At 40.7% G+C, this 132,239-nt stretch overlaps 6 protein-coding genes across 12 annotated transcripts in view; 3 read left to right on the top strand and 3 right to left on the bottom strand.

Moving 5' to 3' along the window:
- Positions 1-2,510, top strand: part of senp7 (SUMO specific peptidase 7) — a gene marked incomplete in the record, with an annotated part of 16,356 nt that extends 13,846 nt beyond the window's left edge. The window contains 6 exon segments of the mRNA XM_062402866.1: positions 1-116; positions 259-305; positions 420-463; positions 1,670-1,738; positions 1,822-1,972; positions 2,073-2,510. Of these exon segments, the coding sequence (XP_062258850.1) occupies positions 1-116; positions 259-305; positions 420-463; positions 1,670-1,738; positions 1,822-1,972; positions 2,073-2,210 (565 nt within the window).
- A 2,697-nt stretch (positions 2,511-5,207) lies between these two features.
- Positions 5,208-29,098, top strand: impg2a (interphotoreceptor matrix proteoglycan 2a). The gene is made up of 22 exons (XM_062402332.1): positions 5,208-5,286; positions 5,368-5,598; positions 7,175-7,341; positions 7,457-7,482; positions 7,587-7,619; positions 8,853-8,890; positions 9,231-9,300; positions 9,391-9,547; positions 10,527-10,585; positions 10,695-10,715; positions 13,546-13,754; positions 15,774-15,817; positions 17,075-17,258; positions 17,681-18,408; positions 19,306-19,593; positions 19,672-19,891; positions 20,612-20,822; positions 22,022-22,210; positions 23,721-23,922; positions 25,014-25,093; positions 25,619-25,685; positions 27,158-29,098. The coding sequence occupies exons 1-21, from the start codon at positions 5,208-5,210 to the stop codon at positions 25,659-25,661; spliced, it is 3,279 nt and encodes a 1,092-aa protein (XP_062258316.1). The 3' UTR covers positions 25,662-25,685; positions 27,158-29,098.
- A 28,183-nt stretch (positions 29,099-57,281) lies between these two features.
- On the top strand, positions 57,282-82,451 carry LOC133967654 (target of Nesh-SH3). 4 transcript variants are annotated; one of them, XM_062403231.1, is made up of 23 exons: positions 57,282-57,582; positions 63,870-64,049; positions 64,176-64,244; positions 64,327-64,459; positions 64,969-65,159; positions 66,591-66,634; positions 67,322-67,370; positions 68,595-68,660; positions 68,847-68,936; positions 70,753-72,384; positions 72,794-72,871; positions 73,283-73,471; positions 74,185-74,250; positions 77,048-77,110; positions 77,853-77,975; positions 78,300-78,389; positions 78,503-78,712; positions 78,944-79,049; positions 79,614-79,693; positions 80,152-80,181; positions 80,335-80,493; positions 80,770-80,892; positions 81,431-82,451. In XM_062403231.1, exons 1-23 carry the CDS (start codon positions 57,471-57,473, stop codon positions 81,544-81,546), a joined length of 3,999 nt encoding a protein of 1,332 aa, XP_062259215.1. In that variant the 5' UTR covers positions 57,282-57,470; the 3' UTR covers positions 81,547-82,451. The 4 variants fall into 4 exon arrangements, with proteins under 4 accessions (XP_062259215.1, XP_062259214.1, XP_062259217.1 ...); XM_062403230.1 differs by having other exon boundaries at positions 74,182-74,250; XM_062403233.1 differs by lacking the exon at positions 68,847-68,936 and having other exon boundaries at positions 74,182-74,250.
- A 1,290-nt stretch (positions 82,452-83,741) lies between these two features.
- On the bottom strand, positions 83,742-98,303 carry tfg (trafficking from ER to golgi regulator). 4 transcript variants are annotated; one of them, XM_062402510.1, is made up of 8 exons: positions 98,163-98,303; positions 95,478-95,691; positions 95,272-95,355; positions 93,319-93,465; positions 92,173-92,373; positions 91,568-91,714; positions 85,138-85,224; positions 83,742-85,024 (listed from the first exon to the last, which is right to left on the bottom strand). In XM_062402510.1, exons 2-8 carry the CDS (start codon positions 95,659-95,661, stop codon positions 84,573-84,575), a joined length of 1,302 nt encoding a protein of 433 aa, XP_062258494.1. In that variant the 5' UTR covers positions 95,662-95,691; positions 98,163-98,303; the 3' UTR covers positions 83,742-84,572. The 4 variants fall into 4 exon arrangements, with proteins under 4 accessions (XP_062258494.1, XP_062258495.1, XP_062258496.1 ...); XM_062402511.1 differs by having other exon boundaries at positions 83,742-85,021; XM_062402512.1 differs by having other exon boundaries at positions 91,568-91,717; positions 92,206-92,373.
- A 92-nt stretch (positions 98,304-98,395) lies between these two features.
- jagn1a (jagunal homolog 1a) lies at positions 98,396-100,471 on the bottom strand. Its single transcript, XM_062402881.1, has 3 exons — positions 100,362-100,471; positions 99,523-99,623; positions 98,396-99,430 (listed from the first exon to the last, which is right to left on the bottom strand). Exons 2-3 carry the CDS (start codon positions 99,609-99,611, stop codon positions 98,968-98,970), a joined length of 552 nt encoding a protein of 183 aa, XP_062258865.1. The 5' UTR covers positions 99,612-99,623; positions 100,362-100,471; the 3' UTR covers positions 98,396-98,967.
- A 1,078-nt stretch (positions 100,472-101,549) lies between these two features.
- col8a1a (collagen, type VIII, alpha 1a) lies at positions 101,550-113,613 on the bottom strand. The gene is made up of 3 exons (XM_062401951.1): positions 113,537-113,613; positions 105,264-105,567; positions 101,550-105,088 (listed from the first exon to the last, which is right to left on the bottom strand). Exons 2-3 carry the CDS (start codon positions 105,556-105,558, stop codon positions 103,152-103,154), a joined length of 2,232 nt encoding a protein of 743 aa, XP_062257935.1. The 5' UTR covers positions 105,559-105,567; positions 113,537-113,613; the 3' UTR covers positions 101,550-103,151.
- Positions 113,614-132,239: the final 18,626 nt, after the last annotated feature.

Below are 132,239 nucleotides of genomic sequence, written 5' to 3'. Positions count from 1 at the left end.
CCATGATGAGACAGAAAAGCTGCAGGAACAGGACGAGGTTAAGAGATCGAAATGTCCAAATGACACAGGGACCCCACCTCAGGAAAACCCCAGTGACAACTTGGCACTGGAGACAGGTGGGTTTGGCTAAATGATTCATAGCTTCTCTGTGCAGTATCACTCTCTTTCACTTTTTGTACATATTTTTCTTGCTTCAATGATGTTGCCATTATATTGATGATTGAGTAACTGAAGGACTGGGTTGTTTTCTTACTTTAGAAAACACTAAAGAGCAGCTTGCCAAGGACCCACCACCTGGTCCAGTGGTAAGAAACAACTGTTTTGTGCTCACAATTAATGAAAAATGTTTCTCTGGCAGACAATTTCTTATTTAACTGTTTGTCCAGATCTGCTCTGTCTAACTATGCCTTTGTTTTCAGAGGTGCACGGAGAAAACTTTCCAGAAAAGGGTCATTTGCAAGAGGTGAGTGGGTTGGCAGAGTTTTATTATAAGCTCCAACTGTGACCATCTGGTATTGAGAGCTGTTCTTGATTATAACACGAATCCTCCAGGGTTATGTGTTCATGTTTGCATGATTTTTTAGAAAGCACAGATAAGTTGATCATCAGTAACAATACAATTGATTCCTCGAAAATTGGTGAAATGTCTATGAAGTTCATATTTTGATGACTTATCCAGACTGTGTAGAATCATTTGACCTAGAAATTCTGGCTACAGTGAAGTAACACAATGCTCAAAAGGGAATATCTATCAACACTTAAATGCTCCAAACCATCATATTTAATGGGAACCAGGTTTGAGGAAATATTCCAATGTTTTTAGCGTAGCCGTATATTTACGAGTCACAGTCCTCAATAAAGTATGACAGGAAAACTAAAGCAGAAAACTCCAGGTCCAGTGGACCTACACACCATATGAACTGATTACAAAACACACACATCTGTACAAGCATGGCCAGGGAGGGTGAAATCGAATTAACTTCGACAAGGAGGTTTTGTTTTCAGCCCTGTCTATTTGTTGGATTGTGTGTTTGTAAGCAAGATTATGCAAAAACTACCACACAGCTCATAACATGTCGGTGTAGATGTGAATCAGGGGGCAGATTCAGGATTGTTGTGAGATTGTTTTTTCCCCCAGCATTTTTGTTTAATTCTCAGAGTATGATTCATGGAACTAATATTATAAGTGTGTGCAATTTTTTTATAAATTCAAATAACAATCAGGATCTTGTGAATTAAGATTTAGTTCATAAGGGGACTGTTGGACCTTGGTGGAGGCATGTGCCCTGAGTGCCTTTCTAGTTTTACATAACGGATTAAAGGCAAAACATGACATTTTGTATCATGTCTCGATCCCTGAGATTGAATTTCATACTTAAGTAAATTGCCCCTTGTGTTAAAAGATAAAAAATGGATTTAAACTTCAGCATACAGCTAAAGAACAGGATTGTGGTTACTATGGGCTCTTGTTGAGACAATTTGACTCTCGCTCTCTTTTTTAGCTCTTTTGTGTTATGTGTATATCAAAGATCTGTGTTAGCCCCTTTTCAATGTTGTTGGCTTCTTGTAGTATCCACACTAACCTGTACATGTGGCAAAATAGCCCTCAATAACACATGAATGTGGAATGTCGAGCAAAGCATTAAATGACCGATTTTCCTCTCTGCAGGCCGTGCATCCTCATCATGGATTCCCTCAAACTTTCTCTTCACGAGCGAGTCTTCAAACTCTTACGGGAGTAAGTGTGACAGCTTATATCCGCCTGTCTGTAGCTGTGTTTATTGTACTTGTGTGTTTTAAGATGATATTCATGTCTCTCAGGTACTTGCAGTCGGAGTGGGAGGTCCGTCGTGGCTCATCGAGGGAATTTAGCCCAGATCAGATGAAAGGTTCACACTGTCAAGTTCCCCGTCAAGACAACAGCAGTGACTGTGGCCTTTACCTGCTGCAATACGTCGAGAGCTTCTTGAAGGTAAAGAGTCGTCTGTGTTTTCTGGGGCTCACGTAGTCTGACATGGAATTCTAAGTTATTTCAAGACGTGTTCACTTTGAAAAACTTCTTCTGCTCTTAGGACCCGGTGGTTCACTTCGATCTCCCCCTACGCCTAGAGCGATGGTTCCCTCGACAGCAGGTGCGGCGGAAACGAGACGAAATCAGAGACCTGGTACTTAACCTTTACAGATGGCAGAATCTGGACAGTGACAAATAGACCCGGGAGCAGTTTGGCTGCTTGCTTCATCACATCCCCTGTAGCTATTACAAATCACTGCTCACACTGGGTGACGGACATTTCAGCGTGAACCCGGAGATATTCCTTTTAGGTTCCATTTTGGCATTAGACACAGTAACGTGAACAACACTTTGACTCTCTGTGGCTCCTGTGATTGAATATCAAGGCAGCAGTAAATTCTGTAATAGCCAGAAATGCAAATGTGTGTACACCTAGTGACCTTTTATTGATTGTTTTTATTCTGCAAAATATTTTATAAAAGGCATTATTTGTAACGGATTTTCTATATTTTCTTGTCATCAGAATTTTATAATTTGTCATCTTAAATACAGCCATAATACATTTTTTCGTTTAAAATGTTTTCCCCACTGAAGTCTCAGGGACTTGAATCTGACCCATGACTCGCATCATTTTCCCTTTGTTGAACTCTGCCGCTCACTCTGTGCCTCACTTAGTCTCAGACAGGAGAACTGAGCATTCACTCATCTTGTCTTCTGTGTGTCTGAGTGTTTCCCACTCTGTGTTACAATCTGTGTTTCAATCCATCAAAGGCCCTGCTATCACAGTGAGCATCATGGAATCACATGAACTTACAGAAATACCCCAAACCAAGAAATTGATATAGTAACACAACTGACACAATTTGACCAGTGTGCAGCAAATTATTCATTTCACCATCAATGAATCTGATTACTACTGTGTTTCCTTAAGTGATGTTGTCCAAATTTCAGTGATCACACTTTACTAAAGCCCAAGGTAATGTGATCATGTTAGCTGTTGAGCCCTAAATCCAAAGATATTGTTGTTACTATCATACAAACTAAAGGGAAGAAGAAACATTTAGCTGAAATTATATATTTTTTTATAATTTCCCAGTGATTAACTAATTGATTAATCAAAAATTATAGAAAAAATCGATAACAGTGTTTCGAAATGTTGTGGATTTAGCTTTTCTTTTTTTTGACCAAACTTAACGAGTGTAGGTAAATGGCTGCTATAAATTAAACTAATAGTTACAGTATTTACTGTAGATGTTCTGTACATATGTGTTATGTTCATGCAAACTACCGTTTTTCATCCATAAGCATTTAAGTGAACGAGTTCTTTTGATAAATTGCAGTTGAGGGGTGCACATACACTGGCACGTAACAATATTCTGTTAATTGTAAACACTGCTTGATTAAGAACGTTTCAGTTCAAATCCACTGTTCTGACAGAGATAAGTTCTGTTCATCTTTCAGGTTTCTTATACAAAGTCCTTGATCTGTCTTTTTTTAGATCTTGATCATGAATGTTCAGGAACAGTTTCCAAAATATGTTTGGTTTCGATTCTGTATTAAAGGTTATAGAAAAAAAAAATGTGTGGTGTGTTGATTTGTGGTGACCTTGAACATCTAGTTTACTGCGGATAGAAAGTGACAAGTGGATAATATTTCACAGTAGCCCTAACCCTAACCCGCAATTCATGTTTTTATCTGATGTGTTTTTTCATGTTTGAAGAAGTGTTCGCCATTTACTTCAGTTATATTGGATTTGGCTGCAACACTGTTTCTTTCCTGAAAGCCTTTAGTGGACCCGCCCCTCCATCTGATTAGTGGTCAGTAGTAGTGGTCATTTTTGGGTGAACTATCCCTCTAAGTCTTAGAGGGATAGTAAACGTAGGGTCTAAATGAAGGGGTTGTTAAAATTTTCAGAAAGAGTCAAGAAGTTCCCTAGAGGATGAATCTTTATGCTTTTGGTGAATTTTAAAATGTTTTCCCCTATTATGAGGTAAAAATTCCACTCTGACCAACACTGATTTAAAACCACTTGCCATCAGCTTCCACCTTTTGTAAATGTTTTGCTGTCAATGGCAGATTCTGAGGAACAAAACAACAATATAAACTCATCATCTGTATGATGAGGATGATGATGATGATGACGCCACCACCATTGTCTTTCACACTAAACTCAAGTTTGTTAACCCTCATTACTCTCTTCCTTCTATTCTGTCTCTTCACATTTGCACCACAGCGGCTTAAAGATTAGAACAGGCTGATTTCCCTTTTTAAAAACAGGATAAACGCTATTGGAAGAGGTCTGGGGTTGAAGGTCGTCTAATCCTGCGACTCTGTGGTCATATTTATATACATACTGAGAGGATTTCAGCTGCTCAGCTCCGACGCCCCGGCGGCTGAACCTGCGCACATTCACGGCAGTATATATTTCTGGGATGGCAGAGATTTGTGTGTGGGAATTCTTGACAACAGCTGCGAGCCAGATTATTAAAAAAAGTTCTCAAACTTGTCTGAAGCTGCCAGATCAGCACTTTGTTTCTTTTATACTGCAGTGGAATTAGTGATTGTTTTACAGCACCAGACACGAGTCATTATGATGTCTGCAGGCGATTGTCAGGCTTGGGACCCCCCTATCCCCCCTGTCCCTCCTGTGAAACTGAACAACCAGGGTTGGAGATGTTAAGGTTTCCTTCAGAAGACATTAACTCCTGTATCAATCCCCTACAAGAGTCGATCAAAAGTCATATATCCATGTATGCTGCGTCTCCTGTGCTTGTTGTTGATCCTGCAGCGTTTCTCACCTCCTGTCCGTGGCTGTTTTCTCCTCAGTAATTGTCCTCCCTCACCAGCACTGCTCCACTATAGCTCCTCTAAAAGGCTTAGAGTAAACAGGATTAGAGGGCATTCAAAAAAAGACCCCCCCCTCTCTCTTAGGGCCATCTGCCTATCTTACCTGAGCCATGAGCTGTCCTCGCTCCGCACCATGGGACACACCTCCCCAGAAACCAGTATGCGACTGTATCGTCAAATGATTGCTAGCATTAAGCTTCTGGGATTTTTGTTTTTTTTCCACGCCTGAAGATTTGCGAACTATGCGAACTTGTGAGAAGCTGTTGACATCACTGCTGCACGACTTGTGGGGAAGTAAACGTTTTCTTGATCCCTTTTTTACGGATTGAAACACAACCACGGATTTAATATGAGTTTTGTGTCGTGGAAATGTGTTTTCTACCCCGTTGCAATCAGTTTTCTCGTCATATTTTTGGACATAAGGACAGGTATTTATGTATTCTCCTCTTACCAGCATCCGGTCCATTTCTAAGATTCAAATTTAAGTCCTAACTGTCTGTCTTTTCAAGGTGCAACCCTGGAAGGTTCCTCTATGGGACAACTCAGTCTGCCTTACAGTCAGGAGCCGGTGGCGTTCCCACACATTGTTCGAGTATCCGATGTGAAGGCTTCACGCGAAGGCCACGCGGTCATCTCTCGAAAGAAGAGGAACATCCTTTACCCGAGCGGAGTCAAACTGTGCGCGCAGGAGACGGCGCAGCAGGTTGTTTCCAACCACCTGAGCTACTTTCATCTGAGAGGTGAGATGCAGAGGAGCTCACTGCACAGTGTAGAGAAATGCTCTCACAGGATTATTGTCTGGTGGCATGAGGAGTGAGGACACAAACAGCAGGAGGTGAAAAGACTGATTTTGTGAGATCTGTTCATGGAGTGAAATGTCCATTAGGAAAGAGTGTTAATCTCCGAGATCACCAGGAGCAATTAGGCCTGATGAGATTTACACTGAAACAGACTGTGGTCTACTTCTGGCGGATGTGTCTCCTTACTGAGTCGGTTGAAGCAAACTAGAAATGAAATCACCTAATGACATCTATTCCTGCAGGTAGTTAAGGTTTCATCCAGAACTCAACCAGTTTAGCATTAATAGACTGTAGGTAGTTTAAAAAAAGAAAAGAAAAGAATAAAGAAAATCGATACAGCAGAGTCAGAGATATCGTATCAATATCGGGTGCCTACGTTACCCACAATGCACCTCAACCACCTCCAATTTGGTATGAGGGTCTGGCCCTGAGCACAGTTGGGATGACTTTGGGCAATTGCTCTCCTGTCTGGAGAGACAACGACTTTATATGGTCAGTTTTTATAGAATAATTTAACAAACTGTGCCTTTAGTTGTTCAAACTATTTCCAACTTGACCAAACACAACAGTAAAATGCTGAAATGACACTAATCCGTTAATGTAATTTAATTTAATGATATGAATAGCAGTGTGGGGGGGTCAGTTTTCTTTAATACTAAGTACTTTAATACTTTATGTGTATTTTAATGATAATACTTGTGTAGAAATATGGATACAGTCATAATAATCTTTATTTATATAGCATCTTTCAAAACAAAGTTCCAAAGTCCTTTACAAGATGAAATAATAAAACCTTAAAAAATATTTAAATTTCAAGCAATCTTTGGTCAAAAGAAACAAATAAAATCGAACAATATGAACTTACTAAAATGATATATGATTATAATTAAGTGCAGGATGTGTTTGTGCATTGGGTTAGCTCTACTTTCCATGAAGTCAAGAATCTAGATATTTTATAGTTTTTATTCATCTGTGGTCAAGTAAGAATACGTTTGAGACAGATGCGCGGGGAGCTGCGGTGCACCAGGTGCAGAGGAGTGTTCAACACATGTGCGTCTGTGAGGGTGTAAATGGTGAAAAGTTGACGTTTATTATGTAAGAAGTAGGATTTGGATCTGGAGGTGACCACTCGAGTCGTGTGTCTCTCAGAGGAGATTGGACCATATGTCCATGCACAGACTTTGGATCACTGCCCAGTCAGCTAACTCATGAAAATGGGGTTATGTCATGGTGCAAACATGGCAGAGAGAGTAAGATATGAATGTCAGCACCTTGAGCTGAGGATATATATTTTTGCAAATGGTCTTTCATTGTTTGAACGATTTAAAAGTTACTATTCCTCCACTAATGAGCCAGCAGAGTGGGTTTTCTAACCTTGAAATGCCTTTAACAAGAATTCAGAGTGCACTGCAGTCGTTACCGAGATGTAGAAAGACAAGTAATAGGGACAATGTTTCTCTAAATGTGCTGTGTAACTTAGTTTTAAGTGGATGTTGTGTTTCCCTGCTCTGATCAGTGTGCCAGGAGACCGTATGGGAGGCTTTCAAGATCTTCTGGGACCGACTACCCGAGCAGGAGGAGTACCAAAGCTGGATGAGCCAGTGCCAGGAAGGCACAGTCACGGCACAAAATGTTGGCAGCTACTTCAGCCAGTCCGAGGAGCACGAGACTCTGGTCAAAAAGGTTTGTGGATGAATAATGATTTAAAAAAAGTCTTTATAATAGCAACACAGGGGATAATAAACATCTCTGCAAGCGGCTGATACTGTTACTAAACAATACTTCTTCTCTTTTTCAGAGAATGTCCCGGCCTGGTGTGAAAAGGTAAAACAAAACTTCCCATGTGCTCACACACTGATTCAATGATACATCGCCGATCTCATAAAATCGGAATTTTGTAAATGTGTCGTTTTTCTCGTTGTCTGTAGTGAATCCACCAGGTCCTGGCAAAATATGTGCAGGTGAGTTATTCAAGACTTTTCATTCCAACCTGTTCATGTTCACACATGAACAGGTCAGAATTCTCCTGCTGAGGTCAGAATTCTCCTGCTCATCAGTATGTGTTTGATTTTCCTGTTCTATTTCTGTGTCTCAAGCTTGGATGTTATAATGTTTTAATGTTTTGTTTGCCTTCTCACTGTTCTTTTGTTTTGATTATTTTCTAATTATTATTTTGATTGTCAAATCCCATTTTTTATATATAGCAACAACCTTCAATAGCTTATTCCTTCAAATTATTGCTATACAAAAACACAAATAAGCCAAGTCTCTACACTTTACCTTTAGTGGAGAGGCGGTGGTCTAGTGGCAAAAACTTGGACTATGGGCAGAGAAGGTCTCTGGTTCGTCTCTGGTTCAACTCCACGGAGAGACAACAAAAAGACGAACCTGGATTGATCTGTCCAAATATCCAAGAGTCTCCCTACCCTGTCTAGTGCCCCTGAGCAAGGCACCTTACTCCCCCAACATCTGCTCCCCGAGCGCGGTACATGGTCGCTCACTGCTCTGTGTGTCCTGCACCAGATGGGTAAAAAGCAGAGATTAAATTTCCCTACCTGCATGAGTGTGCCTTTGCATGTCTGTGCATTTGTTTGGGACTAATAAATGCATCTTAATCTTAAATCTTAATCTTAACTTCGACCCACCCCACATGTAGCCTCTTTTAACACAATATAAACATTTTAAATCGCTTATAACACATTATACCATAGTTGTTGTAAAACTTTTATTCACAGTTTTCTTTCAACAACAAATGTATCCATAACTTGCAGCTGTTGTATACACATATAGAATACAGTATAGGTTTTAATTGTTAACAAATAACTTTTAAACTGCAAATTTATTTTCTATTATTTCCGTTATTATTAATTAAAATAAACTACTCTGGACATGGAAAATGTAATAATTTAAAATGTCGTCCAATATAACAAGTTAATTAACGTGTTTTAATAGTTTAGGACAACACTGCAGTTCCATGACAAAGGAACACAAACCTATTTGCCTGCAACAATACTTGTCAGATAAGAAAGTTATTGTCTTTGTCTCTAGGTGGGATTTTTATATTTAAAAAAGGAAACGATGTCCGTCTCACCCCATCCCTACAGAGTGTGGATCCCCCTTTAAAGCCTGTGTGCTGTGTATTCTCTTTATTATAGTTGTTAAGTCATGTGATGTGGGTCTCTTGTCTCTCACAGCACTCCGGCACCAGACACATCAGAAGCTCCTCAGCCAGGTCAGAGACAACACTGCTACGAGACATTGTTCGCTGAAGCTTGTGTGGTGTTCAGATAAGCACCGGGTCCATATTAGCACCTGTCCCACACGATCGTATATCTAGCTTTCACTGTGGTGTGTTAATGTGAATGCATCTTTCCGTGGGTTGGTCGGGTGATCTTGGCTTTAGGCCACTTTAGCCCGAAATTTAGAAAGAACTCAGGGTCAGGACAATCTAATCTATGCAGCCATCAGGAATCAGTCAAGGACGTAGTTACAAAAGGTTTAAGCTTCCATCCACCTGGAATAAACTCACATCTTCTATTTTTCTTCTGAACATGAACTCCACCAATGAGTAGCTAAGGGAGAGGAGGAGGTGGTGGTGGTGGTGGATGCAGTCACCAACGCCCCAGATGTGAAGGAGAGTACTGTGAGTGCACACAAAGACATCCGTACACCTTTCACTCTAAATCTATGCGCCTGTATTGCATTTAAACTGTGTCTTCTTCTCGTGCTGCAACTGGACAATGACATCGCCGTGCAGCCTCCCACGCCCGCCATGCTGGAGCAGGTGGTGGAGCTCAGCATCCTCCTGACCAGACAGGCGTACAGCAGCGACCTCAAGGATCCAGCCAGCCTCCAGTTCCAGACGCTCAGTCGACAGCTGGCAGAGAAGGTTCGTCTCTGGCTCAGTCCCTGTCGCTCTTTATGACTCCCGTCACTGCTGTTGTATCTTGGCTCTGGTCTGGACCTGCTGTATGTCCGGGTTTATGTTCTGTGATGGATGTGTAGTTAGCTTTAATAACATGCACTTTAACTGCAGTGGTGATTAAAAACCCAACCTCTCTGAGGCCGGGGCTCAGAGAGCACAGATTTTATGTTACACTTTTTTTTTTTGGTGAAATAACCATGTGATAAAAAATACAGCTTAATGATGCATTTTGGGAAAAGATAAAATTCACATATGTTTGCACAGATACTCACCTTAGGGGACTTCAGGGGTTTTACTGGTGCTTTCAAAATTCAGCGAGTTTCTTATGTGCTTTCCCCAGCAGTCAGCTCCACACACAGACACACACACAGCTTGTTAACAATCACATCTTAAACACATACTTGATTTTATGTCTGTAAAGGAACTAAGAATTCCTTGAATTTAGTTTCCTGCCGAGATTTGCTGTACACATAGGATTTACATAAAGTACCTTCACTTTACACACAAGCTCACATGCCTTAAAGGATTAAGGTCTATGTGTAAGTGGAGGGACAGGGACCGGAGGTAGTTCATGAGGTAGGGGAGAGAACCGACCTGAGAGATTTCTTTTGCAATCCTCCTTCTCTGGTGGATTAAATGAACTTGGTCAGTGAGTCTAGATGTAAGAGACCATGGGGAAAAAATATATTTTCGAGGGGACTATGGTGCTGTAGTGTGCCTCTTGAGGATAAAGATCAGGGCCACAGCATAAGAAACTCAAAATGATCTGTTATGTACCAAGAAATCGGATTTCAACCTTGATAATCCGTTCAGTCATTTTTTTGCATAATCTTTCTCACAAACAAACCGACGACGGTGAAAAACCAAACCTCCTTGATTGATGCATTGTGAAACAACTAGCTATGGCTCACATCTGATGCCTGATCGTCTTTGTGTTTTGCAGATCGCAGAGGCTCTGGAGGGTCTTCCTGGGTTCAAGAGTGTGTCAGTGCTGGACTTCAGGTCAGTCTCTCTCTGACCTCACGTTACGACCAAACCTCCCTGAAGTTGTAGCTTCAACACCTTCTCCGCTCTCTGCAGAGGTTTAACAGCTTCTCTGTGTTTCATGCAGGCCTCAGGTGGACAGCCAAGGGTGAGTCATCAGTTCAGACAGTTTTACCTTGAATTGTTCCTCCTGTCCTGTCCGGTATCTAAGCCCTGAGATCCCCAGCAACATTTCCTTAGCTGCAGCAGTGTGAGTGTGTGTGGCGTCACCTTCATCCCACTCTGTGTTTACCTGTGGGTGTGGGCACGTGTTGAGGTGTGTCACTAGTTGCCTGTGGTAACGATCTTAGTACGGTCACTCACCTGTTAAGTGGGATCAGATGGCTCCAACCAGGCGAGCATCTGTTCATCTATAGAGACGATTATTGGGGCTTAAGGACCTCACCAATTAGTCTCTGGTGGAAGGGTGGAGAGGCGGAGGAGGAGGTCTAGAGGGAAAGATGGAGTATGTGCCAAGGAAAAGGAGGTTAAGAGGAGAAATTCAAAAAAGGCAGGGACAGTTTCTTGTGCTTCTGTACGACCAGTGGAGGAAGTATCCAAATATTAAACTCAAAGGTATCAGAATCAGTAGCCAGTTAGGTTAGCGTAGCATAAAGACTGGCAATCTGAGTCTTCAAAAATTAAATGTACCTACCAGTTGTTGTTTGCTCTATTTCGCCACCTTTAACTCCAAATACAAAGTTTAACCTACACAGTCTATGAGCTTAACACATATAAATGTCAGGCTTGTCATCTAACGTTTGGTGGTGGGGGGGTCTTCAAAAATTAAATGTACCTACCAGTTGTTGTTTGCTCTATTTCGCCACCTTTAACTCCAAATACAAAGTTTAACCTACACAGTCTATGAGCTTAACACATATAAATGTCAGGCTTGTCATCTAACGTTTGGTGGTGGGGGGGTTGGGGTTGTTGAATAAATCAAAGTGTAGCGTGGTGTAATGAATCATGAGTTCTGCTGAGGCTGCAGATGACAGGGTCAGAATTTGGTTTTAAAAGCATGAATCCATGGACTCAACCTGGCGGTAATGGTTTAAAGATGTGGAGCATGTTTTCTTGTGGGCCCCTTCATATCAATCAATAATTTTAATGACTATCTAAATATTGCTCCTGACCATGTGCCCCTCTATATGGCCACTCATCTACTTCCAGTTTGGTAATGCATCTTGTCACCAAGCAAACGTCATCTCAAGCTGCTTTCATGAACATGACGATGAAGGAAGTGGATTTAAACTGCCTCAAATCCCTAGATCTCACTCCAACAGAAACCCTATGGATGTCGTAGATGTGGCAGCAGGAATCTGCAGCTGACAACGTGAACCAGAATTGTGTTTCCCACAATGTATTGGAATCTGTGCAACAAAATCTGTGCCACAAAACACTGAGGATGTTTTGAGAGTTAAGAGAAGCTCTGATAATGGTGCTCCTAATAAAGTGCTCAGCGAGTGGGAATACAAGGAAATATTACGAGATATAACCATGAGTTTGCAGTAAATGGAAAATATTCAAGTGACGGAAAATCACTTTAAGATTGTACTACAAAGTATTATAATAAAAGGATTTAGTTGTAATCAATTGCTGTACACTACAAGAAAAGTTTATAAAATTCCTATACTTTGGAATTTGGTGATAACATTATGTACATTGAGAAATATGCTCACATTTCCCCCCAGTGGTTCAGTGACTGCTGCTGCACGCTGCAGATCTCAGCTCTGTTTGAGTGTGTGAAGCTAAAAGGGGGAAAATAACCATCTCCGTCTGAACGGCCCAACTGTGGTTTGGCACATGCTCAGCTGTTTGCCAGAATCCGCCCAAACTAGGTCAGAGAGGAGAGTAGTCAAATAAAGGCTGATATATGTTTTTTTTTTCCACAGTCTGGAATCTCGGTTGTGAGATTTCCATGTTTATTATGATGATATTGATCATTCTGCTGACTCGGACCGTTTCTGACATGTATGGTTGAGACCCCTGCGTTCCAGGCGAGAGTAGATCACTGCAGTCATCAGTCATCTGTGAGAGCTCTACAACTGTTTTCACAAGTCTGATATTAAATCACACTAATGCGGGAGTGATTTCCAATCCCCTTGGAGAGCGGCTCCCTCATCAGGGAGACGTTTGTTTACCACTTTCTGACTGTAAGATCTGCTGCGTCGCAACAGGGTCAGCAAAGGTGACAATTGCAATTTCCACAGCAACGACAATTTAGGTTCACTAGAGGACTGGTGTGAGAATATGTGAACATATATTGCAGTCAACTTAAATGTAAATGCTTTAAGAGCGCATACCTCCGCCAAGGTTGATTGGCCTCATTATAGACATATTGTATTTCATCAAGATCTCTGTATTATCTGCTGAGAAATTTAGAGATTTTGAGAACACTATATCTTGCGCTGTTAAAGAAAGTGAAAGTGTAATCCCCTCCAAAGCTTCTCCTCAGCCCAGACCCCACTCCACCAAGTTTCTAGAAAATCGGTTCAGTAGTTTTTGGGTAATCCCGCTAACGGACAAAGAAACTTCAATGAAAACATACATGTAACGTCCTCTTTGGACATAATAATGATGATAGAAGAACACAAGGCAAAACAGACAAGAGGAGGAGAAACTACAGATCAAGTGATATCCAGGTTCCATCCACAGTGTCGGGTCCACTTTTTTTAATGCCGTCTTTTCAAAAGCAAGTCCAGAAACCATGAGTTTTTACGACGGGGAAATTCTACAGTGTTTTCCCTGATGACTGTATCTCATCTAGCCTCTTATATCAATGACAGACAGCTCAATTCTTGAGATCTACAGTTATAGTTTGCAAGAAGGTATTATTTAGCCCAATGAAGTATGTGAATTGGTAACAATATCATCATGTACAATTTAAACAAAGGTCATTATATGTTGAATTAGTTTTGAGTCGTCTTTCGTGTCCTCAGGTTGGATGGCGTGGTGGTGGACTATGCCGTCACCGTGGCCGTGGATGCAGTGGGGGTGAGCAACGAACAGCTGGACTACCTGACCCTGCAGTCGAACCGGGTAGAGAACTCGTACCAGGAGGTCAAGGAGCGGCCGACAGTGGTGCACACCATCAGCGAGGTCAAGAACTTTGTCACTGAGGCTCTGCAAAACACCGAGCTGGAGGCTGGTAAGACGATGACTGCTCTGTAACCAGACTCACACGCGCCTCTTTTATATTTTTCTCTTTAGCCAATTATTTCCTTGGCATTGCAGCAAAGTCACTGGGTAGACATTGGCAGGGGACGTGCACGCAGGGCAGGGCGAACGTCCAAGTGTCATATCAAATAGAGACACCGTAGACGCAGCAATATTACAACGTATGCTTACAGCACTTGAGAAAACGTTCCAGGGTTATAATAGTCTCGTCTGTTTCCCATTTGTCTGCCTTCTCTGTCAGAGAGCCCCGACACGCATTTATAACGAGCTTCAGCTAAACGTGAAGAAATAACAGAGTCTTCAGTTATGAGATCTGTGTATTTACTCTGTGCCACAGTTAAATCCTCGTTATTAAACGGTCTGCAGAGTCGAACTCGGCAAAAAAGGACGTTTGAAATCACAGCCCTCAGGATTTTTAGGCTATGATTCAATCCTTTAATTTGGCTTACACCAGCTAATCATCACAGTTAACTCTTAAACTCCCCTGATTTGATATTGTCAGAGGGCATAAGACAAAGAATCAAATCGATTCGGCACCACCCCTCTTTTATATTTCACGTTCCATGTTTTTCTTCCTCGTCATAAACCTTCCTTGAGTTGGAGATTTGGCTGAGTCACATTCGATGAGCAACAAGTGCTGTGAGCGTAGGATTTCTTCTGTCAGGGAGATAATAGAGAAGGTCTGTGAAGATGCTCACTCATCCAGGTCATTCTCCACAGTTCTGTAGCAGCGATTCAGATGAACAACAAAACAACTTCAAGAACCCAAAGGAACATCAGTCGCCTTCGTAATGCCACTTACAATTGAGTAGAGCACATACCTCCTAGTTCCCTAAGGTTCAATCAAACTGGACTCAATTTCACACTCTCACTGGCAACAGTTCCCTAGTTGGCCATCCTGTTGTTGAATGTTGAAGAAGGTGAAAAAAAACACCCCTGCATTCACACCAAAATGTAATGTATCCTTTCTGACTGGTGAATCATCAGTCAGAAATAATTCATAATACTTGAATATCAATACTCATATTTATCAGTACTCATCTGCACCTTTTAATTTGCATTTTTTATATCCTTATTTAGTTTGAGATTCTCTTGTTTGTTTTCTTTGCATTTATTTGCTACCTCTGCCCGGTTTTTAGATTCTAGTGTTCAGTGCTCAGTACGTAGGTCCGTTCCCTCTGCTGTACCTCATGTTTTGTCCTGTGTCTTTTGCGTAATCCCACTAACTAACTAACCCAATCAGAAACATTACCTTGTTGGTGGAGGTAACAAAACAGCTCCTCTTGTTTACCCACATACAGCAGCGCTCCCTAATACCTGTTAACAGAATTGGATGAGTTGGCAGCGTTTCCCTTTAAAGTCACTGCACGGGCACGCACACACACACACGCACTCACACACACTCTAGGGAGATCCAAACCATTACATTTGTTGGATTTAGAAAGTAAGTAAGTCGGGTAACCACCATTTACTTCTGTTCAGGGCTGTTTTCCAGTAATGTGAGGAAAGTGAAGGTGATGTGTGATAATGTCTATACCATCCACCTCCTCCTGTGAGACCCCCCCCCCCCCCTGCTCATGTTTTCCAGAGAAAGTGTGTCATTAGTTTACAGTGTTAGCGACCTCCCATGCAGATGGATGCCATCTAATGCTTCCATTAGTTATGGGCTGTGACATGAGGAATAATGGCTAAACAGTCTCATATGGCCGGCATGTGTGGCTTGGGGAACTTAAAGGCACAGCTTGGCGTTGTCTCTGCTCGCAGTAATAGCCCTGGCTCACAGTGGACGATATTCACTCCAGATTTCTAGCACTGATTTGTGGATGTTTACCCCCGAAGGTAACGAAGGATCGGAAGGCTGTCAGTGCCGAGGCGGCGACTGTTAAATGATTTTCTAGATCCTGGCAGGCAGGATTATTCAGGCCGTTTGGCACGTTGGCCTCCTCTGTGTCAGTTTGTATTAATATTCGTTTCACCTCTGGTTTCACAGTGTCTAAAATCCCAGAGTCTGTCAGCGCTGCAGACAGAGTCATGGTGAGTTACAAGTTACCTCCGCAGCTATTGTGACAACCATCTCTCTCTCTCTCTCTCTCTCTCTCTCTCTCTCTCTCTCTCTCTCTCTCTCTCTCTCTCTCCAGGCTTTCCCCACTTCTTTCAGCATCACACACACACACAAAGTTGACGAATCCCTCTTGTTTCATGACAGTCGTAGTATGACTGATGTTGGCTTTACCTGTAACTGGCTTTGTGATGTTAGCCAGAGCCACACCACTGAGTGCAGGTAGGGGATGAGCTCACCAGCCAGGATGAAGTGAAGCTTTCAGGATTAGTTTGGCTCTTTCTAAAATAGTCCACTGCTATTCCGGGGTGAGGGCTTCAGTGCACCACAGCACAGAGTGTCAGGAGCAGACGCTGCACACATGAGTCCATTCAGACGAGTAACACTCAGTGTAAGTGTACTTTAATGATCATCAGAGTTTATGTTGCACTAAATGTGTCTGCTTGTTCACTTTATAGCTCCGTTTACCGGCTGATTAATTTGACTCATTAGATAAATTGGGGGAATTGGCAAACTTCATCAGTAATTGATTCAAAGTCCAGAGCGGAGAGCTACTGTGCCACAGGCGCACTTCACTAACCCAGTTTGCATTCGGAACATTTTAGATTCAGCTCCTGCTTTATTTTTTCTCATTGAGCTAATATTGTAAGTATGGATCCTGCAGAATAAAACACGTAAATATATTTATACATATATTATAGTCTCGTTAAATTCAATCTCATCAACATCAGCTCTCTAGATGTGAAATAATATTCATCAAGGTCCATAAATTATTCACTGGGACAGTGAAAATGTTGAAAATCTCCCTATCCCGATGTTAATAATAATTTCTTGCATCCGCCGCCCTCCGGATCTACAAAACATTTTTTGAGTTCTTCCCTGACCCATATCACGTCCTTCCACCAAGTTTCATGGTCATCTGTTAAACTGTTTTTATGTATCTAGTTTACAATCAAACACACACACAGGGATACAAACAACTTCAAAGGACGAAATTATCTAGTCATTAAAACAGTTACGTAGTGGCTCGGCTATCTCTTTAATTCAGACAGACCCTGTATGGATTATCCCAGTATAAATATACAGTATGTCAGCAGTGAGCTACAGGAGCTCTGATTGGTCCTGACCTAAACAAGTGAAACAGTGTGCCAGTCATCAGTTCCTGAATGCACAGCTCACTCTGATGAAATACCTCAAAACAGTTCACATGACAGCAGCTGTTTGTGATGCAGGCGGTCGTTGTGGATGAGCCGCAGGAGATCACGATCCTGGAAGAGGATGTGGAAGATGTCGACCTGCCCGAGCCCTCAGAAATAGTCCCAGCATCAACGGCTGTAAACGATGTTATCTTTCTGGAGGAGAGCACTGTTGTGTCTGCAGCTCCTGTCCTGGTCACCATTGCACCTGAAACTGACAGTGAGTGTAAATCCCCCTGTCCCCCTTACCCTAGTTGCTCCTTTTTATAACGGTCTCACACTCAGGGATTCAATTAGAGCCTCACATATCAGTATCCTTTGTTTTATTTTATGATATTCATTTTTAGTTTATATAATTTATTTGTGTTTTCTTTTATTTACAGTTATTTATGTATGTTATATAAAAAAAAAAGAAAAAAAGTGTGGCTCTTATTTTTGAGGGTGCAGTCCAAACATTACAAAACTTACTTTGCGTTTGCACTGACATTTTTCTATATCTTTCAGTTCTCATTTTGTTAATCTCTTAACGAAAATATTTTCTCTGTTTTGCCACATAGATCTTGTGAGGTCTGGTGAAAGGCAGCCAGTTTCTGAAAAGGGAGACCAGCAGACAAACTGAACTCATTATCTTTGTTTTTCCAGGCATGGAGGAGGAGGGTCTGTTGCTGGAGGACACTGTGCAGGCTCCTGCTGTAGAGAACCCCCCACCAGAGGAGCTACCGGCTGAACTTCCCTCCACTGAGCTGCCAGAGGACGTCACGCTGCCTAAACCGCCGATGGAGATCGAGGCCTCGGGCTCTGACCTGGAGGTCTCGCTGCAGCCGAACCCAGCCTTAGAGGACGTGGAGATTCCAGAGGAGACGATTCCAGAGAGTTCCACAATTGTGACCGAAATCACAGAAGAAGAAAGTATGCCTGCTCTCGTCCCACCTCCTGAGGCTGTAGATGGAGCAGGTGAAGCAGCAGAACCAGAATCAGCCGAAACTGGCCTGTTTTCTGTGGACGGTGAGTCGGTGGAGGTGATAACCGAATCTCTAACTGTTGAGGAATCTGTAATCAAAGATCACGGTTTGGAGGAGGCAGCAGCAGAGAGCGAAGGGCAAGAGGTGAAGGTGGACTTGGAAACACCTGAAGCTCCGGTTGTAGAGAACGAGGCCACGGGAGCTCCCTCAATTTCAACAGAAGATCTCACAAAGGACGAGGTTTTGCTGGTGAACATGGATGAAGAAGAACCACCTGGGACAAATTCTTTGAATCCTGCCCAACCAACCGCCCTGTCTCCGGAGAGGGAGTCGCCTTTCACCCGCGTCTCTGACGTTAACCCTGCCTCTGAGGGGCTACCTGACATCTTCATCCCTTCACTAGTGGAGGTAAAAATGAGAGGAAAACTGGAACAAGATTTGGTCTTGAATGCATAATTATACTACCTTCTTATGTCTTGTATAAACAAGACCACATGTGCACATAAGAGTGCAGCTTGGGACACAAGTTTCTGTCCAAACCCAGAAAATTAACCGAGCCTTCCCCGTCCTGGCCCAGGTCCTGGCCTCATTATCTACATAACGAAGACCATGAGGAAAAAATAAAAGACATAAAAAGTATGGGAACAGCATTTTTCATGTTGTGCTCCTGACTATAGCAGCTCATAGGAAACAAACCTTTTTCTTACAATATTTGGGATTGAAGAATTTTAACCAAATTAGCCTAGCCTGCTATTTACGTAACCATTCAGTAATTGGCAACTCAGTTTAACCTGCATTGTACATAGTGGGAGGTACAGTACTTCATATATTTCTTTCAATGGTAAGTTTGTGGTGATTGTAAATGACCAGACTGTCACAACCGACAGTCCCGTAACTTCAGCCCTCGGTATGTAACCCCAGGATTTGAATCTTAGCACACGTGGACTCATAGACTAATGGACAAATCCCAGATTAAGTTAATTAACGTCTGACAGTGTCACCTCCATCCTGGTCCACTTACTGTTGGAACTCAGAGAGCAAACTATTTTTAGCAAGTAAGTCAAAAGTCATGCGACCCAGAGAACACTCTTGTAGGTGTACACTTAGGTTAATCATCAATGTCTCAGGATAGTGTATGCACATCCCAGCACATTTCAGGAGCATCAGCTAAAACAAAAACCACCCATACACTTAATTATCATTTTAAACCAATAGATACAAAAGTCAAAACATGCATCGTAAACAGGATGCTGATTTTGTAGCAAAAATGTTTTTTTATCTATATCCACTTGTGTGTTCCTCCAGATCCAGACCTCTATCGAAGGCTTGGATGATGCCACCATTGGAGAGCCAGGTGTCGACGTGGTTCATTATGGTTATGGTTTGATTAACCACACGGAGGAGGGCAGCACTGGATTCCCTTTCGACGTGGCATACGGCACCGACCAGGTCAGCATCGCCATGCCTGCGAACCCTGGACGAGCACTGATGGTGTTCTTCAGCCTGAGGGTGACCAACATGATCTTCTCCGACGATCTCTTCAACAAGAACTCGCCAGAGTACAAAGCTTTGGAGCAACGCTTTCTAGAGCTGGTAAACTTCTCCCAGTCACTCATGGCTATCATCGATCACGTAGAATCAATTTGATCTTTCTAAAATCTTTTCCCCCAGCTCGTGCCCTACCTGCAGTCCAACCTGACTAACTTTGAGAACCTGGAGATCCTGAACTTCAGGAACGGAAGCATTGTGGTGAACAGCCGGATGAAATTTGGGAAACCTGTGGCCCAGGCCGTCACCTCCTCCGTCTACCTGATCCTGGAAGACTTCTGTAACACAGCCTACCAGACCATGAACCTGGCCATTGATAAGTACTCTCTGGATGTCGAGTCAGGTGGGTGAAGAACGATCTGCTGTTGTCAGCGCATCATCTGGTTGTGGTTTATGACATCAGTTTCTTAAAAGAATAATCGATTAATAAGAAATTCTCATATTCACCACTTTTTGAGATTTAGATGATATTGTTAACACTCTGCATTTTCAATTAAAAGCTGCAACCAGAGCTACAAAACATGTGAATCCCCTGTCCAGACACTGTAGAGCTTGGACTGCAGCACATTGTATAAACAACAGAACAGTTGATGATAAATACACAGTCTTTTTCTTTTAGTGTGTGTTTTATACTCCTCCTTTTTATAATATAGCTGTTATATTATCTGACCCAGCATAACCTTTTCTGGCAACTTTCCTTCACTTCCTCATGTAGTATCTTCCTCCAGGCTCCTGTGTGTCAGTCGGCTTGTAATCGGCCATTGATGATACCGTTGATTCATGCTTTTGTTTTGGATGAGCGCTGATTATCTGTCTGAGTCACAGCCAACGCACCTGGCTGGATCTCTTTGCATTAAGCAGCTCTAACTCTGTGTTTACCAGACAGACATAAGTGGTGTAGATCTTCTCATGTAACTCTCAACAAGAAAGTAAATCCGTGTATTTCTTCAACTCAGTTACCTCTTTAAAAATCTGTAGCATACTGATAAATCAAAATTTTGAACACGTTTTATAGAGCAAACCCCAAATCAATCACCACTCTTCCTGTTTCTTTATCATCCAGGTGACCAGGCTGACCCCTGTAAGTTCCAGGCCTGTAACGAGTATGCAGAGTGTAAGGTGAACAAGTGGTCGGGGGAGGCGGAGTGTGTCTGTAACGCCGGCTACTTCAGCGTGGCCGACCTGCCCTGTCAGAGCATCTGCGATCTGCAGACTGACTTCTGCCTCAATGACGGAAAGTGTGACATCATCCCCGGCCAGGGAGCCATCTGCAGGTGGGTGGGGATTAGGGGAAGTGATCGTTTCTGTGTGTGCGGGAAAGAGCGTCTGAGTTTGCAGGTTTGCGACGCCAGGGCTCCATCGCGTAATCCAAAACAGATTTCCGAGCGTTACCGCAGATCATGCAGGAGGCCAGAGTCTGAGAGCTTTGAGTTTTAAAGGTGCTTTGTTTGGCTGGATGTGGATCATGTGTAGAGGAGCGATGCCCGGTGCGCTTCAAACCCTTTGTTCAAAAAGCCTTTTTCAAATTAAGTTCTATGTATTTGTGACGCAAAATAAGTTCAGGTCTCAAGGCTGATGAAATATAATGAGGCTGTAAACATTTAAATGGAATCAGGATTTGTTTACACCTTTGTTGGCTGCAAAAAACCAATCAACCATCTTCAAATATTTATATATTGGCCAAAGTATTTAAGAAAATGTTCAACGATGTTCATTTATTGACACTACAGCATTAAATGTGCTTGAATAAAAATAACTAATACTGGTTGTTAAGGCAAAATCTCAACGATCTGATTGTATTGAGCAGACTGTGGCTCAACCTGAAAACAACATTACACCAAAAACTATTTTTCTTTTTCGAGGATGCAAAAGCAAGTGTGCAGCTTTAGCATTTGCAATTCAGATCCATTTATAGAATCTATACATTTGTTTCCATGTCCAAAAAGACATTGCATAGGTTTACGAGTGTAAGATTGCAAACCTTCTTTTGCAATCAGTGATAGAAACATGTCCTCTGGCTCTATTGAGGCTTTTGTAGATATGCAAAGTGTTGACGTGCGTGACTGTGAACAGACACAGGAGAGATTGTGTGTGCCATGAAAAGTGCTAACCTTAGTTTAACACCCTCTACCACATCATAAAACACTCAGGCAGCTCCAGATGCTGTCGGATTGTTGTTTACCTCTCGCTGTTAATCTAAAAGGGTGCTTTGCTCCATGGAGACGGAAAACAAACAGTTGATACGTGGTTTTAATTTCAAAACATGGCATTAATTATTCAATAGCACATACAGAATATTATACCTGTATACCTGTTATTAAACACATTCTTTCGTCATTCAGTAAAACTTTGTTCAGCTGATCCCTGAATGATTCACAAAGTTGTTTACAGGGAATCTACGCCTGTTTGTTTTTGTTTGTTTAAGCAAGTTGCAGAAGTTGTTTTATGACATTGTGACTAATTGTCATCTCAGGTGTCGTGTCGGGGAGAACTGGTGGTACCGAGGAGAACACTGTGAGGAGTATGTGTCCGAGCCACTAGTGGTTGGCATAGCGATCGCCTCCGTAGCTGGTTTCTTATTGGTGGCCTCCGGAGTGATCTTTTTCCTCGCCAGGACGTTACGGGATCAGTACGACAAGGATGAGTCAGAGGATCCCATAAGGTGAGGAAGAGCAAGTCTGTCTTATAAGTGAATGTGTATATTGTGGCGGTGGTCTAGTGGTAGAAACTTGGACTATGGGCAGAAAAGGTCTCTGGTTCATCTCTGGTTTTACTCCACGGAGAGACAACAAAAGAAGAACCTGGATTGATCTTTCCAAAAATCCAAGAGTTTTCTCCCTACCACGTCTAGTGCCCCTGAGCAAGGCACCTTACTCCCCCAACATCTGCTCCCCGGGCGCTGTACATGGCTGCTCACTGCTCTGTGTGTCCTGCACCAGATGGGTTTAATGCAGAGGATACATTTACCTACCATTGCATGCTGCTAGAGACTTTGATTATTTATGATGTTCTCCTGCACGTGGCATCTATTGCACTTCTGTCCGTCCTGGGAGAGGGATCCCTCACATGTGGCTCTCTCTGAGGTTTCTACATATTTTTACCCTGTTAAAAGGGTTTTTTGTAGTTTTTCCTTACTCTTGCTGAGGGTTAAGGACAGAGGATGTCACACCCTGTTAAAGCCCTATGAGATGAATTGTAATTTGTGAATATGGGCTATACAAATAAAATTTGATTGATTGATTGATTGATTGATGAGTGTGTTGTGCATGTGTTTGGTATAAATAAACAAATCTTAATCTTAATCTTAATAAGATTGTATACCAAGTAATGCAGAACCACTGATTATAAGTAGATATCAATAGAAATGAGAATAAGATAAGCAAAGTTACATTTGAGAGAGAATAATAATAGCACTTTTATTGTGTATGTTGTTGGAATCATTTCTGATTATAATCCGTGGTTCTCCCTACAGAAGGAGGTTGGAATAAATAAAAGAAAACAATATGGGATTAGACTTATTATATTCATTACACTAAACCTTCACCATGCAGCTTAATCAGAATAAATGCCATATGATGGATTAACCAGTAGGATTCTTTTTTCATCCATGCAATAGCCATTAACTCCTGTGTATAAACACAACTGTCTGATAGTGAACAGAAACTTCAGTGTGTCTGACGACTTTCTCTCTTCCACGTAATCAGCTTTATAGTAAAGGAGTCTGGTTATTATCTTGAGGGTTCAGAATAACCGGAGACATCCTGTGGCCGTATCCTCAGTTGAACGGGCAAAATGATCCACCGCACCATCTCTTCATCGTCCATAGTTTACAGCAGTGTGGTCAACGTCTCCCTCTCCCTCCCTTTCCTCCTGTCTTCTTCACTTTTTCTCGGTGTTTATGTGAGTGTGTATGTTTGTGTGTGCGTCTGGCATTGACCACAGCAGCCCTTCAGAGCCAATTAGTTGATCAGATATCGCACTGATCTATTTCCAAAAAGCCTTAAACACCCAACACAAGAGGCTTTGTGATTGTCTGGTGTCTGACCGGGACATCAACAGAAGGTCAGGGACGGTTAATCAAAGTCTTATTCAATGCAGCTCAGTTTTGTTTTGTGGCTCCCAAGACAGTGTGTCGCCGGCCTCTCCTCACTTCTCTGTGTGTTGTGTTTCAGGGGGGCAGAGAGCCTTCCGTCTCTGGAGAGGGCGACCAAGTACAATCCCATGTATGAGAGTGAGGCGACCACAGGCTATAGCCACTACTATCGGCGCTATCCGGAATATCCAGTGCACAGCAGCGCCAGTGCCGAGGCCTCCACGGACTTCAGCAGCGAGGAGATACGACACATCTACGAGAACAGTGAATTAACCAAGGAGGTGTGTTTGTGCACCGCTGTACCGTGATTGATGTGTGAGTCACAATGATGAGGCCTTTAATGTTTAAAAATAGAACATCTGATACTGTTATTATTCAATGAAATATTACCAAGCAGTCGTGCTTTTCTGCTAATGCCCTATCTCACTATGTCCAAGCAGTGTTTCCCATTAATTATCTAGACTGTGGCAGCCCGCCATATTATAATGTGCCCCGTTACAGCTACATAACGAACCTACACATTGTTTTGCACCTCTCATAATAATATAATAGAACTCTGACTTGGTGTTTTGCTCAATTGCTTCACTGTATAGCTATGATCTGCCCTGTTTAACATGTGCTTTTTTACACTATTGTCCATTCAGTATTTACCATCCACGCAGACAGTCCGACCTCATAGTATCAGCTGCTGTTGTGCGTCTACCCGCAAGTGACATCAATGCAGTTCTCTCTCTCACGCAAGAACGTGTCTGTGTACTTGTTACTTGGAAAAAAACATCTTGGATCAACCCATTTATTCTGATCCGCTCCAAACTGTAATGGGTTCTCCCACGGGTCATGCTCCACCCCTCCACACATTTTCACGGAAATCCGTTCAGTAGTTTTAGCTTGATGCTAAATAACTACCAAACACAGATGAAAACAGAACCTCCTTGGCGAAGGTAATAAAAGATCAAAGCGAATGTTAGGGGCGAATAAAAGATTCAGCTTTTTAACTTGTGTTTCATGATTTACACACTCTGGAGGCGCTACAGCTCTATTTTTGGAAGGTGTGTTGGAGATTAAATTTTTTAGTCTGGATGGATAGTTCAGTCAGGTAAATTCGTCTCGCTCAATGCCATCTGGATGCCAGTTACCAAGCACAGCCAGCGCACATCTTTCTTTTCTCACCTCCACATTTGACCTGAAATGAATCTGGACCGCAAACTCGAAGGCTGCAGAATTGTTTCGTTCCAACAATTACTTTTGCATCCTTGAAATCAGAAAATAATTGTGTTTTGTTTGCGCCCACAGACCGTTCATTTGACTGTTTATCTGCTCGTGATGCGCTGATGTAATTTTCCCCCTGGACTGATATCATGTGTTTCTGCAGGAAATCCAAGACAGGATACGCATCATCGAGCTCTACGCTAAGGACCGGCAGTTTGCAGACTTTGTACGGCAGCATCAAGCGTGAGTTTCTCTCCGACTTGTTTTTCCCCCTTTTCTACACTGCGATGAGATAAACAGGCCGGGCAGGATGTGAAGAAATAGGGAAGTGGGTTAGCGATACTGGATGCTGACAAAAGACAAAATCAAAGTGAAAAAATGGTTGGTTGAAAGCTGGAGGAGATGAAGGATGCAAACCATGCCAAATCAGTGAGGAGACACATCTATCATTACCAAATCTTCAGCAGCCAGGCCCGGAGCTGATACAGTGAGACAGAAACAATTACGACACACAGACATTCCTCTGTCTGCCAACAGTTTGGCAGGAACAGTGTCTGTGTGTAATGGCTGTGAGGGTATTTAAGAGGGATCTGGCTGAAGATGCCTCTTGTCTGTGCCATGCAGATTCTACGTGCCAGAAAAGCCTAAGTTAAGTTGTGGGCACTTGTATGTGCAGAAAGTAAAGTAACTCATATCCAATGTGTTTCTGTCTGTGTGTGTGTGTGTTTGTGTGTGTGTGTGTGCGTGTGTATGTGTTTGTGTTTGCAGGGTCATCGATACCCGCAATGAGAGCTCCGCTTCACAGACTTGAAATTTTGCTGTCAACAACAAGAAGGTATTTCCGCTTCATTTGTAGATTTAAAGTTCCAGTACAATCCTCCTCAAAGTTTTAAAATACCAATGAATAATATATATTTTTCCGTCAAGGCCTATGCAAAGGTAGAACAACGGTTTTAGGAATGGGACAAATTATGGTCTAGATACATATGGGCATCTACGTCTTTGGCCTCTTGTCCACACCCGAACTGCCGACTCGATCTGCCGGCAGCCCCAGGGGCGGAGTTAAAACCACAGCATTCAAGTCAGTGAGACGAGAACACCGACCGATCTCACAGCCTTCGATTTTCTCTTTGAAGATGAAACGCATGTTTAGGAAATGCACGTCTTTTTGAACAAAGAGGAATGAACAGAAAGAGTGACTGAGAACTTTCTTTTGGCTGAAAATAAAAACTATTGTGAAAAGTGACCATGTGTAAATACATACACTAACCAACAGTGAGAAGCAGATGGAATGCTCACAATGTTCTTCTCTGATTAGACGGATAGTTGATGTAGACGTTATGGCCACCTACTGCCTTGCAATGCTGTTTGAGTATTTGTGGTAACTTTTATGATCTTCTCTGGTTGGAGACATTTTGTAAAGCAAAGGTTGTGTGGATTTATAAATTTTTTTAAATGGAGGAAAATATCCGTTCAAAATACTATTGGCAGTGTAGACAAGAAGAAAAAATGGCACTCATCATGGGAGAAGAAACACTTGTTCAGATGAGGAGTACAGTTTTAAAATGAGTTGCAATTTGTCCCAGGATTTAGTTGTAGGAAATAAAGGAACTTTGTTGCATCAATACTACTCTCCTGACTGTAGCTGAAGCTAGCTGACGTTTGGATTAGTCTAGAATAATGACTGGAAAGTGGTGAATCAAGGCAGCCTCAATCCAGGGTCAACAGAATTATCCCAGCAGCGTCCTCTAATGCTCACTTATCATAATGATACATCTCATTTGTTTAACCCCCAAAAAAACAATTGGAGAAATATCAAGTCAAAGTTTTGCAGAGGTTCACTTGAAGGGTTTTGTCGTTGGCCATGAGCAGCTGGCGGGAAAACACACGTCTCTCCAGGAAGTTTTTCGTAAAGCCAAGAAATAGTCCGGTACAAATCCCCACTAATATGACGAATTATCATCTTCAAGGTTTGGTTTTTGATTTTGATTTTGAAAAATGAATTCTTTCTGTACAGAGCCATACTTTCTGTTTCACCATTTTTCCAGTTGCTAAGCTAAATTAACCAGCTGCTCCAGCTTTATTACAACCAAGCAATCAAGTGGCATCAATCTTTTCAGCATATAAGTGTACGTTAAACTGTACTTTTAGTGGGTTCATTGCATATGGTGCCTATGTTATTTCATTACAAGGCTTTAAAACCAATTACTTATGTTTGTAGTTCGAAATATTTTGCTCAAAACTCTAAAAGGCTGTTATGTGTGTGTTTTAAGTTGGTGTTTATATACTCTATCTTCTGCTTTACAGCAACATGCCTCTGTGTGACGTGAAGCTCTCTGTTACTTTCTTCTTCTTGGCTGTGGTTCTCAGAGCCTGGACCTCGCTGTTTAAAAGGACTGCCATTAAGTACCATGATTCTCCTAACGAAGGGCCCCTGTCTGTGCGTCTGTCCCTGCCTGTGTGGACAGAGCTGCTGACTCTTCTTCCTCGGTGCCTTCCTCTCCTGACTTGAGCTGTGACATCAAGGATCTGTGTTTTTTTTCTGCTGCTCATCCACAGGACATCTTCCTTTGGGTCAGACTGGACGCATTCTATCACTTGAAATATACACAGACACTAATGAAATACTGTGTAGTACTTTTGTGTAGGGGCTTTTTGTTTCATCATCATTTGTCCGTTCTAAAAAAGGGAAGATTGTAAATATGTATATAGTGTTTGCTAGTCGATATTATTGAATACAAGTTTGTATCTCTATAAGGCTCAAATGGGCTCTTTAGGTCTTCATAAGAGAGATGCAGAGAAAGTTGCTGCTTTTTAGTCAATGGTGCTATCTCCATGTAAAAATACACTTTGAAGGTAGTGATTTATAATAACTAAGTTTGACAATTTAAAAGCTACACCAAACGATCAAGACTGTATAATAGATTTGTGTTAGTTTAGTATTTTGGGAAATATGAGTATATATATATATATATGAGTATTTTTGGAAAATCTTAAATCGCTTTCTAACATTATGTCCGGAAAATGTCTGGAAAATTGGGCCTGGACAATATCCAGAGTTTGTCTTTCACGTATGAAGAACGCGTAAAAATATAAAAATTCGCATTTACGTTTATTTGCTAGAAATCAGATAAGTATATTTCCCAAAACGTTGAACTATGAGGTGGACACATTTAGTGTTAGCATTTGTGTCTCACCATACATCAATGTAAAAGCAGTCTTAACTTTAAATGCAGAGTCATTCCAAGCTAGTTTTCGACTGGCAGATGATTTTCCTGCCTCTTCGAGGGCCTCATCAGTCAGAAGCTTTGGTGTTATGTTTGTAAATGTGTAGCGTTGCAGACATGATAAAATGAAAACAGTGGTGAGGCGAGAAAGACGGAGCATGAACCCTCTATAGCGCTGGGATCCAGAAATAATTGAAAACACATTTCACTGGAAAAAATGCTCCGGGGCAAGTGTCCCAGGGATTTGATCAAATGGTCTGCTTTCAGATCTCATATGTAATGCAAGTGAAAGAATAGGAAAAGCAAGCTTATAAATAACATGTGTGCTTTAGAGAGACAACCTCAAGCTGCGGCTCATGTTGAAAAAACGTCAAGGTTACCAGCAATTCTTGGTAAAGAATGATCTGCCTACCAGTTTGGCCATTATCCTGCTCCTCAATGTGAAACCTTGTGACAGAATAATTCCAGTGTTTTTCTTTGGTATTTTCATACGTTCCTCCCTGGGCTTGTTGTGCTTGACCCCTCTCGTCCCTCGAGTGGATCCTCACAGCTGCAGCGGATTAGGATCTGAAGGTTTTTTCGTTTTTTTCTAATCCAGTGTAACCGTCAGTTCGGTTCGGAGGTCGGATCGACACGTAGATCCTGTCCTAGCTTCTTGTTTACATGACATGCTTCTCGTCCCCTTGCTGTCCCTTCAGACCCGAGCGATAAACACTGGCGACGCAGACTCTTGTGACAGTGTCATGCCTTTCGCAATCTGCATCTTCCATGTCATTTTTATATTCATTTACATGCTTTTTGTGTGTCTGCACATAGTCCAACACCCTCTAACTGCCACAAACAGCCAATCATCTCACACCATCTTCTGTCAAGTACATAACAGTGAATATAATGTATTGTTGCATTGTAGGCTGTGAATCGTGTGTCTCAAATGTTTCAATATATTCAGATATTCTTTTTATACTGTTTCACCAATTTAACCATGTTACCATACTGTGCAGCTGTGTAAACATTCAAATAAAAAATGTAAATAATTAAAATGTTTTTATATAAAATGCAGACTTAGGCTCCGCTGTACATTTACTTCAATACAATATTATGGGACATTTTTAGATCTCTGCAGGATTATTACCTATTCATTATATATATTTGTTGTATTTAATAGTAAAAATAGTACTTTAACTACGGTAAAATTTTGTATTGTAATACTTTTTCACACTGTCTTTGTGTGAACAGTGGTGAAATACAATTGTAGTATGGTAGGACTGTCTGATACTGTCCGTGCTCCGCAGAGAGTCACTGGTATAGTGGTTGCCTCCACCATGTTGTTGGCCAGTTGTTTAGTTGCGTCCAGATAATCTGAAGAGCAGATTAGCCCCAGCAGGTATAGATTATAGGATCGTCTGTAGCCATGACAGTTTCTAAAAGAGTATATGCCAGTAATCATCCTGCGTCACAGACTAACAAGTTTGCCAGAGTCTTGCTGGGTGTTTTAATTCCTATACAAGTGCAGCACATTGTGTAAATAGACCCTCAGCCTGGTAAGACAAGTACAATGGGTAATTGTGTAGCATCTAGAAAGAAATTGCATCCAGCTGCCCCCTTTTTTGTTATGTTTTTTTGTATGAGCATTGTTCCAGGGGTTTGGTTTTTATTTTGTGTGGTTTGGTGTGGCCAACGATGGTGTCATTTGTTTTTATTTCATATTAGAAAATCGACTCACTGCGGTAATAGAGCAGGAGGGTGTGCCCTCCTTCGGTCTCACCGTGTTAAATGTTACTGTTGGACAAGGAGTGGCAGCAACAAGTAGCTGTGCACTGACCCAGTTTGGAAAAGTTACCAGTATGAAGTCAGTGTCTCTTCAGCGCAGGGCAACATGGGTGAAAAATGGAAAACACAGAATGAGGGAGGAAATCGTCTCTGCACGCTGACTGACTGACATGCAGTGTTTTCGTGCCGGAGCATAATTTGGGTCGAGGAGCGAGGAACAGATGAGAAGTTCCATTAACGTCAGTTGTTCTTGACCAGGTGCGTTGAAGCTTGTCCATGTGAGAGAAGCATCTGATCCCAGCGACAGACCTCCACTCAAGTCGCTGCCAATTCACTGGGTGTGTAATATATGGCAAAGTCATTCCCCTGCAATCATTCTTTCAAATGAAAACGAATCCAACTTCTTCCATCCTGTCTCTACAGTCACACAGAAAACCCTCCGAGCAACATGATGAATGTAACTATTACAGCAGCCATTATATTGTCATTTAATCTGTGCCGTCATTTAGTGATATCAAAAGTTGTATTTCTGCTTGGTAGATTCATTTTAAAGGCATACAGTAAACATTGTGTAAACAGTAACAGATGTAGGGCCTATATATAGTATTCATCATTTCCTGTCAAGTCAAAGTTTATTTATATGGCAAGATTAAGACAGCCACAGTTTACCAACAAGCTTAAAAAATTTAAATAAAAGAAGACAAATATACTTTATATAAAAAAACTGAATAAATACAAAATGAAGATAGCATTAAACATATCCCTCTGTAAACTAGTGTGGTATAAAAGTACTCTTGTATTAAGTGGAAATACTTAATGGAAAATACAACTATATCAAATTTGCACTTAATTGGGAGAGACACATTTTCCTGAATCAGTGAAACAGCGCCCCCCTGGTCAGACGCCACATTGCAGCTTTTACATATATTTTCAGGGTTCTTATATTTTGAATGATTCATTATATTTAATAAAAAGGAAAAAAATAGCTTCTATGTCATGTGACCCACTTACTCGCATTGATACCCTATGGAAACTCTTTTATTTGATTTTAGTATTTATCCAATTCACTATTGGTTTTGAGTCAGTGGGTCACATGACATGGAAGCTATGTGTTTCTTTTTCAATATTCATATAAATATAAGAAGTGTGTCCTGTCTATAAGTCATCAATACATTTTCAATGTTTGGATTCAGTTGGTCACATGACATGGAAGCTCTCAAATAAATGTGCTTCTGATGCACTAAAATCCAATAATAAAATGTGTCTTTATGTTGGTATATATATATATATATCCCAAATTCCAAATTTGGGAACCACAATGTTCTTTTTTTAGATAAATAAATCAATGATTAAAGGAAATAAAACTCAGTTTTAGGATATATCGGCAAAAGATAAAAGAAATGATGTTGATTGATTGAGTAGAGTTAAAGCCTTTGAATTGTGAACATTTGCTCCATTCCTTTATTTCCATTGGATTTTGGACTGTTACTCAGACATAACATTACATTTAAAGACGTCACCCTGGACCTTGGAAAAATCGTTGAATCTATTCTGAGCAAAGAAGAGGTGGTGAGTTTGCTGTTTTGGACGTGTCTGATGTTGTCCAACTACAAGAGGGCCGTGTATCTGTCTACTTTTGGCTTCATAAATCTCAACTCAAATAAATTATGTTTTCATTTGAAATGAGCCTTGAAATGTGTATATCACATATCAGGGTATTGGAGGCATTCTAGAAAATGTTAACCTTTACATTGTAATTCCAGTGTACGTGCGAGAGAAAGTTTAGAAATCCGTTTGGAGACACTGATGACAGATTGAATAATGTTGTGTTGGATGTGACGTCTGGCAGAAGCACATCAATTTTGCACAGTAAATACCTGATTGCATGAGATTTTTACTCTTAAGGCAATAACTCAGGGGATAATGTAAGTGTGCAGCTCTTTCCCCAACATGTAATTATACTGATAAGCCTGCAGAGGTGTTACTTGATATTCTCACTAAGTCTGCAGCTCGTTCCTTTGTGTGTTTGCAGACCCTTGTTAAGAGTCTTATAAAAATTCTGCTGATTTATGAGCAGATAAATGACAGAGTGAGCAGGAAGTGTAACCCTAGCCCTCACCAGCTGGCTGTGAGAGGCTGCACAAAGTTGTCTGAAGAAACAACTACTTTATATAAACCTGTGAGTTTCCATTCACAGGAGTGGTTTTCTACTGGCAAAATCTGGTATCTCTGAATGTGACCATATTTACCAGTACTTACTTTGTTTAATTCCGTGCACAGAGCAGCTGCTGGGGATTTCTTTTGTTCTTGTAACTATATTAGGGGAATACCAGGATAAAAATACAATTTTTTAGAACTCCCAGGCCGATGCTCGCTAGGTTTAAAGGGATAGTTCACCTAAAAATTATGTTTCACTCATTAATTACTCACCACTATGCTTATGGAGGGGTGGGTAAAGTGTCTGACTCCACAGAACACTTTTGGAGTTTAAGGTGTAAACAGCGTTGCGGCCATATCCAAAAAAATTCAAGTAACAGGGTGACAAATATACAAAAAGAAAGAAACAGAAACGCCTCCACACTGCTCCAGTGGTGTCACCAAGTGTCAGCAACACGACTTTCGAATTCGACTCAAAACGGCGTCCGCTGTAACCGAAGCCAGACGAGGCTCGGGAAAAAGGATATCTGAGGACATTTAGCCTAAAAACATGGTCTAAATTACGGAAACTGTTTTCTGTGAGGTTTTTTTTACATTTGAAGAAGTTACCCCAGTTACTTGTATTCTATTGGATATGGCTGCAACAATGTTTTTTAAGTGTTTTGTTGACTCAAAACACTTCATCCCCCCATCTGCTTAGTGGTGAGGAGATAATGAGGTAATTTTCATTTTTGGGGATTCCCTTTAACGTCTCCACTTGGTTTTCTGTGGGTGTGTGTTGGAGTGAGGAGGAAGGAGGATGAGAGCGATTGTGATGGAGGGAGAAAGGTTGAGAAATAGAACATGTCGCTGGAATACTTCTCTTGTTTTGGCCCACGTACCTCATCAGTCGAGAGTTGCAAGAGTTCACCGGCTGATACAAGAGCGCAAGTCTTAATTCAGCTGGCCTGAACATTGCGTCAGTCTCATTAATCATCAATATGTTTTCTTGTGAATTATTTGTATAATAATTTATGTTATTTATATGTTTTGTTATGTTTATCAACCTGCAACTTTCCTGTTTCAGTTCACTCTTGCTTCTCCTATTAGCAGTGTCCCAAACGTAGCGGACAGCTGTTCTCAGTGGTGTTACTCATATTTCCCATTGAAGTATTATTTGTTGGTTGTGGAAATAAGCAACTGAGTTCACCATAGCAACATCTGAAGGTGATAATAAATCAATGTTGTTTTTACAGCTTTTTGCACTGCCACCAAAAAATAATTTAATGAAGCTTTAACAATACAACTATAAAATCAATTTTAACTGCGACAGAACCGTGACCTTATGGTTTATGCCAAGATTTCATTGAAATGGAACGAAAAACACTCTCCAGAATTTATGATAGTTTGATAAATCAATGCAGAAATAGTGGGCACAGTCATGAAAAAGGTTTCCCGTGCTTTAGAGAGCACATGGATACTGTAGAAGATGATTTACCTAGCTAAAGAGGCTTTGTTTTCATCCCTGTCCGTTTTTGATTGTTCCTTTATTTGAAAGCAAGATTACGCAAAAACATTCCTGGACATGTTTCCACAAAACTTAAACGATTTTGTTTAATATTTCCTTGATTTCTCAGAGAATGATTCATGTATCTTGATGAGTGTGTGGAATTTGGTGCAGATACAAATACATGTCCATATAGTAGATTTAAATGTGGTTGTATAAGGGGAATGTGGGGCTCTACTTTCTTGAAATATCGATTCAGTTGGACCTAAATGATAATTCCTAATGCTCTTTTACACAGAAAGGATTTTTAGAACATTAATTATAATTTTATTGGTCCCTGAAATTCAGTGCATCATTTAAAGTACAGTTGCAGCCAACTGAGACGATTTAACATCCACACAGCGCTACAGACCTGTGTTGATATACATTTACCCTAACAGGGTTTGATTTCTGCTCGCCTTTGCATCAGCCCATCTTTCCGCCTGCCTCTATTTCTCATCCCACAATCCCACTTGAAGCATAATTTAAGTGTTTTGGCAATTAAAAATGATGTATTGCATTTGTGATGGTTAGACTCCCTTCTCTTGCTTGGCGTTGACTGCAGAGGGCTTCTTGCTTTGTCACTCTAAGGCCTGGTGGTGTGAGCAGTAACTTCTCTGAGGGTGATTTATACCGCACAGATGTTCTGGGATGAGCAGTTTTCCTGTTTGGAAGTAGTGTGCGCATTTCTGTGGAGAATGTGACGCCATAAACTGTGATACCGAGTCGTCCAAAGGAGTCTGCCGGGGAAACACTTAGGGTCCTGTGGTGCTATAATGAAAAGGGCTTTTCAACTCTTTTTTCCCTTTAAGAGACTTTGGTTTCATTCTTTGTCCATCAGTCAGAAGAAGCTGATGAGGGGCGTTGTACTTTTTAAACTTTTAATTTTGTGGTCATAATTTTTCAGGATTATTCATAAACGACTGATTGAAATTTGCAAAAACTTGATGGAAGGATGTGACATGGGCAAGGAAAGATCCCATAAAATGTGGGTGCGGATCCCTGTTTTTTGTAAACTTTCTTTAACACTATGTTTTTCAAATTTGCACCTGACTACGTCCATCACTTCAAGTAGCAAAGGATGTTTCAACCAGTTATCTCTTACTCTTTCTCAACATCTCAATCCATCACTTTTAGACATTTGAACATTTATAAGCCATTTGACTCTTTACTACTAGCTATCAGTTTTAGCCATTTATTGATTCAATTATTATTTATAGGTATAGCTATTATATCTGTTTATGTAGCCAACTATAATATTTATATATCATATATATATAGAAAACAAAAAACAACAACCGCAAAGGTAAACCCAGTTGAGAGTTACTGCTAATCTGGATTTACTCATCAAACAGTTGTGTCTATCACCTTCCAGGAAGTTGTTTCTTCTTCATTCGATTAATTGAAATAACTTCCCATGCGGGAGGACGTGTTTCAAGATATAATGTGAGCTTCTGTCTGAAGCAGCTCGGATTTATCTTAAAACATAACGTTTATAATCTCAACCAGCTCTTATTTTCATCCTGCTTTAATTAGGGGAAGATTCAAACCAGATTCTTTGGCAGCAACACTAACCATTGGCTGTTTATCAGCTAGTATCAGTTACATATTTGGCAACAACAGTCAGTCTGTTTTGGTGATAGTTGTTGTGTTGTACAAAGACTCCACCCACAGTAATAAGCAGGGGAAGTCTATGTAAAAAAACTAAGCATTTTTCCCTGGAATACAAAATGCGAAATTAGTCTCACATCTTTTTCATTTATCTTCCTTGCTATTATGTGGGAGGAGCACTCACCCCTTGACTTGATGTGTAACTGCACTGTGGCTGCTACATGTGACTGTGAAAAACATGATCTCAGCGGTCTCGCTCCAGACCCTCTGTCAGCGGAGCAGGAGGAGCAAACAACTGCTCACGTGTATGAAAATGTTGTGCTTATAGCTTGGCTTATAGTGAGTGACAGGTACTGTTTCTGGATTGGTAAGAGGCTGCTCACATATCCACTGAGCTCACACGCTGTTGCCATTTACACTGGCTTTTAGTGGCTAGCTTAATATTTACTTGTTCATTATAAATAAATGTGCTCATTGCTTATGGGATTAGGATTTCCCAATATTGATGTTGCGACATCGGACGTGATCATCTGGAGGCCTTATTTGCTGTTTTGTTTGCACAACAGTCGGCGCCAAGCTGCCTGCTAATGAGAGAAGTCGGGACAGGACAGGACCCTGCACCGATTTAGATCAAAGTCAGAAACATCTCTCTTTATTTTCTTTGGTTGGCCTTTCGTGTGTGTGAAAAAAAACAGACTTTAATCTTTCACAAGAGCAAAGTCACTGTGACAATGCAGTGTCTGAAAGAGGAGTAAAAATTACTAGAATGAGCTGCCATCGCTGCTCAAGCTGCTGTTTGCCGTATTGACTGGACGATTGACCTTGACAGCTCTTGCAAAACCAGAGAGAACTGAAGATGCAAAAAAAACCTACCAAACCCACACTTGATGTATAGTGTATACAGCATTTGTGTCAAAGTCAAAGTAAAAAATTAATCTTTTACTTTACTTTAAATACGATTTAACACTTTCCATCGATTTACAGTAACAGTTGTTACAAGATTTCGAGGGAATCAGAGGCAACTGTGCCAAAAATAACACAAATGCGTGCATCACAAGGAGCTGTTGCAATAATGTGATCCCTGTGTCAGGTCGTATCTCCTAGCAGGATGTTTCAAGATGTGTCCCACACCGATCTCAAGTTAACAACTCTGAAGGTGTTAACAGCCCCACATGAGGTTAAAGGCCTTGGACTCCCTGCCAGTCAGGGTGTACGGTAGATTCTCTGACTTACGTTATGTGTTGAACAGAACACATGTTTCTCTCTGGTGGTGGGAGATGGCTTGCAGATATCTCTCCCCCGCACTTTGACTATCCATTTGCTTGGAATTAGGACTGAAAGTTATATTTTTAACTCTTAGAAATTGAGAAGCAAGTAGTAAAATAAACAAAAGTGATCTGTTATGTCTGTCAATTACCTTCCCTGCTCTGTGTCAATATCAAGTTGCAATGTTCGGACTTACCAATTACATTTTTAAGCTATTAGTGTGCCATTGCGAGGGTCCACTGGATTTCGAAAGCTATTCTCTTTGGTCTGTAACAAAACCCAGAAGCTCTGGTTTCACCCACCTCTGTCCCCAAATAATGTCAAAATTGGTATTTAAGATCGAGTGCAGTCTCTCGCCTCCATTTTTAACCCCACATGCTTTGTGTGTGTCTATGTGTGTGTGTGTGCGTATGTGTGTGACCGCTGACCTGCTGGCGGGAGCATCAAGGCAACGTTTGGACGAGAAAGGCACTGAGTGGAAAAAGGAAACGGTTTGAGACAGTGTGCAGGTGTAGAAACCAGAGAGGACCAAACGCCCTCTGAGGACCTCTGCTCATGTGGAGAGGGGAGCTGCACTGTCTAATTAAAGTCTGTAAATCACAGACAGTAGCAGAATAATCACACTGTTGATTTTGAATTTCAACCAATCCATAATCCAAGTTAACTCTATTTTATGACATTTCTATGCAAACCACTACAGGGAAAGGAGTATATAATGTACATACTAAGCATACTTAGTCCAGAAGCATACTTTTTATATATATAGATTTGTTCTTCTCTTGTTTATCTCATTCTGACCTGCCTGATGCTGTAACAACTGAATTCACCCAGTGTGGATCAATATTTTTTTTTTCTTTTTCTTATCTTATCTAAAACACTTCAGTTGTAAGTGCCACAATATTAAACTCACAGAACTTTTCCACCTCTCTTTTAATGCCTTTCCTTCAAGGGGGACATAACATACATTTCTCTGTATTTTGTTGTTTTCTAGTCATTGAATTAGGACATGTGTTGCTATGATGGCTCCTTTTTAATACCATGGGGCTTTTTGGTTAATAGTAGAGGAGGAGGGCATTTAGGGTTTTCAAACCTGGTGTTTCAAACCTGGCAGCTATTACTGTTGTTTACAGCCTTTAGTAGTTTGGCCAGATCATTTTCATTTGGTTTAACACACTGTTTACTAGAATTGGAGTATGTAAAAAACGTTCGCAACAGCAGGTATTATAGGAGTTGATGATGACAACGTTGTTCAGTGACCTATATAGAAATTGGTTGAAATCAAAATTCTGATGATACTTTCCTGCAGTCGTCAATGCTCTTGTTTTTAATGAGCCATACATTTTCTGAACTCTTGTTTTTCATTAAGCAAACATCATGTATTATTCCTTTTCTCTCCCCGAAGCATATCGGAGGATTTACACATTTCCTGCCTCCCAGGTAGCCATGAGTTTCTGTTACTCTCCCTGTGATATGAAACCTAACTAGTTAGTTGAGACCAGACTCTGGAACAATACAATCCATTAAAGTGAAAATGTATCTGTATTTTTAGTTCTTTTTACTCTCCAGTTTGCAACAGGTATCCATTTGAAAACTGTCTTGGCCGTGTCAAACAACAACTAAACATGGAATTTGAGGAGAGCAAATTTTTGTTTTGTGCTTTTTCAGCTTTGTAATGGGTGGTGGTTTATGTGTAACCCTGGATTTTCCTCAAATGCACTTTCAAAGAAATTTTTCCCAAATCGTTCCCAGCTTGGACCTGCATGACCATGTATCAATGTGAAAGTGAGGCCAGTGAGATGTTCATTGTGATCTATCGCAACTCAACGTTTCTTCATCGTGCCGAAATGAACGGGTGGGAGTGTCTTAAAGGCAAAACATCAATCTACATAGCCTTTGGGGTTTTACACTACGTCTTCCAGGGGGTTGTACCTATAATACAGCTTAGTTGACCAGATTATTCAATCAACCACAGGGATTTAACAAAGGTTGGACTATTGTTGTGAGATCGAAGGTCCTTCTTTGCATGTTGGGTCTAATTGAATGCTGGTCTCCATTAGACTGTGTGAGTCATGTCAGATTAGTAGATGTAGAGGGCAGACCTACGTCCTCAGCTCGTGTCACCCGCTGCTCTTATGGTTTGAATATTTGAACAAAGTTATATTCATTCATTCATATTTTGCCTTTTATCTCCATCAATTACATTTTTGCCTCAATTTTATTTATTTATTGTTTATCCCACCATATCCCTCTCACGTCAACTTAAATCTCTGAGAGCTCAAAACTACACAGTTTGAAAGGGCCTTTAGTTCAACATATATGCCACCGATATACTCTTTACATATGGGCCAAAAGAGATGGCAGATAGACTCAGCAATGTTTAGCAGGTTTAAAGAGGAGGGAGCAGACAGTTCAGTTCCGTCAGTCACATCATGTTCCTCTCTCCCTCACTTGGGACAGGGAACTTCTCCTGGTCTCATAACAGTAATAAAACCTGTGGGGCCTTCAGTAAAAGATCAAATGACCCATGACTCGGGTTGACTTTATTTTTCAGACTAGACACAAAATATGTTCAATGTTCCTTTTCATTTTCCAGAAAGTCTTTTCTTAGAATTCAAGTCCATATCTTTTCAATTTAAAACCAAAGGATAACTATTATCCATGAAGAATGAAACAGAAGACGTTTAGTCTTCCAGCAGATCAATACCAATCATCTTTCCAACATAGTGACAAGTGATTTGATGCCTCTTGGGTTGCAGTTCAGAGGGAGGGTGAAGGTAGGATCCAGTTGCAAACTTACCACAGATTCCATACAACTGTTTCTTTATCAGCCCTGCTGGGTTTCACCACTTTGGTTTGTTTTGATTGGCCCTTCTGTTGAGTTATGTTTTATGTTATATCTGTGGTAGACGGTGGTAATGATTAAGATGCATGGTGCTGTGAGGAGGAAACTGTGGCTTACCAACTAAGTTAACATGAGGGACCCTTTTAAATAGATTGTCTTCTCAGTCCTCCATGTTTTATTTTTTCGCGTCTAACCCAAGCCCCCTCTTCTGACATCTGACTTCGGCTTATTACTTCTCTATCTGCCATATTTCGTCCACTTGGTTAAAAATCTTGAAGGATATTCCACTGCAGCAGCCTAGCATCCTAAAGTTAACACGGCTAACTAAAAGTTAAACACAAATGGTATAGAATAGGAGGACAGCCCTCTCTGCTTCACATACAACCCTCTGACCTGCTGTCAGATTGACCATCAGCAGCACACGTGTCAATGTTCATTTAAACATCCATAAAGATTTTACTGTGTTTGATAGGTGAGCAGGCTACAGCATAAACTTTTGTATATAGGTGGTAGCCTCAAATTTAGCATACAGTGTGATATCAATTATGCAGTTTGCTATATCTTGCAATGGTACTATGATGATGTGCTCTAGAACAGTGGTTCTCAACCTTTTTTCAGTGAAGTACCCCCTTCGAAGAAAAAATTCTGCCGAGTACCCCCTAACCAGCGCAAAGCATTTTTGGTTGAAAGAAAGATGTAATGTGAGTTATTAATCCTTGTAACTAGACACATTCAAATTTAAAACTCCATCAATGTCCATAACATTGCTCATTTGTAGTGGTCTCTCTTGAACTATTTCGAAATACAAAGATATAAAATAACTAAAGACTTTTATTATTATCTCAATATAAATAAAGATTTGTTCACCTCAAAATAATTATCAACTTAAAGTGACCTCTTTTGGGATCATAATAAAGATATGTTCTCAAACTGAACTCATGAACTTAATCATAGCTAAACACTTCTTCCCAAAAAATAAATCATTAACTTAGTTTTAAATAAAAGATTAGCTCAAAACATATTTTTTTAATATTCATCATCTTAAAATATCTTCTTTAAGGATCGAAAAGAATACTGACAGGTAGCTTGTTTCCGTTTGCTTTGGGGAGGCTTTTCGCATCGTGTCTTGAGATGACCTGAATTCAGAAACTTTCCTCTTAAAAAACTCAGGTGGCTTAGCAACATGACTTTCATGTTTTGTCTGGAGATACCGCTGAAGATGTGGTGGCTTAATGCCACTGCTGGCTAATCTCTCCCCACAGAAAAAACATAAAGTGTAAATAACCCTCACTCACTCATCGTCATCCGCTTATCCGGGGTCGGGTAGCGGGGGGAGCAGCTCAAGCAGGGGGCCCAAGACTTCCCTTTCCCGGGCCACATTGACCAGCTCTGACGGGGAGATCCCGAGGCGTTCCCAGGCCAGTGTTGAGATATAATCTCTCCACCTAGTCCTGGGTCTTCCCCGAGGTCTCCTCCCCACTGGACGTGCCTGGAAAACCTCCCAAGGGAGGCGCCCAGTGGGCATCCTTACCAGATGCCCGAACCACCTCAGCTGACTCCTTTCTAAGTAAAGGAGCAGCGGCTCTAATCCGAGTTCCTCACGGATGACTGAGCTTCTCACCCTATCCCTAAGGGAGACGCCAGCCACACTTCTGAGAAAACTCATCTCGGCCGCTTGTACCTGCGATCTCGTCCTTTCAGTCATCACCCAGCCCTCATGACCATAGGTGAGGATAGGAACGAAGATCGACCGGTAGATCGAGAGCTTTGCCTTGCGGCTCAGCTCTCTTTTCGTTACAACGGTGCGGTAAAGCGAACGCAATACAGCCCCCGCTGTTCCGATTCTCCGGCCAATCTCACGCCCCATAGTACCCTCACTCGCGAACAAGACCCCGAGGTACTTGAACTCCTTCACTTGGGCTAAGGACTCATTTCCTACCCGGAGTACGTATACTCTATGTTATTTACAATAACATAGATTGTAAATAACCCAATCTATATTATTGTTAATATTATTGAAGTGTCTTTCTGTTATTTTATTGTGACATATTTGCTCGCTTTAGGGTCACACAATTTCATTTCCGCATTTGTATTACATGCTTTTATTTTGAAAGGGTACCGGTAGAGACGCGGACTTATTGTTATGAATCATTAACTTCACAACGGAAAACTTTTCCATTTTGGCGCCCCTCCGAAGAGGCACTAGCTCTCGCGGTGTTGTTTAGGGAAGGCTCTCTGCTCTGGTTTCGCCATCTTTGGTACTTGTCCCTCCGTGTTTCAGCAGCATTGCTGCTGCACTTCAACTCTACTCCATTGTTGAAGTTTTCAAGGCAGGTGATGACAGGTGATGACAGGTGGCGTGTGCCAGGTTGGGTCAAACCATCGGTATGGGGGAGACTCTGTTTTTTTAGGATAATTAAATTGAAAAGCCTACTGAATATAAAATTTAGTTCATGAACTTACACTTATATTTTATTGAATATTTGTTAAATAACAATTTTTCAAGGATTTTTGAATGGATGCTAATTTTAAATATATTTAAAAAAAATCTCAAGTACTCCTGGGAGTACCTTCAAGTACCCCCAGGGGTACGCGTACCCCCATTTGAGAATCACTGCTCTAGAACTTAGTGGTTCTATGTATTTTTTTTAACACGATCACTTGTTTTATACAAAGTCTTGGATGCAACAGCACTTCCGCAATGCCTCCATCTTTGTGTTTGGGATTTAATAGATCAGAGGGTTTCCCGTTCCAATCAGGAAGCAACAAGCCCCCTTGCCAAGCGCAGATCTTAGCACTGTGGATACGTTTTGGTTTCCAGCCAATGGTAAGAGTTTTTTCTGACAGACATATGGAAACCAGATGGTCCTCTGCCCAAACAAGTCCTCTGAGGCTTTAACCGGTGTGTGTAATCAAGAGAGAGATTGTGGCTTACACACAAACCTGTCAGCCAAAGATAAACAACCCAGCCATGTACGCTGTATCACAGTGTAACACAATGCATCTATGTAATGTAGACCTTTTCATATCCTTCACGCTCTGATTGTTGTGGATCTTTCGCTGATGTTTGTTGACACACACTGTGCTTTATGTGCTTCATGCATCACTGAAAGCTGCCGACACTCATCCGTCTGCTGAATGCAGTGTTGAACTATAATGTTAAAGCGTGTGCATCTGTGTGTGTCTGTCTTTGTGTGTCTGGGTATGGTGAGTGCAGAGTTGGCCAGGTGGATTAAGGAATGCTATGGAAAATTAGAAAGGCCTGTGAGGAAGGAGGGCCAGTTGGGGTGACTGTGGCATTTGGATGTGGGGGCAGTTTTTCCAATCTGTCCACCGTTTGCCTCCCGGTCACCTGCTCACAATTAGACCTGGATGTCTTAGCTCTTCTCTCCTTCTATGGCCTCAGCAATCACTGTCCAGACGGGGCCTCGCTCAAACACGTCAAGGACTGGAAGCAGAGCAGTAAAGTAGAGCTCAGAAATTCACTTTCATGTCAATGAAATTTGGCCTCATGGTTTTACCATCAAGCATGCGGTACCTTATCGATATTTAGCAAGACATCAAACTATGTCAGGTTATCTACATTTGTGAGAGCTGACATTTTATAACTTTCTCGACTCAGTTTGACAAAATCAAACATGTGATTTTACTTTAACTTTACCCTTGTAAAGATGGCTTTTAATAAGTAATGAAATTGGTTGAACAACAAGGAAAATGCACAACACAACTTGGCCTTAAAACACAAAGCAGGTGACTTTAATCTTACTTGGTACTTGTAGATCTGGATTTGGGTCTTGGTTCAATATATTATAGAAACAACATTGTTATAAGTCATAATACTCAATTTCTTACAAAAAAGGCTTCATAATTTAACCTCGTAGCACTGTAGTATTTAACACTTCAAACAGCAGTAAAGTCTGCATTTGTTTGAAACTGTTTTCAGATGCAGTCAAATACAAATAGCATGTTAAAGTGATTATTTATGGCTGGAAGATGGTGGGTAAGGGATCCACTCAAAAGATACTCTAGGGCTCACGTTCAGTTCCTAAGGGAATCTAATATCACCCAGTGTAAATGTGTGAACCATTGATATGTTTTAAGTACAAAGGAACCCTCACACAAAATATTTGATGTCAGGATAAATTTATAATTTGTTTTGGTCTGTTCGTGGGATTGGTTGTTATTAGTGATTTCAGTGTGTCTTTGCTTTGCCGTTAAAATGCGTAAACAACATGGTCAGCGAAGCATAACTCTCCTGAAAGCAGTTTTCCAGCTGGACGAAAATCATGAGCGACCACAGATGGAACTGTTTTGGTGGATATGTTTTCTTCTGTCAAATGTGTTATTTCATGTACAACACATTCTCCATATGGCCGCCTGTATCCATCTTACCTTGGTTACTATATAGCAGATGAGGTCTATATAGGTAACAAACGCAAAACTAGTTTTTATTTCCTTTTATTGATAGAGTTGCTTATGTTTAATGTTTGTTTATCAATCTTGTGAAGGGCGAGGAAACAACAACCTACAAAAGACGAGAGATTCTCTGAAACACAGACCTGTTTTATGCAGAGTGAGTTGCGTGTTGAGCTGAAGATAAGTATAGAAAGATTAGGTTATTGTTAAGGGTCTAGAGTTCAGCCTAACTGTCTGACAAACACCCCTGCAGGTACAAACAGAGGCTGGCTGTTTCAAATCCTCTTCTCAGTGGCTGGAAACTATTTTAATGGGAAACACAGGGGTGGATAATGTAAAAAAAAACAAAAAAAAACCTTAAGAGCTAGAACTTCCCCCTTCTCCAAACCCAATTAGATGTTGGCCTGTTTCTGTCAGGAATTTTTTGAGCAGTTTTTCGGGGTATCGTAGTTTCTAACACCAGCAGCTCCTCTCCATGGCATAGCAGAGGATATGGTCTAGGAGAAAAATAAAAATGTAAAAAAATCACAACTGACACTTGCTGCATCTGACCTGCCAGTCATAATACCCCATTTGGTAATGAAGTGAGCTCTTATGTAATAATTGCTCCTGGTAAATTGCTGGATAATGTGCTCATTTGTATCAAATTAAACCCAATCAGGCATTAACATGGTCATTACTGAAGCTGGTCCCGACTGCTGCCATGGAGAATATCTCCCACATGTTGCACATGATGTCAGGTTATCTGCAGTTCACTGGCTCAGTCTACGTCTGTTTACTGTTGAAGCCTCTCAGGTGTTTATTCATTCACGTTTCTGCTCTTTGCTGGAAGCCAGCGTGCTCATGTAGGTGAGGTGAAGGTTTCTTCCTGGAATCTCTAATTGTTTTCACTTGTATTTCCCTCTTGACTATTATTCTTGAAGATGGAAGAAACCTGTGGTTGTGATTGCATTAATACACTTCTAGCCTCTGCAAGGGAAGACAATGCTGTAGACGAAAAATAAGAATACGAATTAGAGATAGATGGACATCTGTTTTTGTGCATATTTTTTTTTTTTTAATTTTGGGATTGTTTTTAATATACAACCACTCCAAAAAAAGCCTTTTAATGCAACTTTAAATTCTCAAAAGACTTCAGAGAATGTCCTCAAATTTTGTGCTAGATTTCATTGGGACTCGAAAAGTTAACTGATTAGAATCGGTAGTTAAAGGTCAAAGGTCCAGGGTCAGTATGACCTAACAACTCCTTTGTCGAAGTAATTAAATAATTAATATGCACATTTTATTATCATATATCACACAAATGTTTAATACAAAAGAACAAAGCTATGGAGTTTGATTTCCAAAAGGTCAAAGGTTAACTTTACAGTGACACTTTCTAACCATTTTCTACACCAGTAACAGTGGGGGAGTTTGTGAAAAGTATTTCCGATAATGACTGGTTGGTGGAGTTGTCCAGTTGATAAGATAAGATAAAATAAGATAAGATAATCGTTTATTGGTCCCACAACGGGGAAATTTCCAGTATTACAGCAGCAACAGTCAAAAAGACATCAGCAAGTAATAAGTAACATGCAATACTTAAATGTAAGGAATATAAAAAATACAGAGAAATATGGAAAAATAGGAATGTAATTAAACTGGTATACACTGTGAAAAGACAGGAATAAATATATGCAGTGTGAGGATATTAACAGTGAATGTTCAGGAACATGAACCTTTGAAATTGCACAGAGAGTTAACATAGGCTACCAGCTGCAGCTTTCACATAACTCTGTGATGAATGTCATCTTGACAAAAGCAAGTCGGGTTTTTTTTATATAGCAAACTGTAACAATGCCTTCATTGAAGTTCGGAAAATCAATTAAAAAAAACGACCTGAGAGTGTGTGGGGAATGGAAAGCAAAACACTTCAACATGTGATTTGTAGTTAATGGTCTCAGCATGCCAAACCATTAGGGAGTCATTTGTCTCTATCGACGAAAGAATTAATTGTAAGTTAAGTATCCTCAGGCTCAGCCCTGGTTTTGGCTCTGCATGAGGAAGGACAGCTCAGATATTTGGTCTCAATACATTAAAGGTCTTCGGAGGATAGTAAAATCACTTGGGTGTCAGCAGAGCATCTCTAAACCCTGACTATCTGCCCTCAGTGTATAACAGTCTCATTCCATACATACATTTACTCTGTGTTGGGATCTGTTGCTTCTCCCTGAGCTGCAGGGCGGTGCAGATAAATTGCTGTTGCATGTTCAGTCTTTTCCAAATGCAAAGAGTCACTTTAGTATTAAAACCAGTTCCTCCAGCCGCTTGAATTGTTTGCAATCCTCCCCTGCACAGCAAGCAGTCCCTTCCCCATGTGAGTCTGTGTGAATGAGCATGGAGTGCTTTTGTCATTAAAAGAGATTGAAAACACTGCAAACCACCACAGACCCCTGGCTCACTGGTCTCTCTGGCAGCGCTGGGACATCCCTCCCCACCTGGAACGCTGCTTTGAGCAGTGTCTTTGCTCTACTGGCTCATCGTCAGCGCTCCGTCAGAGTAACTTCACGTGCAGCTTCTTAGGACAACGGGTGTTTTAACTTAAGACAATGTGCAGCAGTGTCGTTGCTGATTGGATTCATCACATCCAGACCTCAGTCTGTATCCAGTGTGTGCTGAGTGTTATGAACAAATCCCACTTTGTTCTTCCTGCCTGCGAAGATTATATTTTGAGTGTCACACTGTCTGAATCGTCTCTTTGTAGTTTCGGCCTTAGTTTCATTCAGATTGGTGGTTTGTGGGGTCCATTCATACTAAGCCGCGTGCAGATGTGTTCTGGTATTTGTGGTGTCTGTTTGTTTTATTTGTATGATCGCTAGATTTTCCTCTGGCGGTTTTTATTGCTTTTTAAGAATCAAATCTTTCTGGGTCCAACTTTCGAACAGAAAAGTTCTGGCGCCACATTAAAACTAACATAAAAGGAGACATTATTTTCATATTAAGGTTCATAAAAATTTCAATAAAGCTCTTTACGATAAAGCCCAGTCTGCTCTGATTGGCCAGCTTGTCCACTCCGCTGTGTTGGGTCAACTGCTTCCAGTTGATTTTCCCTGGCTTTGTTTGCAGGTGTGAACTAACCACTTCATGTGCACTTTCTGAAGTATCCAGGAGCAGTGCTTTCTGCAAGGGACGTTGGTCTTTTTGACTTTGCCGACCTTTGACAGTGGAAAGTAAAACTAAAAAAAGCATCATGTGTCTCCCTTAAAAACTTTCTTACGTGCCTGTAATCTCTCAACTCTACGCTGCGAGGAAAAAGTTACACAAGCTCATTTAATACTGGGCCGTGAGCTCAATGCTTAAAGCAGCTGTAATCGATATTTTTCAAAATAACAGATGAATGAAAATATCACGTTGTAACTGCTGAATGTGTAAATAAGCATCTGTTATTCCCGTCTTCTTTTAAGTAAGAATGCAGATGTTGCTGAACACAATTATTACCATCTAACAATTTGTCTGTTTCAAACATTTACCTCAGTGTCTGGTTCAACTTTTACCTGCTGTGCTTACTGTAGCAGGTTTTCTGCACCACGAGAGATTAATACTGACATTTTCTGTGCTTCGTATTTTTGGTACTACCATAACAAATTAATATAATTTGCCTAAACTGTTGGCTTGTTTCCAGCCTGATCACCCGACTTCTTGTGTGTCTTGACCAGTCGGATTTCATTAATGTGATGTCAAGTTTGCTGATCTCAACAATTTACTTGTGTAACTGGAGTTAAATGCTGTAATTACCAGTAGAAGGACCCAAGTGGGTATAAATTCGAATTTCCCACGTGCTGCCTTTTTTTTCGCCATGATTCGGTGAAGTCATGACTCCAGGATGAGGTTCCCATTCAAAATGTCCACGGTAAAAGGACATTTAGAGGGACACCACAAATTGGTAGGTCCAAACTTGGTCCAAGTTAGAGGAAACTTCATTCGCTTCTTTTTCATAAATTAATCTATAATAAAATGTGCTTCTGTCTTTACTTCTTGTCTTTCACACCAAGTGTAGAACCATTTTTCTCTAACTGCTGCTTTCTCTGGCTCTAACAATCCTATTCTTCCGTCTCTTCTTCTTTCGTTCCCTCAATCTGTCATTTGGTGAATATTGTGCCAGCACACGATGCAGTAACCAGCTCTGCTGCGGTGGCGCCAACCTTCCACAGTTTGACATAAAGACAAATAGATGAAACCTTTCAAAGACACCTGTTGAGAGTTATGCAAGGTCAAACAAGGACTCGCTGCAGTGTGTCCATATGGTGTTTTTTAGTTCGTCTTTCACATGTGAAATTACAGTTGTTTGTTTCCAGAAGTCGTCATCGGAAGATCTGTTTTTTTTTATTGTGCAGTCCACCTTGTTTTAACAGATAAATGTAATGATAGAAAAATACTGTAAACTGTGGCATTCGTATTCTGTTCAGAAAGTGTGAAATAAAGTGATGATGTGTTATTGGGTTTGGGGATCATTTTCCACAGTCCACTGCATTGTCGTCCAGTTTGCTTTCACTCACTGATTTGAACTGAATTCGCGCAAATCTCTCCTGTCTTCGTCCGTTTTGTCGTCCAGGGCCTGTCTCAGTCTGATCCCGAGGTTTATTTGTCTTAATCACTCAGAGGAACAAAGAGGGAGCCGAGACCAAAGAAGGCTTTAGTACAATCATATCACCAAGCCAGGAAAACAAACTCGCTCACTCTGAGGTTGTGTCTCCTTCTCGTCTCGTTTCTTTTTTTTTTCTCATTCGCTGAAACTCTTTCTAATAAGTTGTGTTCCTGCTGATGAGGGACAGACCTTACACCATTACACGATGGCTCCACACTAGCTTAGCATAGGACGATATGTCATCAAGATTGAAAGGAACCATTAAAAATACATTAATTTTTTTTGCTACAAGCGTTCGCTCGTCATACCAAGCATTTTCCTTAGTGAGACAGAAGATGCTGTTGCACAGTGTTTTATTTCTCTGGACAAAATGCAGAGTTAGTTTTCACAATAACACAAACGACGAAGTGCAGGTAAGGAATGGAGCGTGTAGATGTGCACGGTGCACAAACACTTATAAAGAGTTTATCCGTTGGTTTCTGAAGTCCTGCTGCACTGTGTGCACACTGACCCACTCTGATGGCGCGCCAACGTTCCACCATAAAACATTAAATCATGAGTGTGTCTTAGCTATAAAATTAAATATGATGCTGGATTTTTACTTGAAGAACAGCAGAGGTGAGTATTTTTCAGTGTCAGGGCCAGAAAATGACTTTAGCATGAAGTGCATCTGCTCTGTGATTTTAGTCATGAAAGCGTAACATGACGTTTTCACTGTTTAAACTATTGTCAAGGATGCATCCCCTTCCATGTTCCACTCGTCTGTGTTTTGCATCTGGATGTTTAATAGACCAGTGAAATCATGGAGAATTCAGTCCATATTGTAAAGTAAGTTATTTCTGTTTTCTTTATGCTTATTTTCCTCTTGGTTACAGATAGTGAATGTTTTTCTGATTTAGCTTTTCTTTCGATATCTATTAAAGAATCTTTCCAACTTTTTGAGAAACTCACTTACTTTCTTGCCACTCAAGATGGATGAATTACAGTCGTAGTCTCCTTGTGTTCCTATGTTATGGTGTTACAATGGCCCTGACAGGGTTTTTGCAGAACATATGATGTGTACAGTGTTGTTGACCTTTGACCTTTTGGATATACAATATCATCATTGAAGTATTCATTATGTTTTCTGTGAAAATGCAATGCCCAGGGCAGTAATTCCTGAGTAATGGAAAAAAAAACAACATATTTTTGGTCGTCACAGGCACTTTGACGTTGAACTAAAAAATGTTTGTGGGATTCAGTGGCAGCAGCTAGTAACATATATATTAAGCAGACATAATATAACAATAACAGTCTGGTCATCTGGTCAAAGTTCATCATCCTCTCTCCTTTAAGGTCCTTTTTGGTCCCCACCAACTCTTCAGAATATCTCAGTGTTGATTGGCTGGCTGCAGAATGTTTCTGGTGTTAGTCAAAGACCGTTTCTCTCTTAGCAGCTGCTCAGTCTGAAAATGAGTCTAGTGAGAGCAGTGAAGTTTCTGGCTGAAAAAACAAAACAAAGAGCCGAATCATTCTGTAATGCTCTAAGGAGCTGCGGGGTCGGGTGATAATTCTCTGGGAGTTCCATCACTGTTAGCCATCCCTTTCCTGTGCAAGCAGATAAGTGATCCACTGTTAATAGGGGAGAGGTGTTGTTTTCTCAGATTAGTGGAAAGGAAACATACATTTCCCCAAAACCTTTGCAAGAAAAGTGATTGTACAGAGTTCATCCAGCATCCTCATTACATTTGTCTCAGAACTTCTGGGAGTGAACTAAAGTCTCAGTAGCAGAGAAGACAGTGTGTAAAAAGTGTGGCTTATATGATGCTGACATCTGTATGTTCTTGTGTTGCCTTATCAGAGCCAGATTTGATCAGCTGTCAGCTCTAAGCTACAGTCCTAATCCTCCCATGTAATGTGGCTATTTATCTTTCAAATGGAGGATCCATCCCGACAGGCTCACTCATACAGAAAGGATTCATGCTCACACAGGCACAGTGAGAGTGTGCACGCACATACACACAAAGTCCCACAAAATGAGAACCACATTGAGCTTTTCTGTTGCAGGTTGGAGACACATTTAGAGTGGATGAATTATATTTGTCTCTTTTCTCTGTCTTCTGGTCCCCCTAAATTCTTCTAATTCATCATACCCATCATTGTCATCCCCCAAAGCTTTTCAGAAAAAAAGATTTACTGATTGCCACATGGCAGTTGGCAATAACACTAGACCGTCAATCAAACGTGATCATTTTGTGGTCTCATCTTTGCAAAGGAATTACCGGCCCTGGCCTGTGGTGATGTGAGTACTTCAAACCTACTGAATAAGAGTTGTAGGTTTTTTACTTAAAAAATGGGCTGCAGGAAGACAGGTTTTGTCCACCTTTTTTTCAAGTGTGTTTGAGTGTGTGTGTGTTGTCAATTGTAACAGAGATTACTTGTTGAGGAAAAAACACAACTGTTACAGTAATCAGCAATGAAGTCATGCTCAGGTTGGATCCAGGTACAGCTGCAGTTTGGATTTTTCGGAATTAATATTAATATCAGGTCTGATAAATGTCCTGTTATCCCCACGTATGTGTGTGTGTATATGTGTTTATATGTGTTTATGTGAGTGTGTGGGCATACATTTTTTGTGCGCAAGTGAAACCAAGCAAGGCTTTGACCTATGAGAGACGGTGTGAGTATTCCATACATCATATTTTCCACTTTTCTGCAGAATGCAGAGCGGAGCCCACTTACCTGGCAGGGAAACCAGACTCACTGCACTGCCACACATCCTGACAGGCACAATAAAATTACAAAAAATGGATCAGGATCAGACGTTGAGGCCTTTTTTTCAATAAAGGCATCGTTAGAGAGACTTAAATATAGAAATGTGGTGAAGTAGTGATGACAGGAAAGTCATCACTGTTCTCTGTAGATTTCCGTTGTGTGCCATGAAGTCGAGTAGGAGAAGTATGTCTGCAACATTCTCGGTCTCGAGCTCGACCGACCTGGTATGGAACACTGTAACTCAATAAGGCACTTCATTCATGCCATCAGCAGATTGGAAAAAGTGAGTGGAAAAAGAAAAATCGAAATTATTGTCTTTTTCCATTCTCAAAATCACAACCAGTCCAAGTGAGGAAACTTGCGCACTCGACTGAGCTGTGAAAGACCTTCTGCTCTTGGCCACGGCAGCAAACGTTTTCCAACCTCCTGGAAGGAAGAAATCGAGAAAAAAAAAAGTAATCTTAAAATTTTAACATGTCAGTTTCGTATTGGGAGGGATTTTGGTGAGGCCTTCTCTGAGTGGTTTTCCACCTGAGTAAAGGTGATTACTCTCCAGGGAGCATGGGGGCTGCAAGCCTGTGGAGGAGAAGGAGTCCTTTCTATCAGTATCGTTAACCAAATGGAAACTGATGTACACAAAGGCAAATGCGCGAGTGTGTTTTTGGTACCCATCCCTGACGGGGTTTGCTGGCAGCGTGGCACTCGTTGGCAGTCAACGACGATGATGTGTTGAAAAGCTCTAAAAATCTGTGATGACAAAAGCAGAACGAGGACAGTGGGCCTGATCCCATTCTCCTTGATCCTCTGCGTCTTTTAGAAAAGCCTAAGGGAAGAAAGAAGAGCCGGAAAAGGAACATGGTGACAAAAACTGAATGAAAGAAAAGGAGGATGACCCATCAAGTTCATGTATGTTTGGAGCTAAATCAACGTGTGAAAATAGCACATTTAAATTCAATACTGGGTATAAAGAAACAATACCTTTCTCTCACAGTAGCAGAGCAAAGCATGGCCGCTCTATTTTAAGAAGTTGACCAGTATTTAGTCCAGGCTGATATATTGGTGGATATCAACTCATTGTAGATATATCAGCATGGCTGTATATTTGTGCCAATTTCTATTTTTTTAAATTAAAAACCATTGACATCAGTGGTTGTGGGAGGAGCAACAGCTGGAAATTCTCCGCCATTTCGAGAAAACAAGTGTGAGGTGTAATATCTTTTAAAATAAAATAATAAAAAGGAAGCAAAGCAGGCGCATTCAGTCATAATCTCTATCCAATGGAAAATAACTTACCTTAACTTTTATCGTATATTCTATGTAGCCGAGAGGTAGATGTTGTTGTAGAAGTTGTTGATGATGAAGGAAGGACTCCGCGGACCTAGTATTTTCAGTATGACAAAGTTTATTACAAGAAACTACAGGTCGGGACGGGCATCTAGATACCGGAGACATCACACAGCCAAATGGTGAAAATCTGACATGCAGGACTCTGACACACATTTATATAGGGACGTCGGTTACGCCCAGGGCTTACTAAATAAGGGCACGTTTTTGTGAAGACACATTAGTCAAAAACATTCCCTCTGTATCCATCCACCAACTGGTCAGAAACAACTCCCTAGGTCAAAGGTCATCCCAAAAAGGTAGAGAGGACTCTCTGAGAATGTCTGAGAGCCCAGAAGATAGGCATCATAAATGTTAACCTGTCATTATGTGTTATAAGCACATACCAAAATGTTTTACTCTAACGAATACAAACACTTTCATTGGTGATTAGCTCACTGAATACTGGTGTATTCGAGTAGTGCACACTGGTATGATAGTGGAGTATGTAATGCTTGGTCGGGAAAACCTTGTGAAATTTGAGCTGGTTCTCAACAAAGAAGAGTTCACCTGCACTGTAAAAGGTAAACAGACATGCACATGAGATCGAAAACATCTTGAGCATTTAAGGTATAGTATCTTTCAAATTCAGATTTTTGAACAGTTATGAAAAATGATTGTTTTTATGCTTTTGGTTAGTAAATGCGTCACTGGTTCAGTGGAGAGTTTATCAGCATGTCTTGTTCCCTGTTATCGTGTCTTCTGTGATGCAGCCACTACAAATGAGAAATGATTTATTTCATTTAGTCATTAAAATTAATCTGCAATAGTTTCTGCTTTAGCTTAATGATTGATTGTGTGCAGGTGAGCTTTATATTTCTTGTGACAAACTAAAAAAGTTATGTGTAAGAAATGTGACTCACGTATGAAAATTAAATTGTGAGAGTGCAGCTTGTGTCCCTGAACAGTGCCGATGATTTTATTAGGAACACAGTGTTCAGCCTTGGCCCTTCGACACCTGAGTGTACGGAGATTCAAGTTTTTCTTTAGCAAACTAAATAGACTGTCAAAATGTTCAGACTGAGTGATGGATCCTCTGGCTGGAGATAAAGGCCAAAAGACCGGAGGCAAAAGGATTAAACCAGAAAAATACACTTTCAAGCTACACAAGCATCAGAGAACATTCTGTCTAAACTTCCAAAATAGTCAAATGGCCCTAAAACTCTATTAAAGTGTACTTTTGGCTGCAAAAAATATTATTTCCTGCCACAACAAGAACCAAGCAAGGACTCGTCCCATATGAAAAGAAATCTTAACCCATAAAAAAACTGGAAGAGAGAGAGGCCTTCAGGGCATGACAACTGGTAACACGAAATTAGGTCAGTTAGAAAGTTGGGGGCCAATTATGTCTACAAGTAGATTTTACTACTGATACAAACCAGACTACAATCCACATGGGGAAGAAGTGGGATGAAAGAGTGTAGAGGAGGAGGTGGCAGCGTAGGAAACTGACAGCAGAGGTGGCTAGGTGAGGGTGGTGGAGAATGAGGAAGAAACATGAAAGGACTCAGAGGAAGAAAAGGCGATGAAGAATATATATAGTACATAAGCCTCCCTCACTATATATCTTCACTGTACAGTTCATAGTCTTCCTATGGAAAGACTAAAGCTGCTGTGTGTAAGTGTGGTATTCAATTTTTAACACTGTGTACTTGAACGTGAACAAACACAACTGTTACAGTAATCAGCAATGAAGTCATGCTCAGGATGGATCCAGGTACTGCAGCTTATGACTTAATATAAATATCACGTGATCTGATAAATTTCCTGTTATCTCCACATATGTGTGTGTGTGTGTGTGTGTGTGTTTGTGTGTGTGTGTGTGTATGTTTGTGTGTGTGTGTGTGTGAGTGTGAGAGAGAGAGCATTATTTCTGTGTGCCTGTGAAACCAGGCAGCGTTGACCTTTGAGAGACGCTGTGAATATTCCATAAATCATATTTTCCGCTTTTCCGCAGAACGCAGAATGTGACCGCAACATTGAATAGCTTTTGGTGATGAGGGCTTATGTCAGTGTTGTTGTGCTGTGAAATATGTAATTTAGAGTAAAACAGCAGATTTATATGTCGTGTCCCACCTGCTTCATGTTCTCCATCGGCACAACTGAATATTACGTACATTTCCCTGTCATGAACGTGTCGGACTCACCATCTGCTGCTTCCTTCTTCATATGGGTTCATATCTGAAAACAGGTTAAGAGAGGGTGGTTCAAATTAAAATAGAAATTGAATTGCATAATCAGTACTTTTAGTGCTGCTTCTAAAATTACATTTACTGGTTGTTCTAAATGTAAAAAGGTATTTATACATGACCGTTGGTCACAACAGTTGGTTTCCATGCAGAGCAGGTGTGGGGAACCTTTTTCCTATCCAGGACCATTTGAACTTTCCTGCTTCTGTTTCGGGAACAGCCATAGCCAGATGAATTCAGATTTTAAGTTTCTACGTCCACCCACTCATCTGCCTCACTTTTGCGAATGTGATATTTAAGTAGCGTTTTTGAGGGAATCCCTTCAAGTTGGCAAAAACCTTCACTTGGACTTGCAGATCTGATTTTGATGAACACAAGAATTTCAATTATGACAAAACAAACATGATACTTCTTATTAGATCCTTTAAAAATGTTTCACTCCATAAATGATATGAGTCTGGACTAACATGGATGTAAACCACAACTTTGCTGTTTGGCAGAGGCCTACAAACTTGAGACTGTAATTCTAGTTATAACATCCTTTGGGGGCCATTATCACATATTGTTTTCAACAAAATAATTTTCTTTTGTCACAAAAAACAATTCCCTTTGATTTCTGAGTTGCTTATGAATTGCCTTGTTGGCTGGATCAAACTGTCTAGTGCGGTATAAACGGCCTTGGGACTGGATGTTCCTCACGCTTGAAGTAGAGTGACCTAGATGAGTTTGAATAGTTATTTAATGGAAACAACTTTGCCAATAAGTCTACTAAAGCCATATTATAGTGGTCTGAAGAAAAACCCTCAAATATTGTGTTATTTAAATGCTCTGAGCAATAAAGTACAACACATGTTTGTGCATGGCGTCCATATTGTTTCCACATTCACCCAGAAGAACGACTGTTAATCTTGGGAAATGGGACAAAACCGAGGAGCACGTGAAAGTGGCAAAGACTTCAGTTATATTTTGAATGCAGGACTTTTACTTGTAGTAGAGTAATTTTATCCTACTATTACGGTACTTGCGCTAAGTAAATGATACAAGTACTTTTCCCGGGCTTACCGTCTCTTATTCTCCTGCTATCCTGAGTCCATGGACAAATAAATTCCATCAGCAAAACAGAATAAGTCAAAATAGGTTTCACCCCCAATCTCTTCTATGGTTTGTACTGTGTGCAGTCTTATGATTCATCTGTGTTTAATGTGTTCTGGTGTGACGCAGGCTGGGGTTCCACCGAAACAATCTGTTCAGGGACTTCCTCTGGAAATACTCCTCCTCTGGTGCACAACACAATTTCCTGTCTCATTTTAAGACACGTGGGACACAATCAGCTGCATTGGAAGGTTGAGATGTTGGACTGCACACTAATTCACATGCACATGCGAGCAGACATGCTAGGGCCGTGCACAAACACACGCTCCTTGACATGAGGCCCGACTTTGGCGGAGAGTCTTGGCTGACCAGGAATAAAACTGGCTCGAAAAAACACACAAACATTTGCACACGTACAGATGCAGAAAGTGAACTGACTGGCCGTAAACAATGAAATACTTGGAGTCTGACTTCAAAGTAACCTCTTGATGCTACGCTGTCCTCAAGTGTTTGTGTTGCATCAAATATCTTCTGTGCGTGTGCGACACACGGCCACAAGCGACACGTTTTTGGTCCGTGCCCCTCGTTATGTAAACGTGTTTTCTGCCAGTGGCAGAAAATATATTTATAGATTGGACGATGAGAGTCATTGTTTCCATGGAATATAATGGCTCCTTTTTTGGATACACGCAGCTTATGTGACCAGTCCAATTGCCCTTCAAATTATCTTGACTGAAGCTGCCAGAGACTGAAATGTTCTCCTTAACCGTTGAGGTAGCTCAGTTCAGAAAAAACAAAGTGGTTGTGATGTTAAGGATTCAAAGTCACACCTGCATGCAGCAGACCTGTATCCAAGGACATTATTACAGAATCTTGCACCTCATCAAACAAAGCAAAAGGTTGGGTTGGTGGGTGGACTCACATGTAGCATACAGAAAAATCGCGTGCCCTGTTAAGCCAGTGTTTTTTACCTAAGCCTGGTTTAACTTTAACCATATTGTATTTGCAATAACCACAGTACCTCCGCAATGACAACCATACTACAGTTGTCGTGCAAAGATAATGTTGAACATGACAATTGTAAATTGGAATTGCACAGAAAGAAGCAGCAGAGCATAATCCAGGTTTTTGCAGAATGTTGAAATTTGACTGGTTGGTGCACAGACGATAAGAAACCTGGATGGATTTGCATAGATCCCACTAATGGATAGTAGAGTGCATATTACCATACTAAGTGTGAGAGAATCTTAGAAAAGAAGAAAGAGAAGGAGCAAATAAAAGTGTCAAAAGGCCTCTGCAGATGGAAAGCAGGATCGATGTGGACACACCAGAATAAGCAGAGAAAAAAAGAACAGGGGAAAAAAACGGCAGGAGTTTTGGAACAAAACTCTTTTTACTCTACTCCTTTTCTCCTTCTCTCTCTTAAAGAGAGTGTTAGATGGAGAGTTAAAGAAAAGGAGAGATGAGGGAGGGAAAGGAGAATGGGTGTGTCCAACTCTATTTGTCCCCTCCTTCCATTATAGAGGTATAGATGGTGCAGTCCAGAAGTTCATTCTGGTGAGCTGTGCTAGTCCTGAGAGCCCCAAGCTCAGAGAAGTAGTCCAGCCGCCCAACAAACATCTAGTCTGTATCCTGCAGCTGCAGCACACACACCACTCTCACCCTGTTACCAAAGATTTATTGAATCTGTGAGATAACGCTGAGTTGTTGCGAGTCCCTGAGATAAGATCACAGCAGCTTCATTGCACCTGAGATTCAGCAGAGATGATGATGATGAGGATGCAGCAGGACTCACACGGCTTTCTGGTCCTACTCCTCTTGGTCTTCATCGCTGGGACAGCGCTGTCTGGTCCCTCAACCCCTCGCAGGAGCAGAGGTAGGTGACTCATGCATTGTTGTACTTGCCTTAAACTGAAATATTCACAAGAGGGAATATTATTGATTGCAAGTGGTGCGGTGTTCATCATGGTCCTCTGAAAGTGGAAAATCCATGCAAGTGCACATCATTGTGCTGTTGCTTTGTGTAATCCCTCTGAAGCACTCTGAAGTTTGCTTTTCCATGGTCGTTCTCTGCCTTCTGAATGCATGTTGGGATAAGCTTGGATGGACATTGTGCTAGAGTTTGAAAGATGGATATTTGTCTTAAAGACAAATGACAAGAGTAAGGGCTTTTTCTAAGGGCAAATTTCTGCAAAGTATATTGACAGGTGGTTGCTGTTTAACAAATCTTATTTCCATTATCATGAATGTTAGAAGAGCTTTGCCTCCAAAAATGACAATGCGTTTCTAATTTGCAGGAATCCCCAGATGCAAATAAAAATAAAAGTGGATTTATTGTGCAGAAAAGAAAAAGCAACAGGGTTCATCCTCAGGCATCTTTCTGTGTATGTACCACTGTAATTAGATGCAACCCCTGATGACCTCATTTGGCTTTAATGAAGCTCGACTCATGCGTTTTATCCAGAGTTGCTCTCTGTATCCAAAGAACAAAACAAGCTGTGAGGCGGTGCAGTGCAAAAATAGTGAAATTTAAGAGGATTGAGGTTTGTGTCATTTTCATTTTGGAGCCTTCATTTAGTCGTTAAATATTATGCTAACCCTCCGATTTCCTTTCCGGAGTCGCCTGTAACACTTTCAAATGATGAGAAACTGTGAGCACTGTTTTACAGTCGGTGTGGTTTAGTTAATAGTTTCCCTGAAACGAGGCGAGCAGACAGAGACAGGGTGAAACAGATCAGTTACTGCTCACTGGCTTTAATAAAAAAACTTTTCCAGGTAAGGGGTCAAAGGTCAGGCTTTCAGACAAAGTAATGGGGTGGCTTTCCTGGAACCGAGCCCATGAAGCAGTCAATGTGAAAAGTTTATAAGTTAAGCTCATTTTTTTCAGGCTGATGATTTTAACATTGATTGTTTCATTTTTTTAAACATGGATTTTTTTTTTTTTTCAAATACTTGAAGAGAGTCTTTCAAAATAACTCAGGCACAGTAGACATAACATTTTTGGGCCTCTGCAAACGGCCAAAAATAAATATACCCAAAATCTGAAGAGCAACATGGAAGTTATTACATAATTTTTGCATTATATAAGACATTAATGGACAAAATTACTTAATAGAGCAAATTTCTTGGAAAAACTGCACATTTTCCACAACAGTTTTCCATATTGTCCATTATCCCACTGCTCTCTCTCTCTCTCTCGCTCTCTCTCTCTTTCTCTCTCTCTCTCTGGCTCACTCACACACATCCACACACACACACAGAGTCATCCTTTGATGGTAGTAAAAGTGATTTGAGCTGAGTTGAGCGCAGTGGAAAGAGCTGCTTCCAGTGCGTAACTTGCAGGCTGAACTTGACTTGCAGAAAAATCTCACACTGTGCAGCTTTGGGAGTTTGGTGAAATGAGATGTGTGCGTGGGTGGGTGTTTCTTTTGGGAGGAGAGTTAAACTCTATCTCTGTTCTTCTTGGATCAAACTCATAGTTTTAGAATGCAAGTGTTTGTTTTTCTTGTGTCAGTGATATCAGAGCAAGGTAATAGATTTGACAGGTGTATGCAATGTTAGATGATCTGTTCTTTGCACAGCTTTTAATGTGTTTGAGTTCTGAAATATGTACACTAAGTCGAGCAAGCCAGAGGAGATGAATGAGTTGAATCTCTAGAAATGCAAGAAATGATTCGCCACTTACTCATCTCAGCACTATATACGAACTGGAAACTTGAGCCGAGTCGAACAGAACATGGCCTTGTGTCAGGTACACATTAATAAGAGAGAAATATTGAAGGGAAAGAGCAAAGTGGGGGAGATTAGTGGACAAGACAGATACATTAAACCACTTAAGGAAGCTGAAAGAGGATGTAGTTGATGGGAAAAGGCTGCTGACACATATAGGACAACAATGAATTAGTGAAGGGGGAAAGGAGGGATGGAGCGGTGCCACAGTTGAAGGGATAACAGCTGTTGCACCGTGGAAATCTGTCAGGGGGGATATATATGGTGTGAGACCAGAGAGACCTGCATGGACGCATCCAAGGCAGGTGGGAAAATGTCGTGGTTCGATCCCAGACAAGGCTCTTTACCACTGGGCCGCACGTCACAGCCTCCTGTGAGCGGTGATTGTTCCAGAGAGGGACGGGATCAAAGAGGCTCCTGGAGGATTACGGTCGATATCCAGAGGGATAAGTTACTGCAGTCTGCAGGCTCAGGTTCTTCCCCTCACAGCCGATATAGGTCAGTGCAGCTGTTGGTTGGTCACCAGCTAAGTTATTTAAAATCCTCGCTGCTCTGATTGGCACAAGACCTAGCGAAATTTTCACACACCATTGTCTTAAATGAAGGCTTTTTATGTTTTACCAAGGGCCATAAAACATGTGTCTCTGCGGTGGAGGAAGCCAAGTCTCCTCCATCTCTGACTCCGGGACTCTGAGGCTGAAATACTTTACACCAGAGCTGTGTAAAAACACCCTGAGTCTGGGAGAAGGAGTGTGGTACGAAAGGTCCGTTTATGGATTAATAACTGTGTGATACGAGGGGATTTTTTAGCAATAAACTGCACCACTAGGAAGAGTTTATAGCCTCATTTGGACAGAGTTATTAACATCGTGCTGGGCTCAGCTGTTATGGTCAGATGCTCAAGACAAGCTCACATGACGTCATGCCTCCCGTGTCCGTTTTCCAATCTCCGAAAAAGAGCAAAAAAAAATAGTTGATGACAAAGGCCTGCGCCAAGTTTCTTCTTTCCATTTCGAGGTTTTGCTTCAGATATTTATAGTTCATTAGTTCACAGAAAAGTCTTGACATGATACGAGTGTATTTATTGTCAGTGTTTATTCTAACTCTTCCTCCGGGAGAAAGAGAGAGAGACACAGCGGAGCAGGAGAGAGACGCTGATTGTGGAAGTCTGGCTTGATAACGTCGGACGGTAAATCTTGATCTGTTGATGCCAATAGCGCAGATGCTGTGAATATATTTATTTTCAAACACCAAACACACATAAAAATATCATGTTGCCCAGCAGCTGAACGTGTTGCGCTGACACCCCCATTAACCTAGTCCTTCTCCCAGAGGATCATCCATCACCGCTGAGGCTCCATGATCACTGCTCAACTGAGCCAAGACTTTTGACAGGAGTTTCCAGTGTCAGGGTGTTTCTCTGTTTCAGGCCAGCAGGATTAAATGGTCTGTGTTTTTGTCCATTACAGTCTGAATACGATGGTGAAATACTTATTGAATGTTGTGGCATCGTTTATTGCATAATCTGACGTGTTTATTGGCTGATACCAAGAGTCACGATGGATTTGCTTGTACAGTAATTTTATATGGATCGAATATGTTCTCCGCATGAACGGTATAGATGATTTTAATTTAATGAGATTTACAATGTTACATAAGTGAGCCCCCCCCCACCCTCCAATGTAAGTATTGATGTTATTGCGAAACCGTTTGCAAAAATCTGCCATCAACTTTCCGTACGTACATTTGAAACTCAATAGGCCCTAGAAGCAGACATGTAAAAGACTTGGAGAGCAAGACCCAAATTAGAAAATACACAAAAGAAAAACAACCTTATTTGTGTCTCCGTAGCAGTTTTGTGTCACTTTGTGCTCGTTTGCATCTCTGTGATTGATTTGCACATTTTTGTTGTCTTTGGTTCTGTTGTCTCACTGTGGGTACTTTATGTGTTATGTGGTCGGTTTACCCCCTGTGTCTCACTTTGCTTCCTATGTAGTGTGTCTGTAGGCGTTTTGTGTCTCTCTAAACTTGTTGCATTGACGTTCCAAAAATAAATTAAACAAAGGCTCTGTCTTGACGTGTTCAGTCATTTATCCGTGGCTATGAAAGCGGGGATTGTGGATTTGATTAAATTTAGGTACAGCTTTTGTTGAGGTAGTACATCTTCATCGAGCTTGTGTGTTTGACAGGGTCAGAGTCACCAGCAGTGCTGACCTCAGAAAGTGTGTAAATTTAAACAGCCTCACATTTTTCCCACACAAACACACACAACATCGTGTTGTAGAGTATCAGTTTTTTCGTGGCTAACCAAATCAGTCATTTTCCCTTTGTACTGTAGATGATTGATTACCAGGGCTGTAACTGGATCTCTTCCTAAAGCTTTATCCATTTCACTTTGGAAATACTGATAAGTCTCAACAGTCCCTGGGAGGCGCGTGGGCCAAATGGCCACAGTGTCGTGGGGCCACGCCAGTGTTTGCTTGTACTGGAGTTAGGAAGGTGCTGCCAGAAGTTTCCTAATGTTTCATACACTCTCCCTCAGAGCCAATATCACTTGTGTTCTATCGGAAATATTGATGAGAGAATCGAAACAAATGCTGTTTTGATAGGAAACACATAGCTGGAAAAGCGCAAGGGTATTTTTCAAATCCAGGGCTTCCCCCTCGTTCCCTGTCAGTGTCTGTTTTGGCATCAGGCAGCAGCTGGAATCATTCCTCGTGCAAAGTTCCACTATTTCATTTAACGCTATGAAGCTTCAATTTGAGCCAAGGACATGTACTCTTGAGAAAATAGTACATAATGCAGGCAGTAAGTTTTAGCCTCATATACAACGGGAGGTGGAAGTCAGAGTCCCATAGACTTTTTTGTAATTTCCACTGTGGAATAGAAAATACAAAAACGAGGCATATTGTTGAAATATATTGACGTATTTGATTTCTGAAAAGAAGAATTGCAGTATACAAAGTTTCATTCAACAAAGCTGTATAAGTTCTAATAACGAATTCTCACCACTGATTATCCAATGGTGTTATTTATTGATTTACATGTGCAGCAGCCAACTGTCAGTCACACTTCTGGCCTCGCTGCATTCATCTGAGTTTTCTGATGCAATTCATTCTGTTTCTAAATCGCTAATTGCTAGCACACTGAATTCTTGGCTAGTTTTGAAGGCCACATAACTGAGGAAAGTATTGAGAGAAAAATAAACAAATACTTTCATGCATTGTGTTTGCAGGGATTGCTTGTCTGTTCACTGGTTGTTGTGCACTTCACTTGAGTTCATCCATGATTACAGGCAAGAATGTTTAGAAACTTAAGTACTTCTACGACATACAGGGTTGAGATGGGTGATGACAATCTGCCTTTGGCAGAGATACAGAGATGGTTGAATCAAAACCGGAACAGATTCCTAATATACTGTGGCCATCAAAGAGAAACGGAAAGTTTGGCCTTCCTTTGAGCACTTTTGTAAAAAATCCACCATTGCATGCCAGGAACACCGGACAAGACCTGACCTGACGATACACAGACCATCTATCACAATATGGTCCTCCCCAAAGTTAGATCCTTTGACCGCCCAATTTTGATGTTTCAAACTCAACTTTAAGAACTGGCCTTCACCTTCTGCCCAATATATTCCACCCCCTGACAAATGCCTTTGTAATGAGATGATCAGATGTTATTGACCCGTCAGTGGATTTAATCTTGCGGCAGATTGATGCACGTTGCAGCCACAGCTCATATAAAAGCTGCAACGTCTGCAGTTTATGACGATTGTAAACCCAATTCATATTTCTGTGTCAAAGCTACGCTATAGCCAACAGGTAGACCTGTACCCTACGCAGAGCCCTACTCTGTACCCTGAGGTGCACCTCCCCAAAAATTTTACTACGCATCTACCGAAGACTCGCTTTTCAGATTTTTGGATTGAGTTGATTGAGTACTAAACACGGATGATTTATTTTCTTTATTCGTTGCAGTTCTTTGAGAAAAAGTAATCGCTCTTCAGCATCTATCAGCTCCAACTCCAAGACGATACGCTTAGTAACACTTGCCATTATTCTGACGTAAACAGAGACGCCAGAGAATTTGTAAATAAGCAGACCAGAAACAGGAAGATACTCAACACCAGCATATAAGCCACCACTAGAGTTTCGGCGATGTAATTGTAGGGCGTCTCACACACACCTACACATAACTGTGAATGCTCGCACCTACAGCGTAGCTGGGACACACAAGCATGAATCAGCCTTAAGTAGCAGATTGACAGTGACTTAAATGTGACTAAAACCTTGGTTTTGTCTTTATGTACTTGCAGAACCTCCTTTTCGCCATCTTTTATGTTACTGATTCTCTTTGTGTCTGAAAAACCGAAGACTGATAGAATTTTGTTTACATTAAATGGTTCATGTATGCCCTCTCCTGCTTCCCCAGTGCGACGTCAGAACATGAAAGTTCGTATCAACGCCACAGGAGACACCATCGTGATGAAGTTTCTGCGACCAAACGCTGACACCAAGCTCGAGGGCTACATCCTGGGCTATGGCAGCAGCATGTTCTCCAAACAGTTCATTCCGCTGCCAGAGAACGGAGAGCCATATGAGACTGAGTTTGGTAAGGCGGGCTATTAATTTGCTATATCCAATGTAGATTACTTTTTATTTGTCATGGCTAAAAGGAAAGAGGAGAATATGCAAATCGATAATCTATAACATTACTAGTTTATTCTTCATTTTAAAGATGCTGAGCCCAAATATCTCATAGCCGTCCAGCCCATCCCGACCAACGACGTGAAAAAGCATTGCACAGGTAAGGCTCTGTAGAAGTGACATTCAGATATGGATGGAGGTAAACATGTTTATTAAAGTAAGACGTGTTAACTTGTTCTCAGGTAAAGTGGAACTGCAGAAGCCGCTACACTTGGTGATTGGATCAGTAACGCCCACCTCAGTGCTCCTGTCCTGGGGGACACTGTTGAAAACACCTCATGAGGGCAATATCATGAATGACTGTGTAGAGGACGGGTGAGCTTACACAGTAACACAGACCGTACACACTAAATGCACAGGGTATCAAAGAAAAAGCTAAAAACATAAATTGTTTTCTGTGAAATGCAATCACAAATGTTCCTTAAAGGGTTGAAGGCCTCAGAAAAACAGAACAGATGATATCTCTTGAATGAATGAGAAAACTAAATCGGCAAATCCATTTTTCCTTTTATTTCTTGTACTTATTCTATCACTGCAATGACTCTGATTCTTCATAGACCGCGGCTCATAGAGGTTAGAGCGGTAGTTCCATAACAGGACTATGCTGAAGTGTCTTGGGCAAGATACTGAACCCCAAATTGTTCTCTTCTCAAGTGTTCACATAAATGTACTGCAGGAATGTATGAATGGGTGAATGTGAAACTGTACTGTAAAGAGCTTTGAGTGGTCAGCAGGACTAAAAAAAGTGCCATATAAATACAGGCCATTTCCCATTTACATGTCATTTAAGATTTATCAGTATGTTCTATTGTCCTTCATCTTAGACACTACACAGTGCGCTATCGTGAGAGGAGCAGGAAGTGGAACTACCAGACTTGCCCTACCAGCGACACGGTCATCGACAATCTGAAGCCCAACACAGTCTATGAGTTTGGTGTTCAGCCCAACGCCAAGGATGTCACTGGAATGTGGAGCAAGCCGGTCATTCACAACATCAGCTCGGGGGGATTAGAGAGTAAGTATCTTTGACATGATTCACTCACCATCAATTGAGAGCCACTTGCTATGGCCGCTATAAATGGGAGGTAGAGCAAAGCCAGAGAGAAAACAACCTAGTATCCTGAAGAACTAAAGGAATCAGGTTTTGGACAACATTTTTGAGTTGAGACATTATGAAGTCTTATGATGTCCATACCTCGGCAGGTTGGAGCTGTTTTGGTGTAAAGAATGCGAAGAACCGAAATATATTAGGAAGGGGTGATCATTAGGTTTTGTTTCATCATTGTAGAGCAGTGGTCACCAACCCTTTCAAGCCCCAAATCCCTTTAAACTACAAACGTAAGCCGAGATCTACCACCCACTTAGGAGGCTTTAGTGCTTTTATTTTAAAACGCATGTAGAATGTGTTCAACCATTTATGTTTGTGAGTAAATTCATCAGATAGACATTAAAACTATGATTATTTTCTCTGTTTATTCTGCAGTTGAACACAATGTTTATCTGTCTATAACACAAATTAATTTACAACAGTTTCCGAACCCTTTTCAAAGTAAAGCACTCCAGCGTTTCACTTTCTGAATATATTCATTAGTTTTAACAGGCTTTGATTGTTATCGACAGACCTTATGATACGCATCTTCATACCGTAGAGTTATGACATTTCGTTTCAGAGATCGACAGTGAAGACTATCGAGATCGACCAGTAGATTGTGATCGACAGATCGGCGACCACTGTTGTAGAGTATATAGAAGGAGAACAAGTATAGAAAGGTTTTATTAACTAAATAAATACTTCCACTATTTGCTTCCTTTCTTTAAAAAAAAGCAAAGATTGTTTAAAAGTTTAGATGTCCAGACATTAAGCTACTTTTTCATTGTTATACCTCTAAAATTATATAATAGATTGATAAAGACGATAAAGTGAAAAGTTACTGGAGGTCTTGCTGTTATCTTTGGCAAAAAGCATTAGGGGCCGTTTAGCCAGATTTATCAATTGTCCAGGGAGAGTTCTGATTCCCTGTAAACATTTTTTTATTAGTTGTGGAAGAAAAGAAGAACACTCTGCTTTCTCATCAACAAAACAGAAAATCTTTTCATGATGTTTCTGTTCTGTATCGTGTTTCTCTGTTATTTAGGGAACGACATTATTGCTCACTCCCATGTTTTTTTCATGTGAATATGTGAAGGCAAATAGTTTTCACCCTATAAGTGCAAGTGACCTTGGTGACACCATGTGCTTATGAGGCACAATCCACTGAGATACTGAATGAAAACCATCTTGTAGTTTATTTTTTATTAAGCCACTACAAAGGACTCCTCATTCATCATCATGCAATTAAACACATCTTGGCAAAAGCATATTTGAAATGTGGTTTTATTAGTTTCCTTCACTTTTGTTGGTTCCACTTTACTGACTTCTTCAATTATCTGTCTCTTGTGTTCCCAGAGAAGGCCATCAGGAAAATCTTGAAGCGGCCTCCAAACCCTGTGGTACGTATTGAACACACTTTTTTTATAATCTATTATCAAGACATAACCTAGGTATTACTCCTAATAGTATGACGTGTTTAACATTAGAATAGTATATATGAAATACAAGAGTGAGAAGTGTCACTGCACAGCCACCTCCTCTAACCAAAATAAATAACTCTGGGTGCAGGTAGTTGGAACAGACAATACACTTAAAAGTCTGTTTTATGTGCACTAGTGAGCTTATGCTATTCTTAGGGTTATTTGCCTCATTAATTTTCCATCCAACGGCTCAGTGGAAACAGCATAAGGTGCAGCCAGGGTTGGCCAAGCCAAGAGGAACCGGCTGCAGCTAGCTAACTTCTGGAGTAGTAAAAGAGAGCAAAGATTGGATGGTGGGACAGGCGGAGAACGATAACGGTGTGGAAACGAGTTGAGAGGAGAAAGGTGGCATTGATTTTCTGACAGCATGGGGCTGCTGTGTCACGTGCTCTTGGACTCAAACCCATAAAACACCACAGCTGTTGAGCATCAGCTGCATTGCTAGCCTATCTCTAGGGAGACTCAGAATAACAATTCTTTCACTGGGTACTTTATCAAATCAACATGGAGGTGAGGGTGTGATTGTCAGGGAATAAAAAGAAAAGATGACAGTGAAGGTAAATGTGTATTTTTTGTGATTGTGTCTTCTTATCTTTCACCCATCAGAAACCTATTGCAGCAGGTCCACGCTCCTTCCCATTTGTTACTCGCCATGGTAAGCCCGCAGAGACATGCTGCATTTGGTTAAACCAACTGAACCCTTTTAATACAGCAGCAGAATTTTTATAACAAACTTTGATTTACCACTGTTCAATGATATATGTTTCTTGTCTTCTCACTGACTTCACATGATTCAGAACTGGAAGAACTTGAACTCCGACTATGATTAATTGTTTTATAAATAGAACCTTGTCACTTCCACCTCACACTTTTCTAAATCAATGTTTTCAGGGGATTTATTGCAGATGCTAATTTGACTGAATACTGATTGAATAATGCAAAATGGTCACTCAGCAATGAAACCATTAGCAACTAGGATGCGACTCAGCAGAGCGCATACCTCCTGCAAAGCCCGACAGTTCCCTTAAATTCAGAATGCACCAAATTGCACACTCATAGATTTTAGTTCCCCAAACATACCTTGTTTGTTTTGTTCATGAAAATCCATCTATTATATGCTGGGAAATTGGTGAAAGAATAAAAAGCAAACAAACGCATATCTCAAAATCTTAAAGAAAGTAAAAAGGTTTCGTAGAAATCCATCCAGTCCTCTCTGCATAATCCTGCTCCCAAGCAAAACACTAATGGACAAGGGTGAAAACAACATAGCCTCTTTGGCTGAGGTTGTTATCATCGCAGATCGAAGTTTCGTTGAACTCTTAAGTTTAAGCCTCTTTCAGCTCAGTGTGTTGGTTTTATGGCCCAGAACTTTTCTGTTTTGATTAAATCTCACCGCTCTACCTTCCTCATTGTCGGCTTTGGTTGTTTTCATCCCCCCAAAAAAAATCCCCTTCAAAAAATGATCAATGTCAACAACTAGCAGGTGCAGAAGTGGACATTTTATGAATAAATAATTGTTTTGTTCTTTTAACTGTTGATAGGCAACGTTTTGCTAATAATTTCAAGATTATTTATTGGACAATTTTAGAGTTTGGCTCATTGCTGCCAATTATTGGCAGATTATTGTACATTTAACCATATTGTTCCTTAGGTTCTTGGCTTGGATACATTTGGTTAAAAGCTGATAGAGATGCTAAAGCTAAAGATCCAGATCCTAATGTTGAAGAAAAATATAACGTTTATCTCTGAAAATGTATTTGTTTGTTGTAAAATAAATTAACGGACATAATTCTTTTACAGATAATTTTTTTTTAGGACTCTGCAGGGATCTTAAATCTCAAGTCCTTCACTTGAATCTCTCCTCCTCTGTTTTTGTCAGTTCTCCATAACAAGACCCAGAGCAGACTGCCCATCTCCCGGAGCATAGCGTCAAAAACAACTCTTGGTAATGACAAATTGAGTTCAGCAGTCAGAAAGAAACAACTTGAACTTATAACCATTGTACCTGACTTTTCTATCACTTTTCTGATGGAAATCTTTGTTTACTGTACATACAATTTTTTCTACATTCTACAGCACTAACAGGAATAACTTTTCTCCAAGGTCTAATAACATACACTATATTTCCCAGCTCCAACCACAAGTACTACTACAACTACTAGACAGGAATCTCTGTCAACTCCTGGACCCACACCGCCTACCGTCACCAAACGGCCAATCGGTAAACAGTGAATCACAGCTCTTCTTGAAAAAGCTTCATGGCTCTCCTACCGGCTGCAATCATAGATTTGGCGGATTATAACTGAGAGGCTGTCAGTGCTTTACAGCGTTTGTAATGACCTGCATGAGTGGCATGCAATGAATAGGTACTGTAGCTCAGCCGTTCCTGTGGAAACTAGCTGATGGTGTCAGCTGTTTGGATTGCACTGAGCGTAAGATAGGTGGTCTTGGCTGCATGGCAACAACAACAGTTCAAGGGATTCTTAATGATGGTTTGAAAGATCTGTTGTGTCCTTTCCTTTGTTTTTACATCTTCTTTTCATGATTTAATCTGCACTCAAGCACTACTTGAATCGGAAATCTGTAGGACAAGCCATGAGTACTGCAGAGGATCTTCCCCAACCCTTGAAAGAATTGAATGTTAGTCTGCACTGAGAAGCTTGTTAGCTGCTGCTCACGAAACAGTGCCAATTTCAACTCAGTCATATCTCAAATACATCCCATTGCAGTTCTTGATTTTCCTGTATCTGTCTCCAATTTCTTATGAATGAACTCATTTTTTTCCCTTTCAGTATCCATTGCATCAATTGATATTTCATAATGGTTTTTGCCAATGTGAAATCAGCAGCTTTTGCTTTCATTGCAACACAGGTGATGGTGTGAAGTCTGCATGACAATGTTGCATGCACTAGACATTCATTTTTCTCCGGCAGGAACTTCAGCAGAATTTCTTATGTTCTTATTTTTGGAAACTTGTATTTCTGTGTTTGTAAACCCTCTTTTTTTCTGTTAGTTTATTTGCAAGAAGCTTATTCGTTATCAAACAACACAATAGTTTTGTAATACAAATGTATTTGTCCCGGTTCTGAGCCTGGAAACAGCTCATTAAAACCAAGTATACCTGTTCTTTAATTACTGAAGCTTGAATTTGAAGGATGAAACCTTCAAATGATAAAATTGAAAATTGTTGACTGGATAATGAACATGGATTTATTGGTGAAGCTTTACTGTCTAACTGGGACCAACTCAGGTTCTCTAAAAGCACTCCATTTGATGGGGTAGCTTTTGCGGGACCCATGTGTCTGAATTCAAATACAACTATAGTTGTTATTCTGTTGTGATAAAAAGGAGAAATTCCAATAAATACTCGGATGGACAGTGTTGTAATCCCAGTTCTTGGATTGGTAGCTAATTGCACCGAATCGACCAACAACCCCAAAAATTGTATTTTAGACATAACATGAGAGTTAGGTAAAGGCACTGAATTCCTAGCAAAAGCCTACTACTTTCTTTGCCTTCATGTTATATTCATCACTTTCTTTCACGTTTTTCCTCATCGAGGTGAATACCTGAACAAATTAAGCAATCAATTTAGAACGGCCCATCAAAATCCCAGTCAGTGATCAATCTGCAACTGTTGAACCATGATGCTTCTTCGAGGCACAGCCAATGAATTTGAATGGCTGTCATTCACAAGCATTCTGGCCCCGGTAGCTGAGTCTGTCTGTAGTAACACGGATGTAACATTGAAAATACCTGCATATGGTCTCTCTGCCTTTGAAATCTGAACCCTTCTATCAGTTGAGTCTCAATAGTTATTGTTTAACATGTGCTGTAATCCAGCTTGGTGAGTTCTTGGGTGATTCTGATTATCTGAATTTCCTGAGTTCCTTAACTCTCTTTGTGTCTTGTTTTCAATATTGTCTATACAATAAAATATGTTGTTCTATTTCATTTTCAAAAGTAACCTTTTCTACAATCTATTATATTTGAAATGATATTTTCAAGCTTCATGTTCTCTTTCTTGGACGTCCCAGGTGGAGGAGACCTCTCCAGATCTGTCTTGCCTCCTTTCCTTGAAATTCCATTAGGTCCCAAGGTCCATCCTACACTACACATTACTCCCCCTGTGGTGTTAATGCCAGTCTCCCACACAAATGTGGATAAACATGGAGTGTACCCACAGCATCGGCCACAACCAAAGCCTAAACCAACATCACAGTACATAACTCAGACCAAACCAATATCAAAACTCATACCCCAGACCCAACCACAACCTAAACCAGCATCAAAACGCATACCCCAGACCAAACCAAAACCCCAAACAACATCAAAACTCTTACCCCAGACAGATTCAAAATCCAAACCAACCTCAAAACTTAATCCCCAGACCCAACCACAACCCCACCCAACATCAAAACTCATACCCCAGACCCAACAACAACCCCAACCAACATCAAAAACTATTTCCCAGACCCAACCACAACCCCACCCAACATCAAAACTCATTCCCAAGACCCAACCAACATCAAAACCTATTCCCAAAACCCAACCACAGCCAACATCAAAGCTTATTTCTCAGACCCAACCACAACCTCAACCAACATCAAAGCCCATGTCCCAGATCAAACATCAACCACAACCGACATCAGAACTCATACCGCAGACCCAACCTCAACCAACATCCCAGAGAGTAACCCAGACTCAAACACAGCCCCAAACAACATCAGTACTCATACCCCAGACTCAACCACAATCCCAATCAACATCCCATCTCATACACCTTACCCAACCTCAATCCCAACAAACACCCCATCCAGTACCTCAGACCCAACCACAACCCCAAACAACATCTCAACCCATAACCCATGAACCAAGTCAAACCCAACCCCAATCCCAGCCCATATTCCACACCCGGCCTCAATCACAATTTCAACAAAAGTTTAATATCCAACCAGAGCCTAAAAACACACCGCAGCTCTGGGCAGATGCACAATCTCAAACAACAATCCATCCCAAACATCAGCGCCAGCATAAAACACAACCCCAAATAAAGACCCAGACCCCACTTCAACCACATGCTCAACCATCTCCCCAGCCCACATATATGGCACATGCCCACACACCTTCACCAACACTCCAGCACATACCTCATACCCAACAAGCACTACCCATGATTCACATCCAGCCCCACTTTCAACCACAATCCTCAAATACACCCCAGCCACAAACCCAAACACACCCTCAACCAATGACCAACCCACAGTCCAAGCTAAATGCCAAGGAAAGGCCTAAAGTCCAACCAACATCTAAACCCAAAATTAAGTCTGTCCAACCAAAACCCAAGATTCAACCAAAGAGCGTACCCAAGTCTGAAGCCAAAGTCCTGCCCAAGACAAAACTGAACCCCCAATCAATAACTCACCAAAAACAGCAACGTAAACATCAACCAATGCCTAAAACCAAGGACAAACAACAAACTAAATCAAAAGCACCACAGTCACAACCTCCTCCAAAGACACAGACTCAGTCCAAACCTGAACCTCTTCCCAAACCACAACCAACATCTAAGAGTCGATCAAATCCTCAACTTGGTCCACCATTGCAGCCTCAGACCAGGACCTACTCTGAACCCACCCAGGCCACCCCAAGACACACTGTCCCTACGGGTAAAGACCTTACTTTTTGCCATCAGCAAACCATAATTAAGCTTCAACACTTAAATTATATTATATTATATTTTAAAAGGGGCGTATTGATTCAAATGTTGGTTCTATTTGTATTGACTTTTTGAACCATATCTGATCCATTTTCTGGTAGTCTCAGGGACGTGGTAGAACTATGTCCCCATCCGAATGATTTTATATTGATCAGTATTCTCGGACTACATGTAAAAGATTACTCTTCGTGGATATCATAATCACAACAAATACCCTTTTTTCACAGCACTCATTTAGAACCAACAATCATTTCCTTCTGTATTAAAGAATAAGTGTAGGATATGCCCCCTTTTAAAAGTTCAAACATTTTCATATATATAAATATTCTTAGAATTCAAGTGAGTTCTTTTTCATACAGCTCCTAGTCCAGCAGAAGAGGGCAAGCCTCTACCAAGACCTGCCCTGGCTACCGAGAGAGCCGGTAGTTACAATTTTGGTAAACACCATGACATTTTTGTCACATTAACATTTCTGCTTTTTCGTCAAGCCACATGGAACCCAGTGCTTTCAGTTGTAACTCAACCCATTGGATGATGTCACTGCTTCCCCATTGCCATCTCCATCCCACCACCCTACACACCCTACCCAATCATTATCCCTGCGTCTATGTGTGAATCCATTTTCAGTCCAGCACAGTCACCTCACCCCTACCCATTCACAACCAAATGGTCTGGCTATCTTTCAATCTCATTTACGTCTCTGTCACTTAATTCATTGTCCTCATCTGCATTCCCCCCCCCCCCCCCCCCCCCCCACACTGTTCTGTCATCTCTTCCATTTAGGTAAACCTCTCAAGTTCTCAAGTGGATCGTCTCTAACCTCCCCAAATGCCTTTTTGCATGTTTAGGTACTGGCATCCACAGACCATCCAAAGCTGAAGTCCCTCGTTCTCCCATTAGCTCATCAATTCCTACAGGAGCAAGAAACAACACGCTATCTCGCCCCCGGATTCCCCCTCATTCCACTGGTGGTGGTGTCAGAACAGGTTCTTCATCCAAGACATTGACTTCTTCTCGCAGCTCCAGCACACCCGGGGGTAATGGAGTACTCACTTTCCTTCCCTTCTTCTTCCGTCCTCTCATTCCTTCTCCAACGTCAGCAGGTTATCCTTTCCTTTCACCACTCCTTCTGCAGTTGTGCATAAACAGGACAAGACAAGGAAACTCACAGTTCTTGATGTAAATGTACAATAGAAATGTTTGTTCTTTTACATTCTCTTGCTTCCATTTTCGGCTTCATGTCCTCTCACAGTCCATATGTTATCCACGCTGTGCCACATGTGCTCAGTCTGTATCTCAAACCTTTACCTCGAGCAGTTGTGGGTTCTCTGGGGTCAGGATGTTAACATGATTTACAGTCCTTAATTCTGACAGGGTGGGGAGTTTGGCAACGACCCTGGCCAGGAAACACCACATTTTATACCAATCATGCCAGTCCAAGAACTGTGCAGACAGTTCAGCTGCTACAACCAATCTCCCTTCTCCCTTCTTTCTCTTGTTGAATCTCTTCTTCTCTCAAACACACCCTCAAACTTCTTTAAGAGTTATGAAAGAAGGCAAAGTCAGAAAAGTCAAGAGATAAAGTCAATTCCATTTGTATCAAGAACATCTGCAAAACTAGGTTGAAAACACGAACAGATCTGAAGCCTAATCTTCACAATCATTTGACAATGAGAAATATGAAAGAGTTTTTTTTTCTTTTTTTGTGAGCCAAAGAATTTTACAACTGACCCTTTTCTTCCTCCAGCAGCCGATGGGGTTCATCATAGACCCATTGCTCTTCCTAAGCCTGTGGTGTGGTCCAAAGAAAACCCTGGTAAAGACTAACCAAGATGATCACCTTTCAGTGTTACTCGTCACTAACCCACGAGGCCCTGTCATATCCTGTCCCACTAAGTCACACTGATCTGTGCTTTTGTCACATCCTCTCATCCTCTGTGATGTTCAACTCATTTGTCAATGTGATGTTTCCTGTCTGTTGAGGTTTGTGTTGACGTAGTGCACTTGACTGAGACTGAAGCCACATACAGTATGAATCTAATTTTGGTTTAGATATTTTCTCTCCACTGTAAATAAAGATGGACGACAAGTCTCCACTTCCTCCCACTATCCAGAGATGAAGCTAAAACACCCAGGATATGAATACTGCCATCTTGCATCGACGATGTAATTTGGAGCCAGAGTCTGCGCAGTAGTGATTGTGGAAAGGACCTGCGGTACCAAGGTCCTGCTGAACAATTTCTCAACCAATCATGAGTTAGTCTCAGCTGTCAGCTGACGTTTCACCCTTTTTTTATTGATACAAATTACTACGTAAAATCAATCTCACAAGATAAATGAGTGTTTGAACAAAGATTTGTGTGAAATACAGATGTTTTTAAAAGCAAACTTTTAAGCAGACATTTTAGTTTGGTCCATTTCCCCTATCAATGATTTATGACCTACATTGCGGCCAGTTACCAGACCAGGGGGCAATCAAGATGCTTTCGCTTCACTTGTAGGGAGCCATCACGTTGATCTTTAATCAAAGCTTGAAATCTGAAATCTTTTGACAGTGCTTAGCCTGCTTTTTGTAAAAGGTCACACTATTCTCAGACAATCCGTCACGAGTAGTGATGCAAACCACTACATGTATTAATTGTGGCACTCTTAGTTGTGAAGACGGGTTGCGCTTCAGTCTCATGTTACAGCTAGTGTGTGTTATTTCTGGAAACATCAACAGTTTCAGAGGTCTTCTAGGAGTCGCAAGGCTCTAGGGAAGCAACTCTACACATAAAGAGAAGTTGTTTTGCCTGCCATCCTGCACACACCTCAAAACACAAAGTGATTATTTTATTTTTTCTATAACAAAAACAACTAAATTACTACCTCTTAAACCAAACAACACTCTGCAGCTTAGTATCTGGTAAATAAGAGTGTCCTAAACAATCTTACAGAGTTCTGGTTCATATTGGCATTTCAACTTCCAATATAAAGAGAAAACTGGTATGTAATATTTCAATGGGAATATTTTTCTAGCATGAAAGTAAAGTCTCTTTTGACAGCACATATTTCCACCTTCTCTGAAGATGAGGTTATACGACAGAAATCAGCGTACACGCAACAATGCTGCTGTTTTAAATCACAGATCAGAGTCTGAGGCCTTTGGCACATCAGAGGCCCGGACTTTCTGTTTGACTGGTTAATTGTGAGACGGCAAACAAAACCAACCCTCTGCAGAAACTGTTAAACACTGACCAGATCGTTTTATACACCTTGTTGACATTACATCTTATCATATGACGTCACCTTGGCTGTGTTCTCATTCCCTGCCCAGTTACCCATGACTTCACCCTGTTGAGATGTCTTCTCTTTATATCTCACGTACCCCTGTCTTGTGTTTTTTGCTTTTTTTGCAGCCGCTTTTAAATCACTGCCTCAACATTTTGCTTGACTACATATGAGCATATGTTTGCCATTAGCTGTCAGTTATGCCACGAGTGAGTCAGAGTCTCTACTAGAGTGTATCCACAGTGCTAATCAGTGAGACTTGGCAGATGCCGTTTCAGTTTGTCTTGATAGTCTCAGCTCCTCTCGGGGGGGAGATGTCAGAGATCACTGATTTATGCTGCTCAGGGGGAGGTCAGCTCCAGCGAGGAGGAACTGAATCCAAAAGAAAATGGAATGATAATCGGACATCTACGGAATCTTTCAACAGGGACCATTGATGAATCTCTGTGATAAGAAAATGACAACTGGACCCATCTCTGAAAATGGATTAGCTCTTGAGCTGTAATGCATGTTACTGATATTCCATGTGTCAAACCTCCCAGAGCTTCTCGAATCACAACAACGATCTTGGGAGATTACGCTGGTTTAACAACATGAAATCATGGCAGAACACTCATATTAAGAAATCTGAGTCTGACAGTTTGTGGCAAATATGTCCTCATCACACGGCCCTGTTCTTCGTGCGCTCACTCCAGTTCAGTTAATCTACCTCATTTGTTGTGTTCATCAAATAAGGGATCTGGTCTTATCTCAACGCTTGGCTCGATCTTTATTTTGTTGTACTTTCTATGGTGTGGGGATTTTCTGGAAAATTTGATAATCAAACTTCAACAGATCCAAAATAACTTTCACAGAATGGGTTCAAAATCATATAAAAAAGTTATTAGACTTTAAAAATTGGTTTCCTGTTAGGGATTGACAGAGAATCTTTTTTTTTTATTCCCCAGCTTTACTTTAGGGGATTTTTAGGATGAGCGGATGAAGCGATGGTTTATTGGTTCAAATGTAGTAAAACCGTTGTTTTCATTAGTTGGAGACTGTGGCAGTGCACTTCACACAGTGACTCCAGCGTTTAACATGCAATCGACCTGGCTTCATGTGCTTCATCGTTGCTTGTTTAATTTCCTTGTTTGTACTCTTGTTTATTTTTCAGACCCCAGTTGTCTCCTCTGTTTTTGAATCTATAAACTCGTCATTTTTTCATCATTCATCGTTTCATCAAAATGACCAACCACACTTATTTTCAGTTTTGCATCTGTTCTTCGGAGCCAGCCACCTGCTGCTCTGTCTCAGTTATGATTTCTAACCTGAAATGGCTTCTTGTTTCCCATGATTCCCTGCAGTTCTGCAACCCCCCATTCCCGTCAACAAGAGACCCAACCTGGTGGGGAAACCAAATGACCATGGTGAGGGCGACAGTGATGGTTGCACTGAACACTGCTGCACCTTGTCCCTTGTACTGTAATTACACACTCAACACCCAAGGGGAAGACTTGACTCACACTGATTCATGAGCCAGTGACTGTTTTTCCTTCATCCACTCCTTAAATTTAGAAAATACTACAACGCCTCCAAAACCTCAAACATTTATAACCATTTTGTAAGCTGTTATGTTAGCCAAAAATTATGAGGAATTTTCACTCTGTTCCACGAATGTAAAATATGCAAAGTTAAAGAGGCAGCATGGAATTTGGGGAAATTACCACTTTATTCTTTTATTGGTTTTTGAAATATCAGATTTTATTGTACCTTTAAATGGCTGTCAAATCCGTTTTATGATACCGTTTGTATGAATACAGCAAACGGCATTTATCTTTGCAGAGCAGCTCACATCAGTCTTTTTTCTTACAGTCTTCGAACAAGTGTACTTGTGTGCGATGTCAAGAGTGTAAATAAGTTCATGGTTCGGAGCATCTGGGCATCCATGGACACAGCAGATGTATTGAGGCAGACCCTTTCCCCTTCAAAGAGCACAAAATACATTACTCAACAAGTCAATTTCTGATCTCTCTGCAGCCAGGAAAAGGCAGCAGGGTTGTTCAGTGAAGATGGCCAGAGCAGATGGACCACAACTGTGTTTGCGACTGTGAGTCAGATGATGACGCAGGTGAAGAGCTGATCTATTTTCCTCCTCCCTTCTGTCCTCAGATAAACCCATGGACCTAAAACAAGGAGACAAAGAGTCCATCTTGAAGCCATTCCCTCTGGTCACAGCCAAGCCCAAACAAGAGCGAAGACAGCCGACGACCACCTCTGCCCCGGCAGTAAACAGTAAGAGAAACACAACTTTTAATGAGTCCTCGGAGGAACTGCGTTTTTATCTAATCCATGGGTGTTTGAAAATATATTTTTAACATTTGTACATGTACATTGATAATAATCAGGATGCATGGGTGATGCAGCTTGCATGTGCGACAAAGAATAAAAGAAAACACATTTTTAATTTACAGAGTCGTGAAAAAAAGCGTGTTGCTTCAGCTGGTGCACGGGGGCCTGGTGTTTGCCCAGAGCTGTAAAACTGAGTACAGAGAGAGCTGCCAGGGACGACTGGCACATCAAACCAACCATAACTCCTCTCTCCTGTTTCCTCTTCAGGCAGCCACTATGACATATATGAAAACTCCTCCATATTCAGGCCCCTGCCGGCATCAGACCTAGACATCATGGGCAAGAAGCGTTTTGTAGGTAAGACGTAATCTCTGCTGCAGGCTTTAAGCCTTCGTTATTGAAATCTTCCGCTTTCTATCAAAAACTATGTATGAATAATTAACCGCTGCACTGAATGTCTCTCTCTCCAGCTCCCCACGTGATCTACAAGACGGATAAAAAGCCAGACGAGCCGTGCTCCATCACCTCCTCTCTCTCTTTTTTCCCTGAAGAGGAGGGCAGCGATCAGAATGTGACGACCCCACCCCGCCTCCCTCCCTCCAACCTCACCGTGGTCACCGTGGAGGGCTGCCCATCCTTTGTCATTCTTGACTGGCAGAAAACTGACAACGAGACCAGAGGTGCAGCACATGCAGAGGGGCTACTTTTAAAGTCCTGTCGTCAGGATCTGGAATGTGTCAGGATACTTGGACCCTGTTTTATTAAATTACAAGTTTTCTCTTGGAGAGTCAGTCGATATTTATGAAAAACTAAATGAAGGCTAAGGATAAGAAGCCATATACTTTTTGATTTTTAATAGCTTATTACAAATGGCTAAAAATAATGTTTAAATTCTTTCTGTCTTGGGTCAGAATATGAAGTTGTGTCCACCGCTAAAGGACCGAATGGACAGGAAGTTTCCATACTGACGACCAACCAGACACACACAGCCGTGGAGAATCTCAAACCGGAGAGCAAGTATGTGACCCAGATATCGGATAAAATAATGTCATGGAAAAAACCTCCTGTTGGTCAATTCCTCTTACTGTTGCACACTTGGGGAACAAGCACCAGGTTTACATTACTGTAAGGTTGTCTAAATAAACCCTTTGTTTAATAAATACTTTATGCTTGAACTATTGGCTGATTACAAAAAGTAAGGTTCACTGCAGCTCATGCAGTAAATCCCCTTTTGCAAAAATGGCAAAAGCGACACAAAAGCTGAGCAAATGTGGGTGGAGTGTTTTTTTTAATTAGATCTCAACATCTGGAAATCTCGAAACTCACCAGAACCTACCCCTGGGCTAGGTTTCTGTCCCAGATTTCGCCAGGACATCTGAATGCAGCACGTGGAATAAGCTTGAGCTGTGTGTGTGTTTGTGTGTGTGTCTGTGTGTGCGTGTGTATGTGTATGTGACCCATACTTAGTCTTCAAAGGCATGAAAATATGTCTCCCAGCTCTGGAGATGGGAGGAATTCAGCTAAGTAGTTTGGTCATTTCCTTTTTGTGCATGTAACTCAGATTTCTTCTCAATGTTTCAGTTACGAATTCAAAGTAACACCAAAGAATGAGCTGGGAACCGGACCCTCCTCTGATCCCGTGACTTTTAGCACAGAATCAGGCAAGTTAAACAAACTTAAACATCTTATCCACTAAAGTCAAACTGACAGAAAACTTGAAGACTAAATAGCTGCATGTTGCCGCGACTGTACATTATTTGCGTGACACTGAGGTGTGACTGATTAGACTCTCGGGTCTTGTCAAATCGCCAGATATCCTAATTTCTAAAAGACAGAAATCTTTTACCTGGTGATCAGAGCGCTACGTGAACAAAACAGCTGAATTATGGCCCTGAGTTGATGAAATGTTGTGTTTGAAATCACAATGACAACACACAGACACAGGAAAGCTGAATTGGCCTCTTGCCCTGCAGCAATCAAAGCCCACACTTTTGGATCGGCCCTGTGCTCTGGCAAATCAGCTCTGATATAAGTTAGGCTTTGTCTCGCACAATAATTCAAGAAGTTTCATGTTTGTTTTGAGAACGTTATTCATTGGAACTTTCTCTCGTGTTTGCAGCTGATCCACGAGTGAGTGAATATGTTGCAGGTGAATATTCTATTTTTTTCCTTATTATTTGTCTGTTGCTGTAAAGTTAGGCAGTTTAATATGTTGAACCTTCTCTATTTATATGTTGAACCTTCCCTATTTCATGTTTATGGGCAGTATATGAAGCATTTGCTTTTAATGATTTCCTCACAGGCAAAGACGCCATCTGGACTCAGTTCCCATTTAAATCAGATGCCTACTCTGAATGCAACGGGAAGCAGTACGTGAAGAGAACCTGGTACAGGAAGTTCGTAGGGATCCAGCTCTGCAACTCGCTGAGATACAAACTCTACCTGAGTGACTCGCTCAATGGTAATTACACTGTAAATAAACCCAATTAAGAGAAGAGCATTTAGTGTAAAATATGACAAAAATATTTAAACACTTTTCAGCTGTATTATTCAACCTTTATCACCAGATGACGTTGATCAAAGTTTCAAAGTTTCATGAAATTCCCCCAAATTCTCTTCCAAAATGTAATCTGTTTAAAAATGATTTTCCGTTATATTGCCTTGATGCTAAATGTTGTAAACCACAGTACATTTGAAGAGAGATTGACAGATATTATTATGTCCTCCATATCTTCAGGTAAGTTCTACAACATTGGAGATCAGACGGGGCACGGTGAGGACCATTGCCAGTTTGTCGACTCCTTCCTGGATGGACGGACCGGCACCCAGATGTTTGCTGACCAGCTACCAAGCAGGCTAGGTATTCTAGTTCCACCAATCAGAAACGTTTTCATGTCATCCAGGTGTGTCAGCGATGTCATGTAGGTTGAAAGTGTTTCTAGAGAAAATATATATAGTTCAGTCAGACAACTCACATTCGAATGTTTATTCAACAATAGAACAAGTTTTGTGTTTGGCGTCTAGGCTCCAACTTAATCACTCCCCCATATGATTACACAGGTATGATGGTTGTGATTAGCTAATACTGTAACCCCCCGTTGGAGCCTACAGGTGGATGCTGGGGTAGTGGAGGGGCTGAGGCAATTGTCTTAACCCTAACCGTAACCCTTGGGGTAGTTTTATTTAGTTCAGAATCAAGTTCTCTTAAAGTCGCTATATGTTCCACTTTATTTATCTTTAATTATCTACTTGAGCATTGAATGAAGGGAAATGCTAAAACTTTGACACTAAAATCTCTCATTGCATATATTTTATTCTTTTCCCAAACCCAATAACAATAAAGTTTTTCTGATTCCAATGAAGACGTTTTTTCAAAAAAATCTGTGTCTTTGTACCAGGGTTCTACAGAGCATTGAGACAGGAACCTGTCCACTTTGGAGATATTGGAGGAAAGTCACACGTTACCTATGTGGGCTGGTACGAGTGTGGCACACCTATTCCCGGGAAGTGGTAAGACCCCACAGAGCTGGCCCGGAGGATGGCTCCCTAGCTTCCAAGAAGAAGAAGACAAGCTTTTCTTTAATGTTACCATGGACACTGTCAGTTGGAACTCGGCCTACTCTGCCAGGTGTGAACCTCTATAGAACGATCATGTGTCACAGAACTCTGTCCCATGCAATTGTAACATTGGTCGTAATTTCTCTATTTATCCAAAATGCCACGATGGACAAAAGAGTGTAAGTGAACCAAAATGTTGAATATACAGTAATCGGCAAAACTATTGGGAAGCTGGCTCCCGAAGTGTAATAACGTGTATGATATTATTTATCAAGGGTTTGTTATTGAATATTCTGTATGCTTGGGCTTTTGAGATAAGAAAGTAAAAGTTGTTCCCGGTACTTGCATGTCAGTGCAAAAATCATTTGTACACAGAAAGGTGCCAAATCATACTTTTCGTTGTACAATTGGACCCTGCAAAGTACAAGTATACACAGACATGCAGAATCGACCTTCTGCTGGCCCTAAGGGATTATTAGCAGTTGCAGTTTGCACAGTATTAAACTTTTTTTTCATATATGTATATGATGTCAAGTACAGTTTGTAAACCAGTGAGCACAGAAACATTTCAGGTAAAACATAAAACAGTTTTAGCCAAATTGTTGATCTGTTTGTAAGAAATCAAACGTTTGAGTTTCTGTGGATCACTTGAAAACAAAAGCATTTGTATTTTTTTATGCCTGTGCAGTCTTGTATTGTAGAATAAAATAAAGAATAAAATATATATATACGTTTGTAAAAATAGAAATAAACTGAGCTTCAATGACATAATTTATGTTTTGTGTTAAATCATTGGAGAGTAACTTGCCGGTTTTTCCACATCTGTCACGTTGGCAGTTGTTTTTGATGGACCACTTATGTTTCCAGCAATAAATCATGTTTTTATATATACTGATACTTATTTCCATTTGACTCTGGTGCTTTTTATAGTAATGGAAAGGTTTAACATTTTGGGAAGCACCATTTTCTACTTTTATACTTACATTTGCCTTCTGGCCTAGAGATGTGATGATCAGAATATGTACACACAAAGACTTATTTGGAGGAGGAAGACGATGACTAAAAACAACACAAGGATTTTAAAACATATATTTTATGAATATGTCTATTTCTATTTGTTTGATATTTTCACCCTTTTCCTGGGGAATCATTTATGGATCTTGATGAAAATAATACATATTTAAGGGACTGATATAAAAGACTGTAGGAAATTTGGTGCAGCTTGAATGAAGTTAAAGGGACGGTTTGGCTTTGGTGGAAGTGGGTGCCATTCTACAGGTTTGTTTGTCAGCAGGATTAAGCCAAAACCACCGGACAGATTTCCATGAAACTTAGTGGAAGAATGGGACACAGGCCTACAAAGAACCTTTTGGGGGCATTTTCACAGATTTACCAGCGAATAATTCATGAATCTTGATGGAAACAACCAGGCACGTTAAGAGGAATGATGTGGCTTCATAAGGAGACTGCCATCGGGGAGGTATGTGCTCTTCTGAGTGCCTTTCTAGTTTTATGTGTGAAGTACTGTGTATGAGTGCCGAGGGGAAATAAATACACTGTTAAGTTACCTGTGGGGCCCCTTTGGAGGTTTATCAAACTGTGCATTAACACCAGCACTGTTGTTCCCAGTACAAGTTGATCTGATTTGGATGAACCACTGGACGAATGATTAAATTCAGAAATTAAATCCAGCAGTGGACAGGAGCCAGACTTGATAAATCCCTAACTTTGTGCTAACTTTGTCAATATTGCAGGAGAATTTACATTGGAACAAACTAAAACAAATGATTTCAATTGGCACACTCGGTGGAGAGTAGCTGAACACCCGTTTCTTAATTATCTTAAATAAACCATGTGCATGTTGTTCATTGCTCTCAGTGCGACGGTTAGACATGAACGACTAACCACACGCTCCCTGTGCCTCATGTCCCAGTCCCACCACAACCCACAGGCAAGAAAACTAAATATGAACACCACCGTTACCACAGCTTTCCAAATTCACGTCGAGTAGAGGGAAGAGAGAAGCCAAACTTGACAGAAGCATGAACTCATAAACGACCAATAGTGTTAACAGAGAGAGAGACAGCGAGACAATGGTGCCAAGTGCAACACAAAATGAAAATGTAAAATTGAAATGAAACATACTCCAGCTGGGTCTCAATCATTTATTAGGTTAAAGAAAAAAATGTTACAGTTTATACATAAACAACTAATCTCATTTGAAGGTGAAATTTGATTTGATATATTAGTAAAAACCAGTGATCAGAAAAAAAAAGAAAGAGGAATAACAAACTTTTTTTGAAGGTGATATTACGAGCTAGAACAAAACAAGCCTTCTTCATTACACTGGGATCTACACCTCCCACAAGCCATCACCTAGCTGGTGTTCCCAACCCGGGGCAGAGTCAAGAACACATCATTAATACCGACATGGTGGTAAAATAGATGAAATAAACACAAGAGAACAAAAAAACAAAGGGGTAACTTTTCATTTAGTGTCTTATAAATGCATCTAAGCAACGTTAACGCAACACAAGCGGTTGAGATGTTTGTCACTGACATGTGTGACATATATGCGGAAATGTTGCCCGCAAAAAAAAGTGTTACCATGAAAAGAACAACAAACAGTTTGTGCAACGGCCTGTTTTGGTCTCCCAGGTGTGTGCATACAGACTGTGTTACAATGACAGGGACAAGAGGGCAGAGCGGAGGGTGGTGGTGTTGACAGGTGGGGAAAATAACGGGGAAACACAGCAGGGTCAGAACACTGTGGTATGTTGAAGAGACAAACACTAACAATCAGACTGGTGCAAACGAGGGGAGGGGGTAGCTTGTTTCATATTTGGACTTGATATTTGAAGGAGTAGGGAAATATAGAGCAGTCAACCATGTTTCCTGCACCCAATCAGAACAGCTTGAGCCACACAGAGGGTAGGGGGTTTGGGGTATGTGTGAGGATCAGTAACATCAGCTGTCCTCTTTTTACCGGTACCCAGGGCCTGGCTGAGTATAGCCCTGGCCGTAAGTTGGGCGGTTGCGGGCATACGGGTTACCAGCTCCTGGTGGAGGGGTGACAGTGGTGCCTGGAGGTGCGGTGTATGCCTGGCGGGGCTGGTATCCGGGGCTAGGCTGGGAGCTGGGAGGCAGGCTGTAGTTAGCAGGCTGGGAGGCCTGGGAGGTATAGTTTTGGGGAGGGAAGGCTCCTGGTGGATACTGCTGGCCTCCCTGAGGTGGATGGGGCTGCTGCTGGCCACCTTGGAAGCCCGGGGCTGGGGCAGGGGCTTGGGCTGGCCCAGGGGCGGGAGCCTGGGAGGAGGGAGGGGCGTAGTTCTGAAACTGCTGCTGCTGCTGCGGCTGCTGCTGTGGCTGCTGCTGCTGCTGCTGCTGCTGTGGTGGGCCAGGCTGAGGGGCTCCGGGCTGAGGGCTATATCCTGCTGAGAAAGGAAACAAGTCTCTGTAATTTACTCTGAGAGAGAGGACGACTAACTTCACAACACAAAAGCAAGCCTTTAATTTTATTTTAAATCGTAACAATTTTCACTCTTACCAGGGTACTGCATACCATACTGCTGCTGTGGTGGGGCACCAGACTGCTGGTATCCACCTGGAGCCTGGTACTGTTGATACACCTGACCTGAAGAGACAAGGATCAACATGATCAGAACATAACATTTTTACCATCCATTACATCCCTTCTCACCGCTGTATGCTTGTTGGTAAGTTTGTGTATTTGTAGGCTTGTAAGCTAAATTACACAAATTCTACTGAACCATACCACATCCTTTCACCAAACAAACAGGGAGGAACCCATTTTGATGCAGATCTGACTCAGGCGGTGGATCAGGATCCCCCCCCGCATTTTTTAAATATTCTCTCACAGATCAGGAACTTGATGAAAAAAAACAAAAAAAACTGGCATATTTAGCTGATAACTGATATCTTCGAGGCTGAGAAATTTGGTGCAGCTTGATAGAATTTAAGGGGAATGTTTGGCCCTGGCAGACAAATGCACGTCTTTACACAACAATTACACTGATCAGTGATCAGATAAATGTCACAAAGCATCAATGATCTTTCTGTGTAATTTAAAGTGTTGAAATCTGGAACAGCTCTTTGACTGTGATTTTAGAGGCTACCCCCACAGACCAAAATCTGACACAGTTCATAGTTTCGAGGAATAACTACTGGGGGAAATGGGGTCCTTAAATCCATCTCTCTATAACACAATCTGGCAGAAATTAAATAGCAAATTATTTTTGGTTGCATGTTCACTTTTCTGTTGAATAACAAATACCCAAGTAGTACACGAAGGCACATACAGTGATAAAGTGTTAAGTGGGGTCTGTGTATTCCTGGAAACACATGTGCATCTGGAAAAAAGAACACACAACCGCTTGGATGGAGACAGCTGCAACCTCAAGTCTGGTGCCCACAAATCCTGGTGGCACATTACAGTCAGGATTGGCTCAGAGCCACGGTGCAGCGTGCAGGTGACTCAGCAGATGTAAACACAAACAAACATGAGAAAGAGGTAATCCCCCTTACAATATGGCTGGCAAATGTATCCACGAGTGGGGTGCTTCAAGACGATAAATATTCATGGCGCTGGGCAAATTTTCCTGCATCAGGGCAAAAGCTACAGTCACTCTAACTATGTTTTCAACAGTCCACCACACTATCTATGTGCAGATGTGGAGGACAGCCATCATCAAATCCACTAAAACATCTCAGGATCCAAGGAACCTGAAGCATCAAGTTAAACATATCAACCACATCTGAATAGTGAGGATCATTACTATTTTGCTTGACAATGATGTCATTGCAAGTTTAAAAAAACATGGAAAATTACTTTCTCAATTATTTTAATTTGCTCATTACATTTTCCACTGAATGCCTGCATGCTCAGGAAACATGCAAGGACTTGGCAAACAAGTATTCTCCCTGAACAAGGCCTAAATCTTACTCATAATCTCCTGGCTGGCATTTAAACCTGGAGTGACAACAAATGAAAGAGAGAAGGCGCAACGAGAGACGGCTGCACCGGGTGTTCATCAATTTTTCAACCGCTGGTAAAACTGGTGCTGATTTTCCAGTCTTAAGGGAGGATTGATGCTTCGGCTGCATTCTGTTCTTGAGAGTTCAAAACCGTTGCAAAGTCGAAAGGAGACTAAGAACTATTGAGTTATTCTGTCCTGTCAGAGATCATCAATAAACTCTCCAATTGAAAAAAATCCTAATTTTGTATCCAATGGCTCATAATTGAAACCATTGCATGCAGAACATAGACTTAAAAAAATACACTTTCTGTTAGCACATTTGAATAAGTATACACAAGTGAGCCAAAAAAAAAAAAAAAACAGCCGGCTCTCGTGTTAAATGTGTTGGATAAGGTAGAATTGGGCAGATGCATAGACCTGAGCTACTTTGACAAAAGTAAAATGATTATGACCAACACGATCATGAGGTGCTGCCAGTCCCCAGCGTCCATAGTGACCAGAGGAGGAACTAACCATGAATCAGCTCAAGGATGTTGCAACATGTGACGGATGTGCTTCTCAAAGCTATTCACCGAGAACAGATGAACGCACACTGCCTGAAACTGGTACAGGCAGTGCAATGATTGGTGTTGTTTATAATGGTCCTACGCAGTCCACTGGGTTCTTTTCGGGTTTTTTCCAGCCAACTATATTCGTAGGCTATTCAGGAGGATTTCAATACATAAGATAAAGCGTTTCAGAAACAAATGCCCAAACTAACCATTAAGAGTGCATGTCTGTGCAGCTGAGGTCATAATGTTTTGGCTCTACAGTCAAGCAGCTAAGACTCTTTCTTCTCTAGTAGAGGCCAAATATTTTGGATTGGTCAGGAAGACACTTGACAACTAAATATTTAGCAAGAAACTTTGTACCTCTCTGGTGTCTTTTTAAAGGCACTGAAGTGATGCACCATCTGTTATCTCTCTGACAGCAGCTTAAACATGAACACCGTGCGCTTTATTGTGTGAAACTGCATGTGTGTGAAATTGGCTCCTCCTTCTGTCCTCCCTGGTCTGTAATCCATCATGAGTGTTATGTAAGAGGGATGGGAGAATAACTGTTTGACCCCGCTGACCAGCATTTTACTCCAATGTAGCCAAGAAGTCAAATAACGGCAGAGGAAATGACCAGGGACTCATTGAAGACAGCGTAGCATTGTTACAGGAGAAAATCCCTAAGTTAGAAGAATAATGTTCAATGGAACAAAGAAGTGTTTGGCTGTTGTTCTGATGACCTCTGTGCATGCACGGCCCCATTTAAAAATAAACATATCACACATCTGCCCAACTGATAAAGACCTGCATGCAAACGTCTCAGCTGCTCAGTTAATTAAATGTCCACGTTTACAGTTTCATTCTTGAACAGATGTAAATTATTGCCAAGGTTCCTTCAGCATCTGAGAGACAACAGGTTGAAATGTTTACCATTTGCTTATGGATCTCGTTAGCTGAATTCTTATGGTAACAATCTAATCTTGCTTTAAAAGTGAGCTTAAGGCTACCTTTCAAAGGCCACACATGCTCCGCTGGCGCTGAATCTTATGTATGACCTTTTTTAATTCTCGTGCATCGACTGGCTTTCTGTTTTGCCTTGAGGATGTAATACTGACAAACAGTCTGAAAGCAGAGACGGGAATAATGCAAGGACAAAGGGTGAAGAAACGGCTGAGCGGGAAAGGCGGCTGGGCAGGATCAAGCTCATGTCTCTGTTTGCCAACCATCTGCAGCTTTGGATTTAAGAAAAGAGATGAAGAGTGGAAACTGTAAGGTAATGATACAGAGAGGACGTTCATTGTCTACTGCTGGGCTTGGAAGTATCTTAACAACCAGCCATTAGACGGAAACTAGCCAGAGCTGCAAATGTGGGTAATGTCAACACTTTACTGATCTCAGTGGATGCATTATCTTCTTACTTGTCTCCCTCCACAGGAAAGTAAAAACTCACCTCTAGTCACAGATTCAGGATAATTACCCTGCATCTGGTACAAAAATGCTGAGACTTCAGCTGAGTTAGTTTCTGATCAAGCAGGGGGTTCAGCCTACCTCACTTTTATACAAAATTTTAACATTCAATTTAATGGGGTTATATTCAAAGCTTAATGACCAAATACAAAATATTAAGCCCAGAAGTGTATCAGGCTATCTCATATAGTTTGCCTTTGTAAAGTAAGCCAGTGACATTACATTTATTTAATACAAAATGGAAAGCCCAATCCATTCTGAGTGTTCAATCACGACACCAAAGCATCTGAGCATGACAGGTGTTTTTTGTTCTACACCTTAAGACAGCAAAACAATGGGCAAAGGCGAGGCTGTTTGACAACTTTGTACCATGCAACTGAACATTAAAGGAATGACAATAAATCTGTGGGTTACAACCGCCAGAAGTTGAGACTGGATTTATGGAAAAAGTGACAGCCGTACACCTTATTATTCACTTCTACCGTCTGATGAAAAACTTTTCATTTAAAACCCTGTTCCTGTTCCAAATGTGTCTTACTTAACAACTGCGGATTAAATATGCATCTGACATATAGCACATTAATAATCATAACTTAAATGAAATGTACTAAAAAATAACAAATATCAACCTGAATGCAACCGTCACAGAGCAAGACAGATGCGGTGTAATGTTGATGGAGCATGAGCAACTTGAAACTATTACTCAACAATAACAGTTCCACAAACCCATGCCCTATCATTCCTCGCAGTAAGCTAAGCTGAACTGCCAATTTCAAACTCACGCAGAGCTTGGACCGAGGTATAGACCTCCACAATGATGTCCCTTCGTCACTGCATCAGAATCAAACATCACGTCGGCAAGAACAAGTCATTAATTAAACAACGAGGTCTGTTGTTTCTCTCTGTCCTTGTGTTAATGGAACGAAAAAGAACATGAACGGCCTTCTGTTAAGCTGTTAGTATGCAACATGGTGCGTCACTGGCCAACACTGACTGAGTAACACTTCTGGACCATCTTACCTCATGCTGAGAGGATAGTCCCTGCAACGCCAAGCAGGCCAAACCACGAACCACCAGTTAAAATGGAAGTATTCATTGCACATGTGCGCTGGTTTTTTAGTGTGGCAGGTGTGATGGCTCGAAGAGCAATTTACAGCTCTCGTAGGGTACAACACGAGGCATCTTTTTTATGCCTTATCTGGGCCAAAACCACGAGCTGAAAACAATCCAGTCTGCTTACTGTAGAATGGTTAACCACAAAAGTGCTTCACCTTCATGGCTGCACCCGCCTGGGACTTTCTTCAAAACAAAAATGGACATAAGGGAATTCCCTACAGTTAAGTTAGGAGTAAGGGAAAAAAGACATGGGATATTGGCAAAGAAAACCGAACCCCTGCGCCACGTCCCTGAGAGTACTGTGCAGAGAAAATAAGCAAAGTATAAAGTACTTATTTGACAACATACTCACTGATCCGTTATACATTTATCTTTATCTGAAGCTGTAATTTGTATCTAAAACATCATATTAAAAATCCCACACAGGGGGAGAGCTGCAACAAGGCCTCCTCTGAGTAAGATACATTTTTTTTATGGATACTCTTGTTTACAAACCCTGATTAAGACTCCACCCAAGTGATTCATGAAACCCTCTGTTTTAACAACACAATGGATTTGATTACCAAAAAAGTTAAAAAAGTTAAAAAGCTTGTAGTACTAGAGACTGTGAACCTGTTGGCTGCAAACATTTGTCAATGTCGATTGGTAACTAAGATTCTGGATATATACTATATACTATTCAATGATTAGTTAATCTTCAATTTTGTTTTGTTGATTTCAATTAATTGCAACATTTTATCAGAATCTGTTGGTCTCTTCACATCAAACATAACTTATCTAATCAATTCAGGATTATTGACAGGATGAAAGTGATACTGTCTGTGTCCCAGTGAAAAATATAGAGAGGGTAAGGAAACACAGCTCACTAAACAATGACATTAACAGGGACTGACATTCTCTAAGAATATTCTTTCATGCAACTAAATTACACATGAATAAAAGTGGGTCAGTCAAGAGTGACATGAAATGACAAATATTCTCTGGTTCCAGAAACTCAAGTGGGACCCTTTCCTGCCTTTCTTCAACATGCATCATTGCAAACCAATTTTTTTGAGGTATTCATTTTGTACTTCTGGCTCTGTGAAGTTGTGATTGGTGACAGTTCTCTGATGTTTCATTGACTGAACCATATATCTGAAAAGTAGTTGGCAAGATAGAAAGAAAGAAAGCACAAAAAACTTGCATAACAGGCCAAAGTACAGTATGGGGTCATACGTGTACTGTATGTTCCTTGGCTTTTACAGAAATATGCAATTATTATGTACAGTATGTGCAATACTAGAGTTAAGAGAGGACTGAACTATAAACATTAAAACAATTTTACAGGCATACATTTTCAGGAGCTGCAGGTAATTTCTTTTAAATTAATCTGCCAATTAATTTCAGACTTATTTTTGTCAATGACAGATCAAGGAATTACCCCCCAAAAAAATGCCCATCACAACTTCACAGAACCAAAGGTACAAGGTAAAATGAACTGTTCTGTAAACTAGATAAGATCAGCTAAAAGTTATGAGATATAGGCTTCCTACACTAAGGTTATATGAGCCCAGGAAGAACTCTTTTGAAAACCAATTGGATCCATATTTTAGGGCAATATATTCAAACTGTCTGGCTCAACAAGGTGTCATATGTACTGAGGCTACTTTGGTCATAATGTTGGATAAACATCACATTTAACTGCAAAGCTGTAAAACACATGGAATTGCTTAACCATACAAACTGCAGGGTCTCTGACTCCCTCTGGTCCTTAGGACTTTACACCACATATCTGCTTCAGTCTGTGTGTTTTGCTACATGCTGTAAACATGACACGAATAAGTGTTTTTTTTTCAAGAAATATCTCTGTGTGGACGTGTCTTACCATCCATGCCAGCTGGGGGTCCCTGCTGTACTCCAGGATAGGGAGCCTGTGGTTGGGGCGGTACTCCTGGCGGAGGGGCCGCAGATGAGGAGGAGGCGATGCTGTCAGGGGTTCCTGAGCGCTCATCTGCTGCAATTGATGGTGGAGCTACTAAGGTAAAAAAAGACAGAGACGGACATTGAGTATATATATATATATATATACACATATGACCACTCAACATGACAACCACACAGGGAAACAATACAAATACAGTCATGTGAAAAAACATAGGGCCATCCCATGGATTTTGTTAACTTTTTCTGAATATTTGAACAAGCAAACATTTGATCCTCTCACATGCAGCGTCTGCAGATAAAGGGGACATACTTCAAGAAAATCTCTAATTTTATGGATTTGAAAGTGTGATGAATTGCTGTTTAATTTTATTTAAATCGAGAAAATGACAGCAAAATAACAACAATCTTGCATGTAATGTGTTTAAGTATGTCACCTTTATTAACCAACACTTTTTCCAAGAGGATCAAATGTGTGTTTGTTCAAATATGTTAAAAAATGTCCATGTGGAGAATTTACTTTTTCACATGACTACCTTAAGACAGGACCTTTAATTTCTGCAGCTCGACGGTGAGCAGTACCTTGGGCCTGGTCCTCACTAAGGCCGAAAGCAGAGATGACATTCTTGCTGACCTCGTCCTGGTTCTTTAAAGGGTCGAAGGCTGACATGCTGGCCGCACTGACCGGAGTGGCCTGTTTAACTGTGTGGTCTCCTGCCACAACTTTGCTTTCACGTCCGTCCACTGATTCTAGAAAAATAGACAGAGAACATTTTAAAGACCAGCGAGGAAGAGGAAAAAAATGTGACAATAGAATAACATATGTAATAATTTTGGTCAATTGTAAACATTGTTATTGCACTATGAACAATAACATGCTGTGAAGGGGGGTAATTAACCTAACATCACTTTGTTTTAATCAACCTTTGATTCAAGCCAAATTACATATGAATATTTGCGAGTTCAGGAGTCAGTAGAAATAAAATACGCATTGAGTTGCAGCTTTCAGGCAGTGGTGAAAAATACAGCAGTCTAAAATTATACTATAATTTGACAGCACATGCTCTTCAGCTTAAAACATGTTCAGACAAGGGAGGGACGTATTATTGCATGAGCTATGAGTAATGTTAGTGAGGGTCCACAATCAAACTGCTGAAATGTCTAAACTGGTATCTATACAGTAAATAATTTAATACAAATGTGGTGTATAATTTCATACAAACAGCACAGAGAAGGTTGGATTATGATCAAGTGGTGCTTGTTAAGAAGGTTGTGTAGTCCTGATCAGCCGGATTATGGTAACCAACACAATGTTTGTTAATAAAAAACTAAACAGAGAAAACTCATGTTTGTCTGCATGTATGCACATCTGCCAGTGCCTAATGGGGCATAATGCTTGTTGTGGATCCAGCGAGTTTTCTATAGCGCATAAGATGCAGGTGTTTAGAGTTGTAAACCTTTTTTCTACTTTAAATCCTTTTTATGCGCACAAGTATGTGTGGGTGCGTCACATCAATGGGCAGAATTTATACGTATCCAAGAAAGATGATTCAAAGAGAAACTTAAAAAACGAAATGGGTAATTGGGTCAGTAAATCCAGCAAAAATGTGCTAAATTGGCAACAATGTCTGTAAATGCCCCCCCCCCCCCCCACTGCTCAAGTGCTGACATGTACATTTGTATCTGATTCCTTACCACTCTCCGGTGCTGCGGCAGCCAGGCCAGGGTCTGTGGGGGGCTCCAGACTGTCCAGGAGGTTGTTGACTTTATTCCTGAGCTCGATGAGCTCCCTGCGCAGGTGCTTCACCTGGCTGGACTCCAAAGGCCGCGGCTGACCATTCACTGCAGACCGTAAGACAAAGAGAGGGGACCCAGGTGAGCCAATCGAGATACTGAAACTAACATTTGTGTTAGACCTCCAGGATGATGAATACTTGCTTTTACAGAATACAACAATCCTGTAGTCGAGTCAATACCTCCATCAATAGGGCATCATTATGCATCATTGACACAGACTGTTGTCTCCAACTGACCTCAGAGGAAACTCTGGGTGAGAGTGTACAGAAATATCTCAATAGCCTCGCAGATGGTAAACCAAATATATAATCTGGCTAGAATATAAGCAGGCATAACCTCACATTGGAAGAAAGGAGATTGAAAATACAGACTAATGATTCTGGTGAGTGTTTGTAGGAACATTAATACTGACACTATACTGATACTATTGAGAAGCAAGTCAAATCCTGCATTGTGTTTAAGTAAATAATGATTACCATTAAAAGTCAATCACAGATGAAACATAAAACGACATTGTAAAATAAACACAGGAGATACCTGATTTCTGCAGTTCATTAGTCTGGAAAAGCTGATAATTCTATACTAAGTATGTGTGGATTATGAAAGATGATCTGCCCAAATTCTATTCCACATTGTGAACACCTGGCTCTACAGGGATCATCTTTCACAGAGGGAATTAGAGCCTCATCTTCATTAGTTCCACCCTGCCAGAGGGGCAACGGAGCTGGGAACACTGGGCATGAGCGCACTGGTTTGCTATCCAGCTCGTCTCTCAGTCAGGCAGCTCTTAAAAGACGATTTTAACTTTCTGTGTTCACTTAATGAAATTATAGTTAATAGTTTATTATAAGGTACTTCACAATCTTCAACCCTACATGGACTGCATGGCATAAGCTAATTCTTTCAAACTTTGTTTTCCAAATTGATTGAGGAGTGAAATATTTTACTTATGAAGAATAAATAGGAGAATAGTGATCATGAGACATTCTTTTCTCTCATACGTTTCCCTGTCTTGCTGTGCTGAAACACGGGCAGCAATGAAACTCCAGCAACTCTCGCTCTCCCTGAATCTGAAGATTTAATTTACATGTGAGGTCATGTCATGTGAGGATGAGCCAGGACTAGGTTTAGACTGGGAGTAAGAAAATATCTTAAAGCAGCAACTGGGGGATAGACTGACTCAGAGTGGAGCACAGCGCACATCGTCACGACAAATAACATAATAAAAAACAGCATCATGATATGGTGCGTTATGGTTTTTGATACTAAATGCATCTTGAACATTGAATTTCTTCACATCGATGTTTCCATAAGTGCAAATCCCTGTATAATAGTTTGCCATCTCAAATCAGTCCTTGAATAACCCTAAATTTGAGTTGTATGTAAACCTGTTGGTATTCTGACACACCCTAACAGGTTTTACTTGTAAGGGTGAGGCCTATTGGATGATTGGGAATTATTATAAATTCTTCTATGGCATAAACCTAAAGTGATACTGCTATAGGCCTCCTGAACAACTGGCACATATTTAAAATCGTGATTAGGAAACTAATAAAACTGCCATAAATGAATAAATATTTTTTTCTTTGACACTGTTTGTTTGCTGTACGAATGCTTAGAGACGCAAAGAAATTTCATCTAATCGGAGTCAGAGGGGAGTGCATAGTCAGTGAAGAGTTGAGGCATGTTGAGTAAAGCATAAACTAGACTGCCCTCCAGTGACCAGTTGCTGTAACATCTGATGTGGGACATATCGGTTATCATGATGATTTCAACATCTGCAGACATACATTTTTCGATTCCTTTGGACAGAATTTACCAATAGAGAAAGTAAATGCTTTAACATCTTACCGAACAAAGTGAGTTTGAGTATTCTACTACACTGGATTGCAAAGGAGAGGTCAGAGCTGTCGAAGATGGTAATGAGGTCGTCATCTGAAAAACGGAAAAGAGATGCAAGATGATTCCCTATGATCTTCAACTGAGGAAAAGTTATTATCAACAATTACTTTTATTTTTGATACCAACTCGGATAAAGGATTTGTGTCCGAACTTACCCTCATCCTTGTATTTGATCGCAACTTCATCATTACTCTGCAGTTTGCCCCTGAAGACGCGCTGCATCATCAGCACCAGCTCATCATAAGTGATGTCTTCATTGTGGATAGGGATACGTCTGATGTCGTCACCCAACTGTGCTTTGATGATCAGCTTCCCGCTCAGGTCCAGCTGGCCGTTCATGGTAAAGTTCGACCTGCTCTGCTCCCACCACTTTACAATAAGAAAATGTTATAAACAACAAACTCATCAACATTACCATTCTGTTTTTCTTAATGTCAGTTTGAGGTCATATAAGTTTTTGCCCTACGTTAAACAAAACCCTTGATATTGTATGATTGGCACACTAGCAACCAGATGCATGATTATTAGGGCCCGAGCACCGAACAGAAGGAGACAGTGGGAGGTCCTATTGATATTGTAAGGATTTTTGTTGTTTTCTTCACGCAAATGAATTGCTCAAATTCTTACAGAACTTTTGTTACATTAAATGCCATCAAAACACAATGTTCTGTATCTCAGACAAACATTAACCATGTATCCTCTGATGCTGAGCCACTCCACTTCTGCAGTGACAGTGTCAGTGGTCATAGGTCAGAGGAATCGTTGATGTCTTGCAAAGGGGACGTCCCTCTCTCTCTGTTTCTCTCTCAGAGTTGGGACATTTCCTCAAACCGTGTAAACATTAAGGTACGACGAAGGTTCATCCTTCGCCAAAGGAGACGACGTTGTCATAATTCCACTGTGCATAGTCCTATCATCACAAAACTTCTGTCTCATGATCAGAGTCCAAGCCTGAACAGCTCTACGTGTCAATATTTCCTCAGGGTCATAGCACCACCTACTGATCAGTGTGAAAATGAAGTTGCTGTAACATTGTCCAATTGACACAAAATTGCTCAAGCTACATCAAAGCCCCTACTTGAACAGATCATTGATGTTCACTAGAGGGATATAGGGAGATTGAGATGTACTAATAAGACAATAGTGATGAGGTGTTATAACAATGTGTTTCATGAGACTTATTTAGCTGGAAGCTCATTTTTTATATTAACCTCAGCTTAGATCATTGCCTGTATTCATGAGACAGGATGGATTCATGAAAAACCTGAAATAAACTTGAAATGCTTTGTAAACTTTGATGTGCGTCACTTCAACCGTCTTGTGAGCAAGAAAACAAACAAGACAGATGACAAAACTTAGCATGTTGGCTTGCAAATAATAGAAGTCTTGCATTCTGGAGAGCTAAAAAATCCGCACTTTGTGCAGAAAGACCATGATTAAAAACAATGAAAATCACTTGCTCAGTATTGATAGATGTCATTCCCAGTTTTTGTCTCTATTTTATATATATATTCAGATGATGTACTATCTTGCTTTTGGTTTTCGTTGACAGATTGAGAGACTGGCCTTGTATGGTTTATAAATTAACCTAAGAGGTTTTTAGGAATAACGACTGTTGGTGAATCTATCCATCCAAGATACATTATATTAACCACATCCAACTGATAACATAATCAACTTGAGGCCTTGTGTGGTAGTTTCTTGAGGAGATCATGATGAAATTAGCAACTCATCTTTACTGAGCTTTATTAGCTCAGAAGTGAAGGAGAGAGATGCCCTTTGCTCAGATGATTTGATCAAACAACCATGTTCACCAACATCACAGTATCTCTTGAACTGCGGTCTCAGGGTCAAACATCAGCCAGTGAGGTGGCTCGACCCTCCCTGCAGACTTTGACCAGAAATATCGTCTGATTAGATAAGACGATGTCGAGTACAGCTGAAAACGCGCAGATATTAACGGTATGTGTAATTATTCTGCCATAAAACAACATGTCTATCGCGGGTGCGTGTAGGCACCAGCTGGATTAACTATGACGTTACCTGCTCATGATCTCGGCTGCACAGTTTCAGTGCTGTCAGTTTAATTCCAGAAATGCTGCGGCTTTGCTTGACCCAGTAGCCAGATGAATAATTGGCTGGATGCTAGGGATTTAGCTGTAGCTAACGTTTAGCAAGAGCAAAGACTAGAAGTAAAAGAGGACAGCAACAACAACCTGCTTTCAACTGATGCTACATATACCACACCGGGCGTTTACAGTGTCATTACGGTGTAATTAAGCTAACGCTAACCGGGACAGACGATCAATCGCAGAGTCATCGGTCAGTGGCCCATAAACAGTAGTTATCTACTGAATGCTAACATTAGCTAAATCGTTTCACCACTGCTGTGTTAAAGGTGTCCAGTTATATAATATAACCAGCCATACTGAGTAAAGAGCAACAGTATATCATTGTATAATTACAAGAGCTGGAGCAAAAGTGTATACACTCATTTCACTGTTTAGCAATGGGTCGGCCAACGCGTTTTCCTCTGTAACTTGTGTTAGCTCCCTTTAATTCACATTCAGAGATATATAAGATAACATATTTGTAACTGAATGGTATTTTCTGACCTCGTTCATTTGGACAACAATGAACTAGTTACGAATCATTTGGAAATTGCATCCCATGACTCGACACCTGTTTCGGGCGAGCTACGCTGACGTTAGCTCATAACACTAGCCGGCTAACGCTAGCCGCTTAGCTAGCAACATACCAGTCAAACATTGCTAGCACGGAAAGCGCCGCCTGTTTAAAACCAAATAACAACACAACACAACACAGAGATGATCCTTTACCTGAATCAGACGACTAGACCTCGCTGTGTTTCACAGCTTTCCTCCCGAACCGTGAAAATAAAATATGTTAGCTAGCCTAGCCGGGTCCTGGCCAGCATCAGGAAGCTTCCTCCTCACTGTCAACGTCAGACAGTACGTGGCATTCACAGGGCGCAGCCGCACAGCGTGGGGACATAGTGCGATGCGACTCATAGAGATAATAAAACATCACTTTTAAAGTTAGGAAGAGTCCTTTATTTTGTATTTATGTTGTTTACAATGAATATTTTATCCATGTGCACAGACTGGGTATCTGATGCTGAGGTAAAATACCTGAAAACATAATACAATACATGCAGTTACCGTGGGTTACTTCCTTTATTAATGATAAAAATGATATTTAAAGAGGAAGACGTAATGAAGGAGCAAACATAAGCACATGTGGAGACTAAATAAAATAATGTCACTTTAACACAAACAGTAGAAGCCTATGTATTTATAAGCAACCTATTTATTTGATAATGAGTCCTGCTCCTAAAGGACCACTTTCTCAATTTGAATTAAAGTAGCAGTCCTGACCCAGTGATATAGAGGGTGCAAGGATGGTTGAATTCAAATTACACTTATCCATAAATGACAATAAATAAACAAATAAATAAATAAATTCCAGCATAAATTGTTAATGTTGCTCTATTTTGCATCTTTGTGAGAAAACACTGGTTTATAATATATGTTCTATGATATTTATGACTAAATAAGTTTCATAACAGATTTATAAATTAAGATGAAAACACAGTTTCTCCCAGTCACAACTTTCATCGCTCCACTATTTCTTCTTCTTCTCCTCTGTGGCATTGAACCATGAGTCTAGCAGCTTTTTCATGTAATACAGCTGCCAGGCGTGCACTTGAACAGCAACCACCATGATGAGGTACATAACAGTCACTGCGGAGAATCCGAAAATGAAGCGGTAGGCCTTTCCGTGACGGTAGAGCTGCTGCGCGACAGGAAACATCTCCATTCCACCATAAATAAGAGGTGCCATGGTGAACAGCCCTGCGCTAATCATGGACAAGACCAGGTAACTGATATTGTTCTTTGGAAGTGAAAGACTGCTACCGACCAGAGGAAGGAGGCTGAGCAGGTAGGGGTACTCCCACTGGTACGGCATGGACACTATGTCATGTGACACCAGGTTGAAGTGGCTGACGACCACCTGAGCAGCAACCAGCAGCCAAATGAGAAGGTGAACCAAGTTTAACTTCCGCACCTCTGACTTAAGGGAAGCACTGAGAAATGGAAAGAGGGATAACAGGTTATGTAATTCAATTTGAAGATAACATTTGCTTTTAGCAAGCAAGATCAGATGTAGTTGCCTTGCCTCATCTGGTAAGGTGGGGTCCCCCTTTCTCTGAGTTTAAATTCACTTCCATTGGTCCCACCAGGTCTTGGACCTACACGTGACGTCATGTTGAGAGAAACCTGACGAAACACACAAAAAAACAAAACACAAAGGCAGAACATGATGGAACCAGAGCTGCCAGTATACATGAGATGTCAGGAAGAAGTGAAAACTGTATCTACAGAGGGCAAGATTTTCAAATTTTTTGTTTTGACTGCAATTCAAAACCAGAAGATAGTGAAAACAATTGAAAAGCAGCAAATCCTCACATTTCACTTGCAGATGGTAAAGGCCTTAAATAACACGACCCATCTTGTGTTTGGAAACACTGGAATGAATCTGATCATAGAATCTTTGTATTCATGTTCTGTTTATATTTTGTCATTTATTTATTTACTTAATAGTTTACACTGGCATGCACCTATCTATACGTCTGAAATAAAGCTTTGCTAATCTTAGTTTTTCTCTAAGGCAATATATTAAACATAATAAATATACTCGTTGTTTAGGTACGCAACATTTGACACTTTTCATCTGCTCACGTCAGAATATAAGAAACACATGAGACCAGTGGTTTAGGTTTAAAAACCCATAAGAACTACAGCAGACACTTTATAATGCTCACACCTAGCTTACAGGCTAATTGTTAGTTTTCAGGCAGGTTAGCTGCTGCTGCTAACTAACCTGATTCAGCGTTCCCTTCACACACACAGACACAGACACACACACAAACACACACACTGAACATGAGGACTGGCGTCTTCTTGTCGCCAGTACAGACGTTACAAGGTCAAACATATCTTACGAACAAAGCTTACCGCTGTGTTTTCCTTTACGTGCGCTCGAGCTCGTTGCTTAAATTTGAGCAAACAAAAGATGGGATGAAAAGATGCTGCCGACGGGTCCGCGCATGCGCAGACACAAACACACAACCGGAAGTCCTCCAACCGCAGCATCAGCATCTGCTCCCCTCTCGTCATCTGAGCCGCGACATCTGCTCAATGTTCCTGCAACACAGGTTTAGGATAAACTCATCCGCTCTTCTCCGCTCTGCTGTCAACATAGGGATTTGACCTGCGCCATTTGCCGCAGGGCCACATTATTAAACACATTCATTCGTGAATATTGTACTGAAATTGAAATTTGATCTGAATGCACAAAACAGAGATGTTGAAGAGCATGACACTAGATTAATTTGTAATTTTTTCATTTATTACACATTTTATGTTAAACATATCTATATCTATACAGGGATATATGTATTACATGGCTGTTATAGCTTCAAATGCCCAATTGAAATTAAACTTATCAATTATGGTGACAATAGATAAATAAAAAAATAAATGAATAAGTAAACAAGTTCCAGCAGAAATTGTAGATTGTGCTCTACTTCAAATCTGTGTGAAAAAAACACTGGATTATTATATATGTTCTACGATATTTATGACTGAATAAGTACCCATATTGTTGGTTTATTTACAGTGGCCCTCACATAAAGTCTTTCACATTGATGAAGGATGACGTAAGTAAAAGTACAACAGGTTCCCAACAGGTTCCCAACCTGTTGTACTTGTCTGTGGTCCTTGGCAGGTGCCTGCTATGCTGATGGAAATAGTACAATATGATGTTGGATGATCTTGTGTCTGACCGATATCGTTCCCACTGTTTTTCGATAGACCTGGATTTTGATTTCCTTAATTCCCGAATGAACGATACATACATACATAATAAGATGAATATCATAATGACCTCTACAGTGATATTCTCAGATCAATGTTACATCATGATGCTGAGTTTTTAAGCTGCACAGCATACCTTTCCACATAGTGTGGCCTTAACAGTAAAAGTGTCAGGGAATTATTATTTATTTTATATTACAGCTTCATTCAAATGGATTGTCTTCTGTCAGCTTTGAAACAAAGATGTCCGAACAAAAGTCAAGGGTTGTTTTAATTAAACAATTTTTATTTAGAAAAACAACAATAGACAATAATAACATACATTAAACATTAACACACAATTCATTGGTTACACTTAAAATATTAGCCCCATGGTTAAAAGAAGAAACATTAATTTTTTCCTTTAAAACTATTGGTGCTTGATGTCCATTTCATAGCATATAGGTAATCAACAGATAAAATAATAAATTATTGACATAATTGTTGCTATGAATTGCTGCAATGTTCATGACTTGCTTTGAGTCCAATAACTGTCCTGCAAAATGAATGTTTTCCTTACAAACCTGGCAACAAGATATTAAATGAAGCCCACCAAGGAAACTGTGGGACATAATTTTGTTATATCACAAAAAAAATTACACAAGAGCAACTGGTTACATATGAAGTCCCACTGTTAAAGAGTTTCATTTAAAAAATATAGTAACCATTCATTTTAATTTGTCAATGTTTTAATTATGCTGCCATTACAATTACAATAGGGTTATGTATAAAGTTGTTACAACTTGAAATCATGACTTAAAGAACAGTTACAGAGTATTAACAGTTGAAAATTAAATTAAAAACATTAAGTAAGAATCTTTTAGGAAACAATTTATTTCTAAAATTATTCTGGTTTGAAATACAATACAGTGAAATCTTCATATAAATTCCTCTGTTTGACTTCGTTCAACAGCAGGATTGAAGGGAACATAACTTAACCTCTGTCGAGTAATTTAATTCATAGCTGCACAATTGTACATGTTCGCAGATCAAAGTTTCCTTGTATTTAGTACCTATGGAAATACTCTATTTATCGAGACAAACTGTCTGGTTAAATGTATTGCAGTGTTTATTATCCATTCAAAGGAGTGGCTATCCAAAACACTCGACTCGCAAATTTGTTTGACCTTTGTGATTTTGCATAAAAAAATATTTTAACCTAACCCTAACTCATCCATGAACAAATACAAAAAATTGTATTACATTCTTTTTACTTTGATTCTCTCTCAAATAACAAACCTCAGTCATTTTGTAGGTTACATGAATGTCTAAAATACTCAAGCTGCTGCAAAAGCAAAAACTTTTCATTATCTGCATCACTGTGAAGAGTGGAGAGACAAAGACAACATTTTTACAAAGGTGTGAACGTAAAATTGTGAATATCCTGCTAGAATGTCTTCCTACTGTATTTCACATCCTTGCCACATGGAGTAGCTGCCAGTTTTGAGGAGGTACAGGGACCAAATCTGACACTGTCAAAATGGTATCATTAGAATTTTACACATTAAATTGTATTTTCCATAAATTTTACACATTCCTCTGATGTGTTTACAAATTGCACACTTGTTGTTTTTTTCACTGCTGTATAAAAATACATTGAGAGCCATTTTAGGTCTTTATGGAATGTCTTTTCCACACCCTTTTTGTTTTCAAAGCTGTAAAACAAATATTATTATTTCCCAATTAAACAGCTATAAGGGTTTACATGATAAACGTTGCTGTATGTACAACCCTTCATTATCTTCTCCTCTCATATCTGTTATTGATCAACAGCTTGTTAACATTAAAAAGTACTGCTCTGTGTCAGGTAATTAAGTTGTTTTATATTTTACAAAACTATGCACCTATTTAGTTCTTACTAAAACCTCTCTCTCATTGCAGTTTGTTGTTTTACATTGGATACAACAAATACCCAGAAAAGGAGGAGTGCACGTACTGCCCAGCATAAAGTCCTGAAGCCTGATCTGAGGGCAGTTGAATATACACAGTATCTCCAGGTTGTAGAGGTAGCACTGCACTCCCTGACGCTTGGTCTAGGAAACCCTTTTTGTATTCATCATACGTATACATCACTGGCTCATTGTTCCTCATCAAAGCCACCCAAACATTGGCTCCTTTGCAATGGATGTGGTAGGCAAAGTAATATATGCCAGGCATGTCACAGGTGAAAATTCCTGTCTGGGGGTTGTAGTTTTGGCGACCATTGTATAGGAGCTTGTCAAAGACAACTGGAGTGCCGACAGGTGGAAAGGGAGTTGTTAATACAGCTGTGAATGCTGGCATTTCTAACCCACTGACACCCATTACTTCTGCCCCATTGCCGCCATACTTGCCCTTCTTATCATAACCACCAGCCTTAACACCGTCGACTCCAGGGCCCATTACGGAGAGTACTCCAGCCATGTCAGGAGACAGTCCAGTTGCTCCAGCTGGGCCTGGTGGCCCAGGAGGGCCAGGCTGACCTGGTTTCCCAGGGGGTCCTAATGGTCCCTCTTTTCCTTGGGGTCCTAAGGGACCAGGAATACCGGGACTCCCCTCACCTACAATTCCCGGTACACCAGGTAGACCACCATCTCCTTTTGCCCCAGGAAGACCAGCAGGCCCAATTGGTCCTGCTGCACCATCCATTCCTGGGATTCCTTTAGGGCCTTGAGGTCCCACTTCACCGGGTAGTCCACCGTGTCCTTTTAGCCCTGGAAGTCCCGAAGGACCAGGGTTACCAGTCAGACCTTTGTGTCCATCATCTCCTTTGACACCACTTGGCCCTGGGGGTCCTCTTGGCCCTGGTTCTCCATTGTCTCCTGGCAGACCACCCTTACCAGGTATCCCAGAAGGACCAGGTTCACCCTGGCCTCCATCAAGCCCTTTAGGCCCTCCTTCCCCACAGTCTCCTTTAGGTCCAGGGGAACCCATAGCCCCTTGTGGTCCCAAGGGACCTGGATGACCAGGTGAACCATTTGGTCCAGGGGATCCAAGCATACCAGGCAGCCCTCCGTGTCCCTTTTCTCCTTTTAAGCCCGGCAGGCCAAGTGAACCACCCATACCTTTATCCCCCTTTGGTCCTGGGAGCCCTGGTTTACCAAACCCAGGCAGTCCTGGCTTCCCTGGCAAACCTGGTGGTCCTGGATGTCCTTTGGCACCTGACACCCCTGGCTGTCCGGCAAGGCCATTTTGACCTGGCTTTCCTTGACCAGGTAGCCCTGTTGGGCCAGGCTGTCCTCCTTCACCAGGTGGTCCAGCTGGTCCTTGCTGTCCAGGATGTCCTTTCTCTCCTGGTTGTCCATGTGGGCCTGGTGCCCCATTCAAGCCTGGTTTTCCAAAACCAGGCAGTCCTCTTGGGCCAGCTGGTCCATGGGGCCCTGGGAGACCTTTGTGACCAGGTTGCCCTGGCTGACCCATTCCTTTATCACCTTTGGGTCCTGGTAATCCTGGTAGTCCTGGTAGCCCTTTGTGACCTGGTTCTGCTTTTGTCCCTGGTTGACCTGGTAGTCCCTGCATCCCTGGTTTACCTATCCCTGGTAGCCCAGGTGGTCCTGGGGGACCCTGAGGTCCTGGCTGTCCAGCTGGTCCATTCTCACCGCTAGGACCCATTTCACCCTGTGGTCCAGCCTCACTATTTCCTCCTGGCTTGCCTGGCAGCCCTGGCAAACCTGGTTTTCCCATCCCAGGCACTCCTGGTGGACCAGAAGATCCAGGTTGCCCCACAGGTCCTGGTTGTCCATTTCCTGGAGGTCCAGGAGGACCTTGAGGCCCCTCTGGTCCCGGTGGTCCAGCTGGACCAGGCTCTCCTTGAGGAATTCCTTCAGCCCCACTGGGAATTGTCTGTCCTGTAAGGAATGACAAACACATTCAACGTGAAATTGTAAATTCGAAAATCCAAATTCTTCTATTACGTGTGGATAATACAAAATACACAGATCAAAAAAATTACATATACTAAACTTTTGGTTTTTGGAAAAAATTTGCTAGATAAATATACGCACAAATATTGATCTTTCTCACCTTTATCTTGACCACCATTATAACCACCCCCTTTACGAGCATTTTCTTTGCCCTTGTGCATGGGCATCTGTGGTAGCTCCTTCCTGTACTGTGGATACTGCATATAAGGCACCTCTTTTCCAAGGTACTGTTGCTGGGGAAAGCCTTCTTTGCCCATGGCCATATGTTGGTGATGCTGCACTGGCTGGTATGGCTGAGGGTGTTGCTTGTGTCCATAGTATGCACCACCACACACATAAGTCAGTGCTGCAAGCTGTAGCACAGTAAGGGAGAGGGGGGCAGGGAGAGGAGCCATGGCCAAGATCTGAATGGAAGATAAAGAACAGAAGATATGAGCGAGGGGTTTATCTCTTCTTCAGTTCTGCATGCTACAGTGTGGTAACATTTTAGCACTTCTTGAAAAATCATGAGTTCCGCAAGTCAGTAAAGTCAAGAACCTTGTTTGCAAAGTGTAGGCAGTTCAAGATCACACTCTGTCTACCTCTGCTGGTTATACATTGGAACTATGCATTGGTCTGCTCAACACTGGTATGTGTTAGGTTGTGAGCTTCTATGTAAATAACCTTTAAGGAATTTCTACTAATAGCGGTGACACTAAAACAACATTCAGAACAGGATTTTGAAAAGTTTTCCTTTAAGGAATAACTTTAAGACATATATCCGATTGCCTTTGTTCCAAATCAGACACCCACTAATTCCGAGCTATAACATAGAGATGAAATAACCTTTTGTTATTTAGCAAATGTTTCCTCCCATATATTTTGCTTTGTACCTTCCTATTTCAGTGTTAGTTTGACACTTTCAAGACATTATAACCGTGTGTCTTTCACGCAGATGGGGGCTGGAGTGGATCTTTCTACAGTTGTCCACAAGAGGGCATCAAAATAACCGTCATACTTTTACATTTCCTTGAAAAAGGCTTTCATACTTTGGGGAATTAATCAGTTCTATTATCTGAGTTGGCAGCCCCACATTTCATCTTTACAGAGGTAAGATCTGCAGTCCTGTAACATACTGATGTGCACAATATTATACGTTTGTCAAAGGACAGTTTGGACAATGTACACAATAGGTAGGATTTACATAGAATTTGTTGTAAATTAAAAAGTTGTGCGTCAGCACTGCTTTAAGACAATTTGCCTGAACTTCATTTGCTTGACACTTGAACTTTAAGTTTATAGGTAGTGGGTTAATTTTTTCTGTCACCAACTAGCTAATGCACTGGTTTGTACATCACTTCCATTGGCATTAATTGGAGCATTCTTGTGGTTCCTGCATTAATACCATGAATTCAATCTCAACACAGTAAAAATACTGATTAATGACAAGAAAAGTAAAGTGAGTAGATGACATAGGAAGGAGAACAGCAGTAAAGAAATACTTAAAGTAGCTCAAACTAAAAGAAACATACATCCACCCAAACAACTCTAAAAACAAGTGAGGAAGAAGAAGCCATTCACGTGCTTTGCTAATATTAAGTCTTTTACAGCATTCAAACGTCTCGTCCAACAAGTATACGTATTTCTGAGAAAACACAGTGGTCCTGCTGGGCACTTCAGCTATGTACCTCATTCACCTCTTAGCTTTCTGATTAAAATATTCACTAATAGAACAATGGGTTTTTCACTCCACAGTCCATGAATAAGACATTCAGTTCTGTTATTAAATCATTCTTTACAACTACCATCTCCATCTTAGCTGTCGCATCTCCTGCCTTACTCCCGCTCTCCAGGATCAACCGTGATTTCATTCACAGTTTTATCACATCCAAGTCATCTGTAGCTTTTCTAATTTACATCCTAAACCACATCCTCGCTGTCGACTCCATCACTGGCTCTTTGGATCTCTTCCGCCCTTTCACCTTTTCTCAGTCGACTGGTGATTTTGACATGGCCGTGCCACTGTCTCCCCTCATGAGAACTGGCCTTTGAAGGAAGCCCACCTAGTTTCCACGAAGACAGAGGCCAGACATGCCGAAGAGTCCAGAGGAATGCCATTTATTTTTTTCCCAAAAAGAACCGGAGCCTATTTTTGACCACTGGGCGGAAGCTGTGGCCTCAGTGGATCTAGGTCTGCAGAGAGAAGTGCAGAAATGGCCGGTAACGCCAAACTCTAAGAGTCACACAGGCGAACCTTAGCATTTAGCTTTTCCCATTGTCTGTGAGAGGCTGTGTTAACGTCCCAGGCTGCAAAGATTGATGCTATGTATGACGAGATAGATAATGGAAACTAACTGAGAAGCTGGAGATGGGGGAAGATATATATGATTTTTTAATACCATTATAACTTTTCTCATTAGTACAATTATCTTTTAGAAGTGATTTCATTAATCCAACAAATGACATTGATAGTCCTTTAGATAAGCTGAAACTACAGAATCGTATATCCACTATTTATAGCAAATGAAAGAGAGGTGGGAACTGGGTGTGAGGATAAGAAAAAAAGGGAAGCATTGACACTGAGACAGTTGTAAGGATAAAATAATCAGACATGTCTGACAACAAGCACTCAGAGCCAAGACATGTTTTTGTGAAAGAGGTGCAAACTTTCCTCCTCTATCTAATTGCATGCCAGAAATTGTCACTACTTTTAAACAGCAAAACAGAGAATTTTTCATGACACAAAAAGAACATTTCCAAACCTAAATAAGAGGACAATTGTCATTATACCAAAAAACTAGTTTTATTTACATATGTCATCAAGGTTAAATTAGGAGTGATAATTAAAACTCAGGCTTGATTTTAGAGATTGACCACCTAACAAAAAAGTTTGGAGAAATCAGATAAAAACAAAACAAGATATTGTGCTATTTAGGGTCAATTTACAATAAAACATTTTTTATTAAATTAGATAGATAGTTCTGATTCAATAATATATGATGTGAAATTTGATGTAAGCGTTCAGGCGAACATGATCATGTCAACTTTCATAGAGAGGTTTAAGAAAAAGACTGTTTTTCTACCTTTTAGGAACGTCCCAGCTCAGTGTTGGTATGTGTGAACGGATGGGTGTTTTTAAAGGGCTGGAAAATTTGAACTACAGATCAGAGGGACCCGTACAACGAGGGTCTGTTCGGAGTCACATAGCAAAGCCATAACATTGTCATGGCAACCGCAGAGTAGTGGAAACACCTTCCATTTTCACCTGCTCGTTTTTTCTCAAGTACATTCTTCTCCATAGGTGCTGCCTCGTGAGTGACTAGTACACACAGTCGAGCCACTTTCAGACTCTGACATAAACATTCACCAGCAATTTCCATGTTTTAACTTGTTATTAGACTAAATGGGAAAAGAGAAGGCAGCAGTTAAAACAAAGTGACTATAAAGACGACTATTATGCCCTTTACATTCAACTTTAAGTGCTAGCGTCATCCCTCCATCTATATTCTTACACAAACATGAAGTCACTTATGACTATGTGACAGTATTCCTGAAGGCGTGAGTAACGTGATGTGAGCTGTTTCTCACAATTGTAGGATTTACAGTTACATTTTTTCACACTCTGGTGTAAAACATTCTGGTTCACACAGGGATGACTCTATGACATGCGGTAATTCGTAACAGTGACACGAACAGGAATGGCTTCCATGGTCTACATTTTCATAGCAGGCAGATTTCACCATGAGTGTGTTGATTCATTTCACATCCTGTTCACACTGACTAGCTGACGGAGAGGACACACACATGCATATTTGTGAAAATATATAAGAATTGTAGACAAATGCACAAACACACAAATCATGCAATGGACACTACTTATGGACACTACTTACTTGAGACTTAATATTTTTTAAACCAAGTTGGAACCATTTCTATTGTTTGATAATCACTTGAGTTTCATATAATTGCATATTTATATCTTATTGCACTACATAGTTTTTTTTTTAAACAAAATGAAAAGTCTACAGGCACGCCAGCGGCTACTATGTTTAACATGTAGTAGTATAGGCTGTAAAGATGGATGCCATGACTGATCCCCAAATGTGAAGCCAATGCATTGAATCGCCACCTGGTGGTTGGCTGCAGATGGGACATGGAGCCAAAGTACACATTAAATACATTTTTCTCCAACAGGATTTCTTTCATTTAAGGTAGTCCTTTTTACACCAATCTATGTCCAAATGGTCATTTTCAGGCAAGTTTGGTTTTAACTAGTTATTTGATGCAATAACAACAGAGTGCAATCTCATGATGACAGCTGAGACTGATTTGTGATTGGTTGAGCCTGTGTATCAGCAGGACCTCACCGTCAAATGACATCATCAGCGGGAGATGTCGGTGTTTGCATTTAGGATATTCTGGCTTCATTTCAATGTTTGCTAGTGCTAAACACAAAGTACAGCTGAGGCTGATGGGGATGTGATTAGTTTTGTGGTTACTTGGTCATAAGGTTAAGGATTGGACAAACTGTAATTGCAATGGAGGTGTCCTTAAGGAAAAGTCTGGGGATCACCAAAGTTATTACAATTAATGAGGTGAATAAGGTGCTAGATTAAAATAACCAAAGTTGCTTGGACTCATTCTTTGGGGTCCATGAATGTTTAATTGCAATTTGTCCTGTAGCTGTTGATGTATTTCAGTCTGGACACTGTTGTCCCTGCTGGCATGTGTAAATAGCCCATCCAGGATCTACTTTTTAACATTTGCTCAGGCTGTAAAAACTAATATTGGCAAACCATTGTGTGAATAGCCCTCTAGCAAAGTAAAACTCCCTTTCTTAATTTGTTCACACCCACTTGATCCCATCCCATCATCCAAACACATTCAGCCAACACATTTACCATTAGACAACAGCCAAGAGGGACAAATATCTGTGGTTTCAACATCTGCTGCCAGAATCATATGTGGTTGGTCATACACCACTGAGCTCTCAGCATGTCCTGCCTGGGCCAGACAGTCTCAAAAATAAGCAAACCTCAGAGTCGTCTACATCATTTGTCTACATGTGCCACGTGTGTATGAACAAGCATGTGTGTGCCTCTGCTTCCTCGACTACTTCCAGATGTCCATCTTCCTGACATTTAACACAAGCGGAACACAGTGAACTGTCCGTCAGGTGTATGACGTTAGAAGACTCGGGGAGTGATATATCTGTAAGCTGTTGTTTTTGCTGAGTCAACCTTCTCCCAACCTTATGCGAGACGCAATCTCCATAAAGAGTAAAGAAAGAAAGACAGAAAATATACAGCGAATCAACAACCTCCTGTACTAGTGATTTCTCACTACAGGAAAGGGGTCAGGGAGCATCAGGCAGCAACATCTAACTCATTTTAAACCTAAAAAAATCTATGTTTGTGTTCAATAATGAAGTTTATTACTTATTTTTATCTGCGTTTCTTTGTTCGTAAGCCGGATAACGCAAAAAAGACCCCACAGATTATCATGAAACTTTACTGTGAACTGGGGGGATCCTGGATTTTGTTCTACCTTCAGAAACATTGTGGGATTTTTTCAATATTCTCATTGATTTCTACAGAGATTAACTCTGGATTTTGATTAAAAAAAACATCTAGGCAATAATAAAAATCTGGATCTAGAGAATTTTAGAGTGGTTTCATAAGGGGCCGGATGGGCCTTGGCCGAGGTACGTATGCTCTCTGCTGAGTTCTATTCCAGTTTGCTTCAATAATTGAAGTAACATGGCCAATATTAACGATGAACGCTGTTGTGTAGCTTTACTGCAGTTTCAGGAGAAATCAATAAACAAATGTATCTGTTTCTTCAAGAAAGGCAGGGAGACCATTATTTTGGGGGATAAAAGACTGCAGTGATATTGCTATTGTGTGCCAAAAAAGCTAAATTATTGTCATGCTTGCATCATAAATGTAATGTCTGTTTGCGCCCATCTGCCTTTTTTCTCCCCTTTGGAAACATCCAGCTCCAGTGCCCTGGAGCCACTCAGTGACCTTGCCTACTGCTGTGGAGGTCAGAGGGGGAGACGGTGGGTCTCTTTAAGCCACCTTGTCAACAGAGCAGGGAAAAGAGCTACAGAAAAGTCCAGTGGTGGCCATTTGAGGTTGAACAATGGATCTGTTGAGGTTTAAGTGTTCTTACATGCACGTATTACTTGTGCTTTGAGATTATGTGTGCCTGCAAAAGTATTTACAACCTAAAACAGTAACTTATTCAGCCACATTGGGTCCTACTAAAAGTTTGCCCCCATTGCTTTGCTTAAAAAAGGCAGCCTGACCAAAAACTAGTGTTTAAATCCCACTGAACATGTTTGGCAAACCGCTCTGCCTTCCTGCCCGCACTGAGAAGCATTTACAAATTCAAACTTAAGCCAGCGGTGCGCTCGCACTCAATCTTGGTAAGTGCACTGAGGCTGTGGTTTCTCAGGGAACAACATTTGCAGCTCCACGGCTCCCTAAATACAGCTATTATCACAGAGCACACCTCATAAAATTAACACCTCTTCACGTCACGCTACGATTGTCCCCGTTCAAACAAATCTCCCTCTCACACACACACACACATACACACATACACACACGTACACACGCACACACACTGACACAGCTGTGCAGCAAGTGTTTGCCTCTTTCCCTCTATTTTACCCGACCATCATTCTTGGTTTGCATTGGGTTCTTTTGTCTCTTTGTCTTGCACATTCCTGAAGTTTGTCAAATAACGGATACATGGAGGGGCAATGCGCGTGCACATGCAAATACAAGCACGCACTACATTGAAAGTTCATCCCTTGTGCACAGGACCATCCACGATCTCAGGTCAATGCAGGGCCGATATATTCGTTTTAAAGTATGAAGAGAAAAAGAGAAATAAAAGCGAGAAGGAGAAATGCAGAACATCGAAAGATATTGGAAGCTTGTTTAATAGATTCTTTGGTACACAGCATAATGTGTATTTTCCTGTATGTCCATGAACACCAATCAAACACATCTGATCAGAGTAGAGTAGAAATAAGTGACATATTGCTCATCCAAGAGGAGAAAAGGTGTCATCTTCCTCCAAATAAAGCAAGAATAAAATTAGCCAAAGATTAGAACTCTTAGAGAAAACTGTCAGACACCATGGTTAGGTGCCACATGGTGATAAAACAAATCCACATAACACGAAAAAACTTTTTCTTTCAGTTTTTTTATTCATACTCATGCAACCAAAGGACTCTGGTCTTGAAAGGGTTCTGGTTGTATAACTGTATGGGTATGAAAGTGTGAAGCTCTTAAGCAAAAGATCTGAATTCAACACTTACTTCTGAATCATACAAATCACATCTGAGGTGTAGCCTCATAGTGACAGGCCTGAAAACATAACGTTTAACATTAACCCATATAAACGTATCATTGCTCTGTCTTTTTAGGCCTCGGATTCATTCCTCAGTTTGTACACTTCTCCGAAGTATTGAATATAACCCAGGAGATTTTATCTTTGTAGCAAGTGAATCATCTCAAAGTTTGTGTGACTGAGGCCTCGAACTGAAGATTATTGTCAGAGAAAGAGCGCTACAAAGCAAACCAGGCAACAGAGACAGAGCTGCTCTGTTTGCTCTGCAGGCTCTTCTCACCAAACTGCTGCACTTGCCCCCGTCGCATACATCTGACAGTTTGGCTTCAGCTTTCTGCATGCACACACACACAATCACAGACAGACACACAAAAACACACACAAACCTAAAACATTTGAATGTGCTGAAATATTTGCCTTTAGCACAGACTTTCTCTCACAGAGCTCATCCCAGTACAGCTCTGTGTCAACCTGGATAAAGGAGCTAAACTACAGGGAAACAGAAATTTGAGAGACACCACTCTGAATATGATCTCTCCATGATGAGGCACAGATATTAAACTAGCTCCACATCAAAGGCCAAATCTGTGAGCCCTATAAAACCCATCAGCAGCGGGGAACAGATACCACTGACACTTCATGTAATTTCAACTACAGAGAATAAACATGTGAATTCGGGCTTGAAATAGGACATTTTTTATTTTTATTGTCTATATCTCATATTTACATTGATTCATTTGAATCAGCACTTCTGTTTAAAATTTTAATCAAATCTGATTATGGAAATGTTTTAACAGAGTGAGAAATTGGATGTTTAAGGACTCTGCATTCCTGAATTCACACAATTAAAAGCTTGATTGGCTGCATAGTAAATCACAGAACGGGCAAACAATTCACTCAAGGGAATAAACCAACTTTCATGCAGATGAACATGGAAACTCTTGCATAAATCCCAATTGAATCACTTGTAGAGGTTAAAATCAAAAGCATATGAAACATTAGTCAAAGTGAGAATAGAGCAGTGCTTACCTTTTTGAGTGGTCGTTTATGGGGAAATAATCACTGCAGACTAACGGACAGAATATCAGTCAGACAGACAACCACACAGAGGGAGCCCTGGGATATGTGCTCATAACAGACGCACACATTAAGGACACAGCTTATATCTGCTGGAGGGTGGAGCCATGTGGGTGGGAGGGGGAGAGTGAGAGAGTGGGAGAGGAAGGAAGGGAGGGCTGGATGGATGGATGGATGGAGGGATGGGGCCTTAACCGCAAATAAATATAACCTCCCAAAATCTTATGCCACCATTTGTAGATCTAAAACATGCTCACATCCCGATGCTGAGCAGCCGCAGAGAATGATAGTGATGAAGAGGGAAGTTTATTTCATAAATGGTGTGATCTACTGTCACTAAATGTGATAAAGAGTGAATCTTTACTTGTGTGTATGAGCCTCGACACATGTAACAATTTATTTATGAGGGTAACCTCAAGTATTAAGTATTTATTTTTTCTGTTACCCAAATCATGTAATATAATGGCATATATGCATGTCACAGCTATAATAGGGTGAATTCACTTCTTTTTTAAGTATGAGACAAAAATAAGAATTAACGATTTGCTGTACCTCATATTAAATAACTTGATAAATTAAGGATTAAGCATTAAAATAGGCAATAAAGCATAGAATCAGTGTTGTAGTTAGTCACTAATCAGTGTTAGTGTCAATTGACCAATAGAGTGTAAAGTAAAAATTATACTATTTTAAAATTTCCACTATAATATAATATGTATTATATTTTGTCATATTCATTTTAATTTCGAAAACACTTACTTCTGATACTTCCTTATTTTTTTCCATTTATTTTTATATTTATAATTCTGATACACCACCCAACTATTAATTGAGCAAAATCTAACGACAAGACTAACTTAAAAAATGCAATTATGTTATTGTGGCAATGCTTCTTTAGTTTTCTTTAATTAAACTATTTAGGCTCCTCTTCAACCAATGAGAACAGTAGAATGAAACATCCTCCATCAGTCTTAGTTCAACATCTGCGTTTGTCTATTAGCAGAAGGAAAAATAACATCCGTGCTTTTATACCATTTCATAGCACACGGGTGAAAAGTGAAGTCAGAGTTAAACTGTGGTAAAAAACTGTCTGATAAACATTTCGCAGTAGCATTAAGTCACAACCACGGACTAAAAATAATCTTTCTCTCAGAGGTTCTTTGTTGGCCTCTGACGACAGACACTTTCCAGGGCAGGTTTGACACCGGCGTACAACAACCTAGCAACTCTGACGTGTCCAGCCACCTCATTATACAGAGTATGAATAGTACTGTACCTCTGCTGTGTGACTGGGTGCCTTCTCTTTTATTTCCTTCACTGCACTTGTATGCTCCCTGGAGTCTAGAAACAGAACAGAGGCCGGCAGTGTGTCCCAGCTGAGGGTCTTGGGTGAGGGTCCGGGGTGAGGGCTCAATGTCTGTGGTTATGAGGGATGCATGCGGATCCAAAGTGACACCGTGGTGTTAAAGGGTGGACGTCCTGCTGCATCTCCAACAGCCAGGTGTCAGGTTAGTCCGCTTTCTGCTCTTTGGCGGGATTAGACTCTCAATCACGGTGATGTTCCCAACAGTGTACAACGTTTTGTCCATAACACAATAAAATTATAATATTGTATTTTCTTATAAGGTGTGAGAGAATGCTCCAATGACAGCATCCTTCGTTAATGAGGTTATCAGCTCAAATCCATCACGTTGGCTCCATTGCTATGGTTTACACTATACACTAAGTCAAAATATAGTTTTCATTTCTAAGGAGCAATTAAGCTTGTAATTGTTCCCCACCCGCCCACTCAATCACAAAATTCACATAGATGCAATAAATGCGCCACACAAACACACACACACACACACACACAAACACACACGCACGCACACACGCACACACACACACACACACACACACACACACACACACACACACTCACACAAACACGGACACACTTTGAGTTGCAGTGTGAAAGGTACACGATAGCCAGGGGGTAATGAGTTGTGTGTGTGTTTGCCCTTGTGCTTCAAATCTCTTCCTGTTCCATTAATGAAGCCCTCAATGGGCCTCAGCGCTGCCTCTCGCCATGCGGCCTGCACAGTATACTGCAGCGTGTGAAAGTAGATCCTGAGTTCAGTAAAACCCTCATCGTTGACTCTTCTCGTCAGTTCCACAAATTAGAGGTATCTTGAAGCTGCCTTCATCTGGACGGAGTCACTCATAATGGTGAACCTTTAAATATACTGTAGAGTTCCCCTCAAATCTGCTGATTGTTTTGGACGTTGAGTCTTTTAGTTTCAACCTGTCCAGCCCCTAACAGCAGCCACACAAAATAACATGGCTGATGAACACACTGCAGCATTGAGCCGCTGAAGAAACAGATGTGTCCTTCAGGAGTGTGTGGAGACCAAAGAAAAGCTGAAAGTAGCGTTAATATAGAATGTATATCCATCACATGACTCTGTGTGAATGCAAATGTTGCTCCTGGTCTGCTGGAGGAATTTGCCATATCGGCTGATAATATAGATAAATTAAATGTACGTTTAGCATATTAATTACTGACTTGTTACATAGGGAAAAAATTATTTATGATTTGCCTCGTGAGTTTCAAAAAATACAATTTAAAAATAAGATTTGACACTCAGACAATTTAAATGACTCTGATCATATCAAACAAGGAGCTAAACAGCTATAACATCTATTAATAAACATTCACATGAACAGTTGTACATTTTGAATGTATATGATAAGTCTTTAATTAATATGCAAAATGAGGTGGAAGAAAAGATGGTTGACAAAACTTCAAAATTAGTGAATAAATGGGAATGTTGCATCAAAAATATGATGTTGATCGGGGAAGAAGGAAGGTTTCGGACTGTCACGCGACTTTAACTCTCCTGTGGAGTTAAGAATGATATTGAGCAACGTTTCAGAAACATATACTTCCATCAGCTGAGTCCTGGTGAGAAACAGGCTGATGTATGTATGTAAAATAGAGCGTCTTTGTTTTGCCACCAGCTGACACACCTCTTCTGTGCCCTGAGAAAGTTTATGATGCAGATTTTGCATGACACGGTCCAGAGCCCCTTGTGAAAGTTACATTTGTTATTTGTGTTTTAGGTAGAGCATGCCCGTGGAAAGCCACTTACAGGCAGAATTAATTAAAAGTAGTTGGCAGGGTGAATGACATTTTGTCAAATTAGTCCCAGTGGGGAAATGGGTTGAAGTGTTCATATTATATCTATTTGTAACCCACAGAGCAATCTGTGCCCAGTCTGTTATTTATCGCTGTATATGACTCACTGTCTCCAACTTCCACCACTATGCTCTGCGACCTCTGCTCCTCAAAATGTACATGCTCTAGTTTTGTTAATGAATGCACATGTTGCCCAAAGGCCTGCAGGGTCCAAGCAGCTCAGTGCTATAGATGCAGTTTTAAACATTTGCCTGGCTTTGAGTTGACATTTTACAGTCATAAAGCGGAGACAATCAGCCCATCACCACAGTTACTCTCTGTTAAGAATCTGTTTTCACACAGTTTAAGAGGGGCTGTCCCACAGTCCTGTCACATTTTCAGATGAGTTTACGGCATCTGAATTTGTGAGGCGTCCGCATTCCTCACTCCTTCCCTCTTCACCATGAGGCAATCTTGGAATTTGCAGTGCAAACAAAAGTAAATATCTGAAAGTGTTTATGTCACCTCACCCGTAGGGACAGAGAGCTGTGGAATTTCGCTCTGCTAAGCACCCCAAAATACTAGTGATCTATTGATCAGTCAATGGCATCAGCACAAGAACGACAGCCTTTTCTAAAATCATCCTTGTCAGTCATGGATCAGTTGCTTTCTTTCTCTTTAAAAGGAAGAGCATCCCTGTACTAGATAGTCACCTAAATGTAGTCTGAAAATATCCATGTGCCTGTTGCCAGATTCTGATCTCACACTGAGTTAATATTGACCTCTTCATGATGTCACGCAGGGGCATCCAGCTGCTGGAGGATTCTTTCAGCTCACCACAACTAAATTAGGGTTATGCCCACAATGCTTTTCAACAAGTGTGTGATCAGCTTGTTTCTTTTGAGACTTTTACTATTTTGAACTTTTGCCCCAGTGCCCAGCTCAATGAACCTTGACCTTCCTTCTCTAACCCCAGGGGTCACACTGAACTAACCCGAACCATTAACAAAGGAGGTGGTAGTAAACCAAGAAACTCAAAACTATGTCTGGAGAAATTCCTATACAGCAGAAATCGAATTTATGTAGACATGGTAAAATATGTATTAATTAGGATTTTAGCATGCTGCCATTATCATTACTGGTTTAACCAATGCTAAATTCATCTCTTTCTTGAAACAAATTGAGCTTCAATCCGGACTGATTAGAATAAAAATACAGGATCGTATTTCACCTCTTTTGAGAAGACTTTTGTCCACCGATCACTGTCAGAAGCAGCTTAATGATCAGAATCATACCAGTTGATAATATTTGTTGAGACTTTCTATCTTTTAGCCATGGTCTTTTATAGCAACAATTAATTCATGCAGTAAAATGTTCATAATTCCCCTTGAAAGATGTATTAAAAGCTACAGTTACCATGAAGTCAGCTCAGTCCTCACTCTTCATCATGACTTCATCGCTGTTGCAGCTTTCACCCCACACCTGCTTCACTCAGGGTGGGTACCTTTCATTCTTTACCCCGACCTCAGGTCTATTCATAAATCACTGGGTTTAAGAGTCCCCTGCGTCACTTGAAAAAAATGCCCCACTCGCCACCAACAAGGCCAGAGGTTTGTTATTCAGTATTTTAAGAAAACAACGTCATTGCTCACGCAGCGGAGCTCCAACCACTTGTACTGCCTCCCCCATCTATCAAGGGACCTTTTCAAAAAAGTCAAAGTCCAACAAGCTTTACTTTATCTGCTGCTTTCAGACATGCACTGAACTCCAGATATTTTCCTGAAATTAACCGAAGTGGCTGTATGTGAAAACAAATGTTCAAATCAGTTGCTCCGTACAGAACGTTTCCTGCCAGTCCCCTTGTAAAATGTTTGGAAAATGTCCAAGTGAGACCATGTGAGAATGACAAGTGACTACATATTGATAACATTTCTAACAGGCAACCAATGCTAAACTAAAAAAACTGAACAAAAAGAATACAAATATCTCAGGATGAAAAAGAGGAATGATACACATAGAGAATGATGATAAAGACAACTTGGATGACAATGAGACAACATGATTTCCAGAGCTGAAATTTACACGTCATGTCCTGCCTCCTGTGTGTTCTATCCATGCACCAGCCCTTGCCTGAATGTTCCGCAGATTTTAGTGTTGTCGTGAACGTGTCGGACCTGTACAATCTCCTGCTGCGCTCTTCATATGTAAAAGGCAAACTCTGGAAAATGTCCATAAAAATTTCCTGACAATTTCCGGAGCTCCAAAAATGGCTCCTATGCTAAGCCATTAGTCACAGTAATTTTAAATTTTTTACTTAAAAACAACACAAGCTACTTGAACATACATTTAAGCAAATTTTCTCATAAAGTGGAACTAAATGTGTAACGTAACTGTCCCTGGAGGCTCACATGTTTCAGACCCAACCACCGAGACCAGTCTTCATGACCCCAAACAACACAGTCTCCACTCTGTCTATCCAGGGAACCCGGGAACAAACCCTGTGGTTACAGTGGCATATCCATCATGCTGTACATGTATCTCTGTCTCAAAGTGAGTAGTGGTCTTATTTAGCTTTGTGAGTTTGCTGTGAACGTGCAGGCGGCCCACACACTCCCCCGCTCACAGCTGGCGGCACCGAGTATTCACACAGCGGTGTTGCAGCAGAGCCCCCGAACATGCACATACTGTGGAGGTACACATGCACAAACACATACACAGTCTCTCTTCATACCACATGTTAAAACACAAACACACACACAGCACCCATCACACACTCCTGTCCCTCAATCAACAGGCTGTTACATTCCTGCGTCTCACCTGGGTCTGTCCAACGATGACATCACTGTCCCGGGAGACACGGGGGTTTACAAGGTATGAGGTGACCTGGTGGGTCGAGGCTGCTTCAATGGTCTCTCTCTTTTCCTGGGGTCTTGTGAAAACAGAATATATCCTTAGAAATATTTTACAAGACATCCAAAAGGATGAATCATGTTCATCAGATGTTTCTTAAGGGTCGTGCTTTTGTCTGAGCGGAATTTGCGCACGAGTGAAGTCTGTGATCCGTATATTTAATAGAAATAGTTCCCATTTTGGCACATAGCCATGTCTGCTTTCTCTTCAAGGGAGGTATGGAAAGTTAAACTAAACCTAAACACGTCCCGACCCTTGCTCCTCACTCTTGCCATGTTTGTGTACTATAAGAGTTACCATAACAACCCATTTCTGACTTAAAAATGCACATCCACAAACAGTTTTCTCTGGAAATCCCTTCAAAAAAAGAAAGGTTTGGACTATATTCAAGAAAATCCTCCCGGTAGGTTATGTGTTTCTTTTTATACTTGTTTGTAAACAAGATTACACAAAAACAACTGAACAGATTCCCACAAATCTTGCTGGAAGGAGGTGGTACGGTCCAGAGTAGAATCCGATAAATTTGTCTGCAGGGCTGCATCAGGGGTCGGATCGTAAAATGGGCCTACTTCAACATTTTCACCATTTTCCCAGAGAACAATTCATGGATTTACACACTTGGCAAATTATAGAAAAACATATTTCCTAAAAAGTGTTAAACAGTAGCGTGTTTGGGCTGCTGTGAGCCCCGGTCACGTGCACACTGGAAGAAATCTTTATGGTAGAGTCACACATACCTGTAAATCCAAAACAGTCTAAAGTCACACATATATACATAACCTCCACTTACGCCCTCATCACACTACTGTACGACTGCCCCGTCCCCATACACCTGCACCCACAAGTTGGTAAACAGAGACAATGGTATGAGTGGACATGTCAGAGGGAGACAGACAGTCTGTAGGTGTAGGTGTTTGATTTACTGGTCAGATCTTAGGTGAGCTGGAGAAACATGTTAGTGACAAATTTAAAGGAGTGAACAAGGGGAAAAAAGCAGTTGGTGTTTCAAGCCTGTTCTGTTGTCCTGTCCTCTGACTGTGTCTTTACCTGATGTCCTTGTCCCATGTCCTGTGCGTAGAATACAGACTCAGCTACTCATATGGTCCAGCTCAATGTCATAGCTTTGTGCTGACCCTTGAGATTAACTGATTATTTTTCCAATCAACACACTGATTTATGGACTATTTACCCGAGTCTCTGGTCTCAGGAGAATTTAGAGGCAAAAGAATGTTTCATCTCCGAGACGAGCCTCCCAGGCAACACCTCCTGTCAGGCTGTGTGCATATCACACACGCTCTGCTGGGATTAACATAGCCTCTCTGACCGCAACCATACTCCTTCATTCAGTGGCACAGCCAGATCGAACACCAGGGAGCAAGGCTGAGCTGTCAACTCACATTTATCTTCCATGAGGAGCAACACACCCATTAACGATCCTGTAATAAGAGAGCTGTAAGCCGCAGACCAGTAAATAATCACACCCTGAATCTGTTTCACTTTTATTGTGAACACATGACAATTGCTTATGTTTTACTGCTGAAATAAAACTAAAGCATGACAAATCCCCTTGAGTGGCTTATCTCAGTATGAAATAAAACCTTAACAAGAATGGAAGCCATTAATGAAATGTTCTTCTCACATGATACAATGATATGAGCCAACCTCAACAGTCAGCTGTGGGAGATGTTGATGCTTCATGCTCTTAACATTAGCCTGAGACAGTGACCCGGGTGATGTCATCAGTGAAAATAGTCCCACATATTAACTCCAATAGATACTAAATGTTCTTACACTCGGGTTCTTGCATAAAATAAACAACAAAGAGACAGTATAATGTGTAAGCTAGTGAGCTTTGGAGGCACAGGTAGATTTTGTTTGGAAAGAATCAGGCCTCCTAAGCTGTTCTCTGTCTTGATTCTGTAATTGGAAGTTGGCTACAGTTTCATATCAAAAAACAGATAGGAGGTTGAAATTCAAGTTTCTGATCTAACTCTCTGCTGACATATTCCATAGCTGGAAAGGCATTGTAATTATTAGCCTAAAGAGGAGCAGGAGGATCAGTGTGAACTTCTCCTGTCAGAGCACAAACAAGATGTGCAGAATTCGACCTCATACTTTTAGGTGCTGAAAGGTCAGAGGTTAAATGATGATTCTGACTTAAATTGCTTGCGACAGATATAGGAGATTGTTTTTGTACACATGCACTTTGCAGCACTAAATTAGCCCGAGGTTGATTGATACCTTATTTCTCTGTTATCTGCTGTTTTTTGAATAAAATAGAAAATAATACATGTGTTCCTCACTAGGTAAAAGGGTAAGGTATTAGGCTCTAAACACAGGTGCTCGCTGAAAAGGCATTGTGGGTAGAGTATTCTACAGTGAGGTGTTAGTATGTGTGGAATGCTGATAGGACTCATTGTTGACTTGGGACAAACAGATAGCATGCTGGGATGCAGCACATGGAGACAAGGCAGCTCCGGCTTCTGCAGTTTGCCAGGTCTCCAAAGTTTTAATCGCTGGCAAAAGTCAAGCCAGAAAACACAGAGCGGAGTCAGTATGTAAAGAAAAAAACATGTCTGCATTTGGTGACCTGTAAAGAAGACAAACAGCCAGCAAGAGACAAATCAGAGGAAAATAATACTCATATTTATCCAAAGGAATAGTGACAATTTGGTGATTATTTCCGACAAAAAACAAAACTTGATTTGCTTTAATCTGGATAATGAAAACGGGATAAACCAGCTTCCAACCCTCTCTTTCTCTACGCTATGGTATTGAGTCAGACATGTGCCACAAGCTGAAAATACAACTCACAACACTCAATAACTGAAATTACATTTAACTTCACTTTATTTCATGGATCTTATCCTCTGACGCCAAACCACCCATCCTGGTTTGTGCTAACCCGCGCTCAGCTTACACAGAAGCCCTGTTTAATGTCTGCCTTGTGTCTATGAGCTCCATGAAATAATATAATAATAATCTGCATAATGACTTTAAAATGTTGGCACTCCTCGTGGCCGGGGGAGAACAGCTAATGTACAGTCCATAGCCCCAAATGAGCAGCGTATTAGGCGGCCCACCGCACTGCCCTGTGTTATTTAACACTACACAGACTGCTGTCCTCATTACATGTCAAACCAAGAGCTCTGACATGGCAGGCAAGCGTGACAGGTATACTACGCTTGAAATAAACCCTGCGCCAAAATTTATTCTAAGAACTGGGACTTGTGTTTGTCCAAGTTTTCGCAGAACCTTATCCACACTAACCTCAAATGACATGTGGTTAATGACAGAGGTGGGTTCTTGAATACGGCACAACGTTGTAGTTGTTTGGCTTTATTGTACCATGTCGAAAACAGGATGGCGAAATCAGAAATAAGTGGTGAGTGCTGTCAGCAGAGGTCTCTTTAGTACTTATAGTAGGAGTTTCGCAGTCGAATGTAGGTTGATTAGAGTATTTCAATAATCCCAAAGGGGAAAGTGCATAGAAATAGAAATAGAAAGTAGTAGTGATAGACAAAGCTGTCCCACTTGTAGGAGCAGTAGAGGTGGTTGTAGCAGTTGCATAAACAACAGTATTCTTAGTTTTAGTAGAATCAAAGACTGTTTGTAAAGATGGACGACATGACAACTCCCCCAAAGTGAAGCCAATTCATCTTGATCGCCCCCTGGTGGCTGGCTGCAGTACACGTCATGAACCATAAAATTGTCTCTGTGATCTCGGGTGGTTCTTATTTCACTAGTATTGGTTCAAATTCTAATTTTTACTGTAATGGGGATGTTAAATAGTGTTCTGATGCTATCAAAAATGTGGTGAAACATCAAGATTTATAGATGAGACTCTGGTCAAGTATATGTATTGGGACACCACAATCACTACTGCGTAGACTCCGGCTCCAAATGACGTCTTCAGCGCAACATGGTTGCATCCGATATTGGTTTTATTTTTGCAGGACGTGAAAACCACGTCTCCTCCTCTAAGGGCACAGGAGGTGTTAGTAACCCATATATCCTAGTTTCAAACTAATTCAAAAGCTTTCTCAAATTCATCAACCATTCAAATGTCTAAATAAAAGTAAATTAATCAAACGAATATTCAGTATAATTCAATAAAGTGAATTTTAACAATGCACATTGTGTTTACATTTTATATGTGAATTCATTATTATTCGTCACAAGCAAATGTGGGTTCAGCTTTTCGTCATAATTAGTTGATAAATGTTTAGGATTTTGAGGTATATTGCATTTCGGTGTTTTCCAACAGAGAGCAGATCTGCTGATGTTCAATCCTCAGTCTTCCCAATCTTCATGCCGAAGTTTCCTTGGGCAAGATACTGAACCCTAAATAGCCCCTCATAGATGTTGAATGCACTAATTGTAAGTCGCTCTGGATAAAAGCGTCTGCCAAATGACATGTAATAATGTAATGTAATATAACACTAAACAGGAGCAGCGGTCTACTCTGTGTCTAGTCCAACTCTATCCATCATTAATGTATTACTGGGCTGCTCGTTACTACTTGGGAGACCATACAATAAAACCTGTAATGTACACACATAGCACATATGCAAACATTAGACCACACATACACACACAAACACGTTCCATATACAGTAGAAGGGCGTTGAGCGTGGGCCGATGGACCTCCTACAAGTTGACCTTTGAACTTTGAAAAGCACATTTCAGTTTATTTATTCTGTCTTGGAAGATGAAACACCTATAATATCCGCCTCCCTCCCCCCATTAAAAATACTGACACCGTAACAAACTATACCCCCTGCTGATGTGTTTACAAAAGGGTATGAGTGAATGAAGAGTAGATCCTGCTTCCTTCATTTATGAATGTAAAATTTATTCTAGATCTATGAATCACAAAATTAATTTTTCCCTAAACAGATGTTATCAATGATTCTTTAGCTGCATGTTTAAAGGGGCAAAGATGATGCTTGGACCAGATTATCTTACCCACTAAGTTTTGGTCTGGCTACCAGGGAGATGAAAACCTTTATTGTATGTTTGAATAATAAATGAATTTGGCCTGGAAAAGTTTACATGTGGTGCTCCTGCAGAATGAAAAAGAAAATACACAGCACCTGGACCAGGAATGTGTCCGGAAAGCCAAGAAAGGATCCTGGGCGGTCAGCGATAACTCGTCCATGCAGCTCAAGTCCAAATATCTCAGCCACAAGAAAAGCTCAGATCCTCCCAAGCACTTTCCTAAAAACCACTGGTTAAAAAAATAGAATCTGTCCCACTTTTAGAAAATTTAGACTGAAACTCTGTCCCACATCCAAACCAGAAATATAGCTTGTAAAACTCTTATTGTAATACCTCAAGCACATACTGTAAATATATGGATAAATGAACATAGAAAGACCAGAAAAATAGTGCAGGCTATCATAACACCACAAAGTACGGCCTGAGAAATTGCTGAAGCTGAATCAACACCACTTTTAGAAATTTTTATTTAAATATTTTACAAAGCATTTATTGCAGATACAAATCATGATTAAAGCCAAGATACATTAGTGGAGTTAGAACGTTAGATATAGAGCTATTAACAATATAAGTATATAAGTTAAGAACTATATATATATATATACTATTGAGTGATATTTTTGCCAGGTTTGTTGTGGGAGCAACTGACATTTGTGTGTATGTTACTGCTCAGGACGGCTTTTGTACCTTCATCTTCTGCTGAATGGGCATGAGTTTGCAAACAGTTGTTCTCAGACAATAAATACTACATAAATAAGGATGGAGAGACTGAGTAGGAAGAAGAGAAACAATAAATGTGTAGAACAGAGGGAAGACAGGTTACTCTGCTGAATCAGCAATGACAACGTTCTTATCCTTCTATCCTGTCAAGATTGACGACTGCACAGACGCCAAATCTGCTGGATGGTGGCATTTGTATCCAAGATATTTCCGCTTTACTTCTGGACGGTGGGAGGAAGTGGAGACGTGTCGTCCATCTTTAAATACAGTCCATGGGTTATATCAGTGCAGACTCACAATACTGCAACTTTCAACTAACGGTTTGTTCATTTTACATCAGAATCGATTTGGTATGAAAAGGGTCTTTCATGTGATTTAAAACACAAGTAGTGGGTTTTGGGAACCTCATGTCTGTACATGTGTGTGGCCTGTAGAGCTTAAGGAGGATGGTCCAGTGATCTCTCACCACCTTTGTGTACCACACCCTATTTTATTGTATTGCTGACTTGCACATTCACTGTTTTTACTACATTATACAACAGATAAAAATAAATAAACGTATTCAGGTTTAAAGTTTTTCACAGATATTTACAGATTTAGGGAACTGATGCTAAGGTGCAATTTGGTGCAAATCAATATAAAATCTTGATCTTAATTTAAAACGTGGTTTCATAAGGGGACTTTTGGGCCTTGGCTGTGGTATGCACTCTTCTAAGAGCCCTGGCATTGAATGAATTCCTTGTTCAGTTGATTATTAATGTGTATCCCCAGTGAAGATGGATCCTCCTGAAGGAAAATCGATACACATCATTTACATCCACCCCTGGTTTGGAGGAAGCTGTGCTTTTCTGATTATTTAGAAAACTACAGAAAATTCTCCAGGTTAAAAGACAACAATCTGTGCACAGGGTCTGATTACCGCCAAGGGTACGTCTTCTATAAAGTCTATTTGTATAAGGAGGGGGGACGGAAGCTGAACATGTCCATCTTGTATGTTGACTGTCCCACTGACTGGTGCTCTAGTGCGAACAGACACTCCAGTTAATGGTTATACAGCAGTGGACCACCAGCCACGATCTCCCATGAGTCAATGGGGAGGATACTGGACCTTAATCATCAAGTCACTAGTGTTTATTTAATGGAAAAAAAAAATACGGAACAAACCTGCACCTAGAAAACCTCATTTCCTTCCACATTTGTAAAACCACCCAACCAAGGACCCCAGACACGGAGATACTGTTCCTCTGCCCAACGTTTATGATGATGGATGGACGACGACACAACTCACACACACTCATGTATACACTCAGACACGTACACACACACACATGGGTGGACATGCAGGGAACCAACTCACTGACTGAAACACACACACACACACACAGACAAAAATGTGCTTCTGTTGTCTAAATAACCAAAGCTATAATTATTGTGTTGATCACAAATCTAACAGTGGGAAGAAATGGTTGGGATCAGTTGAAGCTCCAGAGTGTAATGCAGCGATACGATATCTAAAATGCTTTCAAAGACGACCTCAAACAGAGGTTTACTTAATCTATGATCTGATTAACAGTTCCATCTGGAAGAGCGTCATAGAAAAACACTTGATGTTAAAATGAAACAAAGTCTATGTGCCACAAGTCACACTCTCTCTCTCTCCCTCTCTCAGTCACATCCGCTCTGACTGATTCATTTTATTGAATTATTTTCTTTGTTAATTAGTCTAGTGAAAGATTAGAGATTCAATTCTACTGAAATGATCATTCTTTCTGCTCCTTTTCATTCAAGATTTGAGATTTTGTGTTTGCATTTAAATGATTTTGTTTAGTCGATGAATGAAATAAACATATAAATAAAAAAAAACTATTAAAAAAATCTATTACAGACACAATCCCCTAAAATGGCACTAATTCAAACATCATTAAGCATTTACAAGCAACTCCTAAGCAACCAGGAGCACAAACATCTGTCAACAGTCTTTAAATTGAATACTTTTTTATCCAAATATCACACACTCATAGATATCAGTTCCCTAAATATCCATGGATTATTCCCTCTCTCACAACATTAAGGAAAGGTGCAGGGGAAACACTTAACCTTCTTGGTGGAAATAACCAGACATGAACTCACAGCAAAAAATCCCCATATATTCCCAAGATCATACCAGAAAACGTTTATGTCTACATTTGCCTGAGAGGCTCGAATTCAACAAACTCTCACTCAATCAGTCCAGACTCTCTCTCAGTACCACTGGTCATCATGTTCACATCTGAAAACACATTTCACCTGAGACAGCCAGGAGCTGTTTGATGCTTTTGAATCAATGTCAGTGCAGCTGATGGTGGTTCATCTGCTCCTGTCTGAGCCTTATACTGACTTCTAGTGGAGATTCTAGTTAGTGCACAAATTTTACTACTAAGAATACAGTAGTTTGTAATAAGCACTGCAGCAAAGCAGGTCACTGCAACATATTTGATTACATTTGATACAATGAATCGAAACTTTAGAATGTTCATCACTTTCTTTGTGAAAATGTTGTGCACCCACACCATCCCCACTAATTTGGGCTCAACGTGAAGGTCCAGTTATAACAAGTGAGAGTCCCCTCTCCAGAGCACCCCCCGGTTGGAATCCCCATGGAAACCTTTGACCCTGTGGTCACTGTCAGGACCTTGGTTGAATTCTTTGAAGTCCAATCCCCCCTTTTACAGCTGAGTGTGTTGGAATAGCGTTCAGGTCTCCCCCTGCATCTGCTGACCTTCTCGAGTCGCCCCCGGTCAAGAACAGCTACACGCTGAGATTTCTGAAGCTTGCAAGAAATTCCATTAATTTCCCACAACAACAGATCGATATCAGTTACAGCCTTGTGCTACTTGCTTGTGTTTGTCCATGTCCGAGGGAATTTAGGACTACAGACCCCATCTTTTCTAAATATTTAAGTATACTGCTGGTATTTGCTGCTTGGTGGCTGCTGTTAAACATGCAGTGGGAAGGTATTTAATGATTAAATTATGTGGATAAATCATACAGTAAGATTGATAGTTCCACAGAGACAAAACTCCAATAGCTGTGATCAAATAGGAGCAGTGTTGTGGGGGTGGATAGATTGATAGTGGTGTGGAACATACAACATACTACAATGATTTGAAGACGCTCGTTCTCTACTTAATATTATTAACAAAAACTTGATAGACCTAATATCATTTAATTTTATTAAATAATTGATAACTTACTTTTATTGAAAATAATAATTTTTCCACAAATAAAATCACATATCAGCGGCAGAATTTTTTTTCAAGTTTAAATTTGTTGCTATAACTGTAATCAACTCACGTCTCCTCGCACACAATGCCACTCAAGAAGAACCTGATGTTGGGAACCACTGGACTAAATTACTCGAGTGCATATTATGTAATTTAAAATTGCTCCACCTCAACCAGCTACAACAGCCAATACCTCTGCATCTGTAATTAAACAATGTTTTGCTATACAGTATATGATAATATATCAGTCACAGGGAACATTTTACAGCAGAACAAACATTTTTACTTTTGAGACTTTTAGCACAGAGACTCTAGCTGATAACACCTCTGTACCTCTGCTAGAGTGTTGGAGTATTGTTGAAACCACTTCATGTGTTTGTTCCTGAGCGGATTGTCGTCTTCACCTGGAGCTGCAGGTACAGACATGAGGACTGTGATGACTAATCTCTCACTAACGGTCTCTTTCACAAAAAGGCTGCATCATGTTTCCAAGAAATCATCTGACATGAGAGGAGAAAGGACCGTTCCACTGGAACTCGACTTACTGTCACTCTCACATACACACACACTCTGATTGTATACACTGAAGGTTCCATAATAAGAAACAAAGGCATCTAAAACAGATTCAACTGACCAGCTGTTGTTAATGTGCTGTGGTACTTTGTGACCACTGGGGGGGCCACAGTCTCGTTTCTGTGGCGTGAGTCTGGTCAAGCTGACTCACTTACTGTGACTCTTTCCAGCAGAGGTCCTCACAGCAACAGTTGACCTGTCCTCTTGATGACAGCGGGTTAAATGCAAATGTTAAACCTGTGTTTTAAAGTTTAGAAACCACAGATGTGGCTGCAAGACACATGAACATTTATAATAATTCATTTCTGGATGTTGTTTGCTAAGATGGTTGATCTATAAATATATATATATTTATATATATATATATATATATATATGGCAAATAAGGCATTACTTCTATTTGTGACACAACAATAAGTGTCACCCCTCAAAACATAATAGACCCATACATTGATTACGAACTCATTAAGAACACACAAACATAATTGCCACCTAAAACTGAGCATTAGAAACTTTGCATGGTTGGAATTTATGGCAAAGCTGTTGCATTGAACTGCAATAGACTGTATGGCTGTCGTAATATAATAAAGTAATAAGTGAAATTCAGCGTTTTGTAAGATAAGAATCAAAGAAAAGCAAACATATGAAGGGAAAAAGTAGGTTTGCCCTTGCCACATAAATGACACAAAACTAATATCTTTAAAGAACTATCCTGTAGGGATTTGACTTTGAGGTGAATTTCAGACCAGTGTATATCATGTTATCTATGATTTAGAGGGAATTGAGTCCCATATCTAGATAAGCCTGCCACTTTTAGGATATTGGAATTCCCCTAATATGAATGTGTCGTAAAAACACAGACGGACAACGTGCAAAGTGAAAAAGGGTGGCGAAGGGCGGGTGTGGGAGAGAATTAAGAAGCGGACAATTTGAACATGAGTGACTCTCTCTGGCTGCTTCTCCAAACATTACACTTCCTTACACCCTTGTGGACGTCTGCCTGCCGTCTGCACACAGATATGTAGAACAAAGTCACACACACACACAAACACACACTGGGCCATCCATCAAGAATGAAAAAACTCTGAATCATTCAACATATTACTCACAGGCTACAGTCTAAAAAACTGTGTTTGTTGCTACATGTTACTATTGGTTACTCTTGGCAGTTGCATTACATCCAAGTTCTTTGCCAGGTCAGGGTGTAATGTCGAAAAACAATAAGTGGATATTTCTTGAGTCGCTTCACGTGGCTCAGCTGCTCAGAAGGATACGGCTAAAACCTGCACGTATATGACGTGAGAGGCTGAGTCATTAATCAACCATAAAAAACGTACGTATGTGGAGTCTCCATTTCCAATGTCCCTGCACCTATTGTAAATTCTCTTGTGTTGGATTTGGGTTCAAAGCTCATTGCTGAAAGGACAACCCAGTAATGGAGTAATGAAGGGTGGGCAGTTTATTAGCTCAGTCCAAGAGAATGAGCAACAAGCGCAATCCCGATGTTGACGCAACTGCTACGTCAGTCTCAAGCGCTGTACTTCTTTTTCCTGAATAACAAACAATTTTTATAAAACAAATGTTGTAAAGGTTATCGAGATTATAAATGGGGATGTAGATACCCTGAAGTATTACATGTTTCACCAGTTAAAACCCATTTTTCATATTTTTCAAAATGATGAAATGAAATGACTTCATGCTCATAATATCCTACGTTTCTTTCTTGTACAACTTCAACTTTATTCTCAAGAATGTTTATAATTGCCTTTATAAGTGATTGCGATAGAGACAGACCACAGACGTCTGACATGTTGAGTGTTGTTTTTTTATGTGTGCACGTATTTACAAGGTTAAGATTTGGAAACCTTCAAGAGGTTTTCAAGAGTGACTTTGAGGGGGGTTGTTGTCCGCAGGATTAACCATCCAGGGATAAAGTTGTTAAAACAAAACTGTTTTGTCTTCTGACCACAAGCACACATAAAGGGTCTAATGTTTAAGTTTTAGGCTAAAGTGGAAAAAGTTTACTGGTACCAACTCCTCTTATCGAAATATTGGTTCCATGTTGGTCATTACTTTTGCCATTAACTACTTCTAATGCATAGTTATAAATATTGAAATTCCCATTGCCTGATACTTGTTTTTGGCCATGAAATTGACCATTGCAGACAATATTATACGAACGCAACCATCACCTGACTTAACATTATCACCAATGAGTGAGTCAGTAAATCAGCATTAGCCCACACAATGGCAGAGAACTGACCGTATTACTGACATTGTGTTTGATTTGAAGCCGGTCGAGGCTACGACAAAAAGGCATGTTACAACATGTCTGTTGCATTTTATTGTTCCACTTTTTTCGTCATCGCAGTGATAATGGCCACATGTTAGATAAGATTTGACATTTGTTTTGTCCCACAGTGTGTCTCAGAATCAGCAACACTTGTATAGTAAAGCTATGTTTGTATAAGAGAGCTGAAGAAGGAAATTTAAATTAACTCAAGGGTTGAGGTTGTGTATTTGCCGTGTTTGTTGGAAGTCAGAATGAGGTAGACGAGAGAGTAAAAATATAAAAATGCAAGAGTAAAAATAAAAATAAAATTAAAAAAATTGAGAATATTTACATAATAAACACCTTTCACTACATAAGTGGTCTGTATAAAAATGCTGTTGAGCAAAGAGCCGTGGCACAGGATTACTGCATGAACATGTTAAAAACAGTGTTAGTACATAAGAATAAGGAGATATTTGGATAGACGTGTCCTGAGTAGCATGCTATACACATATTAAGTAAAGTAGTAAAGTAAAAACAGTATAGTTTATATAGGAAAGCTGGAGAAAGTTGTATATAAATACATCAATTCAAAATAGTATGAAATATAGTGTGAATATAGAAAGGTATGCAGGTTTGTGAAATAATGACTATCATTATAAGTTATTCATTTGTGAAAGTACAAACATACCAATTTCTAAAGTTTGGATTTCAAAGTCTTAACTCTTGTTTATCGCCCCGTCATTTAAACTGAAT

Source organism: Platichthys flesus, chromosome 13 (assembly GCF_949316205.1).
Source record: "Platichthys flesus chromosome 13, fPlaFle2.1, whole genome shotgun sequence".
NCBI classification, from domain to species: domain Eukaryota; kingdom Metazoa; phylum Chordata; class Actinopteri; order Pleuronectiformes; family Pleuronectidae; genus Platichthys; species Platichthys flesus.
The sequence above is the reverse complement of the archived record's forward strand: the minus strand, read 5'-3'. Positions and strand labels throughout refer to the sequence as shown.

Bases quoted from the DNA above. Each gene is read 5' to 3' on its own strand.
- col8a1a (XM_062401951.1), bottom strand. From the start codon at position 105,558: ATGGCTCCTCTCCCTGCCCCCCTCTCCCTTACTGTGCTACAGCTTGCA. The intron at 105,089-105,263 runs GTGAGAAAGATC...CATTCCTTACAG, and splicing joins TAATGGTGGTCAAGATAAAG to GACAGACAATTCCCAGTGGG.
- LOC133967654 (XM_062403230.1), top strand. From the start codon at position 57,471: ATGATGATGATGAGGATGCAGCAGGACTCACACGGCTTTCTGGTCCTA. The intron at 73,472-74,181 runs GTAATGGAGTAC...TTCTTCCTCCAG, and splicing joins CAGCTCCAGCACACCCGGGG to CAGCCGATGGGGTTCATCAT. The intron at 79,050-79,613 runs GTATGTGACCCA...TCAATGTTTCAG, and splicing joins AATCTCAAACCGGAGAGCAA to TTACGAATTCAAAGTAACAC.
- impg2a (XM_062402332.1), top strand. From the start codon at position 5,208: ATGAGTTTTGTGTCGTGGAAATGTGTTTTCTACCCCGTTGCAATCAGT. The intron at 7,342-7,456 runs GTTTGTGGATGA...TCTCTTTTTCAG, and splicing joins ACGAGACTCTGGTCAAAAAG to AGAATGTCCCGGCCTGGTGT. The intron at 25,094-25,618 runs GTGAGTTTCTCT...TTGTGTTTGCAG, and splicing joins TTTGTACGGCAGCATCAAGC to GGTCATCGATACCCGCAATG.
- jagn1a (XM_062402881.1), bottom strand. From the start codon at position 99,611: ATGACGTCACGTGTAGGTCCAAGACCTGGTGGGACCAATGGAAGTGAA. The intron at 99,431-99,522 runs GCAAGGCAACTA...TCCATTTCTCAG, and splicing joins ACCCCACCTTACCAGATGAG to TGCTTCCCTTAAGTCAGAGG.
- tfg (XM_062402510.1), bottom strand. From the start codon at position 95,661: ATGAACGGCCAGCTGGACCTGAGCGGGAAGCTGATCATCAAAGCACAG. The intron at 93,466-95,271 runs GTAAGATGTTAA...TACGGTCTGCAG, and splicing joins ACTCAAACTCACTTTGTTCG to TGAATGGTCAGCCGCGGCCT. The intron at 85,025-85,137 runs GTAAGAGTGAAA...TTCCTTTCTCAG, and splicing joins GTATGGTATGCAGTACCCTG to CAGGATATAGCCCTCAGCCC.